The sequence below is a fragment of the Scyliorhinus canicula genome, chromosome 15 (assembly GCF_902713615.1).
Source record: "Scyliorhinus canicula chromosome 15, sScyCan1.1, whole genome shotgun sequence".
NCBI lineage: Eukaryota > Metazoa > Chordata > Chondrichthyes > Carcharhiniformes > Scyliorhinidae > Scyliorhinus > Scyliorhinus canicula.
Genome location: NC_052160.1, coordinates 53,392,193 through 53,536,371, shown reverse-complemented (window position 1 = coordinate 53,536,371; position 144,179 = coordinate 53,392,193).

The following is a 144,179-nucleotide window of genomic DNA, read 5'->3' as shown; positions in this document are numbered from 1 at the left end:
TCACAGCTCCAGGGTCCCAGGTTCGATTCCCGGCTGGGTCACTGTCTGTGTGGAGTCTGCACGTCCTCCCCGTGTGTGCGTGGGTTTCCTCCGGGTGCTCCGGTTTCCTCCCACAGTCCAAAGATGTGCGGGTTAGGTGGATTGGCCATGCTAAATTGCCCGTAGTGTAAGGTTAATGGGGGGATTGTTGGGTTATGGGTATACGGGTTACGTGGGTTTAAGTGGGGTGATCATTGTTCGGCACAACATCGAGGGCCGAAGGGCCTGTTCTGTGCTGTACTGTTCTATGTTCTATGTTCTATGACAGTATCAGTAGGAGTGACAACTGCACAGTCCTGGTGCAGACAAAGTCCCATCTTCAAATTGAGGATACCCTCCATTGTGTTGTGCGGCACTCCCATTGTGCTAAATAGGATAAACTTCAAACAGGTCTAGAAACTCAAAAGTGGGCAACCCTCAGCAACAGAATTGTACTCAATCGCCATGTGTAGCCTCATGGCCTGCTATATCCCCCCTCTCTGCCATTATTACCAAGCCAGAGGATCAACTCTGGTTCAATGAAGCATGCAGAAGGATATGTCAGGAGCAACACCAGGCATACCTAAAAATGAGGTGTTAACCTGGTGAAGCTACAACACGGGACTACCTGTGTGCCAAACAGCATAAGCAGTAAGTAATAGACAGAGCTAAGCCATTCCACAACCAATGAATCATGTCTAAGCTATTCAGTCAGCCACATCCAGCCGGGAATGGGGGTGGGCAACTCACTAGAGGAGGAGACTCGACAAATGTCCCCATCCTCAATAATGAGCGGCACAGTGGTTAGCACTACTGCTTCACAGTGCCAGAATCTGCACGTTCTCCCCGTGTCTGCGCGGGTTTCCTCTGGGTGCTCCAGTTTCCTCCCTCAAGTCCCGAAAGATGTGTTTGTTAGGTGAATTGGACATTCTGAATTCTCCCTTAGTGTACCCAAACAGGCACCGGAATGTGGCAATTGGGGGCTTTTCACAGCAACTTCATTGCAGTGTTAATGTAAGCCTACTTGTGACAGTAATAAAGATTATTATTAATGGAGGAGCCCAGTATTACAACCCCCTCAGAGGCCAAGCACTGTTTTGTATCCGATTCCCCTCCTACACCATGGAATATGAACTCCCCTGGTAATTGAACTGGCGGAGCCCTTGGTAATTGAACGGATGGAGCCCCCGCCCCCAGCTGACTCACGGTATATAAAGCCCGGCCTGGGTGCAGTTTGGGGAGGGTGACCCTTCAGGGTGAGGAGTTGTAGTACTTGTGGTTATTGTGTATACTGCAAATAAACCTTGTTCTTATCCAACCTACCGAGCATTTCGTGAAGTCTCTTCCTTCGGCCACTACACCCAGAACATCTGTGCAAAAGGCAAGGCTGAAACATTAACAATGATCTTCAGCCAGAAGAGCCGAGTTGATGATACATCTCAGCCTCCTCCAGAGATCCACAGCCTAACAGATGTCAGTCTTCCGCCAATTCAATTCACTCCACGTGATATCAAGAAAAGGCTGAAGGCACTGATACAGCAAAGGCTATCAGCCTCGACAACATACCAGCAATAATGCTGAAGATTTATGCTCCAGAACTTTCTGTGTCAAGCTATTTCAGTAGAGCTACAACACCAGGATATATCCGGTAATGTGAAAAATTGCCCAGGTATGTTTTGTACAAACAAAGCAGGACAAATCCTAAGACACCAATTACTGTCTCTACCCAATCATCAGTTGTGGAGGAAGGCTCATCAACAATGCTATCAAGTAGCATTTGCACAGCAACAACCTGCTGACTGATGCTCAGCTTGGTTTCCACCATGGTCACTTAGCTCCTGACTTCATTACAGTCTTGGTTAATGAACTAAAGAGCTAAACCCCAGATATGTGGTGATGGTAACTGCCCTTAACATCAGGGCAGCATTTGACTGAGTGCGGCATTAAGGAGACCTTGCAAGACTGCACAATGTTCAGCACCATTCGCAACTCCTCAGATACTGAAGCAGTCCATGCAGCAAGATCTTGACAATACCCAGACTTGGGCTCACATGTGGCAAGCAACATTCATGCCACACAAGTGCCAGGCAATGACCATCACCAACAAGAAATAATCTAACCATCACCCCTTGACATTCAATGGCATTACCATCACTGAAACCCCAACTGTCAACATCCTTGAGATTACCATCAACCAGAAACTGAACTGGACTAGTCACATAAGTACTGTGGCTGCTGGCTACAAGAGATGATCAAAGATTAGGAATCCTGCAGGAAGTGACTCCTGACTCCCCATAGCATGTCCCCATCTATAAGGCACCAGTCAGGAGTCTAATGGAATTCTCTCCACTTGCCTGGATGAGTGCAGCTCCAACAACACTCAAGAAGCTCAACACCATCCAGAACAAAGTAACCTGCTTGGCAATCCTTTAACAAACATTCGATCCCTCCACCACCAACACATAGCGCCAACAGTTTGTACCATCAACAAAATGCACTGCAGGAACTTACCAAACCCCCTTAGACAACACCATCCAAACCCAGGACCCCGACCATCCAGAAGGGCAAGGGCAGTAGGTACATGGGAACACCACCACCTGGAAGTTTCTTTCCAAGCCACACACCATCCTGACCTGGAAATATATCTTTGTTCCCTCACTGTTGCTGGGTCAAAACCCTGAAACACCCTATTTAACAGCATTGTCGGCATACCTACACCTCAGGGACTGCTGCAGTTCAATAAGGCAGCTCACCACCACCTTCCCAAGGGCAATTAGGGATGGGCAATAAATGATGGCTTGGATGGCGACGTCTTCATCTCAAGAATAATCATGAAATTCAATGTTAATGCTCCATAGGCGCATCTGCCCAACCTACGCAATCTTACTCCATCTGCATATATATCTATTCCTTTCTTTCTCGTGTACCCAGCTAGCTGCTCCTTAAAGGTAGCTGTGCTATTTTCCTTAACCATATCATGTGGTAGCTAGTTCCACAGAAATTTCACCTGAATTCACAATTGTATTTATGAGTGCCTACCCCATATAGATGGCCTTTTAGTTTTAAACTCTGTCAAAGGAAAACCATTTTCTCTCCATCTGTACTATCAAACCCCTTCCTAATTTTAACAATCAATGTTAGGTCAGCCCTTAGCCGCCCCTGTACTGGTGAACAAAAACCTCGGCCTGTCAGTCTTTCCTGATAGCCAACAGGTTAATTCTGGTTGTGTGCTGACTGTACAATGGCAAATGTGAGAATATGGGGCCAATGGGTGCCGCTTGTCCCCATCTGTTGTATCAGGCGTTGAGCAGCCGAACCGAAGGTTCCTTTAAAAGAAACACCGGAGGTCACCCAAAAAAACTCAGCAAATTCTCAGACTTTTATATCTGTGAGCCAATGAGTAGCAGGACAGAATCCTCCTGAACTGATTGGAAATCTCTGGCCTACAGCCAGTGCCTACAACTCCCTTGTGGGAGTTTTGTGCTCCGCCATCAACAGATATGGCCTGAAACCCCCTCGGCGTAGAAGCCGGCCCATTTGTCACCCTCCCTGGGTTCACTGGCCTGCAGTTTGTCATAACATTTTAATAAGCCCCAAAGTCAAATGGCTCTGCTGTCAGGTTGGGCACTCAACACCAACCCAGTAGCTATTTGGGCACAAGTCGAATTTCTAATCAAATATTTGTCCATTGTCAATATTTAAAATAAATATTGGTTAGGTTTGGAGTGGTAATGCAAATCTATATGAGACCATGAAGGATGCCATTAAGTCCAGATGCTGCCATATTACACGCAGTCAGTTGTTTTGTACTATCAATTCCTCTCTTATCCCTTCAACATGGTTTTCCTCGATTTTAGACTCTCATACCAACTTGTCCTTTTTAGCGGTTTGGCCACGATGGGTCAGCAATGGCCCAGTTTGAAGCACTCTCATCTCTGAGTCAGAAGATTGTGGCATTGAGTACTGTTCTGGAGACCATTTCAAAGGCTAGTTAACAAAATAGCGGACCATAGATTAGTGGGGGTCGGTGTTGGTGCGGACTAAAGATTGGTCTAAGAACAGAAAACAGTGTTGTGGTAAATGATTGTTTTTCAGATGAGAGGTCTACTGTGTTTTTGATATACATATATATATATTTTTTAAACTTGGAGATTGGAATAGAGAGTAAAATTTCAAAATTTGCAGACGATACCAAATTGAAGGTGTTGCAGACAGTGGAGAAGAGATCAATCGGTTGCAACAAGACTTAGATAGGCTAGTAGAGTAGGCAGACAAGTAGGCAGATGGGATTAAATACAGACCAGTGAAAAATGATGCATTTTGGCAACGAGAAGCAAGATACACTTAATGCCATAATTGTAAGGAGTATACAGGAAGAGTGGGGCCTGGCAGGGTTCATGTGCATAGAGGGCAGCACGGTAGCATTGTGGATAGCACAATCGCTTCACAGCTCCAGGGTCCCAGGTTCGATTCTGGCTTGGGTCACTGTTTGTGCGGAGTCTGCACATCCTCCCCGTGTGTGCGTGGGTTTCCTCCGGGTGCTCCGGTTTCCTCCCACAGTCACAAAGATGTGCAGGTTAGGTGGTTGGCCATGTTAAATTGCCCTTAGTGTCCAAAATTGCACTTAGTGTTGGATGGGGTTACTGGGTTATGGGGATAGGGTGGAGGTGTTGACCTTGGGTAGGGTGCTCTTTACAAGAGTCGGTGCAGACTCGATGGGCCAAATGGCCTCCTTCTGCACTGTAAATTCTATGATCTATGATCTGTACAGGTGACAGGTCAAATGGAAAGAATAGTTAGGAAAGCATATGGGATCTTGGGCTCCATAAATAGAAGTATTGAGTAGAAAAGCAGGGAGGTTATACTCTAGCCAGGCCACAATTTCCCCACTCAGCAGATCAATCCACATGGAAACGACCCTTGCACACACAATTTTCACTTGGGAAAGAGGTGGGTTGGCTTGGGGAAAGGGCAGAGACATGGTGAGTTGGGCCTGCTGATTTCAAGAGAAATTCAAAGGCAGACGAGTGCCAAGGCAGGCTGATTACAGGTTCTTAGGCCCTTTAGCCCTAACTCACCCATCCAATACCCACACCCCTTCTTGCCTCTTGTACACACAAAGCCACTTCCGTAGCCAATAACCCAGTATCCACAAGGGGCAATCCTAAGGAACCGTGTGGTGATGAAAAAAATAAGGTTCTAACAATCTAAGAGAGTGCTCATTTATACAACTTGATACAGTAAACCTCATCCCATTTAAATGTTTTAATTGCCTTCAAGTGGTAAATTTGTTGTAAAAACAAACCAACTTATATTCCATAACCACACAAAGAGAGATAATCCTTTAATATCCTCTTAAAAAACGGTCAATCAAAATGTGAACTCAGTCACCCTGCTCAGAAAAGTTATTTTAGAGCCTTTAAAATGGAGCTAAGTATTCACAATGGGCCTACAGCCTTTGGGAAATGTCAAAAAATGAAGTATATTGAAACTGCAGAAATGGCACCTTTTTTTCTGAGGTACTTCAGATGGCCTGCCAATCAATTTCACTCCCAGAGAATGTGTTTGTTTTTTCATTCAACTGACAGCTGTATTTTGTTTCTTGCCATGTTTAAAGGACTGGGGATTTAAAGAAATTCAGATAATGACGCATAACAGACCTTCTCTGCCCTTTAGCAGTGTTTATGCCTCCTCCATAAATTTGTAACTCCCACACTTCAGTTTGTTTAGGGCACTAAACCCCAATCAATGTTAGGAAACCGAACAAGATCCCAACAATCTTTCAATCTGTAAAACTGCGAAGAAAGGATACTTTGCCTCAGGAGTGATTCCACTGACGAATAAGGATCTTTTCTATTAAAACAAACTTTATTATTAACACAGCATTAACCACGTTAATACTGTGTTAATCACAGAAATATAGCTCTACAATTGACAATTAAACAGTTTGAAAGAAAAAAAACAGGGAAACACTTTAACTCCAACTTAAAGTTTCTCTATTTCCAATCAAGGAAAGCCCATTACAGATTAAAAGCCACTTATAAATAAAATTAACGACACAGGGTTACTTGCTGTACTCTTGTGTGGAGATTTCTTGGAAAGACTGCTTGGAGAGGGAGAGAGAGAGAGACCTTTTCAGGGCCTGAAAATTCTTCTGTCTTTGTCAGACTAAAACAATCGTACAGCCAAAGCCGTTTGCTACAGTCCTGGCTCCTCTCCCATTAATTGCATCGTCTCTATCCCACTCAGATTTCCCATGACCTGCTGACCTAAACCTAAACACGATGGCCAGAATTCTCCTGGTTGTTACAATTTGCTTTTCCTACCAGCAGCATACCCACACGTACGGGGTTCCCAGCGGCATCAGATGCTCACAATGGAAAATTCCTTTGACAAGTAGCGGGAAGATAGAATCCTACCAGCAGTGAATGGTGCATTGCTGAAAAACATGAGGCTGGAGAACTGGAAAATCCAACCCCTTGTTTCAAATGATCTACTCTCCAGGGATTCTCCAGAAATCATATCAAAGTTCCATTAGGCACCTCTTTAGGACATTTGATTGGTTAAAATTTATAATAACCTCATCTTTTATGGCCTCTTAATTGCAGCTTTAACAGGCACACAATCTGGATATTAACTTAGGTTCTTTAATAATATTACTACAACAAATATATACCTGAACTCAAGATTTTAAAATATTACTGCAACAGATATAAAATACAATATATATACCAATTTTGTACATGCATCACAAGGTTAAGAATCTCGGAACAGCATTCAGTTCAAGTGGCTCTGCTGAATTTGGGTTTCCGACTTGTGTCATTCACACACCAGCCTCTTCCCCCTGACAAAAATAGGAAACAGGACATCGGCATGTAGAATGCACCTGGCATATTTGAAAGACTCCGGATCTGGGCACAACAACATAAAAATTCAGCCCGATGACTTGAATTCATGCTGATGCTTCAGTGTAGAGCTGGGGGGAATACTGTTAAAGGTGCAATCTTTCAGTCAAACCTTTTTGTCCTACTTAGGTAAAAGATCGCATGGTCCTTTTTGAATAAGAGCAGGAACCCCCCCCCCCCCCCCGCCACTGATGTTCTGGCCAACATTTACCCCTCAACTATTATCATTAAACAAATTATCTGGCCAATATCTCATTGCCACTTGAGGGACCTTATGTGAAACTTGGCTGTTGTATTTTATACATTATGACACTTCAAAGGTACATCAACAGCTGTAAAGTGATTTGGGGTGTCCTGAGATTGTGAATGTGGCAATATAAAGCTGAGTCATTCCTTATTCTAGATAATGCATCCTGTTCAGTGTTAGAGAGTGCCAGAGCTTGAACCCAGACTGTTAGATGTATGAAACAAATGAAGATGGTGCTGATCCTTCAACGAAGGTTTAGGGAAATTACTGGTCTGGCTCACGTTTCCAATGCTACATGTTTGGAAAAGAAAAGCTGATGATGAAGAACCTCTTGGGTGACCTCATCATAATTAGATCTGACTGGCAAATCCAAGGCACAGATCAAATGGATGGCACGGAACCTGCATCTTCAGTGCCTCATCCAACTCTGGAATTAAGGCCTCTCGCCTCCTTCTTTTTAGGCCCTGTCATTTTGAGTCAGTCATTAGCGACGTCAGTAAGAGAGGATTTGATTTCAAACAAAAGGGCGATGATTGCACTGTTTACCTCAATCAGTCCGATTTAGCAGAACAATCACTTATAGACGAAAGAGGTGGAATGGAAGATGTGAACTTTGCCCCTGAAATTGGTCATCGGGATAAAAATAACGGCTTCATGCTCACTTCCCCCATTTTCAAACCAAATGGATTTCAGTTTATCAGTCCTAACAGATAGAACATTTCACTCTCTGTCGAGTATTTATGATTAAGGGATAATTATATGCTGCTCATTAGCATTGCAAAATTCTAACACTGCTGTCATGATCACATTCATTTTCAGCCAAATTCTCCGAGAGCTATGACATTAACAAGCAGTTCTGCAAAATTGCAAATGACTTGAAGGGATCTTAATTTAACCCAGAGAATGGTTAGAGAATATGGAGCTCGCTACCTGATGCTCTGGGCCCAGAGAGGTTTGTGGATAACGGGGTCGCACTCTTGCTTCTGAGGCTTTAAGATTGTGCGTTCAAATCCCCTCACTCCACAAATTTACTCTCAAAAGAAAAGCTGACACTCCAGTGCAGCATTGAAAGAGTGCCGCACTGTCAGAGGTGCTGCCTTTTTAATGAGACATTAAATTGAAACCCTGTCTGTCATAGGATCATAGAACAGAATCATAGAATTCCTACAGTGCAGAAGGAGGCCATTTGGGCCCATCTAGTCTGCACCCACCCCCTGAAAGTGCATCCAAACTAGGCCAAATCTACTGCCCTATTCCTGTAACCCAACCCACGGGCAATTTAGCATGACCAATCCATCTAACCTGCACATATTTGGACTGTGGGAGAAAGATGGAGAACCCGGAGGAAACCCACGCAGACGCTGGAAGAGCGCGCAAACTCCACACAGACAGTCACCTGAAGTCGGAATCGAACCCGGGTCCCCGGCGTTGAGATGCAGCAGTGCTAACCACTGTGCTAAATAAATCTGTTCCCTCAGATATATGTATAAGATCAGATGACACTGTTTTGATGGAGAGCAGGGTGCCTTGGCTTACACTTAATCCTCAAACAGCATCACAAATATAGACTACCTGGTCATTATCACATTATGGTTTATGGGACATTGTTCTGCGCAAGCTGGCTGCCATGTATCCTACATTACAACAGTGATGACTACACTTCAAATGTACCTGATTGGCTGTGAAGCACTTTGTGAATGTCCTGTGGTTTTGTGAAAGGCACTATGTAGTTGCAATTCTTTCTTTCTGTTCATCCTGAAACAGCCATACTCATAGAATCAGAGCTTCAAGTCAACATCTTAGTCTTCTCCATCACATTCCCTGGGTATGTCCTTCCCCACCAGCAGGACACACCCACCAGAGGGGCCTGGCACAGTGGCATACAATTGTGCGGGGGTGACCCTAGCATTGACTCTGAACCCCATCAAGTCTCATGGTATCAAGCCAAATATGGGCAAGAAAACCTCTCGCTGATCAGCACCTAACACTCTCCCACAGCTGATGAATCAGTACTCCTCCCCGTTAAACACCACTTGGAAGAAGCACTGAAGGTACAAGGGCACAAAATGTATTCTGGGTCGGGATGGCTTCAATTCCTTCACCAGGAGTGGCTCAGTAGCACCACTCCTGAGCGAGTTTGCCAAGTCTTATAGGATATCGCTGTTAGATTGGGCCTGTGGCAGCTGGAGAGATGATTTGACATAAGGAAAAATCTATTTGAATCCATCCTCACCAATCTACCTGTCCATACAGTTATGACAGATACCCATGTACCTGTGCACAATACCTGCGGAGACAAAAATTCTATCTTTTCATGTCTTCATGTTGAGTGGCCCTACGCCATACTTAATAGGATAGATTCAGAATAGGTATGACCGCTCAAGATTGGCCACTGTGGGCCGCCAGCAGCAGAACTGTGTTCCACCACAATTTATGGCCTCATGGCCTAGCATATCCCTCACTCCACTAATACCATTCAGTCAACGGATCAACACTGGTTCAATGAGTAGTGCAGGAGAGCATGCCTGGAATAGCACGAGGCATACCAAACATGAGTTGGCACCCTGGTGACGGTACAATGTAGAAAGGCATGCACGCTAAACAGTGGAAAAAGCAGTCTGACAACAAATAAATCAGTCAAAACTTTGCAGTCTTACCATATCCAATCATGTTGAATGGTGGATAATTACATAAGTAACAAGAGGAGGAGGCTCCATAAACATTTTGATCCTCAATGATAGGACAGCCCAGCACATCAGTGCAAAATACAAGGCCGAAGCACTCACAACCAACTTCACCCAGAAGGTGCTGAGCCGATGATCTTCTCCAGAGGTCCCCACCATTAAAGAACTCAGTCTTCAGCCAATTTGATTCATTCCATGTGATAACAAGAAACAATTGACGACACTGGATACAGCAAAGGTCAGCAACCACAACAACATCCTATCTGTGGTACTGAAGAATTGCACTCTAGAATTAGCTGTGCCAAATTGTTCCAGTACAGCTACTATACTGGCATCTACCTGATAAGTCAGAAAATTGCCCAAGCATGCCCTGCCCACATAAATCAGGATAAATCTAATCCAGCCTCACCAGTCCATTTTCAATCATCAACCAAATGATGAAAGGTGTAATTGACAGTGCTGTCAAGTGACATTTACACAGCGATAACCTGCTCAATGATCTTCAGTTTGAGATCACTCTGCTCCCGATCTCATTACAGTCTTCATCCAAAAATAGAATACCTAGAGTGCAGAAGGAGGCCATTCAGTCCATCGAGTCAGCACCGACCCGCTGAAAGAGCCTCTATGCCCCCACCCAATCCCCATACCCAATAACCTCACCTAACCTTTTGGACACCAGGAATAATTTAGCATGGCCAATCCACCTAACCTAATTTACATAGAATTTACAGTGCAGAAGGAGGCCATTCGGCCCATCGAGTCTGCACCGGCTCTTGGAAAGAGCGTCCTACCGAAGGTCGACACCACCACCCTATCCCCATAACCCAGTAACCCCACCCAACACTAAGGGCAATTTTGGACACTAAGGGCAATTTAGCATGGCCAATCCACCTAACCTGCACATCTTTGGACTGTGGGAGGAAACCGGAGTACCCGGAGGAAACCCACGCACACACGGGGAGGATGTGCAGATTCCACACAGACAGTGACCCAAGCCGGAATCGAACCTGGGACCCTGGAGCTGTGAAGCGATTGTGCTATCCACAATGCTACCGTGCTGCCCTAACCTGCACATTTTTGGACTGCAGGAGCAAATCGAAGCACTCAAAGGAAACCCACACAGCAACAGGGAGAATGTGCATACTCCACACAGTCACCCAAGATCGGAACTGAACCCGGGTCCCTGGCGCTCTGAGGCAGCAGTGATAACCACTGTGCCACTGTGCTGCCCTCATGTGGATAGCTAGGCTGAATTCTATTGATGATGTGGGAGTGACTGCTCTGGGCACCAAGGCAGTATTTGATCAACTATGGTGCTTAGTAACCATGGTAAAATTAAAGTAAACGAGAATCAGGGGGGAAACTCTCCGCTGGTTGGAGCCATACATAGCGTAAAGGAAGATGGTTGCGGTTGTTGGAGGCCAATCAGCTCAGTCCCAGGACATCACTGCACACGTTCCTCAGGATAGTGTTGTCAGTCCAACCATCTTCAGCTGCTTCATCAATGATCTTCCTTTCATTATATTGTCAGAAGTGAGATATAAAAACATAATTACACTGTGCTCAGTTCCATAAGGAATTTAATAACAAAGAACAAAGAATCTTCTGATACTGAAGCTTTCCCTGCCCACGTGCAGCATGATACATATGACATTTGGGCTTGGTTGATAAGTGGCAAATAACATTTGCACCACACGAGTGCGAACAAGATAGAATCTAACTGTCTCCATGTGGAATTCAATTGTCATTGGATCTGCCAATTTTAATACCCTGGGGACTACCATTGACCAGAAGTATAGCTGAGCTAGTCACAAATATTATGGTTTAAGAGCAAGTCAGAGGCTGGGAATTTCGTGGGAAGAAACTTAGGTGGGATTTTCCAAACCCCGCCGGACCTGGAATCGCTGGGGGGGGGGGGGGGGGGGGCGGCGTGAATCCCACCCTGCCGCCCCGACGGCGGTATTTCGTTGGGTGTGGGAATCGCGTTGCACGGTCAGGGGCCGTGGGTAGCGCCCCCCCCCCCGGGCAATTCTCCGCCCCTCGATGGGCCGAGCGGACAGTACTGCCGGCGTAAATTACACGAGGTCCGTACCGGCGGGACATGGCTCTGCAGGTAGCCTGCGGAGTCCTCAGGGGGTGCGGGGGAATCTGGCCCGGGGGGGGGGGGGGGGGGGGGGGGGGAGGCAAGGTTGCCTGGCCCGCTATCGGGGCCCACCAATCCGCAGGTGAGCTTGTACCGTGGGGGCACTCTTTCACTCCGTGCTGGCCGGTGTAATGGTCCACCATGGCCGGTGCGGAGCAGAACCCCCCCTTGCGCATGCGCTGGGATGACGCCAGCACACGCTGGAGCTCCGGCGCATGCGCCAACTCACGCTGGCCGGCGGAGGCCCTTCGGCGCTGGTTGGCGTGGCGCCAAGCCCTTCAGCGCCGGCTGGCACGGCATGGCACCAACCCCTCCGCTGCTGGCATAGCCCCTGAAGATGCGGAGGATTCCTTCGGGTTCACGCCACTCCTCGGCGCTGGTACGGCCCACCCCGTCGGTTAGGGGAGAACCGCGCCCCTTAACTCCTGACCCCCAAAGCCTGTCCAACATTTACAAGGAACAGGTCAGGAGTGTGATGGAATACTCCCCATTCACCTGGATGAGTGGAGCTCCAACAATACTGAGGAAACTTGACAACATCCAGAAAAAGCACCCCATCCGCCACCTTAAACATTCACTTCCTCCACCACTGACGCACGGTGGCTGCAGTATGCACCAGCTGGAAGATGCACTGCAGCAACTCACTAAAGTTTCCTCAAAAGCACTTTGCAAACCCACCACCTCTGAAAAAGGGCAGCAGGCTCATGGGAATTGGCATCTCTTCAAAGCTCATCTCCAAATCACATACCATCCTGACTTGGAAACATATGAATGTACCTTCATCCTTGCTGGGTCTAAATTCTGGAATTCCCTCTCAAACTGCTCTACAGTGTATAGGCACCACATGGACTGCAGAGGTTCAAGAAGATCATAGATCATAGAATTTACAGTGCAGAAGGAGGCCATTCGGCCCATCGAGTCTGCACCGGCCCCTGGAAAGAGCACCCCACCTGAGGTCAACACCTCCACCCTATCCCCATAACCCAGCAACCCCACCCAACATTAAGGGCAATTTTGGACACAAAGGGCAATTTATCATGTCCAATCCACCTAACCCGCACATCTTTTGACTGTGGGAGGAAACCGGAGCACCCGGAGGAAACCCACGCACACACGGGGAGGATGCGCAGACTTCGCACAGACAGTGACCCAAGCCGGAATCGAACCTGGGACCCTGGAGCTGTGAAGCGATTGTTCTATCCACAATGCTACCGTGCTGCCCCAATGGATCACCATTACTTTCTCAAGGGCTATTCGGAATAGGAACATGAGAAATAGGGTCAGGAGTGGACCATTCGACCCCTCAAGCCTGTTACATTATTCGATATAATCATGGATGATCTCCACTCCACTCCCCTGCCCACTCCCCGAGTGGCTAAAAATATGTCTATCTCAGTCTTAATGTATTCAATGATGGAACATCCACAACCATCTGGGGGTAGTGAATTGCAGAGATTAACAGCCATTTAAGTGAAGAAATGTATCTGCATCTCAATCTGCAATCATTGTCCCCTTACCGCGAGGCTATGCCCCCTTGTCCTAGATTCCCCAGCCAGAGGAGTCAATCTCTCAGCATCTACCCTGACAAGCCGCTTCTGACTCATAGAGTCACCATAGGATACCTACAGTGCAGAAGGAGGCCATTTGGCCCATTGAGTCTGTACTGACTCTCCAAAAGAGCACTCTGCCTTTGCCCACTTCAAAACCCAATGCCCATAGCCCTATAACCAAACCTACAGATCCCGGGACACTAAGGGGCAATTTAGCATGGCCAATCCACCTAACCTGCACATCTTTTGACAGTGGGAGGAAACCGGAGCATCCGGAGGAAACCCACACAGATGCAGGGAGAACGTGCAAACTCCACGCAGTCAGCCAGCGTCGGCATCGAATCCGGGTCCCTGGTGCCGTGAGGCAGCAGTGCTAACCAGAATCCTGAGATCACCTTTCATTCACATCCCATGAAGAAATAATTAAAAACAAAAGGTAAACGCAAATTGGTGATGCACTAAAAGGTAAATTAGACATACCAACAAGGAAAAAAGGGACTGAAGGATGTGCTGATAGAGTGAGTTGAAATGGGAAGAAGCTTGTACTTGCGTGAACACCAGCATGGACCTGCTGGGCCGAATGGTCTCCTTCTGTGCTGCACATGCTATTCTTTGAATAATTACATAAGACTCTGCCCTGTGAGTTAAACGCTCCATGTGGGCAAGAGTTCCAGTTTGAATTGATGCTTTGCACTGAATTAGCTAATCTCAGAAGCACCAGCGATGGGGGAAATAGCTCAGCTCAGTTGACGTGAACAGAAATGGAAAATCAAGAGAACGTAACATGAGCTGCCGATTTATTATCACCTATTTTACATCAGTGAACACAGTCAAAATCTACCCTCCTGTGCTTAACTGGAAAGCACGTTGGGATAAGCTGCATAGCAGTCTGGCATTTAGCCAGAGGGTTGTAAGTAATTATGAGGCTTACTGCTTAAGAAACAACTAATTAACCGTGACTGATTATCCTGATTTTATTCATGAGATATTGCAAAGTAGCTAATGGTGAGAGAACACAAAAAGAAAAATACTGCAGGTGCTGGAAGTCTGAAATAAAACCAGAAAATGCTGGGAGTACTCAGCAGGTCCAGCAGCATTTGTTGAGAGAGGAATAGTTAACGCCTCAGGCCTGTGACCTTTTGTGGCATCCGGGATTTCCGGGCGCATTGAGGAGGATGGTATGTTCCTAATTTACGCCCCTTTTGAACTCCCAGCTCATCCTTACCCCTCTATCTGGTATGAAAGATAAGATTCAGATTATGTGACTGTTATAACCCCCATTGTCCGGCCCGATTGACCTCCCCGCGAGACTGGTAGAGGACGAGCTTCCCCGCTGAAGGGTGGCCAACTGGAAATGGAGCTGCTCACAGGGGGTCGCAGTCTCAATGATGGGACAACAGACGTTCAAAAAGATCAGGAGGGAAATCTAGCATTTGAACTTAAGGGGCATTGAGGCGAGGTTGCCAACATACCCGGGGGAACCACTAGCCATCGCGGGTACAACAATTACCCCAGTTGCCCACGGTCAGCAGTCCGTCAGGTTGCCCTTGATAATAGTACGGGGCCCCAGCCGATTCTGCTGGGCTGTGATTGGCTGCAGAGGCTCCATTTGGACTAGAAGCAGGTTTTCAGGATGGGCACTTGGGGGGTATAGAAAGTCTTGGCAAAGTACCCTGAGGTTTTTAAGGAGGGCGTAGGTAAGATCAAGGGTGCCATGGCCAAGATTCACGTGGAAACTGAGGCCCAACTAAAGTACTTCAAGGCCCACCCAGTTCCGTACGGAAAGCTAGAGGATGAACTCAACCACTTGGAAATCTAGGAATCATCCCGCCGGTACAATTTGAAGATTGGGCAGCGTCTATATTCTCGGTACTGAAACCAGATAAAGCCTGTGCTGGGATTACAAGACAACAGTGAACCATCCCTCTCGTTTGCATAGATACCCAATGCTAGGAATAGAGGACCTCCACGCAAAGCTGGCTGGAGGACACTCTTTTTCTAAAGTCGAGAGGAGGCATGCATTGCTCCAATTGGAATTGACGCAGTTTTGTGATCATTTGTGATCATTAATACCCACAAAGACCTCTCTGAATATTGCCATTTGGAGTATAATAGACTTGCGCTATTTTCCAGAGAGGCATGAAGAACATCCTCCGATGACTATCACGAGCAGCGGTCTACTTGGATAATGTCCTGGTCACCGGTGCCAACGAAAAAGAGCACCTGAACAAATTGGAGGAAGTCCTCCGCTGGATTTAATAATATTAATCTTTATTTCATGGCGCCGAGGTCCCAGGTTTGATCCCGCCTCTGGGTGAGAATATCCAATTCACCTAACAACCCATCTTTCGGAACTTGTGGGAGGAAACTGGAGCACACGGAGGAAACCCACGCAGACACGGGGAGAACGTGCAGACTCCGCATAGACAGTGTCCCAAGCCTCGTATGGAACCCGGGACCTTGGAGCTGTGAAGCAACTGTGCTCCCGTGCTGCCCAATTCTGAGATAGGTGGCCACTTTAAGAGAGGAAAATGCATCTCCTAGGCCAAAGAGGTCACGTGCCTCGGGTATTATGTTGACCGAGACACCTGAACCCATAGGGAAGTGTTGCGAGCAATCAAACAAGCTCCCATGCCAGAGTACACAAACAAATTGCAGTCCTTCGTTGGACTCCTGAATTATTACGGATAATTTATCCCTCACCTTGCGACCACCTCGCTTCAGTGCATGCTCTCCTGAAGAAACATCAGGAATGGGCGTGGAGGGCACCTCAAGAAGCCTTCGTCAGTGTGAAGTGGCAGCTGTTGTCATCAGGGTTGTTGACCCCTCAGAGCCCCTTTTGGTCATTTGTGATGTCTCGCCATACGGAATTGGGGTGGTGTTATCCCACTGCATGGATGACTGACAGGAGAGACCGATAGCCTGTACATCACGGTGTTTGACTGCTGCAGAGCGCAACTATGCCCAGATTGAGAAAGAAGGGCTAGTCGTTGTCTTTGCGGTGAAGAAATTTCATCAGGATGTATATGGGTGTCGGTTGACCATCAGAATCGATTACAAGCCACTGCTCGGATTGTTTCAAGAGGACAAGGTGAGTCCGGCAATAGCATCTGCCCGGATATTACGATGGGCCCTATTGTTAGCGGCACACGAGTAGGTATTTCTGCATCGCTAGGGCACGCAGATCACGAATGCAGACACTCTGAGCCAGCTCCTGTTGCTGACATGCCCCCATTTCCACCAAGGACTGATGACGTCACATCAATCTTAAATTTTTGGCTACCCTGCCATTTACCACCGCACAAATACGTGACTGAACACGAAAGGACAAGTATAGGCAAAATCACGCACTTCTTTACACGGGGGCCAGCAGGGAAAACTGCCTAAGGAGCTGTGGGCTTTTGAGACTGAGCTGCAAGAGCTCAGCATGGAGGACTGTATTCTCCTGTGTGGAACTCGCATTGTGATTCCAAACCAGAGCAGGCAGGTCATACTCGAAGATCTACACAATGGACACCCGGGGATGTTAAACATAAAAATGCTAGCCAGGAGCTACGTATGGTGGTCAGGTCTGGATGGCAAGATCTGGCGACTGGCCCACCCATGACCATATACCAGAAGCAGCATGCTGGCACAGTAGCTAGCACTGCTGCCTCATAGTGTCAGGGACCCGGGCTCAATTCCGGCTTTCGGTCACTGTCTGTGTGGAGTTTGCATATTCTCTGGTTTTCTCTCACAGTTGAAAGACGTGTGGATTAGGTGGATTGGCCATGATAAATTGCCTCTTAGAGTCCAGGGATGTGCACATTAGGTTATGGGGTTACGGGGATGGGGCAGGATGAGTGGACATGGGACACAGTGCTGTTTTGAAGGGTCGGTACAAACTCGACAGGCTGAAACTTCTGCACTGTAGGGATTCTATGATTCTAGGAGCATCAGAAGCTCCCGGGGCCATACAGCTCCACCCATGGGAATGGCCTGGCTGACCTTGAGTGCAACTACATGCAGATTTTGCCAGACCATTTCAAGGCTGATAGTGAACGGCCACTCCAGATGGCTAGATGTCCTTCGAATGCTGTCCACCGCTTCAACGGCCACTGTCGAGAAACTACGACTCTCCTTTAGTACCATCCCAGAGGTGTTAGTTACAGACAACGGTACCCTGTTCACCAGCGAGTAGTTTGCATGCTTCATGAGGACAAACAGGGTGAAGCACATCAGGACGGTCCCAAACCACCCTTCCTCAAATGGCCTGGTTGAACGAGCAGTGCAGACTTTCAAGGAGGCTCTGAGAAAACAGGCCATGGGATCCGTGGAGATGAGGCTGGGGTGCTTTTTATTCAGCTTCTGGACCATGCCACATGGTCAGACCGGAGTGGCGCCGGCTGAACTGTTGATGGGCCAGAGGCTCAGAAGCTGCCTTAACCTAACGTGCAGCATGGCAGCACAAGTGGCTAGCACTGTGGCTTCACAGCGCCAGGGTCCCAGGTTCGATTCCTCGCTGGGACACTGTCTGTGCGGAGTCTGCACGTTCTCCCAGTGTCTGCGTTGGTTTCCTCCGGGTGCTCCGGTTTCCTCCCAGTCCAAAAAACATACAGGCTAGGTGGATTGGCCATGCTAAAATTTCCCTGAGTGTCCAAAAAGGTTATGAGGGGTTATTGGGCTACGGGGATAGGGAGTAGGGAGGAAGTGGGTCGGTGTAGACTCTATGGGCCGAATGGCCTCCTTCCTCATGATATGTTCCATATTCTATGTTCCCCATTATTAGCAGGAGAGTAGAACGGAGAGAAGACCTTCAGGGGCTGTACCGAAGCAGACGGACGCAGGACAGAGGTTTCGGACCAGGGAACACAGTATACGTCTGAAACTTCAGAGATGGTGCCCGTGGATTCCAGGGACCATGGTGAAACAGACTGGACTGGTATCCTATATGATAAAAACGCAGAGCAGGTGGTCAGGATCTGAACAAACCTCACTGGAGGAACTGTCTTCAGCACAAGGGGGCCTGGGAACATCAGCCCCTGGAGACCCTGACAATGGCCTCACCAGGGAACTGTCACCAATGGTGCCCCCCCCTAGATGATTGACGCAAGAAACAACATTCCCTGATACGGTACACATCCCCCGAGCCAGCCCCATAACAGCCGGAGGCACAGCTGCGGGCAAAGCGGAGAAGACGCCCTCCCCCACTCCCTAGAACAGAGGGATTTTAGCACTTTGGGGGGGAGGGATTTTATAACCCCCACGGGGTCTACAAGGACAGCCCAATTGACCTCCCCGAAGGGCTCATGGAGTACGAGCCCCCTGACGAGGGACAGAGGCCCAACAGCAGGCTTGTTAATACCCAGAGATAAAAGCCAGCCCAGAAAGGAGCCGACATCTCAGGATGGCCCCGGCTGGGACTTGGAGGGTTACTTGGTGTCTGTATTTTCTAACTGTGAGTCGGAAATAAACTATTTTTGACTCTCTTTTTCAGGACTCCTTATTTACTACAATAGTGACCGAGGACCTCTTGCTTGCCACGCCATACCATTTTCCCTCACACTAACCTTCCCCTTCTGATTTCCTGCATTCAGCCAGTCAAGAACTGCAACCTGTCCAATCACGATACCAACAGGAAGAGGAGGGAGAACATATCACAGCACCGTGAAGAGGCCTTATCATGTGATCTGTCTGACACTTGCAGCCATCAACTCTGGCAGCGCACATTGGCTCCCTCAGTACCTTCGAAGCTGGTACAGAGTTGGAAGCAGCACTGGCACAAGTGAGCTGCAGCCCATGTCGGGGGGAGTACAGTTCACGTGCCAGGTACCCAGGCGTGCTCCACCACAGGCGAATCAGACGAGAACCTTGATGGCACAGCGTAGCGAAGAACACTGATGAAGATGCACACTGAGAGGTTTGTTGTATGAGCTGGCTGGCTAGGTAACCTCCTAGCATTGTCAAGGAACATGGAAGAGTCTAGTTCCAACTTGGCCAAGGGATTAATGCAGAGCTTGACCGTGCTGCAGCACCAATATTAGCTGCAATCTTTGGATGGGCAGGTCACCAGATCCTCAGACCTCACTGTGAGAATAGTCATAGGGCAGGATTTTCCTGTGCAACCCACTGCGTGTTTCGTGGTGGTGGATACAGCCTGCAGTTGGCTGGCAGCGGGATTTGCTGGTCTCGTTAATGTCAACGGGGTTTCCCGTTGAGTACACCCCTGGAAGACCCCGCTGGTGTGAACCGACGGAAATTATGGCCATAGCATCTATCTATTCCAGTCCCATTTTCCAGCACTTGGTCTGTCGTCTTGTCTGCGATGGTGTTTAAAGTGCTCATTTAAATGCCTTTTAAATGTTGTGAAGTTTCTCACCTCAACTAGCCAATGAGTTCCAGATTCCCACAACCTTCTGGGTGAAAAGATTTTTCCTCAAATTCCCTCTGAATCTCATGCCTCTTACCTTAAATCTGTGTCCCCTGGCTATTGACCCCTCTACTAAGGGGAAAGGTTTCTTCTAATCCACCCGATCTATCTTAAGACCCTATCTTAAATTTGGAAACCTCAATCAGGCCGCCCACCAGCCTTCTTTGCTCCAAGGAAAACGACCCCAGCTCCAAACCAGCTTCTCTTTGTGGCTGAAATGCTCCAGCCCAGGCAGAATCTGGTGCAACTCCCCTGCATCCTCTCTAGTGCAATCATATCCTTCCTACAGTGTGGATACCAGAAAATAGTGTTGGGTTTTGACACCAATCAATGGTCCCCATCACTGGTTGACTTTTCTATTCTGAATTTTTATTAGTTGAATTCAAATTCCACTTGCTGCCCTGGTAAGATTTGAATCCATGTCCCCAATGCATTAGCTTGGGCCTCTGAATTACTAGGCCAGTGATATTACCATCACAATACCAGCTCCTCCTCACTGTCAGCAGCACTCACTCCTGTCAAATCCAGGAACTCACTGCAACATCTCCAAAAATATAATAAAAATATAATTTGAAGTTCATAAATAGAGCACCCAGGGGGAGATAGTGACATAGTGGTAATGGAACCACTGGACCAGTAATTCAGAAACCCAGGCTAATGCTCTGAGGACATGGGTTCAAATCCCACCAGACAGCTGATAGAACTTAAATGTTAGGTAATTTGGACATTCTGAATTCTCTCTCAGTGTACCCGAACAGGCGCCAGAATGTGGCGACTAGGGGCTTTTCACAGTAACTTCATTGCAGTGTTAATGTAAGCCTACTTGTGACAATAATAAAGATTATTATTATTATTAAATTCATTTAATAACATTAGGAATTGAAACTAAACCTCAGTATTGGTGACGATGAAAAATCATTGATTGTGGCAAAAACCCATCTGGTTTGCTAACTGTGGTGAATGTAATATATGAATGTATATATACTAATTCACACTGTTATTGTAAACGCTGTAGCGCCATCCGACCACTAGGGGGAGTAGCGCTGGGAGCACTTAGGAACTTGTACTGGCCTCCGCTCTTGGTTCCGCCCGCGACTCCTCACCCTAGTACAGCTGTATAAGTATCCGTGTCCAGAGCGAGCCTGGGTCACTTCGAGTTCATCAACAGGTAGCAGGCTGGCTCTGAAGTAAGTCGATTAAAGCCTAGATTCACATCGGAAACACGTGTCTGGTGAATTGATGGTCCCATCACTAACGTCCTTCAGAGAAGGGACTCTGCTGTCCTTACCTGGTCTGACTTACATGAAACTCTAGGCCCACAGAAATGTGGTTGGCTCTTAACTGCCCTCTGAAGAAAGCCAGTCAGTTCAAGGGCAATTAGGGACAGGCAACAAATGGTGACGTTACCAGCGATGCTCAGATCCCATGAAAAGTTTTTTAATCAGTCAGGACAGCTGTTTGATGCCACGATGATAGCAGTGGTTTTGGTGTACGTTACCAGTGAGACATTAAACGTTGTAGAGTGTACAGCACAGAAACAGTGTTTGTGAGTGATCATGAAAGAAAAGTTAGTTGCAAGGTTTGGATTGCGCTGTGTTACAAATAAATTTGTAGGATTGCTAAGTGTTGGATTTTCTGTTTAACTTAGAGTAACATGGATGAATGAAGGGGAGTCATGTGACCTGTTCTGAACTCTGCCCGACAACAAGCTTGGGTGGGTTGGTTGTTAAAGGGCGGGGGCGGGGGGGGGGGGGGGGGGGGGGGGGGTGTCCAGGATGTTTTACTGAGGAAAAGGTGCAAGATGTTCACACCTGTAAAAAATAATCTGGATAGCTGTGCTGACAGTGAATGGACTCAGTCTTCAAATCCCGGGAAGGTGTTAGGAATGTCAGGTTGTTTAAACATTTATACTTTAAACTGTTTAATTACAAGATATCTTGGAATTGGGAATCTGAGGATAGCTAATTGCTACCTGGTTACAATGCCAATGCCATTCATGCTGCCATGGAAATGGACTTTGAGAAGGGAAGGTTTCATAGCAAGCCATTGTCGGATCTAGTTGCGAATTTTCCTAAAATATCACTGGAATTCATAGACAGAGTCAACCTATGAGAATGTGAGAGATAGAGGAAGAACATGAATGCTACTCAAGCTAGCAGAATGCAGGTGGGGGTTTATGCCCAAATTAAAGAAATCACGTTCTTGAAGATTTAAGCAAGATTGGAAGATTTAACTAGCTTGGCTAGGTTAATCCAATTCATCCCTTACCATGTAAGTCACCTTTGGGATTAGGAGTATCCTATTTGGGAAAAGAAAAGAAAGGAAGCAATCCTCCATGAACTAAGAACTACTTTACACTGGATCATGGAGAATTAAATGTCCACTTAAGGAACAGAGTGAAGTACGACCATGGAGGGGGATTTTCTCTCATTCTTGATGGGAACCTTTTCTGTGGCTTTCAATGTAAGTTTTTGATTGAAATAATGTGTAGTCAAGGTGTTTTTAGTTTGCTTGTTGTAGTAAAAGTCCCAAAGTTTAAAATCGTGTGTGATTCTTCAAGTCAATTATTGGGAGTTTATATTTCTATTTTTATGTTATTAGTCTCTACATGGATGGGGGCAGTGGGAGGCATTCAAAGCGGATGTTCAAGGAGGTAAGAGTAAACATTTGCCCACAAAGAAAAAAAGGGGGGGGAGAGGATTTCCACAACCTCTGGCTGGTCGCCTTCCTCCTTAAGAATGTCCTGAAGCCACTTTGTGATATCCTTCACTCTGGCACCATGGAGGCAATAGAGTGTTGGTGAGGCCTCACCTGGAATACTGCATACAGTTTGATCCCCTTAACTAAAAAAGGATATGGTAACATTGGACACAGTCCAATGGAGATTCACCAGGCTAATTCCCAGGATGAGAGGGTTGTCCCATCAAGAGAGACTAAAGAGTCTGGGGCTGTGTCTCTTGGCATTTAGAAGAGTGAGGGGTAACCTTATTCAAACATATATGATCCTGAGGAGGTAGATGGTGGGATGTTTTATTAGTAGGAAAGTCTTGAGGAAGGGGACACAGCTACAAGATAAAGGGCCAGTCATTTAAAACTGAGGCGCGTAGAAATTTCCTCTCGCAGAAGGTGGTGGATGTCTGGAATTCTCTGCCCCGGAATGTGGGGGAGGTTGGATCATTAGAAGTATTTAAAGTGGAGGTGGATAAATATTTGATAGATCGGAATAGAGGTCTATGGGGAAATGGCACAGAAAAGGAGTTGATGCCAGCATAGATCAGTCATGATCATATTGAACGGCGGGGCCGATTCCTGCTTCTAATTCTTGTGCATCATCCTGGAGTCATGCCTCCAGCGCAGAAATGCCGGCCTGTTCCCCTAACCTTTGTATCCCTGCCAATATCCCTCTTCCACTCTTCTTCATTCCTGCCTGTGCATCTGAGCCACTCATGGTGCCCTGAACTTTCATCTTGCTGCGCTCCCGAGGAAGAATTGGTCTGGTGTCCAAAATGGTAAAATAGTTCATGAGCCAGATACTCTAACCTTCCTCGCCCTCCTAGACTTTCTCTGCCTGCAAGCTACTAACCTACAGTGTGACCCTTTATGGGCGGAAAAGTGGAACTGGGACCAAAAGCAGATTGACCGTGATCTTATTGAATGGTGGAGGAGGCTTGAAGAGCTGATTGGCCGGTTCCTCCTTCAAGTCCGATGTTCCCTAAGCGTGCTTTCCATGTTGCCCTCAGCCTCACAAATGTGTCAAGCTGACTTGAGCCACCGCTTGCGTTCTGAAACCCAGAGGGCAGTATTCTGCAGCTGGCGACGCTTCCTGCAGATCTTTTCGTCTAAGTCACAGGACGTTTCCACGATTTCCCACATACCAACGGAGGCACATTCCAATTAGTCAAGCTGCCCTGCCATACCTTAACCTTACGTTTAAACTAGTTGCTGATAGAATGTAGAGTTACAGACCCTCCCTCACATGTGATCTTCTCCTGCGCTCTTCTGTAAGTATTTACACTTTTTTATTGTGGAGCTGTATACTCACAGTACCCTACAGCCGATCATCGTGCATGCATGTGCAATGCTGCCAAATTTTTTTCTTTAACAGATTCCCGGCCGCTTGTAAAAAGCTGGCTGCTGCGCGGGGATTTGCGCGATCGGGAGCGCTGCGGACAACTGCTCCGCGACCCTCCCGACACCCGCCCGCGACCGACCCGCGCGTCGCGCCCCCGACTTTGAAGAACACTGCCCTACAGTAAATACTCACTGACCAATCAGCTGACAAGTTGAGTTGAACTCTCCTAGCTTAGAAATAAAGGAAGAAAACTTACCAACGGCTAGGGGCTGAACAAAGTCCAAAAAGAAAAGGGCACCTTCTTCCTTTCTTCACCGAACTCCCTCAGTCACCAAACTCCCAACTTCACACTCTGTGTCCAAGCCGCAATGCTTCAGCGGAGAACGAGTTGCGGAACTGTGAAGAACAAATGTTTCTCGACTTTATTTCTCGTCAATATGCAGGAACATGCACCCTACATCTTGATGAGCCTGTATCCTATGTCCCATTTCACCAGAAATTCTCAAAATCACAGCTGGAGGTCATCATGGGATCTGAACTTGCGTTATTTTTCTCAGTAGCGAATTGTTTCTGGAGCACCCAGACATTGGGCACAATTCCTTCAGTATGATCAATTTACTTTGGATAGTTTCCCATTGTTTCCTGGTTTGCTCTGCAAACACTCAATCTTGTTTTTGCTGTTAAATATTTAATCTGGTTCAAACTGTCTAAGTGCTTTCATACACAAAAGAGGTTAATGGTGGGGATGGAAATGCTGACTTTCAGCGTCCTTTGTTCCAATGCATTTCTGTCTGTAGTGCAAACTATGGTGTAGAACTGTGGAGGAACACAGCACTATGGATGTACTCTCACCGTATGGACAGAATGAGTGGGGGGGGGGGGGGGGGCATGGTAGCACGGTGGTTAGCACAGTTGCTTCACAGCTCCAGGGTCCCAGGTCCGATTCCTGGCTTGGGTCACTGCCTGTGCGAAGTTTGAGTTTGCACTTTCTCCCCGTATCTGCGTGGGTTTTTTCTGGGTGCTCCGGTTTTCTCCCACAGTCCAAAGATGTGCAGGTTAGGTGGATTGGCCATGCTAAATTGCCCGTAGTGTCCAAAAAGATTGGGTGGGGTTACGGGGATAGGGTGGGGGTGTGGGCTTGGGTAGGGTGCTCTTTCCAAAGGCCGGTGCTGACTCGATGAATCAAATGGGCAGCACAGTAGCATTGTGGATAGCACAAATGCTTCACAGCGCCAGGGTCCCAGGTTCGATTCCCCGCTGGGTCACTGTCTGCGTGGAGTCTGCACATCCTCCCCGTGTGTGCGTGGGTTTCCTCCAGGTGCTCCGGTTTCCTCCCACAGTCCAAAGATGTGCAGGTTAGATGGGTTGGCCATGATAAATTGCCCTCAGGGTCCAAATTGCCCCTTAGTGTTAGGTGGGGTTTCTGGGTTATGGGGATAGGGTGGAGGTATGGGCTTGGGTAGGGAGCTCTTTCCAAGAGCCAGTACAGACTCGATGGGCCAAATGGTCTCCTTCTGCACTATAAATTCTATGAAATTCTATGAAATGGCCTCCTTCTGCACTATAAATTCTATGATTCGAAGAAGGCAGCTCACCTGCACTTACCCAAAGGCAATGATGGATGAGTAGTAAAGGCTGGATGTTATGAACTGCCTGAATCCTATTGGTTGGTGATTATTGGTTATCCCTTGACACTTGGGGAGCATGAGCTAGCCCAATGAGGGGGATCTGGGAAATCATGAGCAATTGCACCTGTACAAATAGAACTGGCCAGTGTGGTTGTGGTAGTCACCACTGTTGTATTATATTGTATATATTGATATTACGGTAAGGCTCCTGTAACAATAGGTACGGGGGTAGATCCCTGCCTGCTGGCTCCGCCCAGTAGGCGGAGTATAAACGTGTGTGCTGTCTGAACAGCAGCCATTTCGCCAGCTGCTGCAGGAGGCCACACATCTCTGAGTAATAAAGCCTCGATTACATTCTACTCTCGTATCGTCGTAATTGCTAGTGCATCAATTTATTACACTGAGATTTTTCAGAGATGGACCTACGCATCAAGCCGGATCGCCTGCAGTTGCATCCTCAAGCAGACAACACCAAAAAAGATTTTGAACATTGGCTAGCCTGCTTTGAAGCAGATATCGCGTCTGCACCAGACCCAATCCCAGAAGCACAGAAGCTCCAGATTCTGTACACGCGGCTGAACTCCAACTTCTTACCCTTGTCCAGGACGTGCCGACCTACGCAGAGGCCATGGCGCTACTGAAGGAGAATTACGCTCAGTGGACCAACAAGATCTACGCCAGGCACCTCCTGTCCATGCGGCACCAACTTCCCGGTGAGTCTGTGGAAGATTTCTTGGCGTGCCCTGCTCGCCCTGGTGAGAGATTGTGACTGCCAGGCCATTTCGGCCACGGAACATTCGAACCTGCTAATGAGAGACACGTTCGTTACAGGCACAGGGTCTGACTACATCCGCCAGCGCCTCTTAGAAGGGGCCACACTTGACCTCACGGCAACCAAGATACTAGCGTTCTCGCTCACCGTCGCCTCACGCTACGTACAGGCTTATGCCCCCGACCGCAAGGCCCACCCCCCCCTGTGCATCGTGGTCCCCGCCGGCAGCCACCCCATCGTGGATCCCATCAGCGGCCGCCCCCAGCGAACTCCACGCCTGCACCGCGCGGCAGCCAACCAACCCTGGGGGACCCAAGTGCTACTTCTGCGGACAGACAAAATTCCCGCGGCAGCGCTGCCTGGCGTGGAGCGCGCTCTGCAAGGCCTGTGGCAAGAAGGGCCATTTCACTGCAGTGTGCCAGGCTCGCTCAATCGCCGCTATTGTCCCTGCAACCCCCACGTGCGGTCAGTGGGCGCCGCCATCTTTCTCTCCTCAGACCACGTGCAGCCCGTGGGCGCCGCCATCTTGCCTGCCCCAGGACACATGCGGCCCGAGGGCGCCACCATCTTCTCTGCCCCAGGACACGTGCAGCCCATGGGCGCCGCCATGTTACCTGCCTCAGGTACCCGTCAGCCCGTCGGGCACCTCATCAGGCCGCTCATCGCCTGCAACCGTCCACGACCAGCCGAGTCTCGCCTCGGTTACGATCGACCGCCAGGTATACTAATATACCTGTATACAGGTACAGGGGTAGATCCCTGCCTGCTGGTTCCACCCAGTAGGTGGAATATAAATGTGTGTGTTCTCCGAACAGCAGCCATTTTGCCAGCTGCTGTCGGAAGCCACACATCACTGTGTAATAAAGCCCCGATTACATTCTACTCTCATCTCATCGTAATTGATAGTGCATCAGTGGTATCGGCTAAAGTCGGAAGCAGTGGATCACTGCTGCTATGTATTTATTATTGTCAATAAAGTTACTTTCAGTTTGAAACTACAAACGTATGCTGGATTCTTCGTGGCCCTCACAAAACTGGCCTTACTGGGAATGTTTATATGCAAAGAACACATTTTTAAAAATGTTGTCCGTTCGATTGAATTATATTTTAATAACTGGGTGACAGGCTAACTTGAACCATCCATAGTGAATAATTGAAGTCATGTGTAACTTATACCACATGCTGAATCCCTCCGGTATGTCGTATAGCTTGGCATCACTCTGTTGGTTTTAAATAGCTCGCTGGGCTAAATCGCTGGCTTTGAAAGCAGACCAAATCAGGCCATCAGCACGGTTCAATTCCCGTACCAGCCTCCCCGAACAGGCGCCGGAATGTGGTGACTAGGGGCTTTTCGCAGTAACTTCATTTGAAGTCTACTTGTGACAATAAGCGATTTTCATTTCATTTCATTTTTCAAATACGCTGCCATTTCATTTTTCAAAGCTGGTTGCTTGCTGGCAAAGTCCCTGGATTGTCTCAAACCACCAACTCTACAATGAAAACCTCCATGTGCTGATTCCAGGGTCTTTTTTTCTGCCACTTTCAATAAGCTACTCCGATGAGAATCGCTGCCCCCAGTGAATGGCGATAACCGGCGTAACTCCTGGTCAGTGACGTTGTTCACACCGAGGGAATAAAAAATTAATAAGTGACTCCAAGGTGAGTAGATGGAACCAAGGCGCATGGATGGAGCTAAGCGGATCAACCATGATCGCATTGCAATGTGGAACAGGTTTGAAGGACTGAGTGACCTATTCCTGTCCCCTCTTCCTTCATTACTGGAACAGAACACAGGGCCACCTCCATCTCGAACAAACCAAGCTTCATGTGCACCACAATGAAACTGCACCAGGTCTAATAATTCCTCAGCAAATCAATGGATGGCCTGCTACATTTGACACACCTGTTGCATCTTTCTAGACCTGAAAGCACACCCGGTATTTCACCCCAAGCATGTTTTGTTTATTTCCTTTAAAGTATAGCAAGTAGCTGACAGTATAACTCAGATCTTCCTACCTAATGGGTGGCTGCAGCATCAGGGAGCTTCCTGGATAAGCACACCATTTTATTTTCTTATTTTTCAATGCATTTTCATGATTAAATAAATGGCAAATCAAAAAAATGTTTTCAAAATGATTCAAGCATTTGTTGATAGAAATGTTTTAATGTCTCTATTGCTGCAATTAAATCTTCTTCATATTCTGAACTGCAATTATTGCTAATACGTTTGATCCAGTGCAGGATATGACCATTTTATATTTGAGGCCTAGCCAGAGATTAAACCTAGCTTCTGTGCCAACTTTTCGAGCTTCAAATATCACCTTTAATATCCTGAGCAGTTTACAATGATTCCCTGCACATCCGAGAGTTCTGGTAATGTTGTAGTGATTTACACAGACAGCTGTGTTATTACAAATAGCGAGTTTCCGCTTGCTTTTGAATTTAGATTTCTTATCTCATAAACAGAATATAGAAATTATCGATCTCAGTGTCACCAAAAAGAAAAGTGGTAGCACTTCTGTAGCTAGTTCTGACATATGTACAGACAGAAACAAAGACTGGGATTTTAAACACCCTGCCCCTGGGGCAGGATGGCAGACATGGGTTGTGGGGTGGGATGGAGGTGTGTCCATTTTCTTTCCCCCTCTGATTATGTTTAAAAAATAGCAGGGGAAGTGATGTACCGTCCAACCAAATGAAGCCCTTCTGAGGCAAATTAATTTATCCCAGTTCTCAGAGACATTTTGTCACATGGAGAGGTTGCCTAGTAACGGTTGTTGGGTTCTCTAGACTGTCCAGGAAGGGGAGGGAGGGGGAGTGGGTGGCTGCAGGGGTCCCTCCAGACTGTGGATTACAAAGGCCATCAATCCCCCCCCCCCATCCCCATTGACACCCTTGCGCACTTGAGCGATCACACCATTTGCCCTCTACCTGGGCCTACCTGATCGGTCACAATGCTACCCAACCCCACTTAGCTGCTCTCCAGGCTCGTTGAAGGGTTATGGTGAATTATACTGCATTGTAATTCACACTGTATTGCATTACATTGTATTATGTCCTTGTGGGCTCTGTCTGTGAGCCGTTGCGCGGCTCTGCCCATAGGGGGAGATGAGGAGCTTGTACAGGGCTCCACCCTTGGCTCCGCCCATGGCTCTGCCCATGGCCCCTCTCACTACCGGAAGTATAAAGTGCTGCAGCCGTAAGCCTACTCTCAGTTCCTCTGGTCGCAGGCTGGCTCAGTTGTCAGACTATTAAAACCATAGTTTACTTCCAATCGTGTCTCTAGTGAATTGATGGTCACATCAATGTAATAGTCTTACTCTGTAGTTTACTTTAAAAAAGCATAAATGCTTTTGCTTCTTCAGTGATGGGCTGTTATTACAGTTGGATACTTTTAAAATGCTTTGTTCTGACACTGGTCTTTTCCTGTGTGCTGAGCCAACCTCTTGAGATTCAGTGGGCAAAGAATCCCTAAGGTATGTCTCATAGCTTGGCGTCAGTTTGCTGGTTTTAAATGCGTTGCCGTTTTAATTTTCAAAGCTGGCTGCTTGATGGCAAAAGGCCCCTGGGTTGGCTCGAACCACCAACTCCACAATGATCATCTGCAGGTGCTGATTCCAGAGTGTGGTTATTCTGCCACTTTCAATTCGCTGCTCTGATGAGAGTCGCTGCCCCAAGTGAATGGTGATAACCGGTGTGCCTACAGGTCAGTGACGTTTCTCACACCGAGGGAATGAATAGTTAATAAGTGAATCCAAGGCGAGGAGATTGAACAAAGGCAAATGGATGTAGCTAAGGCCCAGATCAACCATTGTCTAATTAAATGGTGGAACAGGTTCGAAGGACTGAGTGACCTATTCCTGTTCCCACTTCTTTCCTTTGATTACTGGAAAAACAACATGGGACCTCCTCAGTCTCGCACATTCCGAACTTCACAGGCACCACAATAAAACTGCACAGGTCTAACAATTCCTAAGCAAATTCCTAATGCAGTCCCAGCAGTGGTCACCGCTCCCGGCAGCACTGCTGGGATTAAAGAGCCGCCTGTCTTCCGATTGTGCAGCAGCACCTGGAGGTGGCACATCCTGCCCCAGTAGCCACAATCTCAGGCAACTAAATGCCTGAGCCATATAAAACAGAGTCGTAATTTCCAGGGGCTTGTCATGATATGCAAACATGCAGCTGATGAACACATAGAATAGGACACGACCAATGAGCAGTCAGGATACTCAGGGGTGGTATCTCACTATAAAAGGGATGAGGCACTCACACCCCGTCTCTTTCCACAGACCAACATCTACAGAGTGAGACAGGGTGTATCCTCAGCATCACACCCCAGCTCGTGGCGTAGAGCAAGGCAGGTTCAGTTAGACTGAGTTACTACATTTAGATTAGCAGAGAGTTCAACTCATTGGGAACTGTGCTAATAGTTCAAGAAAACACATTGAACTCACTTCAAAGTCTGGAGCATCTTTTACTCAAAACTGCATCAAGTGGCAGCTTGTGTTATTCCAAATTACACAACCCAACATGATACCAGGAATCTGTTCAATCTAGTTAGTGATTTGTTATCTGAGTTGGTCTAACATCGACTGCAACTGGATGCAGTGAGACTCGAATCAGGCTTCCGACACAGGAGATGGTCCAACACTGTTTTTTTGAACTTGCTTGTTGCTGTACATAATCTGCCGTGGGTTGACACTCTATTAATCTAAACTGATAACCTCAGACTGGCCTGACCAGATTAGCTCTCTGTCACATGGAGAAGGTGCTCATGGCCTTGTGCACTTTAACTATCTCTGTAGCTGTATCCAGTGAGAAGAGACAGAGTCTTAATGCCTCGTGTGTTTTATAGTGGTAGTGTCCTGTCTGGTGATTGGTTGTTCTGTGTCGTGTGTGTCCATTGGTTATCCTGTGTGTCAATCACTGCCTGTCTGCATCTCATTATATCCATGAGTGGATATTATGACAGTTCGTTCAACTCAGCAAGATCCGTGACGACCAGCGAATGTATACCGGCACAATAGAAAAGATTCCGGCTCCTCACCGGCTCAGGACCTCCGGCAATCTCTGTGCCAATTGACGGACATTCAAGCAGGAATTTCAGCTTTACATCGAAGCATCAGACCTTAATGGTGCGTCTGATGTTCAGAAGATAGCTCTTTTCCTCACCACAGCAGGTGATCACGCCTTGGAAATATTCAACTCCTTTCACTTCGCCGAAGACCAGCACAAGACAAAGTTCAGACCATCCTGGACAAGTTTGACAGCCACTGTGAGGTGGACACCAACAAAATCTTCGAGTGCTACATATTCCAGCAACAATTGCAAGGTAAAGACAAATCCGTCAACTCATATTTAACTAACCTTAGGCTGCTAGCGCAATCCTGCAACTTCGGTGATATCACTGACTCCATGATCAGAGACCAAATCGTTTTTGGAGCTCACTCTGAACCTCTGAGAGAGCAGTTACTGAAGATCAAGCATATGACCCTGCCAGTCACGATTGAAACATGCACAGTACATGAGCACACTGAAATCGTTATTCCCAGTACAAAACAGCAGAAAATGCTAAACTAGCCTCCCATGAGGCAGAGAGTGTGCAGGCCATATCCCGGATGCAGCGCCTCAACATTGACGAAAGCAGCCGTTTAGCGCACTCTGCCCGTGGCCCGACACATGTGCGATGCAAATGGGATAACGAAGTGACCGAAACTCACACTGCACAGGTGCAGACGTCTGAGAACCCCACTGCACATGTGTAACAACGCACGGAGCATCAGGACACCGACGTCATGACGTGCTCGAACTGTGGCACCGCCCATTGAAAAAAACACTGCCCTGCAAGAGGCAGATGCTGTTTAAATTGCAGAAAGCCAGGCCACTATGCAGCCCTGTGCAGACCTGCACCACCAGTCAGGAGCCAGCACTCCCAATTCCAACAACGGCACATCTGGAGTGTGTAAAACGGCTACAGGATTCTGATCCCGGCAGTGCAACGGATCCAGATGATGAACGCCTGGACAACGCCTACCATGTGGGCATTATTACAATGTGTGAATATACCTCACCAGACACATCGCACGTTCAGTCAATCCTAGCTGTGATTCCGAGGATGAATGGCGAGCAGTGATGAAGGTCAACCACTGCCCCACCCAGTTCAAGCCGGACACAGGTGTCTCTGCCAACCTCCTCTCATAGGCAGACTTCAGACACATTAAGAAGCTCCCCACGGTCCTTCCAACTGCAAGCTCCTGGATTACAACGGGAATGCCATCACGACACTGGGATCCTGCCATCTGCACGTATCCAACCGACACACACAAGCACGGTTACGCTTTGAAATTGTTAAGCCGGACAGGGTGCGCACGCCTGCAAGCTACTAGGTGCGCACGCCTGCAAGCAGCTGTACCTCATTCAAAGGGTTTACACCACAACATCCTCCCATGTAGATCTTCAGGCCGGCATCGACGACATCCTCACCCAGTATCCAGATGTGTTCAACGGGATGGGCATGCTGCCGCATCGATACAAGATTCTGCTACGACCTGATGCCAAGCCAGTGGTCCACGCTCCACAATGTGTTCCTGCTCCACTGAGAGAGCGCCTGAAGGCACAGCTCAAGGATCTTCAGCAAAAAGGCATCATTTCCAAGGTCACCGAACCGACTGACTGGATCAACTCGATGGTATGCGGAAAGAAGTCTTCGGGGAATTGCGCATCTGCCTTGATCCTAAGGATCTCAGTAAGAATTTCATGCGGGAACACTACCCCATCCCGAAGCGGGAGGAACTCACGAGCAAGATGGCACACGCGCGCTTCTTCACAAAATTGGATGGATCACAGGGATTTTGGCAAATCCAGCTGGAAGAGTCCAGCAGAAGGCTCTGCACCTTCAGCACGCCTTTTGGCAGATACTGCTACAATCGCATGCCATTTGGCATCATCTCGGCATCGGAGATATTCCATCGCATCATGGAGCAGATGATGGAAGACATTGAAGGGTTTCATGTGTACGTGTACGACATCATCATATGGTCCACGACCTCTGAAGAATGTGTATCCCGTCTTTAGAAGGTATTCCGCCGTGTACATGCAAACAGCCTAATGTTAAACAGGTTCATATGTTGTTTTGGCACATCAACGCTCAAGTTCCTAGGTGACCAGATCTCACAGCATGGTGAGCGCCCGGACACAGACAAAATCAAGGCCATCGAGGCGATGATGGTCCCTGAGGACAAAAAGGTGGTGCTGTGATTCTTGGGTATGATCAATTTTCTAAGCCAGTTCATCCCAAACATGGCCACACACACCACAGCCCTACGCAACCTGGTGAAAAAGCCAACTGCCTTTGGGGAAGGTGGCACACCAGACAGAGTGGCTGGAGCTGAAAGCCAAGCTCACCACTGCGCCAGTCCTGGCATTCTTCGACCCGGACCGGGAGATGTGAGTCAGGATGGCATCGGTGCGGTGTTGCTTCAACGAGATGACACATCATCCTGGGCACCAGTAGCCTACACATCAAGGGTGATGACCTACACTGAAACAGATATGCTCAGATTGAGAAGGAGTGCTTGGATCTTCTCACCTGCATCCTCAAATTTCACGATTATGTCTACGGCCTGCCGACATTCACTGTCGTCGAGATGGATCATAGGCATCTGGTCCACATCATCCAAAAGGACCTGAACGACATGACGCCTCGGTTGCATAGAATCCTGCTTAAACTTAGGAGGTATGAATTCAACTTGGTGTACACGCCTGGCAAGGACCTCATAATTGCTGATGCATTGTCCTGCTCCGGCACCTCACCCAGTGAGCCACTGGAGATCATCCAGCACATCGAATCGCAGGTGCAGCTGTGTGCTAGCACTCGCCTGGCGACAGATGAGAAGGTAGTTCTCATCCGTGATGAGACAGCCAAAGACCCCCTCTTGCAGCGCGTCATCCACAACCTCATCAATGGCTAGCAGAAAGGGCAGTGCCCACAATTTTACATTGTGAAGGATGACCTGATGGTGATTAATGGTATCCTCCTCAAGCTGGACAGGATTGTCATTCCGGTAAGTCTCCAGAGCTTGGTGCGACACCAGATTCATGAGGGACACCTGGACATTGAGAAGTGCAGATGCAGAGCCCGGCAAGCTGTCTACTGGCCCGGCATCAGCCAGAACATCACGGACATGGTCCTGAACTGTGCTACCTGTCAGCGGTTCCAGCCAACGCAGAGCAAGGAGACGCTCCAACAGCATGACATAGTGACCTCTCCGTGGTCCAAGGTAGGCATCGACCTATTTCACGCGAATGGTCACGACTACGTATTGATCATCAACTATTTCTCGAATTACTCTGAGGTGTTGATGTTCCCGGACCTCACCTCTCGGACCGTCATCAAATCCTGTAAGGAGATGTTCTCAAGGCATGGCATCCCAATCACTGTCATGAGCGACAATGGCCCGCGCTTCACTAGTCGAGAATGGTACACGTTTGCCAGGTCATACAATTTCCAGCATGTCACCTCCAGTCCGCACTATCCGCAGTCTAATGGAAAAGTCGAGAAAGGGGTGCACAGTGTGAAACAGCTCATCTGCAAGGCCGCGGACTCTGCTTCCGACATACACCTTGCACTGCTCATGTACATTGCAACTCCATTGTCCACTGGCATGTCGCCGACTCAACTCCTGATGAACAGGGACCTGCGGACGATGCTTCCAACCATACACCTGCCCAGCCTGGATCACCTCCCGGTGCCGCAGAAGATGCAGCAACTCAGAGACCGTCAAAAGCAGGGCCACGATGCCCATGCCACCGATCTGGCCATGATATCCCCCGCAGACACTATCAGGATCAAGATACCGGATGGTGGGTGGTCTGCCCTGGCTGTCGTTGTTCGACAGGCCGTGCCCTGCTCTTTTGTTGTACATATGGCTGATGGCTCCATCGTGCAAAGGAATTGATGGGCACTGCACAAAGTTGCCTGCCCGCAACCTTCTCCTCCATTTCCACCTGTTGAATTGCCACCTCCTGATACCTCGCACCATGAGGCCACCAGTCAGGCTTCCATCCTGCCTATCAAGGCGCCGTCGTCCCCTCCACCACCTCTCCGGCAGTCAACCAGGATCAGACGCAAGCCTCTGAGACTGGACTTGTGAATGTTTGTTTTGTTTGCTCTGTTCCGTTGTCCTCCATCAGTTCCGTTAGACAGACTCATTCACATGTAAATACATTCACATACGTCAACAAAACAAAAAAAAGGGGAAATGTCATGAGATGCAAACATGCAGCTAATGAACACATAGAATAGGACACGACCAATGAGCAGTCAGGACACTCAGGGGTGGTATCTCACTATCAAAGGGATGAGGCACTCACACCCCGCCTCTTTCCACAGACCAACATCTACAGAGTGAGACAGGGTATATCCTCAGCATCATACCCCAGCACGTGGCTTAGAGCAAGGCTGGTTCAGTTAGACTGAGTTACTACATTTAGATTAGCAGAGAGAGACGAACTCTTTGAGAACTGTGCTAATACAGTAGTCCCCCGTTATAACGTGGGTGTTCGGGTCATAACCGTTGACTGAGCCGTGGATATCCAAGATGGCGGATATCCAAATGAATGAACGGGAGGAAACATCGCTGACTATGCTGAACATCGCTGAATGGAAGGGCGTTTTAAATAAGAAACAGCAAAGTTCGTTCAAGTCTTAAATCAAGTTTTAAATGTATTAAAATATATACAATAATATACAGTATACATACAATAATATACTTAAAATTGTACTTACACGCATATTTTTAAAATCATTTAAAAAAGTCTGTGAGTTTCCTCTGGCACATCCCCTTCCTCATCTTGACTTGTGCTTGTCTCTGGAGGTTCTTCAGGTGCAGGATGTATATCGGGTCGAAGTCTTGCTGCTCTGTGTATGCTATGAGCCACTTCAGGTGCGTGATGGCATCCGAGTGGCTCTTTGCCACTGTGGGCTGGGGTTCTTCTTCTTCTTCTGCCTCCTCTTGGGTGACCTGGTCGATGATCTCCTCCTCTGTGAATGTTTCTGCGGGTGCCATGTCATCCTCTGCTGCTGCCCACCTGTCCACCCAATCCTGGAGTGTTAGGTTCTCATCCAGTTGGTCCTCTAGCCTCTCCTCAGCTGCCCTGATCTCTGCTTCAGCAAAGCCTACAAAATCCTCTTCATCCGGGTAATGTTGGGGTCGTGGGAGTGCTGCTCCTAGGGCCTTGTTCCAGCAGTTGGCGATGGTCTTCTCTGTCACAGCTCCCCAGGCCTTCCCTGCCAGATAACAGGCATCCTTGATGGTGATGGCTTTCAGGTAATCTGGGACAGTGAGAGGAGAGTCTATCATTTCCAGGATCAGTTCCTTTTTGTACACAGACTTGAAGGTCTGAATGATGCCAGCATCACATGGCTGGATCTTGCTGGTGGTGTTCTTTGGGAGATAGAGCACTTGGATCTGCCCATCCCTGGTCTTGAGAACATCTCCCTGAGGGTGGGCTGAGCAGTTGTCCAGTAGGAGTGTGGCCTTCTGCGGTAAGTTGCGGGCTCTAAGGTGGTCCCTGACACTGGGTACGAAGAACTTGAAGAACCACTCCTCAAATAAGGAAGCTGTCATCCAGGCTTTGCCAGAGTTCCGGTAGGTAATGGGTAGGTTCTCCATGTTGATGTGGTGAAAGCATCTAGGAGACTTGAATTTGCCCACAATCAATGGCTTCAGCTTGTGTGTTCCCGTGGCATTGCTGGCAAACAGGATGGTGAGCCTGTTCTTGGCTTGCTTGTACCCCAGAGTCTTGTGGGCATCATCCTTGACAGCTAGGGTCTTGTCAGGCAGCATCTTCCAGTAAAGCCCTGACTCATCTGCATTGTAGAGTTGCTCTGGGGTCAGCTCCTCTTGCACCATGTAGTTCTTGAGGATGTCGGGAAAGGCTGCTGCGGCTCCTGAGTCGGCGGATCTCTGTTCACCACTGATGGTAACTGCACCTATCCCATGTCTTTTCTGGAACCGATGGAGCCAACCCTTGCTGGCTACGAAATTGCTGTCCTCTGGGTGGAGCTGGTGATGGAACTTCTCAGCCTGAGTCCTGATGATAGGTCCAGATAGGGGGGTGCCACCAGACTGTTCCTGGACAAACCAGGTGAACACAGCCTTCTCTAAGTTACTGTCACTAGCGTTCCTTGCCTTTTTCCTGCTAAGCCCTTCACTCTGAGAAACTGTCCCAACATATGCTCTTAAATTGGGCTCATCTTTCACCCACCCACGGAGGGTTGACTCTGGTACACCAGTCTCTCTGGATAATTTTGCCTTCGTTTCCCCGTTTCGAAGCCGGTCTATCAAATGTATCTTTTGACTCACTGAGTAAGACTTGCGCTTAAACATTTTGAACGACAGCAACTGAACTCGAACTCGAAGATACCTGCACTGGAAAAGGTATCCCTTTTATGGCTGTGTAACTGGGCTAATCGGTCGCGGCTACTCATCGCGGCTAATCGTTCTACAGTACAAGACAGTGATCATCGCTGCTAATCGGTCTAATCATCGCGGGTAATAATCGCTGCTAATCGGTCTAATCATCGCGGGTAATAATCGCTGCTAATCGGTCTAATCATCGCGGGTAATCATCGCTGCTAATCGGTCTAATCATCGCGGCTCAAAAAGGTGCTGTTTCAAAAAGAGTTTAAAATGAGTCAAGTAAGTTGGGGTCCATAAACCCCCCCGCCGTATATCGCGAACCGCGGTATTGCGGGGCGCGTTATAACGGGGGACTACTGTAGTTCAATAAAACACATTGAACTCACTTCAAAGTCTGGAGCACCTTTTACTCAAAACTGCATCAAGTGGCAGCTTATGTTACTCCAAATTACATATCATAACTGGGCTGGCAGAGACAAGCTCGCTCCTGGCCTACCGGCAGCAGGTAGGGCATCCGTCTCCATGGCAAATCCCAGACAAATTGCAACAAGCTGGTTTCAATCCAGAATTAACTATGCAGCCACTTTGATGTCCCTTTGTGTGAAACAACTTAAAATGGCTCTTCCCTTTCTTCATAGTAAATAGAGCATCACACAAAATCTCACGGCATCTCATCACCACTTCGCAAGTCAGAAAAAATGGCATGAGAAAAGAATCAGAAAGCCTGGACCAGTCCATGTTAATAACATTGATTCAAGTGGAAAAGCAGTTTAATAGAAGTCAAATGTTAATCATTAATAAAGCGTTTTGCAGGTGTGATTCTACCAATTCATGTTCACTGCATCACAATAGTGACTGCACTCCATTGCGAGAAGAAAGAACTGCATTTATATCGCACCTTTCATAACATCTCAAAGCCTTTCACAGCCAATGAAGTAATTTTTGAAGTATAGTCGCTGTTGTTACGTAGAAAACGCAGCTGCCAATTTGTGCACAGCAAGATCCGACAAAAAGCAATGTGAAAATGAGCAGACAGACTGCTTTTGAGGGATGAATATTCATCAAAACACTGGGGATAACCCCCGGTCCTTCCTCAAAACAGTCCAAGACCATGGGTGGAATTCTCCGACCCCCGCAGGGTCGGGGAATTGCCCGAGGCCTTCGTAAATCCCTCCCCCACCGTGGCCGGAATTCTCGTTATTCATTATGCATTTTTGAGAATTGGATTACATCGAGCATTGGGGGGTGAGGAGTTGGGAGGGTTGAGGGGAGGGGGATGGACTGTGTGTGAAAATGGTGACTATGGGTGATTCCTGATTCCTTTTTGTTATTTGTTTATGTTAACATGCGGGCTGCTGTTTTGGGGGTTTGGTGGGAGGATAGGATTGCTGTTGTTGATACGGGGATTGACACTTCATTCGTTACTGATTATTGTTTATTCTTGCTGGGTATAAATTTGGGAGAAAATGTGAAAAAGGAGAAGAATAAAAATATTTTTAAAAAACAAATAATCTGGTGATTATCGCACTGCTGGTTGTGGGAGTTTACGGTGTGCAAATTGGCTTCTTTGTTCAATTGATTTTCTTTCTCGGTGCCATGTTATTGGTCATATTACTATTGAGTGATAACCTTCAATACCTTTTACCCCTTGGCGGGGTGGGGATGGAGGGTGGGGGGGAGGGGGAGTGCATCAAGTAGATCAACAAATAAATGGTTCATTCAGGTAACTATTTACCGAGAGTGAGGTAAAGGTTGCTGTCGTCCATGACTCCAGACACCGGACTGGCAAAGAAAGTACATGCACAGACCCAGGATCCGCGTACTCTGCCCCGCTTGACTGAATGTGCCACATTACCCTCCGAGAACTCACCCCTTAAAGGGCATGCTATCATATCCCTCCCCCATTAAGTTCCTGATTAACATAGTTCAATGTTAATGAAACAATTTTCAATATTAAACAACAAATGGATCTCATCACAGTCCCTTATAAGGTAAGCCAGTACGGGGACTTCCTAGTACTTTGGGAGCATTGCAATTCACGATTGGGTGCTCCAGCAGTAGAGGTAACTTCAGTTTGAACCTCAATGGGGTGACTCTTGACTTGCGAAGGTGTGCCCGTGCAGAAATCTTCTCCAGTGCCCCTTGGAATATACTTGGTTATTCCTCGGCATACCTTGCTGCAGAATTACTTTCATCCATAGAATATCACTGACAGGCATACTAGGGGTGCGCTGTTCCACTGGATTTTGCAATTTTTGCCGAATTTAACATTGCTCGCATCGTTTGACCAGATTTGCTATTCATCCTGGGCCACCATACTCTGGGCGAGCATTTTCATCTTTGTTGTTCCAGGGTGGGCACAGTGTAACTCTTCTAATAATAGCTTTCTGGCAGGAATGCGAATGACCACCCTTGCTCCCCATAACAATACGCTGTCTTCACAACTGATCTCATCTTTCCTTATCTGAAAGGGCCTTAATTGCTCGCACCTGTTATTATAATACCAGACGCGGAGGACTGTATGTTGAACTCTCGATAATACCGTGTCCTTCTGGGGCAAAACTTGATATGTCATGCTGACATGGGAAACGGACTGAGGAAGTTTGGAACAAGAACAATTTCCTGTGGTACTGGTGGAGGCAGTGTACTTTCCGATAAGGGGAGGAATCCAAGTTTGATATGTGTGTGCCCAACCTATGCTGAAATGCATACTCGTAGGCTGCTAATAATAGAGTTTAGTGTTGGACCATAGCTGAAGCTATAGAGGAATGACCTTACCTCCCTAAATAAGCCTAACAGGGGTTTGTGATCAGAATCTACGATGAAATGCCATCCATAAACGTATTACATAGAACATAGAACAGTACAGCACAGAACAGGCCCTTCGGCCCTCAATGTTGTGCCGAGCCATGATCACCCTACTCAAACCCACGTATCCACCCTATACCCATAACCCAACAACCCCCCCCCCTTAACCTTACTTTTTTATTAGCACATTACGAGCAATTTAGCATGGCCAATCCACCTAACCCGCACATCTTTGGACTGTGGGAGGAAACCGGAGCACCCGGAGGAAACCCACGCACACAGGGGGAGGATGTGCAGACTCCACACAGACAGTGACCCAGCCGGGAATCGAACCTGGGACCCTGGAGCTGTGAAGCATTTATGCTAACCACCATGCTACCCTGCTGCCGGAAATGTTTCACTCCAAAGATTACGGCTCGTTTCTCTTTTATGTTTGAGAATAAATTTTTCAGCATCGGTCAAAGTACCCGAAGCAGAGGTGATAGAACTTTCTATGCCATCTTCTATTTTATGTAATAAAACTGCTCTGATCCCGTGAGGAGATGCATCACAGGTAAGAATTATTTTTTTTGCTGGTTCAAAATGAACCAAGAGACTGGATGACTGCAAAACTAGTTTGACCTGTTCAAGGACTTCTTTCTGATAATCGCTCCAATGCCACCTCTGGTGCTTCTTGAGCAGTGTGTGTAGGGGTACCAATATTGTAGAAAGATTAGGAATAAACCTTCAATAACAATTCACCGTTCCTAAAGTGGATTTGAACTCTGACACATTTTTTGGGGGGGGCGATAGTTCCTTCATTGCCTTGATATTCTCCTCCATGGGGTGCAGTCCTTGGGCATCTAGTCTAAACCCTTCCTGACCCTAGTACGTACACTTTTCCCTTTTCAGCCTTGCGCCTTCTTAAATCTTTAAAAAACTTCTTTGAGATTTGCCAGGTGTTCCTCTTTGAAAGCTCCTGTATTCATTACATCATCTAGAAAGTCAACCACCTTAGTGGGGAGTCCTGTAGTAAGCTTTCCATCATCCACTGGAAAATTGAACACGCTGGTGAGACTCCAAAAGGTAGCCAGGTATACTGGTACAAGCCTCTGTTGATAGATATAGTAACAAATTCTCTAGATGGCTTATCTATTTAAATTAATGGCTCAGATCAAGTTTAGTGTAAGTTAAACATTCTGCTAACTTTTTAAAAATAAATTTAGAATACCCAATTCATTTTTTCCAATTAAGGGGCAATTTAGCATGGCCAATCCACCTACCCCGCACATCCTTTGGCTTGTGGGGGGCGAAATCCATGCAAACATGGGGAGAATACGCTAACTCCACACGGACAGTGACCCAGGGCCGGGATCGAACCTGGGACCTCAGCGCCGTGAGGTAGCAATGCTAATCACTGCACCACCGTGCAGCCCCGACATCCTGCTAATTTAACGTATGAATGTTCAATTCTTGGTAGTGGGCATCAGTCTTATTTTGCTGCCATCATGAAAGATGTCATGAAAATCTGTTTCATTCATTTTTAAGATCTCTAGCCAATTTAATCAAATTTGGCAAAGCCAATCTCGGCCTATCAAACTTGATCTTGGCCCCCACTACTTTAAGAAGCATGTGAGTTGCCTGGTGCCGTGCCTTATGGGCGTTGCTGTTGTTCCTGGGATCCTGAAAACCTCCCAGTGTTGGTGGCTAACCTGGCTGCCGTGTTCGTAATTTCAGGGGCTGGACTCCCTCCTTGCAAATAGCAACATGCTAGTTCCCCGATAACTGTAGTGGAGGCACCCATGTCCGCCTCCACTCTGAGTGACTGACCATTTCCATCAACACAATCGTGATTGGGACCATCTTGCCCATCTTAATGTTGGTTCACCTGTATACTTAAGATCTGTTATTCTCAATACTATGTACTGGAGTTCTGATTTTTATTTTTCTTGGCCCCCGGTAGGCTCTACTTAGTCTTGCACTTTCTCCCAATGGTCCCCCTCCTATTGCAGGCAAACATACAGATTCTCTGAATTCATATCTCTCCGGAGGGTGATCTCCCCACACTGGTAGCATTCTTCGTTGCTCCTGGTCTGTGGAGCAAAGTTCCTACGCTTCTGCACTCTCTTTTTCCCTGAGCCTCTTTGCTCATTACTTTATGCGCCCTCCCCTCACCTTCGGCACTTTTCATGGCCTGGGTGACCTCTCATGTCTTCCTTAAGTTAATCTCTGCCTCTGCCATTAATTTATTTTGTATGGCTGTTTTGTTCGCTTCACAGACTAGCCTGTCTCTTAGCATGTCATTGAGTGCAGCCCTGGACTCGCACTGTTTAGCCATTTGTCTTAGGCACATCATGAACACCACTACCGTCCCCACCCTGGGGCTCTTATCATTGAAATAAATTTGTATAATTGAGGGCCTCAGATGATAATTTCCTTTGACTAATTCCACAAGCTCCTCAAATGTTTTGGAGTCAGGGGACATCTGGAGAATTAAGACCCCTGATCAGGTTATAGGTCAGAGCTGTTAACAGGATTACCCACTGCTTCTCTTCCCCCCCCCCCCAATTTAATTGGCCTTAAAGAAATACCGCAGGAGTTTGACATATAGCATCCACAACTCCACGATATGGTCATATGGCTCAAGTTTCCCTAAAAGCTGCATTTTGACACTCACAGATTGCTGAATGAGTTTTCTTCAAAAAAAGGCTTCCATATGAGGTCTGCGGTCTCGATTTCTGTAGCAGTAGGAAGGGTTTTCGATTGATCCTCATCATCAAAGGTAGTATCCTTGAAGACTGGCATTTACCAAGTAGATCAACAAATAAACAGTTTATTTAGGTAAGTACCTATTTACAGGCAGTGAGATATAGGCTCAGGAAATCGACGGTCAGTCCCAGGATTCACACGCTCCTGCCAGACTGGCCAAACAAATCCTATGATTCGCCAAGCACTCACCCCTTAAAGGGGCTTGCCTTTGCTCCGCATTCCTTGATACGCTGACTGAATGAAAATCAATTGATCTCAGTTTGAAATCTCCAGGTGTCGAGGTGACCACAGCATTTTGGGAAAGAGAATTCCAGATTTCTACAACCTTTTGTTTGAAAGTGATTGGCCAAGAGAAAGGGTAAGCATTGGGGTGGAGAGAAACAAAGGGGAGGAAGCCAACTGTTGTAACTTTGGAAACCAAAGCAGCCAAAATGCATACAGCAAGCTCCCTTGAAGAGCGATGTGATGAATGTCCTGATCATCTATTTCGTTTTAGCGCTTCCGATTAGAATACCAGGTAGAACACACCTTTTGCCTTCAAAATAATGCCTTCCAACCTTTTACATGGACCTGGAGAAAGAACTGGGGTCTTGGTTTCAGAAAAGAGCATCTCCAACAATACAGCACTCCCTCAATATTGCACTGGGAGTGTCCCAACCAGAGTTTGCATTTAAGTCCCTGGAGTGGGAATTAAACCCATGACCGCCTGACTTCGACCACGAGAGTGCTACCCACAAAGCCAAGTCCTTTATCTGACAAGTGTACCATCTTTAACAAGGTATTCAAAAGTGAAGCATTAACAATTCCTGAATTGTGGAATGAAAATTCATCATCCGAGGCAAGGTTGACTTCGAGGTGAGTCGTTGGAAAATGTGAAATGAGCCCTGAACAATTAGAAGCCAGTAATTATTACTGTAAGTGCTTTGAAACAAATCGACACTGAGGCGACCTGCTGCAAACTGCTGAAATGATTGCCCAGATGGAAGGAGTAAAATGGCAATCTGGCCTCACTGATCAATCCTCCAGACAGACATTGTTAGCTCACTGCAGAAGAGAGGTAGCTGGAGATGACAACTTTACACTCAAAGCTTGAACCAGCCTTGACTTTGCGAGACTAATGGAACTAAAGATCAGAGAAATACTTCAAGATTAGCAAGTCATTAACAGTGCCAAGTTATGCGAAAATCACAGGAAGCAATTTGTTTTCAGTGGCAGATTTATAAATGTGAAGGAAGTCAAATCAGTGTACAGTCATCCATCTTGTATATTATTTCATTAATACTTAATTTTGGTTCAGCTTCCATGGGGCTTTGACATATCTTTAATAGTGATTGACATTTCTTCCTTCAAGTCGGAACATCAACAACATACAGAAGTCATATATAAGTAAATAACATTTCTAGTATCATTTTGTTTTGATAAATGACCCCTGCTTTATTAAGTGCTCCTGTTATTAACTATCGATTTCTACTGGGCAATTGTCACCAGGGCATTGCATTCTTTCATATCTGCCTTTCTCTCATTGGTCAATGAGATGTGAAATGGACTAATTTTGGTTTTGCTCTTTTTTAATCTTGCTAACAGAAAACAGCAGACTTTCCAGTGAACTGCTCAGATAATAGCATGTTGTTACAGTAAACAGGTTTTTCATTAATGCTTCAGCAACTTTCAATAAAAGACAAACAGCAAAATATTATCTCGCACTGGCAGCCCGCTGACCTTTCTCACATTGCAATGTTGCTGAAATTTCTCTTTGCTGATTGGTTCCAAATCATTTATTCCATTCCTGCCAAGTGGCAATTGTGAGACTTTCTTGTGGTTTCCTCTGAAAAGATCCGGGGTGTGCGAATAATACCTCAGTGGATGGACTGGAGATCTAATTTGTTCATTCCTCCCCCTGCAGAGTAGATATCCGTCCATTCTCCTCTTATCTCAGACAGCTTTCACAATTCTTGCCATCTGCATGCTGAATCCAATTGACTTGGAGGGGAAGTTGTATGCGGTGGTGATCCAACGTGGCTGCTACCCTTGTTCTTCCAGCTGGTAAAGGGCACAGGTTTGGAAGGCACTGTCAAAGGAGCCTTGGTGAGTTGCTGCTGTGCATTTTGTAGATGGTACACACAGTTGCCACTGTGCATCGGTGGTGGAGGGAGGGAATACTTAAGGTGGTGGATGGGCTGATCAAGCGGATTGCTTTGTCTTGGGTGGTGTCAAGTTTTTTGAGCATTTTTGGAGCTGCACTCTTCCAAGAAAGTGGAGAGTGTTCTATCACACTCCTGACTCGTGCCACGTGGACAGGTCTTGGGAAGTCACGAGGTGAGTTACTAACCACAGAATTCATAGTTTCTCACTTGATTATGTAACCACAGCATCTATATGATTGACCCATGGTCAATAACTCCCAGGGTGTTGATGGTGAGGAATTCAGCTTTTGTAATGCTATTGAATATCATCTGAGGTGGTTAGATTCTCTCTTGTCAGAGATGGTCATTGCCTGGTGTGGTGAAACCACTGTGTTGTATTGTGCTGCCACAGTATTACGTGTTTTACAGTATTGCCACAATATTACATGTTGTACGGTTTCGGCTCTGCTTGTGACTCCTCCCCCTAGGGCCTGGGTATATAAGCTGCGACCTCTCACACTGCCTCATTCTGGGGCACGCTGTCGGCTCTGTTGTAAGTCAATTAAAGCCATAGTCAATTCACTCTGCATTCTCCGTTTTAATTGATGGCATATCAATTTAATTGACTTACATTAAATTAAAGAGCTGTTTAACATGGATCCGGGCCTCAAACCGGACCTCCTGCAGATAGACCCCAAATCAGCCGACGCCAATGTCATCTTTGCACACTGGCTACGCTGTCTAGACTCTTTCATCAAGTCTGCCGCCGTCGCCGTCACCGAGGAGCACAAGCTGCGAGTCCACATCTCCCGGTGTGAGCCCGCAAATTTTTCTCATCTTCCGGGACGCGGCCCCGTTTGATGAAGCTATTAATCTCTTGAAAGGACGGTATGTGAAACAGGTTAACGGACTGTTCGCCAGGAACCTTCTTGCCACGCGGTGTCAGCGCCCTGGAGAGTTGCTGGCAGAATTTCTGCGCGTTTTGCGGGTGCTCGGCAGGTCCTGCAACTGCAAGGCGGTATCGGCTACTAAGAACACCGAACGTCTGATCCGGGACACCTATGTTGCCGGCATTGACTCACACTGCGTTCATCAGCACCTGTGAGAGAGGGAGACACTCGACTTCCCCTCCGGGAAACGGTGCAGCTTGCTGAATCGCTGGAGGTGGTCTTCCGTAACATGGGTGCCTATGCCTCTTACCATGCGGCACCCTCGTGGACGTCATCTTTGACGCCAATTTTGAAGTCCACCGCCGCATCTCCAACGCCATTTTTGAAGTCCACCGCCGCATCTCCAACGCCATTTTTGAAGTCCACCGCCGCATCTCCAACGCCATTTTCAAAGTCCACCGCCACCTCCCGGAACACCGTCAGCTGGCCTCTGCTACTCTCAACCAGCCCGCCCGCTGTCCGAAGCCAGCCCGCCGTCCCATGGCCGCCTCCATCACCCAAGACCAGTCTCGGCCTCATCACCTCGCAAAATCTATGATGGTGGTCCGGGTCAACGGCCACGAGACGGCCTGCCTTTTTGACTCGGGGAGCACAGACAGCTTCATACACCCGGACACGGTATGGCGCTACTCCCTTCCCGTTTTACCCGCAGTCCAGAGAATCTGCCTGGCCTCTGGGTCGCATACCATGCAAATCCGTGGGTACTGTGTCGTGACTCTCACGGTTTCAAAAATGTTAGGCTCTATGTCTTCCCACACCTCTGCGCGGACGTTCTTCTGGGTCTCGACTTCCAGTGCAACCTCCAGAGTATCACCCTGAAGTTCGATGGACCCCTGCCCCCACTCACCGTCTGTAGCCTCAGTAGCCTTTCAACCCTTGAGGTCGCCCCTCCCTCGCTCTTCGCCAACCTCACCCCAGACTGTAAGCCCATCGCCACTAAGAGCAGACGATACAGTGCTCGGGACATGACCTTCATCAGGTCGGAAGTTCAGCGTCTCCTGCGGGAAGGGATCATAGAGGCCAATAACAGCCCCTGGAGAGCTCAAGTGGTGGTCATCAAGACTGGAGAGAAGCATCGGATGGTGATCGACTACAGTCAGACCATCAACCGGTACACGTAGCTTGATGTATATCCCCTCCCACGCATATCTGATATGGTCAATCAGATTGCGCAGTACCGGGCCTTCTCCACTGTGGACCTGAAGATCGCGTACCACCAGCTCCCTATCCGCCCGGAGGACCGCCAGTACACTGCGTTCGAGGCAGCTGGCCGCCTCTACCACTTTCTCCGGGTTCCCTTCGGCGTCACCAATGGGGTCTCGGTCTTCCGGCGAGTGATGGACAGAATGGTTGACCAGTACGGGCTGCGGGCCATGGTCCCGTATCTAGATAATGTCACCATCTGCAGGACCACGACGCTAACCTCAATAAATTCCTCCACGCTGCCCAGCTCCTGACATATAAGGAGAAATGGATTTTCCGCACAACCCGACTAGCCATCCTTGGCTACGTCGTAGAAAACTGAGTCCTAGGGCCTGACCCCGACCTCATGCGCCCCCTCCTGCAACTCCCCACCCCCACTGCCCCAAGGCCCTGAAGAGATGCCTGGGGTTCGATTCGTACTATGTCCAGTGGGTCCCCAATTATGCGGACAAGGTCTGCCCACTCATCAAATCCACCGTTTTTCCCCTGATGGCTGAGGCTCACCTGGCCTACGACCGCATCAAGATGGATATTGCCAAGGCCACGATGCACGCTGTGGATGAATCCATCCTGTTCCAGGTAGAGTGCGATGCCTCTGACTTTGCCCTGGCTGCAACCCTCAACCAGGCAGGAAGGCCCGTGGCTTTCTTCTCCCGTACCCTCCAGGCTTCCGAGATTCGGCACTCCTGCATCGAAAAGGAAGCCCAAGCCATTGTGAAATCTGTGCAATATTGGATGCATTACCTGGCCAGCAGGCGATTCACTCTCCTCACTGACCAACGGTCGATTGCCTTCATGTTCAGTGACACACAGCGGGGCAAGATCAAGAACGATAAGATATTGAGGTGGAGGATCAAACTCTCCACCTACAACTATGATATCCAGTATCGTCCTGGGAAGCTTAATGAGCCCCCAGATGCCCTTTCCCACGGTACTTGTGCCAGCGCACAAGTAGACCGACTGCGGGCCCTCCACAATGACCTGTCACCCGGGGTCACCCGGCTTTTCCATTATATCAAGGCCCGCAACCTGCCTTTCTGCATCGAGGAGGTCAGGACCATGACCAGGGACTGCCAGGTCTGCGCCGAGTGCAAACCACACTTCTATCGGCCAGACAGAGCACGCCTTGTAAAGGCCTCACGCCACTTTGAATGCCTCAGCATTGATTTCAAAGGGCCCCTCCCCTCCACTGACCAAATATGTGTACTTCCTCAACATCCTTGACGAGTACTCACGTTTCCCTTTCCCCATCCCATGCCCAGACATGACTTCTGCCACAGTCATCAAGGCCCTGAGCAGTGTCTTCACCTTGTTCGGTTTCCCCACTTACATCCAGAGTGATCTTGGTTCCTCCTTCATGAGTGATGAGCTGCTTAGTTCCTGCTTAGCAAGGGCATTGCCTCAAGCATGACTACCAGCTACAATCCCCGGGGGAATGGGCAGGTGGAGAGGGAGAACACGACGGTCTGGAAGGCCGTCCTTCTTGCCCTATGGTCTAGAGGTCTCCCAGTCTCCCGCTGGCAGGAGGTCCTTCCCAATGTGCTCCACTCCATCCGGTCGCTTCTCTGCACCGCTACTAATGTGACCCCCCACGAAAGGATGTTTGCCTTCCCCAGATGGTCCACCTCAGGGGTCTCGCTCCCGACCTGGCTGACGGTTCCAGGGCCCGTCCTCCTCCGACGACATGTGATGACTCATAAGTTGGATCCTCTGGTAGAGAGGGTTCTTCTCATCCATGCGAATCCCCAGTACGCCTATGTGGCTCACCATGACGGGCGGGAGGACACAGTCTCCCTTCGGGATTTGCACCCGCAGGTTCCCCAGCAACTGGCACTGTCGCTCCCGACTCTATTCCTCTCCACTCCACTACTACACGACCCAATCCTATACTCCCTTCCCCCGTTGCTGCCCACCCGCCTGAGAACACAGAAGCTGTCTGGCTCCTGGACACGCAGGCCTCAATGCTTCAGCCAACTACGATACCCACACCACAGCTGGAACTGAGGCAGTCATGGTGGACTATCAAAGCCCCCGTCAGACTTAATCTCTGAAGCAACTTGTTCACTTCAATCCCGCCGGATTTTTTTTTTAAACAGGGGGTGAATGTGGTGAAACCACTGTGTTGTATTGTGCTGCCACCGTATTATGTGTTGTACAGTATTGCCACTATATTACATGTTGTTCGGTTTTGGCTCTGCCCGTGGCTCCTCCCCCAAGGGCCTGGGTATATAAGCTGCGACCTCTCACACTGCCTCATTCTGGGGCACGCTGCTGGCTCTGTTGTAAGTCAATTAAAGCCATAGTTAATTCACTCTGCGTTCTCCGTCTTAATTGATGGCATATCACCTGGCACTTGTGTGATGTGATCCTAAATATTGTCCAGGTCTTGCTGCATGTGGGCATGGACTGCTTCAGTATCCGTGGCGTCTGGAATGGGACTGAACACGGTACAGACATCAGCGAACATCCTTACTTCTGTCCTTAAAATGGAGGCAAGATGAAGATTGGTGGGCCTGGGACACTGCACTGAGGAACTCATGTAGTGATGTCCTGGAGCTCAGGTTTTAGGAATTCAGGAGGTGAGTTACTGGCCTCCAACAACCACTGCCATCTTCCTTTGTGGTAGGTTTGAGTCCAAGCTTTGGGGAGTTTTCCCTATGATTCCCATTCACTTGTATTTTGCTCGGGCTCCAAGATAGTACACTGGATCAAATTCTGCCTTGATATCAAGGGCAGTCACTCTCTCACCTTACCTTTGGATTTCAGTGCTTTTTTAAGCAAGACTCAACTCGTCTGTCCTAATATCTCCCAATCAGACTTTGTGTCAAGCTTTTATTAATATTTGCTGCTGTGAAGTGTCTCGGTCAGGTTAGTCCAACCTTTTCATGCAAGGGGCCACATTTCAAATGATTTCTCATTCAGGGGATGGATGAACACATTTTGGAAAGACAAGGCTTGGCAGAACATTAAACATTAATTTCAAAAAGATGTTGAGGAAAAGAAGCAGCTTACTGAGCAAAACTAAATCAATGCTGAAGCAATACATTGATAATTTTTAAATATGATTAATTATAAAGATAACCATTTGAGTGTGAAAGGGTCAAATTGTATTTGTCTGGTTCACTCCTGGTCTCAGGGTGTTTACTCGCTCACCCACAGCCACTGTGTGAGTTGGTGCAAGTGTGTTGGGGTGTGGTCAGGGTGAGTGCAAACTGTGAAACAGGGAGTGAGCCAGGTACACACTCACTCTCACATATACACACAGGGCGAAATTCTCCCCCCCCCACGACGGGTGGGAGAATAGCGGGAGGGCCTTCCCGACTTTTTTGACGCCCTCCCGCTATTCTCCCCCCACCCCGCCGAAATCCCGACAAGAATCGCTGCCGCCGTTTTTTTACGGCCGGCAGCGATTCTCAGCTGTTAGAAGGGCCGAAGTCCCAGCCCTTTACGACCTTTTTATGAACGGCAAACACACCTGGTCCTGCCGTTCGTAAAAACGTCGTGACAAACTCGCAAAAAATAACCATGGCACCGATTGGCACGGCAGTACCACGGCCGTGCCAAGGGTGCCATGGGCCCGCGATCGGTGGGCACCGATCGCGGGCAGCGGGCCCGATGCCCGCGCACTATTTGTCCTTCCGCCGCCCCGCAGTATCAATACGCGGGGCGGCTGAGGGGCAACCCGGCCCGCGCATGCGCGGGTTTCGCGCAAAAAACGCGATGTCACCCGCGCATGCGCGGGTGGAGTCTTCCCACCTGCGCATGCGCGGCTGACGTCATATGATGCGTCAGCCGGCGCTAACTCCGGCAAGCGGGCTTAACGATTTTCGTTAAGCCCGACTTGTCGGAGCCTCCGACGTCGGGCTGCTAGCCCCGACGGGGGACCAGAATCGGTCCCCCGTCGAGAAGGGGCGCGCTGCCGTAAAACCCGCCCGAGTTTTACGGCAGTTTTACGATTTCTCCCGTTTTGGGAGAATTTCGCCCACAGTCTCTAACACACACACACACTCTCACACCTACACACACTCTCTCACACACCCATACACACTCACTCTCACACACACACACACACTCTCTCTCACACACACACACACTTTCTCACACACTCACTCTCACACACTGTCTCACACGTACAGACACACTCTCTCACACACACTCACTCTCACACATACACACAAACTCTCTCACACACACTCTCTCACACACTCTCTCACATACACATTCTCTCTTACACACACTCATTCTCACACATACACACACCTCTCTCGCTCTCACACATACACACAACTCTCTCCCACACACACAACTCTCTTCCACACACACTCACTCACACATAAATACACTGTCTCACACACACTCACTCTCACACATACACACACTCTCTCACACATACTCAATCTCACACATACACACATCTCTCTCACACATACACATTCCTCTCTCCCACACACACTCACTCACACATACACACACTTTCTCAGACACACTCACTCTCACATACATACACGCTCTCACACTCACTCACACATACACACACTTTCTCAGACACACTCACTCTCACACATACATACACACTCTCACACACACTCACACATACACATATCTCTCACACACATTCACTCTTACATATACACGCATACTCTCTCACACACACACTCTCTCACACACACTCACTTACTCTCACACACTCACTCTCACACACACTCGCTCATACACATACACACACACCTCTCTCTCACACACACCCAGTCACTCTCACATGCATTAACATTCTCTCTCACACACGCACTCACTCACTCCCTCACACACACACACAGCTCTCACACACTCTCTCACACTCACTTACTCACTCTCACACACACATACTCACTCACTTTCTCTCACACACACTCACTCTCACACTCAATCACTCGCTCTTTGACACACCCACTCACTCACTCTCTCTCACACACACACTCTTTTACACACACACCTTTCTCTCAAATACACACTCACTCCCTTTTTTACACACACTCACTCTCTGACATATTCACCTCTCACACATATTTCACTCACTCCCTCACGCACACCTCTTACACACTCTCTTGCACACTCACTTGCTCTGTCTCACACACACACTCACTCACACACACACGCCTCTCTCACTCTCCCACACATTCTCACACACTAACACCTCTCTGACACTATCTCACACACACACTCACTCACTTCCTCTCTGACACACATTCACATCTTTCAAACACACACACTCACTCACACACACACGCCTCTCTCACTCTCCCACACTCATTCTCACACACTAACACCTCTCTGACACTATCTCACACACACACTCACTCACTTCCTCTCTGACACACATTCACATCTTTCAAACACACACACTCACTCTTTCACACCCATATTCTCACTCCACTCTCTCTCACACATGTACACTCACTCGCTTTCTCTCACACACACACTCACTCACTCTCACTCATGTAACCATTCTTTCTCACACAGTCCTCTTGCACATACACTCACTCATTCACTCTGTCTCACACACAGACACTCACTCTTTCTCACGCATTCACTTCTCTCAAACATATGCATTCACTCACTCCCTCACACACTCACACCTCTCACACTCTCTAACATGCACACTCACTCACTCTCACAAACACATACCTTTCTTACTCACTCTCTCACACATGCACATCCTCTCACACATTCTGTCACACACACACTCAATCACTCACTTCCTCTCTCATACACATTCACCTCTTTGAAACACACACACTCACTCACTCTTTCACACATGCACACTTACTCTCTCATGCACACACACTCACTCACTCACACACACAACTCTCTCATACACATATGTTCCCTCAGTCACGTGAACTCTCACTCACATGAACTCAGCCACTTTCCCTGCAGATCACTAACAGTCCCTTTCTCATCCTGCTCGATAGTCACTCTCCACCCCCACCCACCCGCCACTCAGCAGTCGTTCTCACCGTCTTCTTGGTAGTCATTGAGGAGGTGATGCTGTAGTGCCATTGCCATTGGACTAATAACACAGAGACTCAAGGTAATGCCCTGGGGCACTGGGGTTCGAAACCCACCATGACAGACGATGAAATGTGACCTCCAGAATAATCAGGATTTGAAAAAAACCTCTAATAATGACAGCCATGAAACTATTATTGACTGTCATTTAAAAAAAAATCTTGTTCTCTCCTGCCTTTTAGGGAAGAAAATCTGCTGTCCTTACCTGGTTTGACCTACTTGTGAATCCCGATACACAGCACTGTGGTCGACTCCTAACGGCATTCAGTTCCAGGGCAATTAGGGATTGGCAATAAAGGCTGGTCCAACCACATCCCATGAATGATTTTTTAAAAATTTGCTCTTTCTCCACGTTCGGTAGTCGCTCTTTCTCCTCACTCACTAGTCACTCACCCCTGGCTCAGTAGTCACTCTCTCACCCCGCTCCCTGAAAATCTCTCTTCCAACAGGAACCACTGGGGTCTTGCCGTTTTTCCCAAGCCTCAGACTGAAGGAAGCTGATCCTTCAATCAGAGACTGGCCCTCGCTCAACTTTGCTGCTGATAGGCTCACTAGCTAGCCTATCAACAGCAAACGTGGCAGACAAATGGCCTGTGATTGGAGGAGCAAAAACTTGCAAAATCTTCAAATTTCCTTATCTGCATTTTAAAAATGGAGTCCGCGGGCCAGATAGAAAGGCCTGATAGGTTGTACAAGCCTGCTGTAAACATTTTCTCTTACATTAAAAAAGCACTTTATAAATGCATTTATTGTTGCTGATTTTTGTGTGCTAAGGAACAGGGCCCAGAGTTATATTCATGCCAACCAGTTAGCAGCATGAGAAGGCTGTGATGCTGCCAGCAGAGTGTGCCAAACAAGGGAAATTATAATACAACATTCTTCTAGAGGTTTCTTTTGGTGCATTTGAACTGATGGTGAGATTAGAACAAATTTACTTCAACTTCTCATAATCTGGGATGGATTTTCCCTGACATCTGGACCAAATGGGGGTCCCAAGCCCACATTTGCCAAAAGTGAGATTGGCTCTCAAAGATGTGGATCTAAAGCCAAAGGTCTAAGGGAGTGAAGCCATTAATCCCCTGTTCAGTGAAGCATTTCTGTGGCGTACTGCTGGGCCTTTCCTGCCCATAGGCCTGTCAGTGGTGTGTCATAATATCCACTCATGTACATAATGAGATGCAGACAGGCAGTGATTGACACATAGGATGACCAATGAACACACAACACAGAACAACCAATCACCAGACAAGACACCACCACCACTATAAAGCCCACAGGGCATTAAGACTCCCGCTCTTTTTCGGGACCCAGACACTGAGACAGTCAGAGTGCACAAGTCAGTGGACATTATTGCCATGTGGTAGCTAGTAGGTCTGGTTGAGCCAGTAAGAGGTCGTCAGTAGGATTAGTAGAGTGTCAACCCACAGCTGAACATGTACAGCAGTTCATAGTTAAATAAAACAGTGTTGGATCATCTCTGGTGTTAGACGTTTGTTTCTTTAACGTTAAGGATGAGTTAAGGGTCATTGAGGGAATCCTTCTTAAACTGGACAGGATCATCATTCCCCAAAGCATGCGAGCTATGGTGCTCGGGCAGATGCATGAGGGTCACCTTGGGGTTGGAAAATGTCGACGCAGAGCTTGGGAGGTGGTTTATTGGCCGGGTATCAAACACAACATTGCTGACATGGTCCTCAACTACCCAACCTGCCAGAAGTTTCAACCGGCTCAGCCCAAAGAAACACTGCAACAGCACAAGATTGTGACCTCTCCGTGGTCCAAAGTGGGGGTAGATCTCTTTCACGCCAATGGGCGTGATTACGTGCTCTTGGTTATCTACTTCTCCAGCTACCCGGAAGTGGTGAAATTGTCGGACCTCACATCTAGGTCCGTCATCAAAGCCTGCAAAGAGACGTTCGCCAGGCACGGAATACCACTCACAGTAATGAGTGACAATGGTCCGTGTTTTTACAGCCAGGAGTGGTCCAACTTTGCACGATCTTACAACTTCAGACACATCACTTCCAGTCCCCATTACCCGCAATCAAACGGGAAGGCCGAGAAAGGGGTCCATATCGCCAAGCAGTTGTTGTGCAAGGCTGCAGACTCAGCATCCGATTTCAACTTGGTGCTGCTGGCCTACACGGCAGCCCCTCTGTCGACTGGTTTGTCTCCGGTGCAGATGCTCATGAACCGCAACCTGAGGACGACTATTCCAGCCATTCATATTCCAGACCATGACAACCTCACGGTGCTGCAGAAAGTGCATCGGTCCAGGGACCAGCAGAAGATCGCGTATGGCGCTCATACCACGGATCTGCCTGCGCTGGCTCCCGAAGGTGTTGTCCGCGTCTAGTTGCCGGAGGGAGGTTGGTCAGCCCCAGCTGTTGTTATCAGGAAGGCCGCCCCAAGGTCTTTCATTGTCCAAATGGCTGACGGCTCCATTCTCTGGCGCAACAGGAGGGCGCTGCGGAGAATTCCCCGCCCACAGCCTAACCGCATTGCTCCGCCGGCTATCATGCCTCCTCCGGACGTTTCCTGCCATGAGGGCACCGCTCTACCAGCGATCCCACCTGTCCATGAAACCGCCGCAATGCCAGCAATCCTGTCTGTCCAAGTGCCGGCGTCTCCTGCTCCACCTCTGCGGCGATCGACCAGAATTTGTCGCCCGCGTCAAAGACTGAATCTATAGACTTTACTTTTGTAAATTTTGTTCAGTTTGCTCTGTATCTGCAAGATAGACACCTTCCAATGTACATATGTTCATTAACTCACCACTTGTACATAGTCAGGCACGTATATACCTTCACGTTCCATAACTTATTTTAAAAAAAGGGGAGATGTCATAATATCCACTCATGTATATAATGAGATGCAGACAGGCAGTGATTGACACATAGGATGACCAATGAACACACAACACAGACCAATCACCAGACAAGACACCACCACCACTATAAAGCTCACAGGGCATTAAGACTCCCGCTCTTTTTCGGGACCCAGACACTGAGACAGTCAGAGTGCACAAGTCATTGGACATTATTGCCATGTGGTAGCTAGTAGGTCTGGTTGAGCCAGTAAGAGGTCGTCAGTAGGATTAGTAGAGTATCAACCCACAGCTGAACATGTACAGCAGTTCATAGTTAAATAAAACAGTGTTGGATCATCTCCGGTGCTAGACGTTTGTTTCTAGCTTCCCTGCATCGAGTTGCAGTCAACGTTGAGCCAACCTGCCTTACACATCATGGTGCACAAAGCTTCCAATGGCCCCCTTGTTGGCTGCAGGGAACCATGTCCATTGAGCTGACAGCCTCCACACAAGATGTGGGTGACAAACTTGCAGCGGGCTTCTGAGTAATTCTAATTGGGGCCTTAAAGATCTTAATTGGCAGCCCACCTCTGAAGACTACAGTTCTCTTCTTTTTCTCACCCACACTGCGACCACAAGGCTGTGAAAATTTATCCCGATATTGTTCAACAGCTCAATAGCAACCACAGTACCTGACAATGCTAACAGAGATCAATTGACCCCTACAGACAGCTCTTTGAAAGAGCTGCTTAATTCGGCTCACTTCCCACCAGTCTTTTCCTCGATGGGCCACAAATGTTCTCCCTTCAAACGTTCACCCGATTCCCTTTTCAAAGTTGTTATTGAATCTCCTGCCATCTCCCTTCCAGACAGAAAGTTCCGAGCTACAGCAGCTTGCTGCATAAAATAAATTCTCCTCACCTTCAATCTGTGTTACCGACCCCTCCTGCCAACCAAAATGGTTTCTTCCTATCTGCTGTATCAAAACCTTTCATGATTTTGAACGTCTCTGTTGAATCTCCATTTAATCCTCTCTGTTCCAAGAAGAAATCCACTGCTTCACGTGCATTGATAAATATCACTCACAGATCCTCAGGAACATTCAAGTGACACGTCACCCGATGTGTGATTTGGCACGGTACAGGAATTGAGTGGCAAATCTTGTCTCAGACCTGGAAATTAGCAGTGCTGTGGCATATAGGTGGGGATGGGAGCAAAACTGGAAGTGCCTGTGCAAAGCTTTTCCCCACACCATAGCCCACAAGAAGTGCTGTGCAAGCATTTACCTTCACTCAGATTATGTCCTCATCTCAACTCAGCAACGGGCTCTTTGAAGACTGGGAAACCTGGCAGCTCACAATTAAACCTGCCAAACATCTTCAGCCTGAGTCTGTCAACCTCATTAAGATATTTAAAATGCCAATCTTGCTCCTGGGAGCTCCTTGACCCACCTCTGTTAAATCAGGAAGTTGCTAGGTGTTTGCTGATTTATATTATTTTAATATCTGACTGAGCCTTCAACCCAACTATTTTTGGGTGCTAAAGTTCACCTCCTCGATTCATAAGTACACCATGGCCGGCACAGTGGCACAGTGGTTAGCACTGCTGCCCTCAAGGCACCAGGGACCCAGGTTCAATCCTGACCTCGGGTGACTGTGTGGAGTTTGCACGTTCCCTGTGTCTGTGTTGGTTTGCTCCGGGTGCTCCTGTTCCCTCCCACAGTACAAAGATGTGCCAGTTAGGTGAATTGGCCGTGCTAAATGTCCAGGGGTGTGAAGGTTAGGTGCATTGGCCATGTTAAATTGCACCTTAGTGTCCAAGGATGTGCAGGTTAAGTGGTTTGGCTATGCTAAATTATCCCTTATTGTCAAGGTTTAGATGGTGATACGGGGCTCGGATGTGGGCCTTGGCCCAGTTCGGGTGCTCTTTCAGAGGGTCACTGCAGACTCGATGGGCCAAAATGGTCTCCTTCTGCACTGCAAGGATTCTATGATGACCATTGCCACATATACCATTTTCAGTAAGGAATTCAGCTTTGGGTTGCCCTTCACGTGATAAAGGTACGGGGGCACTCTCCAAGAAGGCGATGCGGATGTGTCCGTAAATCTTTCAGTCCCACGGGAATCACCATATCCGGGACGGACCATTTGATGGTTCATGGACCACGGGCAGGAATTCCCAATCTCGGGGTGGGCGGGACTGGAAAATCCAAATTAAACCATTTACTTATTTTGAAACACGTCAGCAACACCACGTTCCAATTAATTGCACCCTATAGTTAATTACATTCACAAGTAAATGACAGCTCACTATAACTGGGAGGCGGATCTTGACTGGTATCAGCCTTTTTTCGATGACCAAAAGTTGTTGAATAATGAAAAACCGCCACGGGTGGTTCCTCATTCATCCTGCGCCGCTTATAAAATGTTCAGCTGGTTTGCTTCTCTCTGGGGACGTGCACTTTACTTCGTAGCAAATTATAGCCAGGGATCCTAATGTTGCTGAGGATTTGAGCTTGCGCCTCTACAAGTCAAGGAGGGAAAAAAAATAACAAGAATAATTGCTGGAGAAGGCATTGAATTTATCACTTCTCTGCAGCTGGTTTTTAAGTAGACAAGTCAGCATGGAAACTGCTTTGTGTCGAAGCTGATATAATTACTGATCTCTCCAGCTACGTCACTGGTGATTTACAGCCATGCTAAATTTGTGTTTCTGAGACTTCCAAGGGGATTCATTGCTTCAAAAGAGATTTAAAAAATGCTTTATTGTCCTGAAGCAATTAGGAATCCTAATGCACTTATACTTTTATCAGCGTTCCTTACATACCTCTCTTACCCTTGTTTTTAGGACAGGTGCTGAAAAATAGCCTGGATTCCCTGGAAGCAAGACATAAGCAGAATGTAAATCTTCCTGTCACATCAAAAGAAGGGTAATCTCTACATAGGATCAATAGGCGCCTTCACGATGTCACAGGAGGGGACGTCTCACACAACAGTCTGGGTTTTCACGGTCCTGTGAGACAGGTTTAGAGGCTGGGCTGGGAAGAAATTGAAAGAATCTTACTTTGGGGAGGTGCCCGGGGGCGATCCCACCTCAGTGCGGTTCTTGCTGGAGGCAGAGTTTGATTGGCACCAGCTACACCCTCGGCAATGACAGGGTAACTAATTATGATCAGTTCAGTCCCCGCATGGGGTCGAATTGGTGATGCCGCCAGGATTTTCCTGATGGTGTACTGTCTGCCTGGATTATGGTTTCAGGTTCGCAGAACTTCAAAACAATCATACTTTTTGACTCAAAATTGATCTTCATAAATGTATATCCTGTACCTCTCCATTTGGCTAGTAGATAAACACATTGCATGTAACCACAGAATCATGGAATTTACATTACAGTAGGAGGCCATTCGGCCCTTCGAGTCTACACTGACCCTTGAAAGAGAAGCCTACTTAAGACCACACCTCCATCCAATCCCCATAACCCAGTAACCCCACCTGACATTTGGACAGGAAGGGGAAATTTAGCATGGCCAATCCACTTTACCTGCATATCTTTGGACTATGGGAGGAAGCCGGAACACCCAGGGAAAACCCATGCAGACACGGGGAGGAAGTGCAAACTCCACACAGTCACCGTAGGCCAGAATTGAACCCAGGTTCCTGGAGCTGTGAGGCAGCAGTGCTAACCACTGTGCCACCATGTCGCTCCTGGATATAATGTGGCACCCTGGGTATTGTTGACCAGGATCCTGACTCCAGTCGATTGGTAGACACAACACTTTTAACTTTGAATCAAATCACTACATTATTGAACACAATATAAGATCCTAATGCTTATTACTACTACAAGAGAGGTTGTATCATACGACTGCATCGAAAACACATAATGATTCTACCTTTCTTTGCTTCCACTACAAGTTCACAAGCATAGGTTAAACTGTTAATACATATCTAACTTCTATTAGTGGGCTTGTGGAGTGCGTCACTACCCAATCACACTGGCCAGTCATAAACGGGGATCAGACTGCTTCTTCAAGCTGGAGGCTTGAGGCTTCTTCCTTCTGTAATGTTGTTCCTCGAGGTTCGCTGATGAAATATCTTTGTCTCTCCTTAATATGAAGATCTCGCTGGCACTGATCCCATGCTTCCAGTCACGTGCTCACAAGACAGCATTAATCAATCAATATCTTTTCTGGCCATGTATGTTCAAAGAATCATGACTCACTCAGGGGCCATATTTCTTCTCTGGAGAAGACACACACAAGGGTTTATGTTTAATCACAGTCTGTCCAAGGCAATGCGACAGCCATGTCCAATCAGCTCCTGTGCTCACTGCCTGACTGCACAGCCCATTCTTCGCTGCAGACCCCCACTGTTTACATTGTTTATGCTGATGCAGAGATAGCCTTTTTAACCATAAGGCTTTGCTGGTGTAATCACTTTGCTGGTTGTGACATTATCATAATTGTAAGAGCGGCAAGGGTTAATGTAATGTCTAAATCAACCACTAGAGGGAGCTAGATGTACACGTATATAAGACATTGATGCTAAGCCTTGTGTGTGAGAGGTTGAGGAGAAAGCTAGAGAACAGACTAAAGGAAAGTAAGAGCAGATCATAGTTAATGTAATAGTGTAGAGATTAGTAGTAGATGAGTGTAGATTATATGTTTATTATCAACTGTGAATTACATAGGAGAAAGTGTTGAATCTATATACGTAGGGCGGCCCGGCGTGCCGGGAATGACGCAGCCGGCGTGCCTAATGACATCAGCCGCGCATGCGCAGGTTGGCCGGCTCCAACCGCGCATACGTGGCTGACGTCACGGCGGATGACGGCGCAAACCCACACATGCGCGGTTGCCATCTTCCCCTCCACTGCCCTGCAAGACATGGCGGCTTGATCTTGCGGGGCGGCGGAGGGGAAAGAGTGCGTCCCTTTGAGACGCCGGCCCAACGATCGGTGGGCACCAATCGCGGGCCAATCCCCTCCTGAGCACGGTCGTGGTGCTCATTCCCCTCTCCGCCTGCCACAACCCACAAAACAGCTGTTGGCGCCATGTTCACGCCAGCAGCGACCAGGTGTGGTTGCCGCCGGCATGAATCGGTCGTGAACGGCAGGCCGCTCGGCCCATCCGGGTCGGAGAATCGCGGGCCGCCGTGAAAAATGGCCCGCGATTCTCCGAGCGGCGTGTCGCAAAACGCGACACACCATTTGGGGGGGGTGGGGGGGGGGGGGTGCGGTGGGAGAATTGTGGGGGGTGCCAGAGCGGCCCTCCCACGATTCTCCCACCCAGAGTGGGAGCGAAGAATCGCGCCCGTAGTGTCAATAAATTTATAGCTTTGTTCAATTTAAAGCTATTTGTGGTCTTTGTGAGCACTACGCCAAACATCCTAAAATTAACAACACAAAGAACACCACACTGGTGCCTTTATGAATACCCATCATGCTATATATCTCATATGACTTGACCATGGGCGGGATTCTTCGACCCTGCTGGGTCGGAGAATCGGCGGGGGGGCGGCAGCGTGAATCCCGCCCCGCCGCTCCGGCGCCGGCTACCGTATTCTCTGGCGCCGGTTTTCTGCGCGGGCAGGGATCACGTCGCGCCAGTCGGGGGCCGTTGGCAGTGGCTCCCAGCAATTCTCCGGGCTCCGATGGGCCAAGCGACCGCCCGTTTTTGGCCAGTCCTGCCGGCGTGAAATAAACAAGGTCCATACAGGCAGGACCTGGCTCTGAGGCCGATTCCTGGGGGGGGGGATCTGGCCCCGAGGGGGTGCCCCATGGTGGCCTGGCCCGTGATCGGGACCCACCGATCTGCGGGCACGACTGTGCTGTGGGGGCACTCTTTCTCTTTGCGCCAGTCTCTGCAAAGCTCCGCCATGGCCGGCGCGGAGAAGATACCCCCTGCACATACGCAGGGATCATGCCAGCGGTTCTGCGCATACGCCAGAACATGCTGCGCTCCTACGCATGCGCCAACTCACTCGGGCTGTTGGAGGCCCTTCGCTGCCGGTTAGCGCGGCGCCAACCACTCCAGCGCCGGCCTAGCCCCCGGAAATGCGGAGCATTTTGCAATTTCTGGGTGGCACGACGCCGGAGTGGTTCATGCCACTCTTTGGCGCCGGTAAGGCCCGCCCGTCGGTTGGGGGAGAATCCCAGCCCATATTTAAGACAGAGATGAAGAGGAATTACTCTTCTCAGAGGGTAGTGAATCTACGCAATTCTTTACTGCAGAGAACTGTAGAGGTTGGGTCGGTAAGTATTTGGAAGGCTGAGATAGACAGTTATTTAATCAGCAAGGAAATCAAGGGTTATGGGGGTAAGGCAGAAAATGGAGTTGAGGATTATCACATCAGATCAGTCATGATCTCCTTGAATGGCATAGCAGGCTTGATGGGCTGAATAGCCTACTTCTGCCCCTATGTCTTATGGTCTTATAAAATCCTGCTTTCTTTAAAATGTATAATGCCTCTATATCAATATAACTGTTCCAATCATTAACTTTTTTCTGAACTATGAACGATTGCCAATGGACCTTTATCATGAAACCGAACACTTCAAGAGACTATTATAGTTTATTTTTAGTTTTTCTCCCCCCTCAAAAACATCATTCATAATATTAATTCATAGAATCATAGAATTTACAGTGCAGAAGGAGGGCATTCGACCCATCAGATCTGTACCGGCCCTTGGAAAGAGCACCCTACTTAAGCCTAGGTGGTTGGTTATCGCTCCTCCATCTTGTAGATTTGGCACTCATTGCTCTCAGTGATGAGTTGGCACGCTGCACAGGCAATGCTTTGTAGGTTGCTCCTGCTGTTGGAGGAGCTGTGCTTGATGTTGCAAATGTTGTATTGTCGATATTGTGCCACTTGTTGCAGGTGCTGTTGATGTTGCCTCACTGGCTCGTGATGTCACCGGTTGACCATCTTTTCTTCTTTTACAGCTCCGGTGTGGGTCAGGTATAGAACTTGTTCCTTCTCAGTTGCTTACATCCGATCTATCTCAATGACCTGTCACCTTGGAGTCTCAGTTTCACCAACAACCTTTGCCGGGTTCCGAGATTGGGTCATGTACATGTATGCAGCTTGTCCTTTCAGCAACTCAGGCAGGGATTTGGCGCAAAAACAGAAAATACTGGATAATCCCAGTGGGTCTGACAGCATCTGTGGAGAGAGAAGGGAGTGAACGTTTTGAGTCTGGATGACTCTTTGTCAAAGTTTTGCCAAAGATTTGGCATCGTTGTTGAAATGTTGACCGCCTTCTATTTGTGCATCAGTGAGTTGTTGTCTTACTTACCAAAGGAGGTGGTGGTGTAGTAGCATTGCCTAGAGAACCAGGGCAATGCACTGTGGTGTAATTTGAATTCAATAAAAACAAAATCCTGAAATTAAAAAGTCTAATGATGATCATGAAACCAATGTCGATTGTCGTAAACACTCATCAAGTTCATTAATGTTCTTTCGGGAAGGAAATCTACCATCCTTACCTGACCAGGCCTACACGTGACTCCTTTCCCACAATTGCCTGTGAAATGGCCTACCAAGCTATTCAGTTCAAGGACAGTTTGGGTATGGGCAATAAATGCTGGTCCAGTCAGCTACGCTGACATCCCATGAATGAATTTTTTTAAAACTTGGACGGAATATCTTGCTTGGCAGAGTTGTCTTATATTTTCTTCCATTCAGTAGCTCTGCAGGCGATAAAGCAAGGTTTAGGTCCTCTGTTGTGTCATAATATACATCTCTGTATATAATGGAGTGCAGACAGGCAGTGATTGGCACACAGTATGACCAGTAAGCGCACAGAACAGAGCAGCCAATCACCAGACAGGACACTACCACTATAAAGCCAGAGGGCACTAGGTTTTCCGCTCTCTCTGGACCCAGCCACTGAGACAGTCAGAGTTCATGAGCTTGCCAGTGCAAACACCCTGCGGTAGCTAGTAACCCTGCTCAGGCTAGTACCATGTCTCAAGTCAAGTCAGTATAGTGTCAACCCACAGTTGAACATGTACGTTAGTTATGACATTAAATAAAATCGTGTTGCATCTTATCCAGTGTTAGAGGTCTGTCTCTCGCTACTCTGCATCAAGTGCAGTCCACGTCGACCCAGCCTGCCTAACACATCACGTTGTATCTCAACATTTTGTGAGGGTTCTCTTCACTGTCTGAATGGGCCTTTCTATAAATGCATATCCACTTGGCTAATGTGGTAACAAGGTGATGATGTTAACACCATTCTACTCTCTGAGTTCCTTAATTCCCTGGCAGTTTTAAGTCGCCTAGATTTTATGTATGCTTCCTTTTTCATCTTAGCTAGTCTCACAATTCCACCCGTCATCCATGGTTCCCTAATCTTGCCATTTCTATCCCTCATTTTCACAGGGACATGTCTGTCCTGCACTTTAAACAACCTTTCCTTAAAAGACTCCCACATTTCAAATGTGGATTTACCCTTAAACAGCTGCTCCCAATCCGCATTCCCTAGCTCCTGCCAAATTTTGTTATACTTGACCTTTCCCCAATTTAGCACTCTTCCTTTAGGACCACTCTCGTCTTTGTCCATGAGTATTCTAAAACTTACGGAATTGTGATCGCTATTCCCAAAGTAATCACCGACTGAAACTTCAGCCACCTGGCCGGGATCATTCCCCGACACCAAGTCCAGTATGGCCCCTTCCCGAGTTGGACTATTTACATACTGCTCTAAAAAAACTCTCCTGGATGCTCCTTACAAATTCTGCTCCATCTACGCCTCGAACACTACATGAGTCCCATTCAATGTTGGGGAAGTTAAAATCTCCCATCACGACCACCCTATTGCTCCTACATTTTTCTATAATCTGTCTGCATATTTGTACCTCTACTTCACACTCACTTTTGGGAGGCCTGTAGTAAAGTCCCAACAATGTTACTGCACCCTTCCTATTTCTTAGCTCTACCCATATTGCCTCAGTGCTCAAATCCTCCATAGTGCCCTCCTTAATCACAGCTGTGATATCATCTCTGACCAGTAATGCAACTCCTCCACCCCTTTTACCTCCCTCTCTATCCTTCCTGAAGCATCTATATTTATTTGCCAATCTTGCCCTTCTCTCAACCAAGTCTCAGTAATACCAATAACATCATATTCCCAGGTATTAATCCAAGCTCTAAATTCATCTACTTTACCTGCTACACTTCTCGCATTAAAACAAATGCACCTCAGACCACCTGTCCCTTTGCGTTCATCATCTCTTCCCTGTCTACTCTTCCCCTTAGTCACAATGCGTTTGTTATCTAGTACCTTAGTGGCTTTAGTTGCTGCCTCTTTACTGACCTCTAACTTCTTAATCTGGTTCCCTTCCCCCTGCCACATTAGTTTAAAATCTCCCCAATAGTTTGGTTTCACTCTAAAAATGACTCTTGGTGTATACTTATGCCTTGTCTTAAATTGGTCCAGCCATCCGTTGCTGCAGGTGAACTCCACGTGGCCCAGCATCTTTGTCAGGGTGACTCCACTTTCCTTCCGGATTGGGCTCTCTGTTTGGGCTGCCTTGAACCACATCGGCAGAGTTTCTCCAACATGGGGATTGGCAGCCTTTCTCATCCTCTTCCCTGCCGGAGAGAATACCTGCCTGTTGGACTGTTTCAGGATGTTCACCTAATTTTTCATAACTGATGGTGGAACCTCTCACTCCTTTGTGATAACTGCTTTCTGCTTCTTTCGTTCCACTTGCTGGATCAACGTAACCTTCTCTCGGTTTCCTCCCACAGTCCAGGTTAGATGGATTGGCCATGCTAAGTTGCCCTTAATGCACAAAAAGGTTAGGTGGGGTTACTGAGTTATGGGGATAGGGTGGAGGTGTGGCCTTAGGTTGATCTTTGGAAGGGCCTATGCAGACTCAATGGGCCGAATGGCCTCCTTCTGCACTATAAATCCTATGATTCTACGATTGACAACACTTTAACTTTTTCTGAAGTCTAGCCACACTCTCAGGCTTTTCAGGTTCCTTCATAGGGAGAGCTCGCTATCAAATGATGGCTTGCCCGGTGCTTCCTGATTTGGCGCTTTTGTGTGGCCTGACTCAGATCTGATTGGCAATCTGGTCACATGGCAAGCTTAGTAAGTTTGGCTAATTGGGGTTTACCAATGCAGAATTTTGGTTTATCGTGGGTATCGTTCTATGGGACATGCTATTCTGCAGGTGGGAAAGTTGGCAACGTCGACGTGACCGGAATATCGCGGAATCTGAGTTTGACCTGTTGCGATTTCACTGTACTTAGTCACTTGGCAGGTGACTGCAGTGCAACAGTGAAGATGGCGCCTTGAATATACATTCGTATGACAATTAGTTTTTAATTCTTTTCAAATAAGCTATCAATAGAAAGCACATTGGCTGAGGTTGTAGCCCGGCTGATGCCTGGGGATGACCTCACAGCAGTAGTTTGAAGGGGAACCACTGACACCTCCATTAATTCACCCCAACCCAGAGCTGTATGGGAGCCAGAAGGTCCCAGCTGTGGCCACAGGCTATCCTGCCAAGCAATTCTTCTCTTCATTGATGGCAGCTGTGACCATGGTTATTTTTTTCCCCCCCATTTAGAATTCTCCAGAGGGCACCTTGAATACGCCTACCTACATCGGTAATTCCCACCTGTCCTGGTTGTGCTGACAGCAAGGCATTGTTGCAGGCCTTTCTTAAACAGGGGCTGTTTAGCACGCTGGGCTAAATCGCTGACTTTGAAAGCAGACCAAGCAGGCCAGCAGCACGGTTCGATTCCCGTAACAGCCTCCCCGAACAGGCGCCGGAATGTGGCGGCTAGGGGCTTTTCACAGTAATTTCATTGAAGTCTACTCGTGACAATAAGCGATTTTCATTTTCATTTCATTTCATTTTGGGCCTCCCTCTTTCCTGGTTCGCTCACCAGCTTAAATTGGATGCAATTGCTGGAGGTAGATTCTTACATGGCTGCCTCCAGTTAGATCACAACTGATGTCCGACTATGGCCACTTCTGAGTTCCTGACTCAGAATGATGACAATCGTGACAAAATCCAACCTAAAATATCTGCTTTTGATCCGGAGTTTGAAACTATAATTTGGAGCTGACGAGGCAAGAATATAAGTGTACAGAAATAATGAGATAATTAAATAGAACTTAAATTTGTGGGTAATGCATTTTCCTTTTGGTTGTATTTGTTAATAGGCTTTCATTATAGTTTTCACGCCTCAGAGGTTGGTAATTAAGGTTAAGCTTTATATTTCGATGGTTTGTATTATGCACAGCTTCCTAATTTTACAAAGAATGAAACTTAATAACCTGTATGTATACACACTCATTGCCCCATGAACTTCTTCAATTTACTTCAGTGCAGGCGCATGGAATAATGAACTAATAGTTTTCTAAATAAAAATAAATGCTGTTACAAGGGGTTTTGTTCCTATTGCTCGAAAATATAATCAATGCATAACGCACATGGTGGACTCTAATTGATCAATTCGTGAACATTTTCCCAGAGTATCCTCTGGAATTTTTCTATCTCAATGCTGAAAGCAAAATTAAATATAGCGAGGAAAAAACAAAAGTCATCCCACTTGATAATGGTTTCAATCAAATGGTAAACCTCCCACCCCGCTTACAGATGCACTCAGTTGATACCTCAATCAATATTTCTTAGTCGATAATCCTCTCACCTCTCAGCTGGAAGGTCAAGGACTCAAGGCTTCCTTCAGCGCTTGAGCGCACAGCCTAGGTTAACATTTCCGGATTCTGTTCGGCCAGTGCTGTGGGTGCTGCCTTTTGGGAGAGGATGTTAAGCCAAAGCCTTACCTGCCTGCACAGGTGCGGCCATAGAACAGCCTGAACCCCAAGCAGAAATGTCTTCCAGTGTCCTGCCCATCTACCCGAGCCCTCCCCCAATGCGCCCCGTCAAAAGGTAACCACATGATAAGGTAATGCGATGGATATGAAAGCAGAAAATGCTTGAAACACTCAGCAGGTTATGGCAGCATAAGCGGAGGGAGAAATGTTTCAGGTCTGAAGTTGTTCATCCTAGAAGAACATGCTGATAGGGCCAGATGAAGTAGGGCCACATGAAGCATACACACTTGCATTTAGACCAGATGGCCCATTTCAGTGCTGTATATTCGATCAAGTCTACACATTTTCCAATGTTTGCATGGTCAGCTGTTCCTGTCTCCTGTCATTGCTCGCCGGGATAAATGTTTGGCTGGCCAAGGAGCCGAGTGCTAAACAGAGCTCCTTTGTTGTTGAGCTCAGTGTGATATACAGCTAATGACGTACGTTGGCTATGGTCTTGCACAAAACAGATACCAGTATCAGGCTGCAATCAGGAGCACAACAACCGCCTTGAGCGCTTTAATAATCAATACACAAACAGTTCCACATCTGGTGAGCCAAGAAATAATCTCTTATCTCAGTTGGAAACTTCCAACTCAATAACCTGACAATAGTAGATGAGAAAGTATCTAATAAAATGTTTGTTAACTTTATTCCTTAAAAATAATATTGGGAGATACTAACCAGGCCAGTTTCATTAAAAAAAGCATCTGATAAGATCCTGTAATGAGTATTGGAATTAATTGCCAATACTTAGGATTTGGACTTGCTTTCTTTCCAGGGTCTAGTGCAGCCTTCAGTATGCCTTTAATGGGACTCAACCCTTATAGCTCTGTTGCTCGTTTGGGTAGATATGCAGGAGGTGGTTTTTGAAATTATAAACAATTTGGAGGCAGTAGTGTTCGTCATCATTTCCTCACGCTTAGCCCGGGGAACAAAAAAAAATACTTATTTTGTTTGTTCATAGCATCTTGGCTTTGCTGGCAAGGCCAACATTTGTTACCAATCCCTCAATGCCTTTCAGAAGGTGGTGGTGAGTCAGCTTCTTGAACCGCTGTAGTCTGTGTAATGAAGGTACATTTACAGTGCTGTTAGGGAGAGAATTCCAGAATTTTGACCCAGTGACAGTGAAGGAACGGTGGTAGAGTTCCAAGTCAGGTTGATGTGTGACTTGGAGGGGAACTTAATAATAATAATAATAATAATAATAATAACCTTTTATTGTCACAAGTATGAAGTTACTGTGAAAAGCCCCTAGTCGCCACATTCCGGCACCCCTTCGGGTAAGCTGGTATGGGAATTGAACCCACGCTGCTGGCCTTATTCTGCATCACAAACCAACTGTCTAGCCCACTGAGCGAAACCAGCCCTATACTTGCAGGTGCTGGTGTTCCAATGCATGTGCTGCCCTTGTCCATCTAGCTGGCAGAGGTTATGGAGTTTGAAAGGGCTGTCAACGAGGTCTTGGTGAATTGCTGAAATGCATCTTTTATTTGGCCCACACATGGTGCACCAGTGGTGAGGGAGTGAATGTGTGAGGTGGTGGATTGGGTGCTAGTCATGCAGGCTGCTATGTCTTGGAATTTCTTGGACTTCCACAGCAATTTTCATGACATCAGGATATGCCAAAGCGCTTTACATGCAATGGAGTCCTTTTGAAGCATAGTCACTGATGTAATACAGGAACTGATACAGCCAATTTGCACTCAGCAAGGTGCCTCAAGAGGCAATATGATAATGATCAGATCTGTTTTAACTGTATTGTGTTATGGGCCAGGACTTAGAAACTCCAAAGTTTATTATAAAGTTCACCTGACCTATAACCTTTATGTGAATTTGGCTAGGATGAGCACAAAAGCCTTCGCTTCAGGTGTGATTCATCAGACTTCCTAGGTTCTTTAATCAAAACAATGTTTATTCTAAGAATGTAGTTAATATATATATAAACACGGCAAGAATTTTTATAAATTACAAACATAAAGACAGAACAACAGCTACAGTAATCTATGTATATAACACTTAATGAATTTCCCTTAGCTGTTCCAGTTCAATAACAAAACCCTATAAACCAAAACCCCTTTCAAGGGTGTGGCACAGCAGGACTAGCCCTCTCCCTGAGATTCTGATCCAGTTTCAACCAGCAGTTCCATCTCCTTCCGGAAAGCAACTCTATCTTTAAAGTTACCAAGGCAGTTTGCCACACCGAATTTGCTTTTCACTGGAACAGCTTTTAAAAATAAAAACAGAAAAAAATAGGGAAAACATTTCTTCCTTCTGCAGTCAAAAGCAACCAAAGGAAACTGAAACCTAAAAAAGCCCTCTCACCTGACAGCCACAGCCCAGCTCCACCCACAGAATTACATCACTGAAGCAGTGCTGCAAGTCATATGATAAGAGATCAAACCTTTCTTAAAGGGACAATCAGATGACACCTCCCCCCAAGGAAAAATAATAAAGCATCAAATTCAAATATGTTTTCATTTTTCACCTTTTCACATGCCCATTCCTCACACTTGACTATAAACATACATTAATATTAAAACATCAGAACAGGCAAACATTTACAATAATGTAGTCCATTTTAGTTCTTTGTTTTCCACCATCAAACCTGCTTCTCTTCATCACATTAGTGACAAAGCATCGGATATCATGTTTTCACGTCCTGCCACATATATAATTTTAAAATTAAATGGCTGCAATAATTGAAACCATTGAACCATTGAAACAATTGAAACAGTCTGGCATTTTTATTCTTGAATTTCTCCAAAAACGTCAATGGATTATGATCAGTGTATATAATTGTTTCAGAAGAATTGCTGGGAACATAAATGTTAAAATGTTGCAAAGCCAGCACCAAACTCAAAGTCTCCTTTTCAATTGTTGAATACTCCCTCTGATGATCATTTAATTTTTTGGAAAAATATTCAATAGGCTGCTCTATTCCTTTGTCGTCTTCTTGCAAAAGCATGGCGCCTACATCCACACCACTCGCATCGATAGCCACCTTGAATAGTTTTGAGTAATATGCAGTGGTCAACACAGGAGCGGTGGTTAACATAGCCTTCAGGCCGTCAAATGCCTGTTGACACTCTACTGTCTACTGAAATTTGCTGCGCTTCTTCAGCAAGTCTATCAATGGAGCAACCACACTGCTAAAATTTGGCACATATTTATGGTAAAAGCCACTCATGCCAATAAATCTCATTATTTCTCTTCATGTCGAGGGTACCGCCAACTCCCCAGTGTAAACTGCTGGGATACAATACCTGAAAAGCAAACACAAAGATGCTCACCCCTCACTGTCAATTAGTTCACTAAGCCAACCCAATCGCGAAAGATAGACTTTTATCCCGGACGAGCCCCCAATTTGTAAAGGGCCAGGGCTTAGAAACTCCAAAGTTTATTATGAATGTGTGATTCATCAGACTTCCTAAGCGCTTTAATCAAAACAATGTTTATTCTAAGAATGTAGTTAAAATATATATATATATATATATATAAACACAGCTAGAATGTTTATCAATTACAAACATAAAGACAACACAACAGCTACTGAAATCTATGTATATAACACTTAATGAATTTCCCCTTCGCTGTTCCAATTCAATAACAAAATCCAATAAACCAAAACCCTTTTCAAGGGCCTGGCCCAGCAGGCTGCATTCTCACTTGACTGGGACTGGTCCTTTCCCTGAGGTTCTGATCCAGTTTCAACCAGCAGTTCAAACTCCAGAAATAAATTCTATCTTTAAAGTTACCAAGGCAGTTTGCCACACCCAATGTGCTTTTCATTGGAACAGCTCATAAAAATGAAAACAGAGGAAAACAGGGAAAACACTTTTACTTCCTTCTGATTCAAAAGCAACCAAATGAAAACTAAAACCAAAAGTAAAACACCCACAAAATGACACAAAATGAAGCCGTGCTACAAGTCACATGATAAGAGACCATACCTTTCTTAAAGGGACACTCACATGACAATCGGTTGAGGAATAAATATTGTCCAGGACCCGTGGAGGAACCCCCTCCCTCCTGCTCATCTTCAAATTTGTCCCAGTGGGTCTTTTACATCCATCTAAGAGATAAAAACATCTTGGGCGGGATTCTCCGGTCGCGCTGCAGTGAATGGGAGAATTGACAGAGCGCCAAATTCTCCGTCCTCGCTAGAAGCGGTAGCGGGGTGGACTCGCAATGCAGCACCCCACACTTGATTTTTTTTAATTTTTAGAGTACCCAATTATTTTTTTCCAATTAAGGGTCAATTTAGCGTGGCCAATCCACCTACCCTGCACATCTTTGGGTTGTGGGGGTGAAACCCACGCAGACACAGGGAGAATGTGCAAACTCCATATGGACAGTGATCCAGGGTTGGGATTTGAACCCGGGTCCTCAGTGCCGTCGACAGCAATGCTAACCACTGTGCCACCGTGCTGCCCCGCCCGGCATTTGATTTAACATCATGTTCAGAAGGCAGTACCTTTGATTATGTAGCATCCCTTCAGTGCTGCACTGGAATGCCAATCCAAACTTTAAGCTAAAGCATGTGGAATGGGACATGCTTTCTCAACCTTCTGGTTCAGAGGGGAGAATGCCAACTGCTAAGCCATGGCTGACATTCAAGGTAGTTTATAAAATTTAACAAACCTTGCTGTTGGCATTAGCTGTTGAACATTAAAGAGGAATGATTAAATAAATACCAAAATCCTCACTTTTTGAAACATTTCCAATCTTACAGAAAGTTAATCAGCTTTTAAACACAGGATCAACGTTTGTATCAATAAAATACTTGGAATGTTTAAACAGACAATTCTTGGCCACATGGAGTGGTTTGGATTGAGACCGTTGCACTTTTAAGGGAAGATTGAGTCAATGTGCGATACAGAGGAATCGCAGGGCTGCAGGGAGAGAACAGCGGGAGATTAGTTCAGACAAAAAACAAAGACGTGATGGGCTAAATGGCCTCTATCCAAAAATAGTTTACATGACACCTGTTCTGTCATCAGGACATCCCATTTTCTCTGCATCAATGAATTAGTTATAAAGAGTAGTATTATGGGCCAGGGTTTAGAAAACTCCAAAGTATATTATGGAGTTCACCTGACCCACAACTTTTAATAGAGTTTGGTTATGGGGAGCACAAGGGTTCATTCTCTAGGTGTTATGCAACAAAGACCTGCAGTATTTTTAAAACAACACAATGTTTATTCTATGAATCCAGTTAACATTTTATAAACACATAGTAAACATATTTTAAACTACCAACACACGTAACCCCACAGATGCAATACACTACAGGTAACACTTAATACCTTTCCTCACAACATCCATAAGTTAAACCCGTCTTTAACAAAGAAAGCAGGTTTAAATTTGCTACAAAAACCGATATTACTTTGAAATCATCAAGTGAGCTGAAGACATTCTTTAGCTTGTAGAGAGAGATCATTACACATCTGCTTGCTTTGAATACAGCTCTCCAACTCTTGAAAATGAAACCAAAAACAACGCCACAAAGTAACTTTTTCAGCTCCAAACAAAAGTAAAAGACAGACATACAGTCCAGCTCCACTCACACTCTGACACCACTGCAGCTATTTGATAAACACCCTTTCTTAAAGGTACATCCACCTGACAGTAGTCACTCTTGCTTTGTATGCAAACGTGCCAGATAATCATTCCATTGGCCAGATAATCTGTCAGTGGAGTTGATTGAGGGGTAAATTCTGGCCTGAACAACTCCCCTAACTTTCTTCAAAGAGATCTTTGAGACCCACCAGGGCCGAGGTTTTATTTTATATATCACAACCATAACAAAGATGCACAACCTTAAATTGGTGCTGGACCAAGCAGGAAGCAATTCATCACAACAAGTTATCAGGTATGACCGCATGGTGGTGCCGCACTACTTACAGTGGCGAAGATGACCGAGGTGATGGCGGTTGAGCTAGAAAAGCAGTTTGCGAGGCACATGGAGGCTTTGATGAAGGAGACGGCGGCCACACTGAAGTCATTGGTGGAAGAAGCAATCGCTTCAGTGAGAGCAGCTGTGGCAAAGACATCGACCGAGGTGAGAGAGCAGGGCAAGAAGATGAAGGAAGCGGAGGAGGCCATGTCGCAGCACAACGACCAGCTCACCTCGATGGGGGACGAACTGCGAAGGGTGGTGGAGGTCAACAGAGGGCTCCGAGCAAAGCTTGAGGACTTGGAGAACCGCTCGAGGCGACACAATCTAAGAATTGTGGGCTTGCCTGAAGGGATAGAGGGTCCAAGGCCAACCGAGTACTTCGCTGAGAAGTTGGCGGAGCTGATGGGGGAGGGTGAGAACCCCTCTAAGTACGAACTGGACCGAGCTCATCGGTCGTTAAGGCCGAAGCCCAAAGTGAATGAGCTGCCAAGAGCAGTAATCACCTGTTTCCATAAGTACTGCATGAAGGAGAAAGTGTTAAGCTGGGCGAAGCAGAAGCGCGAGGTGCAGTGGGATGGTGCCGGAGTTCTGATCTACCAGGACTTGACCAGGACTCTACCAGTGAAGGCGGCACTGTACAAGAAGGGGGTGCGATTTGGTATGGCATACCTGGCGAAGCTGAGGGTGACGTATGGTGCCAAAGACTTTTATTGCGAGACAGCGGAGGCGGCTGAGGCGTTCGTGAGGGCAGAAGGTTTCGGACAGACGTGAGGAGTGGAACTGGAAGAGAGACTGTGGACTGTGATTGGGGAGCTGGAAAATGTATAAATGTCATAACTTTCTTTCTACTGACGTGTATTGTAATTTACTTCTCTTCACATTGTTACAGAGTTTAAGTTGTTAGTTGGGTTGATTGACATTCTGTGTTGCGATAGTTGTATCTTAGTTTAGTGAATTGTATGGGTTAGATTGTTATTTTTTCTTTCTCTGGGACTGGGTGGGAGGGGACGATATAGCGAGGCGGGGGGATCCACCCGCGCTAGCTAACTAAAGTCGGCTAGTGAACCAAGGTGAGGTGAGAGGAGGGCTGCGGACAGAGCCTGGTTTGCAGGTTTCGATGGGCCTACAAGGTGAGCAAGGCGGGGGAAGGGGGGGGGGGGGGGGGGATTGATGCTGGGAGATATTTTTTCGAGAGGAAATGTAGGGGTGGATTTTGGGAGAGGGGGAAGGGGTTCGATGTTAATAATGGATAGGGGCGGGTCAGACTTATGGGGCAGGGCCCGGTGGTATGATGATAGTGGATAAGAAGAGTGGGGGGGGGGAGGGGGGGTGAGATACCCCAGTTAGAATAGTCATGTGGAACGCGAGCGGGTTAGGAGGTCCGGTCAAGAGGTCAATGGTGCTTGCGCATCTTAAAAGTTTGAAAGCAGATGTGGCAATGCTGCAAGAGACTCACTTGAGGGTGAAGGACCAGGTGATACTGAAAAAGGTTATTCAGGTGTTTCATTCTGGATTTGACAGAAGGGCTCGAGGGGTAGCAGTGCTGGGCAGCAAAAGGGTACGCTTCCAGATGGAGAAGGTGATGGCAGATCAGGGGGGTAGATATGTGATTGTGGCAGGGGCACTGGAGGGGAGGCTGGTGGTGCTGTTACGTGTATAAGATCCCAATTGGGACGATGTGGGATTCGCAAAGAAGGTGTTTGGGGCCATCCCCGACTTGGACACACACAAACTGATTGTGGGGGGGACTGGAACTTGATGCAGGAGCCAAGGCTGGACAGGTCACGGCCGCGCTCACTGGTCCCATCGGGGGGGGGGGGGGGGGGGGGGGGGGGGGGGGCGTAGCTGGACTAATAGTGGAAATGGGTAGGTGGACCCTTGGAGGTTTCTGTACCCGAGGGAGCGGGAGTACTCGTTTTTCTCAGCAGTCCATAAGGTATATTCGTGGATCGGCTTTTTCGTGGTGTAGAAGGCTTGGTTGGCTGGGGTTAAGGGGTCGGAATACTCGGCAATTGCAGTGTCAGATCATGCTCCGCATTGGGTGGATCTGGTGCTGGAGAAGGGAGTAGCGCAGAGGCCGGGGTGGATGTGGGACTTTTGGGGGACCAAGTATTCTGTGACAAAATTGAAAAGGTAATTAAGGCATATGTAGGTTTCCACTGTACGGGTGAGGTGTCGAAGGCAGCCGTCTGGGAGGCTCTAAAGGAGGTGGCGAGGGGTGAGGTGATCTTGTTTAAGGCCAGGGTGGACAAAGAGGAGAGGTTGGAGCGGCAGAGGGTAATAGATGAGATGTTGGAGGTCGATAGGAGTTATGCAGAGGATGGGGACCCAGCAAAGTTGGAAAAGAGGAAGGAACTACAGGCGAGTATCTACCAGGAAGGCGGTGCGCCAACTGAGACTAGCAAGGGGTGCAGTTTATGAACATGGAGATAAGGCATGTTAGCAGGTCAGCTCTGGAGGGAAGCAGCGGCAAGGGAAATTGTGCAGGTGAGGGATAGGGCAGGGAAGTTGGATCGGATTAACAAGGTTTTTGAGGAATTTTATGAGAGGTTGTACAGGTCAGAGCTACCCAGGGGGAGATCGTGAGATGCAGGAATTTCTGGATGGGTTGGAGTACCTGAGGTTAGAGGAGGGGGACAGGGCTACATTAGAAGGAGTGATAGTGGAGCAGGAGATAAAGGATACGATTGGGAGGATGCAGTCGGGGAAGGTGGCAGGGCCAGATGGGTTTCTGGTGGAATATTATAAAAAATTCAAGGATAAGCTGGCACCCCTGATGGTGGGGATGTTTGAAGAGGTGATAGGGAAAGGGGTGTTGCCACAAACCTTGGGGCAGGCATCAATTTCCTTGTTGCTAAAAAAAGATAAGGATCCGACGGAGTGTGGGTCGTATCGGCCCATATCACTTCTGAATGTGGACGCAAAAGTATTGGCAAAGGTACTGGCGGGTAGGCTGGAGGAGTGCCTCCCGAAGGTGATAGGTGAAGATCAGACGGGGTTTGTGAAAGGGAGGCAGCTCTTTTCAAAGATTAGAAGGGTATTGAACGTCGTTATGGCACCGGCAGAGGGGAAGGAAACCGAGGTGGTTGTGGCATTGGACGCTGAGAAGGCGTTTGACCGGGTTGAATGGGAGTACTTGATGGCAGTGCTGGAGCGGTTTGGGATTGGACCAAGATTTGTGAACTGGGTAAAGCTACTAAAAAACGAGCCGAGGGCGAGTGTCCACACAAACAACATCAGCTCGAGATACTTTTCTCTCCACCGTGGGTCTAGGCAGGGATGTCCTATGTCCCCCCTGCTGTTTGCACTCGCAATTGAGCCGTTGGCCATCGCATTAAGAAGTTCGGGGGTATGGGAAGGAATAGTGCGGGGGTGGGGGATAGAACATAGGGTGTCTTTATATGCCCATGACTTGCTGTTGTACGTGTTGGAACCGAGTGTGTCGATAGGAGGAATACTGGAGCTGCTTCGAGTGTTTGGGTCTTTCTTGGGGTACAAGCTGAATCTAGACAAGAGTGAGTATTTTGTGGTATCTCTGCCGGGTGTGGGGCAGGGGTGGGGGGGGGCTGCCATTCCGTAGGGCAGGGACTCACTTTAGATACCTGGGGGTGCAGGTTGCCCAGGAGTGGGGGGGGAGGGGAGGCTTTGCAGGTACAACATTTCTAGTTTGGTGGGACGAGTGAAAGCCGACCTGGTGAGGTGGGATGGTCTCCCTCTGTCACTGGCAGGCCGGGCAAGTCGATTAAAATGAACGTGTTGCCACAATTTCTGTTTATTTTTCAATGCCTACCGATTTTCCTGCCAAAGGCTTTTTTCAGAGAGATTGAGGGAAGGATTACGTTGTTCATATGGGGAGGGAAAGTGGCCAGAGTTAGAAAGGTGCTACTGCAGAGGGGAAGACAGGCAAGGAGTTTGGGTCTTCCGATCCTGATGTACTACTACTGGGCAGCGAATATGGAGAAGGTGCGGAGCTGGGTCAGAGGGATTGATTCCCAGTGGATCAGAATGGAGGAGAGTTTGTGCAGGGGGTCGGGGCTGAAAGCACTAGCAACAGCGCCGCTCCCGATAGCCCCGGGGAAATACCCAGGGAGTCCGGTAATAATAGCTTCATTGAGAATTTGGAGGCAGTTTCGCCAACACTTCGGGTTGGGGGCAGGGTCAAGGGAAATGCCGATTTGGGGAACCACAGATTTGAGCCGGGGAGGTGGGATGGAAATTTGCGGAAATGGGAAGAGAAGGGGATTAAGACGCTGAAGGATTTGTTTCTTCGTGGTCGGTTTGCAGGATTGAAGGAGCTGGGAGCAAAGTATGGGCTGGAGTAGGGAGAAATGTTTAGATCCATGCAGTTCGAGAATAAAACAAGGGATCAGGTATCTGAAACTCTTTCACCGTCCACACACACCCTTACCCCCACAAAGGAGTGGATGCTTGGTCAATTGAACATTTTGATTGAGAGCACTATGTTGTTGGTAAGTAAGGTTATCTAACATATGGAGCACAGGTGGTTAAATGGAGTCAAGGTACAGATCAGTCACAATCTAACTGGTGGAACAGATCTTAAATTCTTCCATGGGATGTGGGTGTCGCTGGCTGGGCTCATCCCTAATTGCCCTTCAGCTGAGTGTCTTGCTAGGCTATTTCAGAGGGCATGAAAGAGTCAAACACATTGTTGTGGATCTGGAGTCACATGTAGGTCAGACCAGGTACGGACGGTATATTTATTTCCCTAAAGGACATTAGTGAACCAGATGGGATTTGACGACAATTGACAATGGTTTCATGGTCATCATTAGACTTTTAATTCCAGGTTTTCACTGAATTCAAATTTCACCATCTGCCAGGTTGGGATTTGAAGTTGGGAGCCCAGGGCATTACCCTGGTTAATCCAGCGACAATATCACTGCGCCAACACCTCCCCATTTAAGGAATGGCCTCCTCCTTTATTCATGTAAAAGACCTGGAGGGAAGCACCCCTTTGCAAGTGTGCTGAAATCCCAGCCATGATTACTTGCTGAGTCCTGCAATGGGCCTTCAACTTACGGCCTTCCAACGTGAATATAAGGGTGATAAACAGCTGACACCGGGCTATAAGCTCTTATGGCACCGGATTTGGGGCCAAACAAAAATAGAGTTGACTTACTTGGTCATTTTCATCAAGGATAAATGCAACATTCGATATACAAAACACAGTCTTTTCATTCTGGCTCTTTTTTAAAAAATGGCTTGAGGATGATGCAGAGTAATTCAAATCTATTAAGTTATGGAAATCAAGGGAGTGTGCAGGGTGGAAGATGATTATACTGCATAAATTGAAGAGTACTGCAGAAGTTTTCTTTCCCAATGAAGTGGCAATTTAGCGTGGCCAATTCACCTACCCTGCACATCTTTGGGCTGTGGGGGTGAGACCCATGCACACAAGGGTAGAATGTGCAAACTCCCCATGGACAGTGAGCCAGGGCCTGGATCGAACCCAGGTCCTCGGCGCTGTGATGCAGTGCTAGCCACTGCGCCACGTTAAGTCGATCTGTGCCAAAGTTCCAAACAAATAACTGCTGGAAAAATAAATGTCAGTTCCTGCCATCAAGTGTCACTTGTAATAAATTTGAAGCAGATCCCACTGTGGAGGGCAAGATAATTATTGCCACATATTAAGGAATTGCTTGATGAATGTGCAGTATAAACTAACCACATCTGATTGAGACTAAAATTTAAGCTTCCAGAGACAGAAAAAAATGGAGATTAGAACCTTCCATTGGGCCCAATAGTGGTGTTGCCTGAGGAGGACAACAGGCCAAGGTTAAGTAATAAGGATAAGTAAATCTTCAACCATTTGGCTTGATTATCTTTGAAGATCTCGCAATATTTACCTCAGGGGGTTCATTCTTAGTCATAGAATGATCATTTCTTGCTGTGGCTTTGAGAGAGTAATCCAATTTGCCCCACTCCTCTACTCTTTTTTTATTCAAAGCCCCTTTGAAATTTAGCATTGAATCAACTTCTACTACCTTTCCAGATCTTAGCAACTCACTGCTGGCTTATTTCTCTGTTGGGTCTTTTATCAATGACTCTCAAACTGGAAATTCTTCTTCCATATTCTGTCAAAACTGCTCATGATTTTGATGATGATATGATGTATGGCAGGTTCTTCACAGGTGGGGGTCATAGAAAGACTTGTCAGCTTGGTAGTTGGCAGGATATGTGGTGACTAAATGAGCCAAATCTTGCTCTTCAGATCGTGAGAACTTAGGGCATTGATTTAGAAGGCATTTGGCATAAGCTGCCTGCTTCTGTTCCCTGTGCCTTTCCTCAGTAGCCTCACGCCTGTTTGTTTCAAACTTGTAGGTTACTTTCCCAGTTGTTGTGTGCCAGCTGTCTCTGAGACCTGCCACCTGCTCCATCTTCTTAGTGGGCCAAGGTCAGCCAGACAGAGCTGTCTCTTTAGCTGGTCTTTGAAGCAGTGTCCCTAGATTTCACTTACTGGAGCATAAAGTGTTTATTTGGATATTCTGCAATCCCCATGCATGATGCATGTCCTGCCCAGCGCAATTGAAAGAGAATGCATTCAGTACTAAGTTGAGGACATCATTGTTTATGATGTAATCCTGCCATCTGATGTTCAAGATGCTTTGAAAACAGTGATGATGGAAGCAGTCCAGTAGTCACATTTGTTTTCTGTTCAGAACTCAGGGCCTGAACTGTGTGCATGTTTTGTGCGCTCAATCAGTGGGCCCAGAATTGGCCGCGATTTATGCTTCGATCATGACTTCATGCTGGCTGGCCAATAATGGGGTGTCCAGCATGAAATGCGACCGGGAAGGGCGGGAGCGTGGTGGGCCCCGGATGCAATGCGGACATGGCGGGGGGGGGGGGATGAATTCAACAGAGGCAGCTCCCTGAAAGCTGCCTGGAGTTGGTGAGGAGCCTCAGGGTGCTGTCTAGGAGGGACAAGAAAAATTGGCATCGGTCATGGCCTCAGCACTCGCTGGGCATGCCAGACGGGAGGGTAGTGCTGGTAGGCACTCTGTCACCTGCTTTTTGCCTACGCACTGGAGTGTTGGAAGTGAGTGTCAAGTGGGACATTGTCATGTCATGGCATGGTAAAAGGAGGCCACCACACCATACAAAGAAGGCCTGGTCAGAGGTGGCAGCTCAGGTCAGCAGGCACAACGTTGTGCATCGCACCTGGATCCACGGCCACAAAGGGTTTAATGATCTTTTGTGCTCGGCAAGGGTGAATGCCAAGTTGGCATGGTGCTGTGTGGAGATGTATTGAAAGGTGGCTGCCCTTCTTGGTGCTCAAGGATGTAAGAATCAAAGCTACAAAAGGCACGTACATATACCTGTGCTGGTCAAAGCTGAGAGATCTGCCTGCTACCCATGGGCACACAAAAGGGCAAGGTGTTCAAATCTGATGGGCAACTCATCCTGGTTCTCCAGGATGAGAATGTGGTGTGTCGTGGAGGAGGGCAGGGTAAAGCCGACATGGTGTTGCAGCTAGCGGGTGGAATAATGAATGCACTATTGTCTGTACAGAGGATGAGCAGCCGTAATGCTGAAGTGTGCACACAAACAGGTGGCGGAGTGGCCAACCTGTTCATACTGATCTAATTTGAGATGCACGCCCTCAAGTTAGAGTGTGAGCATGGTACTGCTGCAGACCCTAGGCTTCCTCTGCCTCTGGTCATCTCTTCCTCCCCAGCGGAGTACACAATCCACATCTGCTGACATGCAGATGGCAGTGTCAGGCGCATTGAAGGTCGAAGAGAGCTGACAAACCAAAAGAGTCCTCAAAATAAAGCTAACAAAGCAAATAATTCAGAAGAAATAACAGGAAAAGGTACGGAATCTCAGCAATAAAGCAGCAGCAAATTCTCACCTGAACTCCGAACAACTTGCACAGCCCACCATGCTCCTGTCCCCTTTTATCCCGCCCTTGGATGAGAAATGTGAAAAAAGAAGATTGGCCGCCAGCCATCTTGCCCATGCAATGAACGTTAAATCACACAGGCAATGTAAAATTTGATTCAATTAGGTTGTTAATGGGCTTAATCACCTATTTAATTGCTGGAGGGTTCAATTCCCGCTCCCGCGTACAGCCGCCAACTATAACATTGCGTATGTGTCAGTCGTCGTCACTGATTGAAGAGGTTGCTCTCTGTTGGTAACCCAATGTAAATGTCCTCTGTCAAACCGCTTGAAGCATCATACTGAAGAAAATTGTGAGTAAGAAGATGGTGCCAGGATATACACTTGCTTAATGTCATTGCAGCTCTTTCAAATCTCCTCTTAACCTTTCCTACTCGGAGGAGAACAATTTCACTGACTATAGTCTCTTCCTGTCTGACCCTGAACCAGACAGTTATTTGCAAGCTCATGCTTGCATTTTACCCTATTTTCACCTCAGTAACACCACCTGCCCTTCTCCCTGATCCAGTTCATCCACTGCTTGCCCATACCTTTGTTACCTCCAGCATCAACAGTTCCAATCCTGGTCCATTCTACCAATCATAAACTTAAGGCCATCCGAAATTCTGCTGCCTGTGTCCTTACTTGTGTTGAGTCCCAATCACCCACTCGCTGACCTACACATCTCTGGGACAAGCAGTGTCTGAACTTTAAAATTCTCATCCTTGTTTTGAAATCCCTCCATGGTCTCACCCTGCCCTACCCCCATAATCTTCTCGAGCCCATGATCCTCCAAGATATCTGCGTTCATCTAATTCCAATCTCTTAAGCATTCCGGCTTTGATTTCTTTACCTTCAGCTGGTGGCCATACCTTCAGTTTTATCATTAAATATTACTCGGGTCCAAACGATTTACTCTCGAGTCCTTGGGAAAAGACAGCTGTGAGGTAAATCTGACCGTCTATTATCACTAATCAATTTAACTTACCATGAATGTTTCATCATTTCCAACATCATTTCCACTGTCAGGCATAGGAAATACAGATTTATCCCAGTTAAATTAACTGCACTTCAGACTTTATAGGAATCATATGCTCGTTTACTTAACGAGACTGTTGCTCGGTTACAGTAAATATGGTGCACAGCACACTGCAAAAGATGGCTCCTGTGGATGGATGAGAAGTAATTGTCCTTGCTTTATTATTCTTTCTTGTTTCCTCACTGCCTCCTGATCGTATCTATCTATCCACCATCTGACCAAACATGGGGGGAAGACTAGTTTGAATCTAATCCACCTGAAAGGAAGTTATCAGCATCCATTTTCAGCACACAAGATTTTACTCTCCATTAGAAGTCAATGAACAATTACTGCCCCCCCCCCCCCCCCCCCCCCCCCCAGCACCAGGTACACAGAGGGAGAATTCAGAATATTCAATTAATCTAACAAGCACGTGTTTTGGGACTTGTGGGAGGAAACCGGAGCACCCGGAGGAAACCCACTCAGACAGGGGGAGAACATCCACACTCCACACAGACAGTGACTCAAGCCGGGAATCGAACCTGGAACCCTTTAAGACAAACAGAATGTTTCATCTAAACCATGAAACCAGGGAACAAGGTTCACTGATCAAATATCTTAACAAGTTCCTACTGGTGTATAAGAATACCACATAGTCCATGACCAAAGCCTCTCCTGCATTACTATTGATGAAAAGACAACTATGTTCCGTGTTCAATCTGTTGAAACCTCTGCTACAACACCCTGGGTTAGTGGGCAATCAACTCCAGCCCCACTTGATCCAGAGTCACAACAAAATTGAATTAACCAATAATTCTTCAAAAAATACACAAAGTCGTTGGTCCTTGGTGGCCAATAATTACAGTCACCAAATTTGTAAATGTAAACACAACTACTTTTTATTTATAACAAGAACTATAATAAAATGTGAAGCAAATATGACTGGTTAACTATCAACCAGTTCCTAACCCCTGCTTTAACTTGGTCCCACCCTCTATGCACATACACAAGACAGACAAACATAAAGAGGAGGGAGAAGAGGGGTGAAAATCATCAGCAAAAGGAGAAAGAGTCTTTGTTTCAGTTGGTTGTCTTTAGCAGACCTTCCTTCAAAGGAAGCTTTCAGATCCAGGTCTCTGTTTGCAGCCTGTAATGGTTTCACTGCAGATTCATTCAGGTCCCTACAGTTTCAGAAGTACAGCAACTCAAAGCCTTTCTGAAGTCAGAGAGATGGAGAAAAAGAGCAGGTCCTTCCCCTGGGTGTCCAAGATTCAAACCGAGCTTCTTGTGTCTCTGAACATCATTCCACTCGAGTAGAACCCAATCACCACCTGTAACTGGGAAGAATATGGCTTTTTAGCCAATTCATTGGCCACCAGCCAACCAATTGAACCAACTCCCCCCCCCCCCCCCCCCCCCATCTCTCGGGTGCTGTAAAGTCTGAGTTCTCATGTTCGAAAACAAGCATCATAGATCATGTTGCACCTTTTTGAATTCGTCCTTCTCTCTGCTGCTTGACTTAAAGACACATGTTCATTAAACATCCATGGATCAAAATGATAACAGCAAAAATAAAGGGGATAAAGGAATCAACAGGAAAGACCCTTAAACCTCTGAAAATTAAAAACAATTGTACAACAGCAGCAGCAAGTACAAATGAAATAGTGGGAATAGATGGCAAAGCAAAGTTTCCCACTATGGACAAAGGGGTTTTGGCTAGGAATTACTCCACAGTGGATAAATGGATTTCTGCCACAATCCTTGCACAGAGTGAACCTGTCTCTTATACTGCCCAGACCAGAGATTACATTATTTTAAGGAAATTGTCATGTTCTGTAGACTGGCTGAAGTGAATGATGAACTACAGAACATGTGGTTAAAAATCATTTATTATAGAACAAACTGCATGGTAAGATAACTAGGATAAATAAACTAACAAACAACTAACATTAAACAACTCTTGTGGAACTTCTGAAAATACATCTATCTCCCAGCATGACGAACTCTCAATTAACAGATCACATGGTGATGTGATGGATTTACAATGCCACCTAGTGGTCGGAGGTCATGTATAACATTATGTACAAACTTACATTGTGCATATCATCACAGAAACATGCAGACCAGTTGCTGGCTGGAGGACCGGAATTGGTGCCTGCAGAAAATCTAAGTTTAACCCTACAAAGTCATGATTTGACCCTCCCTTCAACCCCGACACTAACAGACACTGTTGAGGAAAACAACATCATACCTTCTTCTCAAAGGGACAACTTCTGGTTCCTATGTCAACGCCGGTTAAACAAAATACCGATGACGTTAGTGCAAATACAAAAACGCCAGAGGTTACCACCAGTGAAGAAGGTGCCAGAGTTTGCCATCAACTTTTCCAAGAGCGACAACCTCCTGACCGTCCGACTTATTAACCGTTCATGTTGAACTTTTTTTGAACTTGTTGAAGACATTCATTTTAAGGGGGGTGGAAATGTTATGTATTTGCATGAATTCTTATGAGCTCCAGCGATGGTGTGTTGTATTAATGTATTCACCTGAAGTGGTGTCATGAAATGAAGATGAAAATCATAAGTTAAAGCGACTACACTTAAAAAGCATAAGTCCCAGTGCGGGAAACAAGGGAAAAAGAACGGCCATGTAAGAGATAACATGCTGTAAATAAAGCGCCGTTGTTTTAAACCTCCGTGCTCCTCTGTAGCATGCCTCCAAAACACAACAAGTAAGTTTTAAGATGGGTCTGAAAGGGGAACAGAGAGAGAGAGAGGCAGAGAGGGAGAGACAGAGGCAGAGTGTTTACGGAAGAAAGCCAAAGCTTAGGTGAAGGAAAGGCACTGCCTCCGTTGGAGGGGGAAAAGGAAACCAGGGCTGCAATTTATTACGTTCCTGAAAAGGTTAAAGAGACTACACTTAAAAACAAATTCGTATCAAGAACATTCTGGAATCATCAGCTCTATATTGTTTTTGTTTGACGGGAACAAGTAAACTGGATCAGCTTTACTTGACTGTTATCAGCTCCCTTATTGTAACTGATAAAGGACCAAACCACTCTTGCATTTTACAGACAATAAAATGCATTACCATTCACTAATTGATAGATGCAGAGTAAGTATTTTCATGGAAGCATCACTGTGGTGAGTAAAACAAAACTTTATTTAGTTATCATTAAATAAGCAACATTACAAATACTTGCACTAACATTGATTGGAAACTTAAATTGTTAAAATAATCTCCAACAGCAGGCTTAAGTCAAGTGATAGATTGAGTCAAGTGATAGAGTTGAGTGTGAGGTTGGCCCAGTGAGCTCCTTAGAACTGACTGCCCTTCAGTAACAATGTAAGTTTGTGCAGAATCCAATGGAGCAACCACTGGACAGGGAGCTTTTTTTTTCAATTGCCCTCTGTGCAATGATAATAGTCCTCAGTAAAATGTACAAGAGAATGGGCAAACCATAATTTGCAAAAGAACCAACTCAGCGAGACAGTTTCGCCGACAGCAGTTAATGATCTGGAATATACTGCCTGAAAAGGTGGTGGAAGCAGATTCAACAATGCCTTTCAAAAGGGAATTGGATAAATATATCTTGGAAAATATTTACAGGGCAACGGGGAAAATGAAGGTTATGAGACTAGTTGGAGAACTCTTTCAAAGAGCCAGCTCAGGCATGGAAGACTGAATGACGTCCTCCTGGGCCATATCATTCTATACTTCTATCAACCTCAGATTTATTCCAAAAACGTTTTGCTTCTTACTGGAGTCTAGGTGAAGAGAAAAGGTCCAGAAGTTGTTGGCCAGTTTGGGGTTTTGGAAATGTGTAGATTATAGAAAGAAGGCAAGCCTAGAGAGAAATAGGTAACTGTCTGAAACTGAACCAGACTATTCCCAACCCGGATGTTATTTTTGGTCCCAAGATGAATTTCCTACCATTTATCAGCGCCGTCATTAAGAACAATTCCCTCCTCCGTAACATCGATAACTGCAACCTTTAACGGAATAAAATGTCCCAAGGCTGTTCACAGAAGCTTTCTAAAACAGAATTAGACAAAGTCAATATAAGAGCATACGACCAAAGTTCAGTCAAAGAAGTAGATTTTAATGAGCCTCTTGAAGGAAAAAATTGAGAGGTTCAAGGAGGGAATTCCAGAACTTAGGGCAGCGCAGTAGCACAAGTGGATAACACTATGGCTTCACAGTGCCAGGGTCCCAGGTTTGATTCCCCGCTGGGTCATTGTGCGGAGTCTGCACGTTCTCTCCGGGTATGCGTGGGTTTCCTCCGGGTGCTCCGGTTTCCTCCCACAGTCCAAAGGCGTGCAGGTTAGGTGGATTGGCCATGATAAAATCCTTGTGTGAGTGAGGCAGTCAGAGTTGGCTATGGTGGGGCCCAGCTTGCAGTGTGGGTGTTGCTGATGAGCGGGCCTGAACCTCGGTGGTGTAGTTGGCGTTGGGTTGATGACCGCCTCTAAGAGTGCTGTTCTGGATGATGATCTCAGCTCCATGTTGCACGTCTTTGATTCTCACCTTGAGGGACCACAACGTATCCTTGTGAGAATGGTGGAGGCGCAGGAGAGAATCCATGCATGTGATAGAACACTTTCCCTGTTAAAGGCCAGCTTTCAGTTCATTGAGATCCTGCTGCATGGCATGTTGCAAATCCTGACGGAATCAGGAGGCAGTGGCTGGGCAAGGGGTGTCCATGTATCTAGTTTCTGGTAGGAAGTGAGAGGGGAGTTCCTCACTGAGTTTGGAGATTGGCTGCCATGCTTTAGTAATCCTGTTTTGGAAGCCGTGGGTATCGCGTTCGACAGAGCATGGCGTATTTGGTCTTAGAGACCTGTGGTCAGTTGGGCCCCCAACCGCTGGCCTTATATTATCTTGTTAAGTGAAGGTGCTACAGTCGTTGGAATCCTATTGAAATCCTGAGATATATTCAATGACCCTGTCATGGCTTTGGCCTTTTTAAGCAACATAGATGGTGATATTATGCTGTGGTTCTTCAGTAATTCTGGATGTTACTCCCTTATGATTATGCTGTTGATTATTTGTTGTCTTGTCTCCTGTAAGGGTGTGCAAGGTGTGAGCACGAAGGCGAAAGTTGCCTGTTATCTTGTTCGAGCAAAAACCATATTAAGTCGATTATGTGTAATATGGGGCGGGATTCCCCCCCCCCCACCGGATTGGAGAATCGCCGGGGGGGCGGTGTGAATCCCGCCCCCACCGGCTGCCGGGGATTTGGCGGGGGCGGGAATCGCGCTGCGCCAATCGGTGGCCGTTGGCAGCGCCCCCCCCCCGATTCTCCGGCCTGCGATGGGCCGAGTGGCCGCCCATTTTTGGCCAGTCCCGCCGGCAAAAATTAGAGTAGGTACTTACCGGCGGGACCTGGCTGCGCGGGCGGCCTCTGGGGTCCTCGGAAGGTGGGGGGGGGGGGGGGGGGGGGGGGTGCGGGGGGATTTGGCCCCGGGAGATGCCCCCACTGTGGCCTGGCCTGTGATCAGGGCCCACCGATCCGTGGGCAGGCCTGTGCCGTGGGGGCACTCTATTCTTCCGCGTCGGCCGCTGTGGTCCTCTGCCATGGTCGACGCGGAGATGAACCCCTCCTGCGCATGCGTTGAGATAACGGCAGCACCCGCTGGTGCTCCTGCGCATGCGCCAACTCGCGCCGGCCGGTGGAGGCCCTTCAGCGTCAGCTGGCGTGCCCCTTCCCCGCGGGCCGGCGCGGCACAAATCACCCTGGCGCCGGCCTAGCCCCTGAAGGTGCGGAGGATTCCGCACTTTTGGGATGGCCCGACACCGGAATGGTTCACGCCACTCCTTAGCGCCGGAGTTGCCCGTCCCGCCGATTCCCGCAGAATGCATGGCCAGTGCATTTTTTATCCTTGTGGTTAAGGGAAGGGAGTGTATCTCATTGATAGTGAAGGTGAGTGGAGTCACGATAAGGTGATGGGTGGATGGTTGGTGCAGAGTTGGGTGGTAGGGTTAGATACGTCCTCAATGAGATTGAGGATAGCCCCACCAGTTAGAGCTAACCCATCAGATTTGTGCTTAGCTTTTTGTTATTTTGAATTTAAGAATCCGTGCCTATCTCCATCGATGGCCTGGAGAGGTTATGTATCCTGGGGAGGATTGGGTTCCTTCTGACTTTTCCTTGAGGTCGGCATTTTTAGGGAATGAGTGGTGCTGCACGCGGAGATGGGCTCGGTTAAGCCCTGATCTATTTGTTGATTGTTCTGGGGCCAACTCGGGTGTTTTTTCCCTTAAGGGTATTTCTCTTCATCTGGATGAGCAATGAGCTGTTTGGTGGGGGAGGTATACTGCCCTGGGTGTGGTTCCAGAGATGCAGGACCAGGTGCGGTATAGGTTTTGGGGTGTGCTGGAGGTCCTGGGGGTGCTAAGTTATTCTTTACCACCACCACTCCCAGATCCAGGACACCCAATTATGGGTCTGCTCTTCAGTGATGGGGTCTTCCTGGTTAGGGCTAGCATAATCTTTTGTTTTGGTACCAGTAGGGGAGGTGCACATGCCTGGATGTGGTTGAGGAGGTGCAGGACTGACTGGAGTTATCAGAGACATCCTGAGAGGACTCTTGTGTACACAAGAGGCCCGGGGTTGAGCCAAGTTCTGTACTGTGGTGCATGTATTCACCATACTATAAGTTGTCTGTATGGAACTGTGGCCTATGGCCAGGGAATGGTAATATGATCTCCTTCCATGTATTGTACTGGAACTCTGGTGGGCTCCGCCCCCCCGGGGCGGTATATAGACCTGCCGCCTGTGGGCGGCGCTCATTGTTACAGCAGTCACAGGCAGGCAAGTTCTTGGATAATAAAGCCTATGTTCACTCGTTCTCATTGTCTTATAGTGAATTGATGGTACATCAATTTATTATCTAAAGACATCACGATGGAAGCCGTTCTGAAGCCTGATAAACTGGAACTCGACGCACGAGCACCAGAAGCTAAGGAAATCTTCTCCCACTGGCTCCGCTGTTTTGAGGCCTACCTCGATTCCTCTGAAACGCCTCCCTCTGATGCCCTCAAACTGCGCCTCCTCCACGCCCGGGTGAGCCACCGAATCTCGGGTATGATTGAGGACGCACGTACGAAATGGCGGTCACGATTCTAAAGAGACAGATCGTGAAGCCCGTAAATGAAGTGTTCGCGTGGCAAGTCCTCACTACCCGCCGTCAACACACCGAGGAATCGCTGGACGAGTATCTAGAGAACCTGACTCTACTCGCCCGCAACTGTAACTACAGGGATGTGAAGGCCGATGAGCACATGAAGCTGATGATCCGGGACACCTACGTGGCTGGGGTCCAGTCTAACTACATCAGGCAGCAACTGCTGGTAAACGAGGCCACTGATCTACAGGACACGGTAAAACTAGCCACCTCGTTGGAGGAGGCCTCCCAGAGCCTCAGCGCGTTCCCGGCAGACCCAGCGAACCCCTCGTGGGCACCACAGACACGACCTTCACCAGACCCGACTACGTCCCAGGCCTGTGCCGCTCGGCTGCCCGTTCAGCCCAGGGGACCGTCTTGCTACTTCTGTGGTAAGGGCCAACACCCCGGCAGCATTGCCCAGCCCGCACCGTGACATGCAGCGACTGCGGCAAAAAGGGACATTTTGCCAGAGTCTGTCTGGCCCGATCCAAAGCTCCGAAGTCAAAAGCTTACCAGGCCCGATCCACGGACTCACAGGCCCACAGACCCCACAATGTAGCTGCGTGCCTGCCGGTACCATCCCCTTCAGACGCGTCATCTGCCTCGTGCAGCTCGTGGGGGGAACCACCTTTAACTCAGCCTGACACGTGCGACCGATGGGGGCGGCCATCTTGGTCGCCATCCTCAACTCAGCCCGACACGTACGACTCGTGGAGGCCGCCATCTTGTGACCCCAATACCTCCAACCACGCAAACTACCCATAGCTCGCGCAATCACCCTCGACCAATCGCGGCCAAACATCTGAAGAATTTGATGATGGCCGTCCAGATCAATGGGCACAAGACCCCTGCCTTTTCAACTCCGGGAGCAGAGAGCTTTGTCCATCCCGACACGGTAAGGCGCTGCTCCCTCCACATCTACCCCGCGTCCCAGACAATCTCCCTTGCATCCGGATCCCATTTGGTACAGATCCGGGGGTACTGTGTCGCGAACCTCGTGATACAGGGCGCTGAGTACGCCCATTTTAAACTGTATGTCCTCCCTCACCTCTGCGCCCCCCTACTGCTTGGACTCGACTTCCAATGCAGTCATCAAAGCCTGACCCTAAAGTTTGGCGGACCCCTACCCCCTCTTACTGTATGTAGCCTCGTGACCCTAAAGGTCACCCCCCCTCCGCTCTTTGCGAACCTCACCCCCGACTGTAAGCCCGTCGCCACCAGGAGCAGGCGGTACAGTGAACAAGACATGATTTTTATCAAGTCGGAAGTCCAGCGACTCTTGAGGGAGGGAGTCATCGAGGCCAGCAACAGCCCCTGGAGAGCACAAGTGGTGGACTGGGGAAAAGAATCGGATGGTTGTGGACTACAGCCAGACCATAAACCGGTTCCCGCAACTTGATGCATACCCCCTCCCCAACATAGCGGAGATGGTCAACCAGATCGCACAATACCGGGTGTTCTCCACGGTAGATCTGAAGTCTACCTACCAGCAGCTCCCGATCCGCCCAGAAAATCGCCACTACACTGCTTTTGAAACAGCTGGCCGACTCTTCCACTTCCTCAGGGTCCCTTTCGGCGTCACTAATCGGGGTCTCGGTCTTCCAGAGAACGATGGACCAAATGGTGGACCAGTACGGGCTGCGGACTACATACCCGTACTTGCACAATGTTACCATCTGCGGCCATGATCAGCAGGACCACGACGTCAACCTACAGAGGTTCCCCTGGACCGCCCAATCTCTCAACCTCACATATAAGGAGGAGAAGTACGTTTTCCGCACAACCCAGCTAGCCATCCTCGGCAATGTCGTGTGTTGCTTGTTTTACTGGAGTGTATTAACACACCTCTGTTTAAAGGCCGTGTGCTTAACACTGCTATGGCTCTGTGTATGTAATTATGCTCAGGAGTCGCCAGGTGCCGTATTTAGACACCTCACAAGTATATCAAGGTCAGGTTCAAAGTAATAAATCTGTACACCGATTAGTAAGTCTAAACGATTGAAATTTATTATGACAAATATAATAAATACACATGCATACGCTAAAGAGACTAACTTACTTCTAATACTAAACAACTAAAATACTTATCTAGACAGGAACAGTCAAAGTCAGGGGACAAGGCCTTCGTCCCGTTCTTGGTCTGCAACTCTCAGGTACTTAAAGTTGTCAGGATCTAGCAAAGTCTGGATCACGTAGCGATTGTTGTATTGGCACTTACAGTTCGATGGCTGATGCTCAACGGCCGGTGCTGAAACTGGAGTCAGGATGCGATGTAACAAGTCTGGGCCGGAGTCTGGAAGCAACAGACCGAACCATGTGCGGGGTCTATTCTTATAGTCCCTAGAAGTCCGTGCCCCTTCAGGGCGGGTCTTTTACCTGCCATGTATCGATTGGGCATTTCCCAATTGATATCTTCCAAACCCCCCAATCTGAGGGTCGTTTCTCAATGGGTGGGCTGTCCCTATGGTTCTTTGTGTTGGATACAGTGGTGCCGTTCTGTCTGGGCGTCTACTCAAAAGTATCCATTCATACTTAAATGTTTCTATTGTGTGGGGTCTGGATCTGGATCACCTCATTACTATGTAGATCTTGTTGCCATTTACACCTTTGGCTGGGACTCTGCACTTGGCCACAAACTGGTTTCTGTACGTGCAGAATGCTAATTAGTCTTCTGCAAACTGCTTGTCCTTGCTAAGACTGGTTTTTCCCTGCAGCCTTAGCAGTTCTCCATTTTGTAGCCCAGTGTCCATCTTAGGTGGCTACACGTGGAAAATGGGGACCTAGGGCCCGACCCCGACCACATGCGCGCCCTCATGGAACTTCCCCTTTTCCACAGCCTCAAGGCCCTCAAACACCTTCAAACGCTGCCTTCGGCTATTCTCCTATTACACCCAGTGGGTCCCCAACTATGCGGACAAAGCCTGCCCACTTATCAGAGCCACGATATTCCCCCTGCCGGCTGAGGCCCGCTTTGCCTTCAGCCGCATCAAGGCCAATATCTCTAAGGCTGTGATGCACGCGGTGGATGAGTCTGTCCCCTTTCAGGACGAGTCTGTCCCCTCAACCAGGCGGGCAGGCCAGTCGCCTTCTTTCCTAGAACCCACCACGCCTTCAAGATTCGACACTCCTCTGTCGAGAAGGAAGCGCAAGCCATTGTGGAAGCTGTGCGGCATTGGAGGCACTACCTAGCCGGTAGGAGGTTCACCCTCGTCACCGACCAACGGTCAGTAGCCTTTATGTTCGACAACGCACAACAGGGCAAAATTAAAAACGACAAAATCTTGAGGTGGAGGATCAAACTCTCCACCTATACTTGTGATATCAAGTATCGTCCTGGGGAGCTCAACGAGCCCTCAGATGCCCTGTCCCGCGGCACAGGCGCCAGCGTGCAAGATGACTGACTTCGGGCTATCCACAATGACCACTGTTACCCGGGGGTCACTCGGCTTATCCACTTTATTAAGGCCTGCAATCTGCCCTACTCCACCGAGTAGGTCAGGGCCATGACTAGTGATTGCCACGTCTGTGCAGAGTGCAAACCGCACTTCTACCGGCCAGACAAGGCCCACCTGGTAAAGGCCTCCCGGCCCTTTGAGCGCCTCAGTATCGACTTCAAAGGGACCCTCCCTTCCACCAACTGCAATATATACTTCCTGACCGTCATTGACGAGTACTCCCGCTTCCCCTTTGCTATCCCATGTCCCGACATGACCTCGGCCACTGTTATAAAGGCACCGCACATCATTTTCACCCTGTTCGGTTTCCCTACATACGTCCACAGTGACCAGGGCACCTCTTTCATGAGCGATGAGCTGCGTCAGTACCTGTTCAGTAAGGGCATCGCTTCAAGCAGGACTACGAGCTACAACCGGGAAACGGGCAGGTGGAGAGGGAGAAAGCGACGGGCTGGAAGGCCGTTCTTCTTGCCCTTCGGTCTAGAAGTCTCCAGATTCCCCGCTGTCAGGAGGTCCTCCCCGACGCACTCCACTCCATTAGATCGCTCCTCTGCACAGCCACGAACGAGACCCTTCACGACCATTTGTATGTCTTCCCGAGGAAGTCCATCTCTGGGGTCTTGCTTCCATCCTGGCTGACAACTCCGGGACCTGTCCTTCTCCGAGGAGCCATAGGACTGACCCCCTGGTCGAGAGGGTCCAGCTGCTGCATGCCAACTCCCAATATGCCAACGTCGTGCACCAAGACGGACGGCAAGATGCGATCTCCCTCTGGGACCTGCCGTCCGCTGGTTCCCATGTCAACGCGCCTCCCCCTCCCTACCGTCACCCGCCAAATCCCTTTTGCCCCCATGGGGCTCCTGTACTGTCCCGCGCTTACACTGCCACCATCCACCACCCCCCTGCCTACCCCGACCCCTCAACTGTCGCCAACACGCCGGACCGAAGCTCCAGACAACACGCTCTCGGAGTCAACAACTGTAACGCCTGTACCCGCCGCACCACCAGAGCTGAGGAGGTCCAAAAGAACAATCTGGCCTCCAGACAGACTGAACATATGACGACCCCACTTCACCCCCGCTGGGGCTAGGAGTGGCGCTCCGTAACTCTCGGCCACGGGGGCGTTGCGCCAAGAATGACGCGGCCGGTGTGCCTAATGACGTCAGCCGCGCATGCGCAGGTTGGCCGGCTCCAACCCACGCATGTGCAGTGGCCGTCTTTCCCCTCAGCCGCCCTGCAAGACGTGGCGGCTTGATCTTGCGGGGCGGCGGAGGGGAAATAGTGTGTCCGGTTTGGACGCCGGCCTGACGATCGGTGGGCACCGATCGCGGGCCTGTCCCCTCCCGAGCACAGTCGTGGTGCTCTTTCCCCTGTACTCCCCCCACAAGCCCCAAACGGGCATATCTCACCCGTTTCACGACGGCAGCGACCAGGTGTGGTTGCCGCCGTCGCGAACGACTCGGCCCATCCAGATCGGACAATCGCCGTTCGCCGTGAAAAACGGGGGGGGGGGGGGGGGCGTGAAATTTGTCGGGGGACCCTTCCGCGATTCTCCCACCGGACGTGGGGAGTGGAGAATCGCGCCCCATGTACTTTGGTTGATATCCTGTTGCCCTTCCAGTGTGGTTGGGTAGCTTTTTTATTTGATTGAGCAATTTTCTTTTCTCTTTCTCATCAACGATGGTGAGCTTGAGCTGGGGGACACAGAGTAACGGTTGGGTCCTGATCCTTTGGTATCCTGTGATCCACACCTGGAAGGCATTCAACACACTGATCATAATCCGAATATACAGCTGCTGCATCTCTCTGTATAGTTGTATGGAATTATGTTTCTGCACAGGGCCTGAGACTGGGATTATGCTGCATTGTGTGGTATAAATTTAACGTCCCTTTAGAACTGGGGCTTTTGTGAATTTTCTTCGTTTTTTTTTTATATGGGTGGGGATAAAGAATCTGTGATTGGATTGTACAGGGGTACAGATGGGTCTGGTATCCAGGGGAAGGAGGTTGCATGTGTCTGTCATGTTAATCACCCTGGGGTAACACGGACTGCAACTGGATGCAGTTGTACTTGAAAGTAGACTCCAAACTTTGATGTTAGTTCAATACGCCTTATTGAACTTGTTGAGCAGTGCACACAGTTCGCTGTGGGTTGACACTCCACTAATCTAAGTGTGCTAACTATAACTAACTAGACCAGACTAGCCCTGAGCCACGTGTAGAAGGTGCTAACTGATATATGCACCCTGACTGTCACTATAATTGTCACCAGTGGACAGAGGCAGAGTGCTGATGCCTCGTGTGTTTTATAGTGGGAGACCACCCTCTCGTGTTCTGCCTGGTGATTGGTTGTGTTCTGTTCTGTGTGTTGATTGGCTGTACTGGGTGTCTGTCACTGCCTGTCTGTATCTCATTATGTGCATGAGTGCATATCATGACAGTATCAGAGGGCAGCACGGTGGCACAGTGGTTAGCATTGCTGCCTATGGCGCTGAGGACCTGGTTTCGAATCCTGGCCCTGGGTCACTGTCTGTGAGGAGTTTGCACATTCTCCCCGTGTCTGTGTGGGTTTCGCCCCCACAACCCAAAGATGTGCAGGTTAGGTGGATTGGCCACGTTAAATTGCCCCTTAATTGGAAAAAATAATTGGGTACACTAAATTTAAAAAAAAAAAAAATCATGACAGTATCATTGGTGCTGCTGGAGTTGAGATATATATTGGTGCGTGCTCAAAAATGCCATAAAAAATCTACCCTGAACTCTCCTGGTAATTGAGAGCAATCACTGCGTGGGAAAGTGTGTGCAACATTTTACCAAGTTTTTATGGCTTGATCCTGTTTCTTCCTGTTTCTCTGGTGGGGCTTTTCAAGGTATCAAATTATGTTTAATCATTGTCTCGACCCAGTCGTACTGCTGTTCTCCTCTTTCCTTCCTTATTCATTTATGTATACGTTTTCTTGCGGTGCTGGACCATTCCCGTGGTTTGGTTGCATTGTTTGTTAAAATGTAAAACCCCAATAAATATAACTTTCAAAATAAAATAAGCCCAAGGCCCTTTTAATAGGATAACCAGGGTTCTACAATGTTATTGGACCCTGATGGTCTTTTTTAATCAGAATGTGTTGTATTTCAATGGACTGCTTCGGTATCTGAAGATTTACGAATGGTGCTAACAAGTGGTAAGTAACATTCGCGCCACACAAGTGCCAGGCAATGACCACCTCCAACAAGAGAGAATTTATCCATCGCCCTTGACATTCAATGGCATTACCATCACTGAACCCCCACTATCAACATACTGGGGATTACCATTGATCAGAAACCGAACTGGACTAGCTATATAAATACTGCAGCTATCAGAGCAGGTCAAAGACTTGGAATCTTGCAGCGAGTAACTCACCTCGTGACTCCCCAAAGCCAGTCCATCATGAAAAGGTACAAGTCTGGAGTGTGATGGAATACTCTCCACTTGCCTGGATAAGTGAAGCTCCAACAACACTCAAAAAGTTCAACACCATCAGTACAAAGGAACCCGTTTGATTGGCACGTCTTCCATAAACATTCACTCCTTCTACTGATGAACAGTAGCAGCAGTGTGTACAATTTACCAAATGCACTGCAGTAACTCACTAAGGCCTGTTGGGCAGCATCTTGAAAACCCGCGATTGCTACCATCTAGAAGGACAAGGGCAGCAGACGCATGGGAACATCACCACTTGGAAGTTCCCCTCCAAGTCACTCACCATCCTGACTTGGCCAATATATTTTCGTTCCTTCACTGTCATTGGGTCAAATTCCTGGAACCCACTTCCTAACTGTGCTGTGGATGGACGTACACCACATGGACTGCAGCGGTTCAAGGAGGCAGCTCACCAGTTTCTCAAGGGTAATTAGGGATGGGCAATAAATGCTGGTCTCGCCAGTGACGCCAGTGACGCAAAAATGAATTTCCAAAAATCCAACACTCACTATTTTTAACCGAGATGCTACTCTTTTTTTTTAAATGTTTTTTTTTGTTTAGAAATTTAGAATATCCAATTCATTTTCTTTCCAATTAAGGGGAAATTTAGCGTGGCCAATCCCCCTACCCTGCACAGCTTTGGGTTGTGGGGGCAAAACCCACGCGAACACAAGGAGAATGTGCAAATTCCACAGACAGTGACCCAGAGCCAGGATCGAACCTGGGACCTCGGTGCCATGAGGCAGCAATGCTAACCGAAATGCTACTCTTAAGTGGACTAACACTTGCATTAAAGTATCAGACGCAAAGATGTCATAAAATGTGTTAAACATCCGTCCACTGAAAGGGCATCTTTTATTCTTTCATCTATTTTCTATCTAAGTTTGTATTAAGCACTCTGAATACCGCAGATCAGGTGTATGTTGACATACTAATGGAATATTGACCGAACAAAAGCATAATGTTTATTGACTGTACATCAGGGAATCTCTTATTATATTGAGTGTACTGGCAGACAGAAGGGGTTTTTTTCCAGCCCAAAGTGAATTAATTCCCAAAAGCAAAATTTATATGACAGCAACATCGATAGTTAAGGTGCCTCGGATAAAGGAAACCGAGCAATCTGTTTGTTCATTGTAATTACAGCATTTTAAGTTACTGTCATTCTCAAATATAATACGGCAAGGTAGATTGAACAGAGCACGCTGCTTCATGCAGGACATACATTTTATTTACAGTACACTTTGTTCAAATACACTTTATGCCTGCTCATTCAATGCAAGGAGATTACACACACACACACGCCAAATATAATCGCAATGGACCTTTCATCTCAGGTATGGATTATCATTTATTTGAAGTTCCTGTTGGAGCAGTGATCTGTCATCGTGTAATTTGAAGTCAAAACGCACTAAACCTTATACATGTGATATTCCAATAAGCGGATACCGCCAATTGTCTCTGCCAGAGTACAATGGTGGGCCTTGTTGTTGGCAGCATATGACAGCATCTTTCAGCCGAGGCCAGGTACACAGATTTTGAATGCTGACGCATAGGGTCGGCTCCCACTTCCAAAGAACCTAGCATCCATACTGGTACCTCGAGAAATCATCTTAGCATTGAACTTTTTGGACACCCTGACAGTCTCATCCAGCCACATAAAGAATTGGACACAACATGACCAAGTCCTGTCCAAAATGAAACCCGGTAGCATCACAATAAGTCTGACCAATTAAGACCTTACCTTACTCATAAAGCCAAACACAGTTGTGAGGATGGAGTTATACTCTTGGGATCCCGAGGGGTAGTACCACCACCAGCCTGAGAGCCGTTGTTGCAAGAACTGCATTGTGCCCATCCAGGCCAGACAAAACTGAAAATGCTTGCTCGTAGCTACATCTGGTGGCTTGGCATAGACAATAGCATTGAACACATGGTGTGCAAGTGTGGCCCTTGTAAGACACAGCAGACACTGTCCCCTACAGCAAATCCCACTCCTGGAAGTTGCCAAGGGGCCCATGTGGACTTTGCTGGTCAGTTCATGGGCAAGATGTTCTTCCTTTTGGCCCACGCCCATTCAAAGTGGTTGGAGGCTTAAGAGATAGGAAGACCACCTCAGCGGCCACTGTGGTAGGTGTTTGTTATGCATGGCCTGACTGAAATAATAATGTCTGATAATAGGACTCCTTTCATTGGTGAGGACTTTCAGCATTTTGAATAAGTAGCATTTGTCATACCAGGACAGCCCCCTATCACCCTGCCTCAAACAGGTTTGTGGAGAGTGTTATGGGCCAGGGTTTCGAGAACCCCAAAATGTATCATGGAGTTCACCTGACCTACAACTTTTAATATATTGTGGTATGGGGAGCACACGGCCCACTCTACAGGTGTGGTACAGCAAAAATGGAAAAGTATTTTTTAAAGCAAAACAATATTTATTCTATGAACTCAAGTTAACCTTTTTACAACAGACAGTGAACATCTTAGCAACCATTGATTCAAATACAACCCCCAAAGAATACAACATGAAGTAATTCTTACTTTCCTTTTAATGTCCATTAGACTTAAAAAAGCACCTTTTAACAGAAAGACATCAGGCTTAACTTCACTACTGAGAACAGTTACCACGTTGAAATCAGCAAATAGACACTCATAAGCTAGCAGAGATTTACACACATCCTGCTGTGGTTTGTCCAAAACTAAAATGAAACCAAACCCACCTTGCAGCAAAAAACCTGAAGCAAAAGTAAAAAGCTGACAGACAGCCCAGCTCCACCCACTCTCTGACATCACTGCAGTAGTAAACATCCATTTCTTAAAGGTACTCTCACATGACAAGAGAGCTGTGCCAACGTTCAAGGCAGAAATGAAAAAACAGTCCAACCGACCATTAAATCTTAGGTTGGCCAACTTTCTTCTGTCTTACTGTACAACCCCCCATGTCACTATGGTCATCATATCACAGAATTACTAATGGGCCGTATTCTGAGTACGCTGTTGGACTTGGGTGTTCCCAAATTTGACAGGGAGGTTGGATGCACAGCACACCTCCTAGAGGAAATAACACACTTCGCGAAAAGGGGACAGATCATTCCAAGTGGGTGAGCTGGACGTGGTAAGAACTTTGCCTCAGGCCCACTATGGTTACCAGGCCGAACTGTGTCCAAGCCAGGTCCAGTCTCGTACATGGTGGATTCGAACAGCAGGACAGTACGCAAACAGGTTGACTACATAAGAAGCTGGGGGACCACAACCCCAATCTCGGAACAGTTGAAGTCAGCAGGTAGCACCAGTGGCCCTGTGGTGGGACTGAAACAAAGGGGATCCAAGAGTTTTGAGGAGGCCGCATCAACGATACAGGGACAAGCTACAGCTGGGAATAACCCTGCAGAGCTGGTAGACTCTCAGGAGCATTCTGCTAAGGATGATGACATTGTTACCTCAAAGTTGGAGGAGCCAGTTGGGGAATTAAGACAGTCCACGAGACCCAACAGGTTCACACTGTGATGGACCATTTTAGATTCTTTTATCTTTTGTTTTCTCAGTCTTATATTGGGTATAGCTATTGTAGATCGCTTATTTGTACATATCTTATGAGGGACCTAAGGGAAGAGGGATGTGGTAACGTGGCCCCTTTAAGGGTCATGCCCTCACAGTCCATGTGACTGGCTCGCAGCCTATTGTGTCGGAGGGCGTGAACTCCAACCAATGAGGAAAAGACCCAGGGCCTGGGGTGCGGTGTTTTGGTCAAGGTGAACCCGGAATTCAGAGCATGACCGCCTGTATAGAAACCCTGCCTGTATATAGGTTCCTCTTGTAAGTCACCAATAAACACTTTGTTCTTCCTCACTGATGACTACCTAGTTTTGCCTCAAACCACCTAGTTATAACCCCCACCAGACCCATGGGGACAACCCGATGAATCTCCCTGTGAACCTTTTGGAGTACGAGCTCCCCCGCTGAGGGGTGGAGGCCTCTCAGCGGGAGAATTAACTCAGGACATTAAAATCTGGCCCAGGTAGGAGTCGAGCTGCAGAGTAGTCCTGACTGGAACTGGGACTATTACTTATATGTACTTTAATTTTAGTAAAAACCTTTCATTTGAGTCTCCTTTCCTAACTTTGCTGCGAATACTAAACACTACAAAATTGTACAAGCACTTTTTTGAAATTGAGAAAACAAGACTAAGACCTCGAGCATAAAGAGAAAGACACTTACATTTATGACCTTGGGATATATTAATGTGCTTTTCAGCCATTTAAGTCTTTTTTGAAGTATAGCCATTATTGTGATGTAGGAAATGCAGTAAGCTCCCACAAACAGTCATTGTACTCCTTACCTGGAGTATTGTGCACAGTTTTGGTCTCCTTACTTAAGGAAGTGTATACCATACACTTGGAAGTGTTCAATGAAGGTTCCCTGAACTGATTCCAGGAAGAAAGGGATTATTTTATGAAGAAAGGTTGATCAGGTTGGGCCGGCACTGATTGAGTTGAGAAGAAGGAGGGGTGATCTCATTGAAATATATATGATTCTGAGCGGGCTTGACGGGGTGGCTGCTGGGAAGATGTTTCCTCATGTGAGGGGAATCTACAACTAGGGGACAAAGCTTCAAAATAACTTGTCTCCTATTTAAGACAGGGATGAGGAAGAATTTCTTCTCTTTGAGGATCACTAATCTTTGGAATTCTCTTCCACAGAGAGCAGTGGATGCTCGGGTGTCATTGAATATATTCAAGGCTGAGTTGGGGCCGGTTTAGCTCAGTAGGTAGACAGCTGGATAATGATGCAGAACAAGGCCAATTCCCATACCGGCTGAGGTTATTCATGAAGGCCTGGTCTTCTCAACCTTGCCCCTCCGCTGAGGTGTGGTGTCCCTCGGGTTAAATCACCACCAGTCAGCTCTCCCCCTGAAAGGAGAGGGGCAGATGATAGGTCCCAGCCTATCATCATCTGGGACTATGGCAATTTTACCTGACCCACCTCAAGACTGAGTTTGACTAACTTTAAATTGACAAGGGAGTCAAACGTTATGGAAGCCAGGCAGAAAAGTGGAGGTGAGGCTACAATCAGCCATGTTCCTGTTAAATTAGAACAGACGCAAAGCAGCTGAATGACCGACTCTTGCTCCTATTAATTACAATATTATGTAATTAATAAGCTTTATCCATCGACAAAAACATACATTCAATTTGGTTCAGAGTGAATGCTCAAGTGAAAACTTCTCAAAATGAAGAACTGTCAAGACATTCATTCAAAAGATATTTAATTATTCTGGACCTGAGAAAGTTTTAAATGAGTGCATCCAATTATCCTGCTTGAGAGACCATGCAGTGTTTTCACATAATAATAATCTTTATTGGTGTCACAGGTAGGCTAACATGAACACTGCAATGAAGTTACTGTGAAAATCCCCTAGTTGACTCTGGCGCCTGTTCGGGTACACTGAGGGGGAATTCAGAATGTCCAATTCACCCAACAGCATGTCTTTTGGGACTTGTGGGAGGAAACCAGAACGCCGGAGGAAACCCACCTTGACACGGGGTGAATGTGCAGACTGCGCGCAGACATAACTTCCACATATTCGGAAGAATTGGCCCCAAACTCTGTAATTAGCCTCGCTAAACCGCTCTGCCTTTCTCCTCTTTCTCTTGTCCATTGAGATGCTGCTTAAAGCCTACTTTATGACCAGGCTATTGGTCACCTATCCCGATGGAATGGATTCATCCATCCTTGGCCTACCGCGATGCTACAGTGAAGCGCGGCGCAGGCTGGAAGACCAGCATCTCATCTTCCAGTTTGGCTGGTTGCAGTCCTCGAGACACAACATTGATTCGTCAACTTTAGATTTTGACCTTTCCCTTCTATCGTATACCGTAACATCCCCTCCCTGTTACTTTTTAAAATGCCATACACATATTGACTCAATGCAAACCCCTCCACCACCCCCACGCCCCACACCCTCACACCAGGCCATTAGTCTTTTGTTCCAGTTTCTACAGTTCTAACACATTCTCCCTCCTTTCAGTTCTGAAGAACAGTCAAAGGACTTGAAACGTGAACTCTGTTTCTCCCCTGAGAGATGCTGGCAGATTTGTTGAGTTTTTCCGGTGTCCACTGTTCTTGTGTGGGCTGGATTTGTTGGTCATTAACGAAGCAGCAATGCTCGCTGCTGACCTCGAAGAAATCTGCCCGGAATGATCTAGCCATCTCCAAGGTGCAGATTTCCTATTTTTATCAATGGCACCCAAAGCAAGGAGATCTGCAGGCATGCAGCAGCAGTGCTGTCAGCAAACAGAGGAAGAAGCCAATCGCATTTAAGTATTTCACAAACCGCAAACCAGGAAGTTAGAAGCATGAATTGCCCTTCAACGTTTATTGGCGTGTTCTGATAGCGAATCAAATGCTGATGATTGGTTTTAAATAAAGCTAAAATGACACTGAAAATAAATTCTATAAATTAAAGTTTCTTATAATTTAGCGGAACTTTTCTTCATCATCGTGCAGATATTCCACGAATATGAAATTAGCTTTTCACGGTCAGTGAAAGTGCGTCTGAAATTTGAACGCCCTTAAACACCCAGTTATGCATCAATCAACAAAGGGTAATCTTTTCAAGAGTTCCTACAGTGAGACGAGCGGTGTAGAAATGGAAGTCTTCATCACTTCACCGATTGCTTCAGGAATTGGAGGCTGGAGACTCGATAAACTGTGCACCCTGCGTGGAGGAGTGTGGAATGACTAACAGCAGCCTCTGCATTTCCGCATTGTTCTGCTCATGTGCAGAGTCTACAGTTACTGGCAGTTTCAGTGGGTAATGACGGCGAACAATGACAATTTCACCACCATTATCACTGTAACGTTTGGGTGAATATCTCATTATGAGGCTCACTGCCAACATACATTTTAATACGGTGCCCATTCAGTTTTGGCACCACCCAAAAAACAATGTGATTCACCCTGGACTGAGAGCGCGTTCAACTTTAATTCTTCATACAAATTAAGTGGTTGTTGTCTTTTTCTTCCATATTGTGAATTTTCTTAGTTGAATTTATTTTGTTCCTTCTTTTAAATGAGTTCTGTGTCTTTGTTCGACTGTTCTTCCCTGGAGAAGTTATTTTATTCCAGCAACCTCCTGCTGTGTGGCCAATTCTGCCACAATTTTTACACTGATTGTCCTTGCTCTAGCAATCAGCCTTAAAAAGTCCTGTTTTTGTGCAGCGATGACTCGCCTGTTGCTGTATAGACATTTTTTGGGCAGCAGCCAGTTTATGGATCCTCGTGCTCACTACAAGTTGAGAAGGCTCCTTAACTGTGAGCTCCATTGAAACATCAATATCTAATGCAGTCTTCAGACTTAGATTACATTCCATTAGCAATCTTCTCTGAATGGCTTCATTTTCAAACCACACACTAAACAAAATCTAACAAGTCACCAAATTCACAAAACTCTGCAAATCGCTTAAGTGTTCCAATGAACTGTGCAATATTTTCCCCTTCTAATTGATTCCTTCGATGAAATCAAAACCTTTACACAATAATTAATGGCTTTGGTGCAAAATGGGCCTCTAATATTTTAACCAATTCTTGGTACATCTTATTCCCAGATTTCCCGGACTGAACTAAACTTCGTAGCAAATTGTAAGTTTTGCTTCCAATTAAGCATGCAGGGTCCTTAATATCTCCCGAAATCTTACTGGCTTGAATATAATAATGGAAACTCTCTGAATATGATTTCCAGTTCTCTGAGTCTTCATCAAATGAACCCATCACGACAAAAGTTTCCATCATTTTTCACAGTATCGGAATGCTCTCCCACTTCAGTGGTCCAGTTCATTAAAGATGGCTACCCATAGAACATAGAACAGTACAGCACAGAACAGGCCCTTCGGCCCTCAATGTTGTGCCGAGCCATGATCACCCTACTCAAACCCACATATCCACCCTATACCCGTAACCCAACAACCCCCCCCCCCCTTAACCAGGACACTACGGGCAATTTAGCATGGCCAATCCACCTAACCCGCACATCTTTGGACTGTGGGAGGAAACCGGAGCACCCAGAGGAAACCCACGCACACAGGGGGAGGACGTGCAGACTCCACACAGACAGTGACCCAGCCGGGAATCGAACCTGGGACCCTGGAGCTGTGAAGTATTGATGTTAACCACCATGCTACCCTGCTGCCCAATTTGTAACAGCTTTAACTCACAGTGCAAGCTGTGGGAGTCTTTGGTTCTCTGACCGGCTCTACCTCTGTGTCTTACTGTACTGCACGTAGAGAGCTCTGCAGTCTGAACTCCTCGGAGCGCCAGTTTAATACCTTCCTGTGAATTTTTGTCCCAAAACCTTACCGGTTCTGATGTCAGATGCGATTCCTTACCTTCTGTTAATCTGCTGATCAATTGATCTGTTGAAGCTGTCCAACTCCAACAGTTTAAAAATATTATCTTTTCTTCTGATCTGTTTCTCACCACCAGCTTTCTTTTCATAAACTGTTGTATCTTTAGACAAACAGTACAAAAGAAATAGATTGCCATAGCTCATGGGTTTAATGCAAGATACACAGAGGTTCATTGACTACAAAAGTTGGTCCTTTTGTAAAAGCAAAAGCCTGCGAATTGGCCGGTGATGTCATGCATGTCACATGACTCCATTCTTAAATAGACTTTGCGCACAACTACAATAACCCAAATATATAACATTTGGGACCAGGATCCTCTGGGTGCATCCACCCAGCAACAGTAAATTCCCGCCCGAGGTCAATGGACCTTTATGTGGTCTGCGTACTGCCCGTGGCGATTTTGTGGCACATGGGGCAGAAGAACAAAGCCCTTGGGTTTTGGAAGTGAAATGCTGTACTCACTGGCTTGCCATAGTCACATGACTCTGCCAGCAGGACTCTGCTCTTGTGGCACACAATGGTTAGCACTGTTGCTTCAGAGTGGCAGGGTCCCAAGCTTGATTCCGGGCTTGGGTCACTGTCTATGCAGAGACTGCATGTTCTCCCTGTGTCTGCGTGGGTTTCCTCCGGGTGCTCCTGGTTCCTCCCACAAGTCCCGAAAGACGTGCTGTTAGGTGATTTGGACATTCTGAATTCTTCCTCAGTGTACCCGAACAGGCGCCGAAGTGTGGTGACGAGGGGATTTTCACAGCAATCCCATTGCAATGTTTGTGTAAGTCTACCTGTGACAATAATGAAGATTATTATTATTATCTTAAGATCAGTTCAATAAAAGACTCTCACAGAAACACGCTGAAATACAGCTGTTCTTATAAATGCGATAAATGGTTCAATTTAAATATAAGGGGCTTGGCACGGGGGCGGAGAATCAACTTTCGTGCTGAAATCGGGTCTGGCGCCGCTCCAGCCATTCTCCGGGACCCGAGAATCAACAGTTTTGTGAATTACTCTACGTGGCTGGGAGACCATTGCTAGAGGCCCGCCCAGCGATCCTCTGCTCCCAGCTGGCCGAGTTGCCGACAGCGTGGTTCTAATCACCTACTGCCATTTGGGAATCCCGTGTGACGCTTGCAAACTCAGTCCGCGGCTACCCTGATGGGGGTGATAGAGCACCGGGGGGGGGGGGGGAGGGGGGGGGGGTGTGTGCCTTATGGGCGGCCGGGGGACATATCAGGCCGTTCCGATGCAAGGCTGCAGGGCCAATCAGAGGGGCCTACATTTCAGAGCTGCCTCCGCTGTCCGAGTCCACCATGGCGCTTGGCGTGACCGCTGAAGGCCGCCACCGTGCGTATACGCGGACTCGAAACTGTAAGTGCGGGGGCCCATATCCGCAGCTAAAGCTGCATGAATTACTCCGGGTCCCTGTTAGCCCCCTGAAGGTAAGTGAATTGGTTTATCTTTTTTTTTGAGGAAGCTCCGGAGTCTGATGTCAGTATTTTTATGCCGGTGTGGGGACATGGCCCCATTTTTGGGAGAATCCAGCCCAAGTTGTGGTTCCAAATTGCCTATTATATCGTCCGACTTGTGGATAGATACATTGAACTAGTTCCGCGGCATCAGATTAACAATACAAGCTTATTTGGGCAGCACAGTAGTGCAGTGGTTAGCACTGTTGCTTCACAGCGCCAGGGTCCCAGGTTTGATTCCCGGCTTGGGTCACTGTCTGTGCGGAGTCCGCACGCTCTCCCCTTGTCTGAGTGGGTTTGCTCCAGGTGCTCCGGTTTCCTCCCACAAGTCCTGAACGATGTGCTATATGGTGAATTGGACATTCTGAATTCTCCCTCTGTGTACCCAAACAGGCGCCGGAATGTGGCGACTAGGGTTTTTACAGTATCTTCGTTGCAGTGTTGATGTAAGCCGACTTGTGACAATAATAAAGATTATTATTATTAATGTCATTATTTTGAATTCCCTTTGGGCCTGTTCTCTATGGATTGGTGTTCAGAGCACTGTTACATACAAACAGACCGATTGGGAGCAGAAGATGGCCACTCGGCCCCTCGAGGCTGCTCCGCCATTCAATTAAATTGTGGCCGATCTCCTTGCTCCATATCAATGATTTGGACCTGGACCATTTCTAAATTTGCAGATGACACAAAATTCAGGAATGTAGTGAGCAATGAGAAGGATAGTGTTCAGGGGAACATAGACTGCTGAAATGGGTGGACCTGGGTCCGATAAAATCTAACGCAGAGAGGTGTGCTGGAGCAGACTCACAAGAGGACACAAATTAATATGGGGAAAAAGCAGGGGAGCGGGAAATTGAATATCTCCTCAGAGGCCATGCAGGCGCGATGGGCTGAATGGCCTGTTTCCTTACTGTATCATTCTGCGATGATGAAAGGTAAGAGGCAATTTGATTTTTGATTTACCTGACTCCGACAATATTATTTATGAGCACTGAGAGCTGAGCAATAAAAGAGGAATGAATAAGTGTGTTGTGACTGATGATCTTGTTTGCGAGGGGCAGGAATCTACTTATTAATTACATCTTTTTAAACATAAGGCCAAACCCTCATGAGTTAAATGAATAATAACACAGCATCAATCTCAACTGTAAATAGGTTGCAAATTACTCTATGTAAACCAGGCAGGCATGTAGTAAACAAAACCGTTAAATACTGCCAATTAAGTAACATATTGAGCAAGGTTACATCCCAGCAGTATCCATGCGAGATCTATGTCTGCATATGGACAATCCAAAAGCACGGAAGCTCTTGGCTCAGCATTAGGCCTGAGCATTATGACCATATGGTCATACTCCGTTGCACAAATTCAATTGTTCACCCCAACTATTATAAGGTAGAAGTTATGGGGTCAGTGCAGTTTCAACCATTGCTGAGATTAGTTGATTAAATGGAAGTTTCATTGCTGTTTACTGTGAGCACAGTGAGATGTGACAAAAGAGGTCAAACAATTTTACACATGGCAATGGAAGTTTAAATGTGAATTGTGTCATTGCCACCATATGGTCAAAAAACTAAACAAAAAGTTCTGTCAATGATACTAGGAGCCCTGAGGAGTAATAAAAAGAAACACCAATCTGTTATCTTGGCTCAGTGCCTCTGAATCAAAAGGGTGTAGATTCAAGCCCAACCCTTGAAATTGCAGGAGAAATCCTGCTGACAGTTCAGTTTAATGATTCATCCAAGAGACAATGGGCTGTGTTCACCATTTTTGAACCTACGTACGGAGGATCTGTGGAGTTTTGCATCAAAAAAATCGGCACCAACCGTTCACCAATCCTGTGAGTGGTGAGAGGCGAGTAAAACACCCGACTCCCATGATAAAAGCAGCTGGGAAATGGTCAGGTCCGTGGCTGCGCATGAACACGGCAATGACCTGCAGCGGTCGCGCGTAAAATATGGCGCTGGCCGTACGTGGATCCGACCTGCAAGATAGTGTCTCCCTGGCCACCCCCCACCAGTGCCCCCAGCCCTCGCGGAAGCCCCCCCCCCCCCCCCCCCCCCCCCCCCCCGGCCAACAGCACGGCTCCCACTCGGCTGTGGCGGCGCTGGACACAGTCCACAGCCACCACACCGGGTTCCCGACAGCTGAGATCACACGTCCACTGCGCAGTCGGAAACGTGGCCTATTGGAGGCAGGACATCGGGGGAGGACCTTCAGGTGTTGCGCAAACGCCGTCTAAATTGCGCATTCCGTGCAACGTGGTGATGCCATTTCGGAGGGCGTGGAGGATACAAAACAGGCATCAAACAGGCACCGCCCCCGATTTCACCGTCAGAAGGGCTTCTCCGTCCGATCGCCAATTACGAAATCGCCGTCGGGGAATGGTGAATCCTGCCCAACACATTTAGAAGTGCAGCAATCCCCCAGTGCTGATCCTTCAACAGTGCAACTCTCTCCTAGTGCTGATCCTCCAACAGTGCAGCTCTCGCCCTGTGCTGATCCTCCAACAGTGCAGCTCTCCCTCAGTACTGATCCCCCAACAGTTCAGTACTCCCCTAATGCTGACCTTGTACAATGCAACTAACCTCCAAGTGCTGATCCTCTAACTGTGCAGCACTCCCCCAAGTGTTGACCGTCTAACTGTACAACTCTTCCTCCCAATGCTGATCTGCCAAAAGTGCAACACTTCCTCAGTGTTGACCCTCGAACTGTGCTGCACTCCTCCCAGGGCTGACCATCCAAAATGCAGCACTCTCCTAATGCTGACTTTCTAACAGTGTAACTCACCCTCAAGTTCGGATCTAACAATGCAGCACAACCCAAGTGTTGACACTCTGACAGTGCAATTCTCCCCAAGTGCTGAAAGTTAGACATTGCAGCACCCCCCCAGTGCTGATCTTTTGGACACTGCAGAACTCCTCCAGTGCCAATCCTCAGATACCGCAGCACTCCCCCAGTGCCGACCCTCAGATACTGCAGCATTCCCCCAGTGCTGTCCCTCGGACCGAGCAGCACTCCCGCAGTGCTGAAAGTCGAATATTGCAGCTCTCTCCCAGTGTTGATCCATCGGACACTGCAACACTCCCCCAGTGCTGACCTTTGAACAGTGAAGAACATTCCCAGCGTTGAAACTCGAGCAGTGCAGTACTCCCCAAGTGCGAACTCACTAACAGTGCAGAGCTCCCCCAGCCCTAACCCTCTCACACTGCAGCACTCCCCCATTGCTGACCCTCTAACAATGCAGCACACTCACAGTTCTGGCCATCTCACAGTGCCGCAGTCCCCCAGAGCTGACCCTCTAACAGTGCGCCACTCTGTAGGGATATAATGGTTGTGTTGTAATTCACCGACTGACCAGGAGCCTCATTAGTATATTAGTGAATGTCAGGTGACCCCTCATACTGACTAGGGAACTGGACGAGGAAGGTTGCTTCTGCTTGTTAATACTGTTATTTTGTATATAGTTGACCCACAGTTAACGTTAATAAATCATTAATAACATTAGCTACAAGTGTTCTTGTAATATAAATCAGGCAATCCAACAAGAACATTACATGGTACCAGGGCTAGATGGTATTAAGCACTGACAAAAAATATAAGCTTGCCACGAGGTCCACAGAGGTTTGAAGATTTTGCAGACTGCCAGAATTAACAACATGGAGTCGTTGAAGTGACCAATGAGTCTCAGATTTCATGGTAATGTAGACAGCAACTGGCGTGTGTTTAAATAACAATTTAATCTGATTTTTAGGAGATCAATCAGATTTGCGTAAAGTAGTGATACCCCTAACGGCGGCACGGCCCGAAGCAATTGCTGTGTTTAATACGTTTAAATCTGCAAACGATGATGATAGTAAAAATAGTAGTTTGACGATTTGATGAACATTGCATGCCCAGAAAGAATGAAATTTATGAGCGCTATGTGTTTAGATCACGTTTACAGATGAAAGAAGAATCCATAGAACATTTCATCGCTGATTTAAAGTTAAAAGCTAAAACTTGTAATTTTTCCGTGGTGGAATCTTCCATGATTCAGGACCAGATTGTGTTTGATGTGAAGGAAAATGAGGTGAGGGAACGGTTGCTGAGGGAATCGGATCTGTCCTTGGAACAAACAGTTAATATTTGTCAGGCGCACGAGCTAGCTGCACAACATTCTGAAATGTTTCTCAGCAATGGCACCATCTTCTTGGGGGTTGCCGCCCTTTTTCCAAAAAGGCGGGAAAATTCCAAAAAATGGCAGGAAAGTTCCTGCAGCTCCTCGCACACCAACAAACAGGTTAAAGATCAGGACAAAGTATTTCTGTGTAAAAGATGTGGTCAAAGGCACAAATTAAGGCAGTGTCCAGGGTTTGGCAAGTTTTGTTCCAGATGCAAAGGAAAAAAATCACTTTGCTCAGAATTGTCAATCCCAGACAGTTAGTACAGTGGACGACACATCTCCAGCGATGAAACATCATTGTTTGTTGGAGTAATAACAATAACTTCATTGCAGCCTACTTGTGACAATAAGCAATTATTATTATTATTAATAATAACAGAGAAGAATAATTTTTGGAGACATCAAAAAATTCTCCAGCATTTCAAAAAATGCAAACTGATTTAAAATAAATGCAGTTGATGAGGACAAATGGCTGCTCCCACTTGAAGTGAACGGTACAGTGGTCCAATTTAAGTTAGACACTGGTGCCAAAGCCAACTTAATCAGCATGACTGATTTGAAAAATCTAAAAATTCAGCCGATTAGAAGAAATCACAAAACATCTCTGAGAGATTATAATGATTCAGAGATTAAATGTTATAGTGCTTGTGACCTGAGTGTGGTGGTAAAGAACACAGTTTATGCCATCCTATTCTGTTTTATATCCGAGGTCTTGGATTCATTATTAGGTGATCAGCCATGTGAAGAACTTGGTCTACTGCAGTTGGTATACAGCATCCACAAAGGACTGGATCAACACTCTGACGATTCTGAGAACATTATCAGCAAATTCAGTGATGTGTTCACTGATTTTAGTGCACTACCATTTGCCAACAAGGTACAATTTAAAGAAGATGCATTATCTAAAGCACCGATACAAGCTATTAGTCGCGAAATTACTGAAGATGTAGATCTGCATGCCCATCTAATTTCTACCCTACCACCCATATTAGATACAAACCACAAGTTATCAAGAAGATAGAAGAACCTACCAATGGGATAAATTAATGGTATGTGTGAAACAAAAAAATGGTGATGCTCATATCGGTATGGATCCCAAAGATCTTAACAAAAAAAACGTATATATTGTAAAACAATCATTACAGAAAGCAATGGACAGCCAATCTGATCTATATCTTGCAAAATCATGTCATAAAATGTTACCATTGTCACATGGTAGATAATCTACAGAGTTACTCATGAATAGAAGGTCGCATGCCACAATTTCATATTTGGAAAAGAAGGAAGAGAATGCAGTGATACTGCAGGAACTGCAAAACATTAAAGCAGAGCAAAAACAGTTCTATGATAGAGTGTCTAGAACTTTACCACCTCTGAGTAGTGGTGACATTGTGACAATAGAAGATTCAGACAATTGGTTGAGGAAAGTCATTGTACTTGAAGAAGTAGCACCTCGTTCCTACAATGTACAAACAGAGGATGGGCTTGTTTTAAGAAGAAATTGTTGTATGCTCTTGAAAACCAGAGAAGACTTTCACAACAACGTGATGGATGACGAATCTACGTCAGAATCACCGTTATCTGCAGTGTCAGATAGTTCAGCAGTGCCTGAGCATGGGAATGTCATGGAAAACATTGAATCTACAAGTTCTGGGCAGAAAGGTCAAACTATGAGAAGATCAACCAGAGTCAGAAGAAAACCAGATCGACTCAATTTGTAGATTTGGACTATTTGTAAATACTATGCTTGCTGTTCTTGCACATATATAGATTTGTTAAGCCAGTGTTAAAAAAAATGTATTTAATACTGTTAGATTCATAGGCTAATGGTATCACATGTAAATATACTAATGATAATGTATTCATTTATTCCTTAAAAGGAAAGGGGATGTAGTGATATTAAGGTTGTGTTGTAATTCACCGAGTGACCATGAGGAGGCTCATTAGTATACAAGTGAATGATCGAGTCAGGTGACCCCCTCGGGCTGACGAGGGAGCTTGAAGACAAAAGTTGCTTGTGCATGTTAATACTGTTATTTATCTGTTATTTTGTATAAAGTTGACCCACAGTTAATATTACTAAATCGTTTATAGCTTTAGCTACAAGTGTTCTTGTAATATCAATCAGGCCATCCGACCAGAACATTACACACTTCTACAGTGCTGACCCTCTGACAGTGCAGCACACCCTTGGTGCTGACCCTCTGACAGTGCAGCACACCCTTGGTGGTGACCCACTAACAGTGCAGCACTTCTCCAGTGCTGACCTTCTAACAGTGCAGAACTCCCTCACATCTGACCGTCTAACAGTGCAGCATACGTCCAGTGCTGATCCTCTTAACAATGCACGCTCTCCCAAGTCTGATCCTCTATTAGTGCAGCAGTCCCCCAAGTGTAGACCTTCTAACAGTACAACTTTTCCCCCCAGTGCTGATCCATCATCAGACCAGCACACTCCCAGTGTGGACTCTCGAACTATGCTACACTCCTCCCAGTGCTGATTCTCCAGAAATGCAGCACTCACCTAATGCTGACCCTCTAACTGTACAACTCACCCTCAGGTACTGAACTTCTAACAATGCAGCCTTCCACCAGTATTGTCCCTCAGATATTGCAGCACTCCCCGAGTGCTGTCCCTCGGACAAAGCTGCACTCCCCCAGTGCTGACCATCAAAGTTGGCAGTATACCCCAAGTGCTGACGCTCTATGGTACAGCAATCCCCCAGTGCTGACCCGCAACAGTGTTGAACTCCCCAGGGCTGACCCACTACAGAGCAACAACCCCCCCCCCGCCCCCCCCCCCCCCCCCCCCACTCCCACAGTGTTGATTCTTTAACTGTGCAGCACTTTCCAGACCTGACCCTGTAACAGTGCAGCTTTCCTCGGTGCTGACCCTGTAACCATGTCGCAATCTCCCAGTGCTGACCCTGTATTGGTGCAGCTCCCACCCAGTGTTGACCCTCTAACTGTTCAGCTCTTCCCCAGTGCTGGCTCCATAACAGTGCAGCTCTCCCCCAAAGCTGCTCCTCTAACAGTGCAGAACTCCCCCAGTGCTGACCTTGTAACAGTACAGTGCTCCCCTAGTGCTGATCCTGTAACAGTGCAGCACTCCCGCATTGCTGACCCTGTAATAGTGCAGCACTCCCCGATTGCTGACCCTGTAACAGTGCAGTACTCCTCCATTGCTGACCCTGTAACAGTAATGCACACCCCATTGCTGACCCTGTAACAGTGCAACATTCCCCCAGTGCTGACCCTGTAGCAGTGCAGCACCCCCCCCAGTGCTGACCCTGTAACAATGCAGCGCTCCCCCAGCGCTAACCCTGTAACAGTGCAGCGCTCCCCCAGTGCTGACCCTGTAACAGAGCAGCCCCCCCCCCCCCCCCCCAGTGCTGACCCTGTAACAGAGCAGCACTCTCCTGATGCTGACCCTGTACCATGCAACATTCCCCTAGTGCTGACCCTGTAACAGTGCACCACTCCCCCGGTGCTCACCCTCTAACAGAGCAGCTCTCTGCAGTCTTGACCCTTGCGGTAGTCGTCACTGTTGTATACATATCGCATATGAGGTGTATTATGGTAGGGCTCCTGTACTACAGGTACAGAGGTAGATCCCTGCCTGCTGGCTCCACCCAGTAGGCGGAGTATAAATGTGTGGGCTCTCTGAGCTGCAGCCATTCCGGCAGCAGCTGCGGGAGGATACACATCTCTGTGTAATAAAGCCTCGATTACACTTTACTCTCGTCTCGTCGTAATTGATAGTGCATCAATTTATTAAGCAGAGATTTTACAACGATGGATCTCCGCATCAAGCCTGATCGCCTGCAGCTGCACCCTCAAGCAGACAACTCCAACTTGCCTACGCACATTGGCTAGCTTGCTTTGAAGCATACATCGGATCTGCGACAGAACCACCCTCAGAGTCACAGAAGCTCCAGATCCTGTATACGTGGCTGAGCTCCGATATCTTTCCCCTCATCCGGGACGCGCCTACCTACGCTGAGGCCATGACGCTACTGAAGGAGAACTACACTCAGCAGGCCAACAAAATCTACACTAGGCACACCCTGTCCACGTGGCATCAACTCCCCGGTGAGTCTGTGGAAGATTTCTGGCGTGCCCTGGCGAGGGACTGCGATTGCCAGGCCGTTTCGGCCGCTGAACATTCTGAACTCCTAATCAGGGACGCTTTCGTTACGGGCATAGGGTCGGCGTACATCCGCCAGCGCCTCTTAGAAGGGGCTACCCTTGACCTAGCGGCGACCAAGAAACTCGCGATCTCACTCACAGTCGCCTCCCGCAATGTACAGGCATACGCCCCCGACCGCACGGCGCCCCCTCCTGGACATCGTGGACCCCGCCAGCGAACGCCCCATCATGGACCCCACCAGCGACCGCCCCCAGCCAACCGCAACCCTGCGCTGCGCGGCAACCAGCCAACCCCGGGGGACCCAAGTGCTACTTCTGCGGACAGACAGAGCACCCCAGGCAGCGCTGCCCAGCGCAGAGCGCGCTCTGCAAGGCCTGCGGGAACATAGAACATAGAACAGTACAGCACAGAACAGGCCCTTCGGCCCTCGATGTTGTGCCGAGCAATGATCACCCTACTCAAACCCACGTATCCACCCTATACCCGTAACCCAACAACCCCCCCCCCCCTTAACCTTACTTTTTAGGACACTACGGGCAATTTAGCATGGCCAATCCACCTAACCCGCACATCTTTGGACTGTGGGAGGAAACCGGAGCACCCGGAGGAAACCCACGCACACACGGGGAGGACGTGCAGACTCCGCACAGACAGTAACCCAGCCGGGAATCGAACCTGGGACCCTGGAGCTGTGAAGCATTTATGCTAACAACCATGCTACCGTGCTGCCCCTTTAGGGAAGAAAGGTCATTTCTTCCCTCAGGGAAGAAAGGTAATTTCGCTGCTGTGTGCCAGGCCTGCTCGATCGCCGCTGTAACCAGACCCATTGTCCCTGCACCACCCACGTGCGACCCGTAGGCGCCGCCATCTTCCTCACCTCCGACCACGTGTGGCCCGTGGGCGCCGCCATCTTGTCACCTCAGAACACGTGGGTACCGCCATCTTGCTTGCCTCAAGACACGTGCGGCTCGTGGGCGCCGCCATCTTTAACGCTGCCCACCACGTGCACTTCGTGGGTGCCGCCATCTTCCCCACCTCAGGACCCCTGCTCGTCGGGCACCTCATCCGGCCGCTCATCGCCTGCAACCGCCGCCGACCAGCCAGGGGCCTTCCAACACCAGCCGCTTCTCACCTCCATCACGATCGACCAGTCCCGACCGCACAACCTCGCGACCGCGTCGACGACAGTGAAGGTCGATGGGTCAAGACTCCGGGAGCACTGAGAGCTTCATCCAACCCGATACAGTAAGGCGCTGATCCCTCCCGGTACACCCCATTAACCAGAAAATCTCCCTGGCCTCCGGATCCCACTCCGTGGCGATCCGGGGGTACTGCATCGCCACCCTCACCATCCAAGGTCCAGAGTTCAGCGGCTTCCGGCTCTACGTCCTCCCCAACCTCTGCGCTGCCTTGCTACTCAGCCTGGACTTCCAGTGCAACCTCCAGAGTCTAACCCTGAAATTTGGCGGGCCCCGACCACCCCTTACTGTCTGCGATCTCACGACCCTCAAGGTTAACCCGCCTTCTCTGTTATTGCGAACCTCACCCCGCATTGCAAACCCGTCGCCACCAGGAGCAGACGGTACAGGGCCCAGGACAGGACCTTCATCAGATCTGAGGCCCAGCGGCTGCTGCAGGAAGGGATCATCGAGGCCAGCAGCACCCCTGGAGACCCCAAGTAGTAGTTGTGGAAACTGGGGAGAAAAACAGGATGGTCGTTGACTACAGTCAGACCATCAATCGGTACACGCAGCTCGACGCCTACCCCCTCCCATGCATATCTTATATGGTCAAACAGATTGCACAGTACCGGGTCTTCTTGACAGTGGACCTGAAATCTGCCTACCACCAGCTCCCCATCCACAAGTCGGACCGCCCGTACATTGCGTTTGCAGCAGACAGCCGCCTTTACCACTCCCTTACGGTACCCTTTGGCGTCACTAACAGGGTCTCGGTCTTCAAACAGGAGATGGACCAAATGGTTGACCGGTACGGACTGCGGGCCACCTTCCCATACCTGGATAACGTCACCATCTGTGGCCACAACCAGCAGGACCACGACGCTAACCTTTCCAAATTCCTCCACACCGTCACACTCCTCAACCTAACATACAAGGAGAAGTGCGTGTTCAGCACAAACCGATTAGCCACCCTCGGCTATGTGGTTCAAAATGGAGTTCTAGGGCCCGACCCCGATCGCATGCGCCCCCTCATGGAGCTCCCCCATCCCCACTGCCCCAAGGCCATCAAACGATGCCTGGGGTTCTTCTCATACTACGCCTACTGGGTCCCTAACTATGCCGACAAGGCCCGCCCACTTATTCACCCCTCCCTTTTCCCACAGACGGCCGAGGCTCACCAGGCCTTCAACCGTATCAAGGCCGACATGACCAAGGCGTGATGCACACGGTCGACGAGAAGTTCCCCTTCCGAGTTGAGAGCGATGCATCAGACGTCGCTCTGGCCGCCACCCTCAACCAGGCAGGCAGGCCTGTGGCATTCTTTTCACGCACCCTGCATGCCTCTGAAATTCGGCACTCCTCCGTCGAGAAGGAGGCCCAAGCCATCGTAGAAGATGTGCGACATTAGAGGCATTACCTGGCCGGCAGGAGACTCACTCTCCTCACTGACCAACGGCCGGTTGCCTTCATGTTTAACACACAGTGGGGTAGATCAATAATGATAAGATTTTGAGGTGGAGGATCGAGCTCTCCACATACAATTACGTGATTTTGTATCACCTCAGTAAGCTCAACGAGCCCCCCGATGGCCTATCCCGAGATACATGTGACAGTGCACAAGTGGACCGACTCCGGACTCTGCATGGCGATCTCTGTCACCCAGGGGTCACCTGGTTTTTTCACTTCATAAAGGCCCGCAATCTACCCTACCCCATTGAGGAGGTCAGGGCTATCACTGGAGACTGCCAGGTCTGCACGAAGTGTAAACCCCACTTCTACCAGCCAGACCGAGCACCCCTTTGAACGCCTCAACGTGGATTTCAAAGGGCCCCTCACCTCCACCGACTGAAACACGTACTTTCTTAACGTGGTCGACGAATATTCCAGATTCCCCTTCGCCGTCCCATGCCCGATATGACGTCTGCCACCGTCCTCAAAGCCGTCAACACCATCTTCGCTCTGTTCGGTTTCCCCGCCTACGTCCACAGCGGCCGGGATCTTCATTTATGAGCGATGAGCTGCGCCAGTACCTGCTCAGCAGGGGCATCGCCTCGAGCAGGACGACCAGTTACAACCCCCGGGGAAATGGGCAGATGGAGAGGGAGAATGGGACGGTCTGGAAGGCCGTTCAGCTGGCCCTACGGTCCAGAAATCTCCCGGCCTCCCACTGCCAAGAGTTCCTCCCCAACGCCCTTCACTCCATTCGGTTGCTCCTTTGCACGACGACTAATGAAACCCCCCATGAACGTCTCTTTGCCTTCCCCAGGAATTCCACTTCCGGCGTTTCGCTCCCAATGTGGCTGGCAGCTTCAGGACCCGTTGTCCTCCGCAAGCACATGCGGCTCCACAAGGCGGACCCGTTGGTTGAGAGGGTACAGCTACTCCATGCGAACCTGCAGTACGCCTCTGTGGCGTACCCCAATGGCCACCAAGACACAGACTCCCTCAGGGACCTGGTGCCAGCTGGGTCCCTACACCCCCCTCTGCCCCAGCGCCACCCTCCCTACCACCAGCACACCTCACCACAGCCCCCACTCCAGGACGGTCCGTCCTCTCCTTGGTCCCATCTGGGGCTGAAGATGAGGTCGACACGCTCCCGGAGTGACCAGCGACCGAACCAACGCCTGCATCGCCACTGGGACTGCGGCACTCACAACGGAGGATCAAGGTGCCCGATTGTCTGAATTTGTAAACTTTTCCTAAATGTTAACCTATGCCTGTAACTAGTCTTCCACCACCCCCGCTGGACTCTTTTTTTAACAGGGGTGAATGTGGTAGTCACCACTGTTGTATATATGTCGCATATGAAGTGTACTACGGTAAGGTATGGGGGTAGATCCCTGCCTGCTTGCTCTGCCCAGTAGGCGGAGTATAAATGTGTGGGCTCTCCGAGCTGCAGCCATTTTGGCAGCAGCTGCGGGAGGCTACACATCTCTGCGTAATAAAGCCTCGATTACTCTCTATTCTCGTCTCGTCGAAATTGATAGTGCATCAACCCTCTAACCCTGAGAGCTGGAAAGAAGTAGGGGTGATAGTGATTAGAATTCCAGCATGCGACCTGCACAGGTCAAACCAGTTGGCCTTTATCACGGTTCGTGTTTCTATGTGTCCCAACCAATATCGAACCCTCAATCAACACCACAAAAACAAAATCTGATCATGAACACATTGCTGCTTGTGGGAGCTTGCTGTGCAAAGATTGAAGGTAACATTCCTTACAGTAAAACCGTGACTGCACATCAAAAGTACCTCACTGGCTGTAAACTACTTTGGCAGATTCTGTGATTATGTAAATGCTTTCCTCCGCGAACAAATTCTCTTCCTCCCTTTGCTTCACCTCATCCGAGGGTGTCGAATGTCAACAGCACTTACACTTTAACCTCAATCTTTCTGCCTCCTTCTCGCTTCCTCCTTGGTTTCCTCTGCAGTGGGAGACACCCTGTGGTGTCAAAGCTCAGGAGCCGTCTGTTGTGGCTACAATTGACTCACGAAACCTTTCCACACGTCACAGAAGGTGGCCATTCAGGCTTGAAAGAGCTGCTAGTCCACTGATCTACATCCCCTCTTCAAACCCCCCCCCCCCCCCACTTCACCCAACTGCATCATGAAAGTTACCACCTGGCCCACTCCTGCACGTTCAGACAATGCATTCCAGACCCGAATGACTGATAATGCAAAACAGAAGATTTCTCCTGATCTTCCTGCTATCTCTTTGACAATATTTTCAGCCAGTGTCTGCTGGTCACTGAGCACAGTTTCTCCTTATTCGGTTAATCAAACCCCTCATGAGTTTGATCATCGCTATAAATTCTCCCTTTCACCTCCTTCTGCACAGGAGGGATTCTATGGATTCAAAGGGAGAAGCCTCAGCTTCTCTAGTCTCTCCGCATAACCAAAGTTCTTCCACCCAGGTACCGTTCCAGTAAATAATCTCTGTACCCTCTCCAAGGCCATGATGGTTCCGAGATTTGGTAGCTATCTGCTGCTACCATTTCCAGCCATTTCAGGCTGTTTAAACGTTGCACCAATACCTTCCAACCCAGGCACTTTTTCCCGAGTTACTTTGTTTCCCATGAAAATGAATTGAAATGAAAATCGCTTATTGTCACAAGCAGGCTTCAATTAAGTTATTGTGAAAAGCCCCTAGTCGCCACATTCCGGCGCCTGTCCGGGGAGACTGGTACGGAAATTGAACCGTGCTGCTGGCCTGCCCATAGAAACGACAGTGGGTACTCAGGTTAGCCAAGCCCGCATAGTATGCGAGGATCAGAGCTGTTGGATCTCAGCTCCCAGAAATTTACCCTCGCTCCAGGTCACAGCTCTTTATGTGAATGGTTTGTGTATCTGGGAGGACGTTGACAATCAAGGGGACCAATGCTAAAGTTTTTTGCACTGTGTATGGCAGATTCATTTGAATGTGCGATACATTTAATTATTTTTGCACAGCCTGGTATCTGAAGGGGGTACAGCTAGTGAGAACAGTACCTTCCAGGCTATTGCATGGCTGTAGGCAAGAGCACCTTACTAGGTCCATTGGATGGGAACCTCTGTTATCTACCACTTTCCCTGAATTGCTGAGTGATCCACCGATTTGGGTTGAGATTCGAGCCCCATCTGCTTGCCGAGGTCGGTGCCTCTGACAATCCCTGAAAGCTCTCATCATCCGTGTGAAGCTGCTTGCCATGGCGTTTACTGAAGGAGTTTACAGTGCTCCCGAAAGGTCAGATTCTTCAAAGACAGGACTGAAACTGACAGGAATGTAATTGAAGCACTCTTTGACCCCCCAAAGGCGTTACAGATGAACAATTTAATCCATTCACTGAGTGTGATGACTGGGCATGCCGTCGAGGTACTGGATGCTAAGATGACAGGTGACTTGGAGGAGAACCAGGCTGAAGTGGGAATGATGAGAGCTCCATTCCTCAGATGACAGCTACATACATGAGACGGGAAACTATTCGGCAAGGTCTGAAGGACACAGATTTTCAGGAAATCGTATAAAGTGGAGGTTCGAGTGTGCAGCCTGGGAACGGTGTCAGGAATTTAAATAATAAATGGAATAGATCAGCTCAAAGTGACGAGCTGTTTGGAACTAAGATGTTAAAGTCACATGGCTCAAACATGTGCAAAACACTCCCAGACAAAAGATGTTGATTCAGGATCAATTGATGCCTTTGAAGCGAGTGAGGTGTTTGTTGTTGAGATGGAGAATGGAAGGTTCGAGAGATACTGGGGATCAAACTCAGCTTCGGTGTTAGGGCGAGGGGCAGTAAACAGATCAGCCACCTGTTCTATATCCTGCTCGGAAATTGGGCAGCTGCTCTGCTTTCAGCATTCCACCGAAGTTGAATTGTCCAGTCGTTAGCCTCCTCGGGATGACCCATTGGTGTCCTCCATTTGCTGACTCTGAGTAGACTGGATAATGTTCCAGGAGATCCGAGAAGGAAAATTCCCTTAAGTTTATTATAAATTTATTGGTTAAGGCTTCTACGGTGGCCTACAACAATGGGAACACAGTCGGGGACTAGTCAGAGTCCCAGTTCCAGTTTGGGCCGGTATTTAAAGGGCTGAGTAACGAGACCCCGGATGGGCAGACCTCTGACCTCTGTTCACTGGCGGGAAAACTCGTATTCTCTGAATCCCATGTGGAGATCTATTAGTGCATCCCTGTGTCTTCATGAGGGTTATCGCTTCCACCCATCCCCACCTCTGCCACCGGCGGAGATGGGTCGGGGAGCTATAGTGAGTCGAGAATCATCTCTTCTGTGCAGAATGTTGCAGGGTCACTGCTGGAGGGTCATCTTTGACCGCAAAGTCCCCTGAGAGATCTGTCGTCTCCACGTCCATATCGGAGGCTGAGTCTTCGTTGTCCTGTTGGCTCGGACGCTGGTCCCTGGCAGGCTGTGCCTCTGGGCTCTAGGACAGCAGGAAGGATGGTGAACGTACCAATTCGGCTGGCGTGGTTTTCTCTAAGGCGGGTTTTCTGTGCCTGAGGTGGTCTATGTGTTTCTATACATTTTGTTTACCTGGTCTTGACCTTGTACGAGACTGGCCCCATTTTCTCCACCATGACCCCTCGGACCCATTGACAGCAGCCTCCAAAATTGCCGACATGTACGTCATTTCCGGTCGGTCATGCGTCCAATGGTGGAGATTTTTTTTTGTATGTCTTCTTTTGCCCCCAGTTTCCCGTTGAGATTCAGGAACATTAATCTCAGGCGGGTGCTGAGGTGTCCGCCCATGAATAGTTCCACCGGAGCCATCCTAGTTGTCACATAGAACTGTACAGCACAGTACAGGCCCTTCAGCCCACGATGTTGTGCCGACCATTTATCCTAATCTACGATCAACCTAACCTACACCCCTTCAATTTACTTCTGTCCATGTGCCTGTCTACGAGTCGCTTAAATGTCCCTAATGACTCTGACTCCACCACCTCTGCTGGCAGTGTATTCCATACACCCACCACTCTCTGTGTAAAGAACCTACCTCTGACATCTCCCCTATACCGTCCTCCAACATGCGGTATAGTCCTGTGGTTAAATACAAATGGTGACAGCTTTGTATCGAGACAGCCTGTGTTCTGCTTCCTCGTGCCACATTTGAATATCTGGGCCACCTGCCAGGCTAAACCATTCGAGGACAGGTGGTATGGGGCTAGGCCTATGTGTTTTACTGGAACTTCACACCGGTGAATGGGGTCCCATTATCCATGATCAGCACCTCTGGTATTCCATGGGTATTGAACAACTGGTACAGTTTTTCTACAGTTGCTCTAGAGGCAATCTGGCGCATGCCGAGCACTGTTTCACCACAGCCACGACACATAGTACCCAACGTTGGACCCAGGCCGAGGTTATCAGGGGAACTGCCTTCTCCTCTTTAAAGAGCCCCACGAGGAGTTTGTTGTCCGTGATAATGGTGAAATGGCATCCTTTGATTGAATTTCTTCATTGCATATATCATGGACAATCCCTCTTTCTCGATCTGGGCTTCTAGTCTCTCCACGTCAGCCAGGATCCTGGATCCATATGTTATCGTTCATTCAGTGCTATGGTCCCACCAGTGGGGTAATACTGCTACAATTCCATAAAGTGAGACATCGCAGGTAAGAATGAGCAGTTTTGAGGGTGTGTAGTGTGGCAGTATTTTGACTACAGCACTAGCCTTTTTGCCCTGGCGAATACTTCCTCCTGTGGTTGCCAAGACCACTTTTGGTCTTTCTTTAGTAATGTGTGTAAGAGCACTCGCAGTGTGGCTAGATTTGGTATGAATTTCCTGTAGTAATCTACAAGTCCCAGGAATAACTTTAGTTTTGTTATGTTTTCCGGTGTCAGGGTTCCTTTTATGGCCTGTACTTTTTCTTCCACCGGGTGCAGGCTATTCCTATCAATGCGGCATCCGAGGTATGTGACTTCCTTTTCCTGGAACACACACTTGCCTTTCTTAAGGCGGATTCCTGTGCTGGAGAATCGCTGGAGGACTTCTTCCAGGATGTCCAGGTGCTCCTTCTCGGTGGTTCCTGAGATCAGTACATTGTCCAGGTACACCCGCTACTCTGGGAAGTCCTTGGAGGATGTTCTCGAAGGTGGCACATGCTGATGAGACACCAAGGAGCGCCGAATGTATTCATGTAAACCCATGTGGACATTGATAGTGACGTATTTCCACAATGCTGGATCCATGAAGGTGTGCATGGTTCATGTCGAGTTTTGAGAATGTGGTATCCCACCAGTTTTGCACACAATTCGTCAATGAGGTATCGGTCCAAGTGAGAGGTTCTGTTCATTGTAATCTTGTAGTCGCTGCAAAGATAGACTGACTTGTCCGGCTTCAACACTAGTGCTGCCCATTCCATGAATTAGACCAGGTGTATGATGCCTAGGTTCTCCAGCCACTGCAATTCAGTTTCCACCTTATAGAATTATAGAATCATAAAATTTACAGAACAGAAGGAGGCCATTCGGCCCATTGAGTCTGCACCGGCCCTTGGAAAGAGCACTTCCCCAAGAACACACCTCCACCCTTTCCCCATAACTCAGTAACCCCACCCTTTTGGACACAAAAGGGCAATTTAGCATGACCAATCCACCTAACCTGCACATCTTTGGACCTTCGTGAGTCGGGTATACGTGACTGGTCATGCCCTGTAGCACTTGGGCTGGGCCTCCTTGTCGACATAAACTTTCACCCTGATCCCTTTCATTTTCCTAAGGCCTTCCTGGAAAGCCTCTGGATATTTTCCAAGGACCTCATATATATTGCCAGCACACATGTTGAAGATCCACTGCCAGTCTAGGCAAAGTTTCTGCACCATTGGTGGCCTAAAAAGCTGAGTCTGGGTCTTTGTACCACAATCAATGGAGGTTGGACTGTCTATGTCCATGGGGGACCTAAGCCATGATGATTCCTACAGTTCACCTGTACAAGGTGCCAATCTGGCCCCGGTACTGTGTAAGCTTAGGAGCAGGGTGCTCATTCGGAGTCGATGAAAGGTCTGCTGTCCAAAGTTGGAGACCTGGAGCTTCATCCGGATTGGGACCACTTGGGGCGGTGATGCAGTTCAGTTGTACCATCTCTTCCCCCTTAGGCTGGTCAACATGTGAGGCCCTGGCCTGAGGTGACTTCACCTTCTGGCTGGGTCGGTACTTGCTCTGCCAATTCTGGCGGCCTTGGCTTTGGCGTGTCCTATGGCCCCATGTGCAGCAATGCTCTGTGTGCTCCCCATAGTCCTCTAGTCTGCCTGTGGTGGTCTGTGGCTGTTGAACCTTTTGTTGGTACTATATCATAGAATCATAGAATTTACAGTACCGAAGGAGGCCATTCGGCCCATCGACCCTGCACCGGACCTTGGAAAGAGCACCCCACCCAAGCCCACGCCTGCCCCTTATCCCCGTAAACCCACCCCACCTTTCTTTGGACACTAGGGGCAATTTAGCATGGCCAATCCACCTAACCTGCATATCTTTGGACTATGGGAAGAAACTGGAGCACCCGGAGGAAACCCACGCACACACGGGGAGAACGTACAAACTCCACACAGACAGTGATCCAAGCCGGGAATTGAACCTGGGACCCTGGAACTGTGAAGCAACTGTGCTAACCACTGTACTACCATGCCTCCCCCTGGTTGTTGGCTTAGAAGTTGTTGGCTTAGAAGCGGGTGGGTCACATGAGTACCATCCCTAAGAGGCGTAGTTCTCTTGTATGGGGATCGTCTGCCACTTTGGCAGATCAATGGTTAATCAATGGAATCCTGGGGTTCCTGGGTCCCTTTTTTGGTGTTTCACGAAATGAAGTCAGTTCTATTGCTCTTTTTATGTCCAGGGTTGGCTTTGCCAATAGTTTCCTCTGGGTAGCTACGTTCTTTATTCCGCATACTAATAAGTCTCTAAATATTACTGGGAGGAACAGTCTATACACAAAATGTTCCGCTCATTTCCAGAGATGTGTTAGGAACTCTGTTACCGATTCTTCGGGGATTCTTCCGCCCGTTCCGAATCCATGGGCGGGATTCTCCAACCGCATCCGCCTAGTGAACAGAGAATCGCGCCCGAGGTCAATGGACTTCTCTATTGTCCGTGTCTCGCCTGTGGTGTTCTTCCAGTGGGTGGGGGCGGAAGAATCCAGCCCTATATCTTTGTATCTTTGTTGTATTACAGACGGCTTCGGGTCAGAGTGGTTCACCACTGGTTCGATGAGCTCGTCGAAGGGCTTTGAGTCTGGGGGCTGCCGGGTAGATGGGGCTTTTGACGATGCCAAACATTGGGACCCCGCAACCGGTCAGGAGAATCACCTTTTGTCAGTCTTCAGCATCTATGCTGTTTGCCTGAAAGAAGTATCGTATTCTTTCAGCATACTGACCCCAATCTTCTACCTCTGCATCGTATGATTCCAACTTTCTGAGCAGCGACTTCTTCGAATCTCCTTTGGTTTTCTTTTCTTACCGGACTACTCACTTTCGGCAAAGTTGTCCGAAATCACTTTTCTTCCCCTTTTTCCTCATCGCCAGTATAATGATCCAAGAGACCCGCGAAGAAAGGTTCACTTAAGTTTATTAGAAACTTAAAGGTTAAGGCTGCTACCGCGGCATACAATAATAATCGAGAACTAATGAGAGTGCACGTCCCAGTTCGGGCCGGTATTTAAAGGGATAAGTAACAAGCCCAAGCAGGGTGGACCTGCATGGGGAAGCATGTACTCTATGGGTGCCATGAGGAGATCTATCAGTGTATCTCCATGGGCCCCGTGAGGTTTGGCACAAGACAAGAGACAGCAGGCGAATCTCAGAGATACCGGCCTGCCCATGCATCTGAAATCACCATCGCCTTCCTGCAGGAGGGCAAATTATTTCCCAGACGCAATGACAGCAGACTGCTCACACCCCCTCCCCCACTCCCTGCATGGTGTGGAATACGAGGAAATCCTGCTATCGGGCCACCAGCTTGAGCGGGTGGCCTGATAGTGATGCCGCAGCCGACCAACCCCCCAGATCGCAAATCATCTCGAACCAACCCACCATCCCCAGGAACCCCTGTAATTGGAAACACCCCACAGGGACCTCTGTAATAGTGGGACACCCCACAGTGATCCATGTGATAGGGGGACCTCCCACAGGGACCCCTGTGATAGGGAGACCGCTCACAGGGATCCTGTGACTAAGGGGACACCCCCAGGAATCCCCTGATTAAACAAACTCAGCCCAACAAGCACCACCTAACTAAGGGAACACCGCTTCCCCCAGAAAAGAGATCCCTGTCTGGAAGCTAGAGAGCAGTCCAAACAGGGGCAAGGGATGTATTATAGCTGTAATACATACCTTGTGACTCCACCTGTCCATTCCTCAAAAAGAGCAGCTGTGTCTGTTTCCCACAGATGCACCATCAGCAAGCCATTCATAGCTTTCCAGTAGTAGTCTGTGTTTGACAGCTCGTAAAAACCATCTGCGGCTTTGGATTCATATCCTTTCACACTTCAGTGGCCTAAGTGGTGAAACCCCAAAGTTTGTGAATATTGACCACATCAAAGAAAGGTAAGTGCATTCCCAGCACTAAGTGCATTCCAATCACTCAAGCATGTGTTGTCACCATGAGGTTCACCAGGTCAAAGCCACAATTGTAGAGACCACAAGTGAACCATGTCCAAGCGATTCCCGGCCGCAGAGACCGGAGAATCACGGGAGGGCAGAGCATAGGGCGCAGGGCCCGCTAAATAGAGACAAACGGGTCATTACGACTCATTTGCATTTATAAACATGTTCCCACTGGCGTGCGGTGTGGAGTTCGTTGACGATGACAGCAGGGGGTTGGAGCATGGCATTCAGGTCGACGCCCGGAACCAATCCTGATTTTGACCTGGTACCCAATTCTCTGTCCCATTGGCAAACGCATTCCGGGTGTCCCGGGGATGGAGAATGTTGCTCGTTCTGGGTGAGTGTGCTTTACACTCAATTTGGCTCTGTTTCGTTCCTTAGCTTTGGAGTCGCCAGGTATCGTTAAGATACCTGTTAACAGTTCTCAATGTAGTGCGTTACATCGTCTCTTAAATTGGGCCACCAACAGAGCTGCCTAAGGTGGGCTGTGGTCGGGTCGATCCCTTGGTGTCCATGATCATCATGGAATAAGGCAATCATTTGATTCCTGTCCTTCTCAGGAACCACATACAACTTGTCTTTGATAATCACACCCTCATGTGTGGTCAAAGCGTGTTTGAATTTGTTGTACTGGGCCACAAAGTTTCCTTTTAAATCTCCCGGAGATTTGCATCCTGCCTCCGTGCCTGTACTAAATCCTCTATGTCTGTCTGTGAGACCTGAACTGAACTCACAGGGGCGCTAGCTGGTGCGCTAGCTGGGGGTGTCCAAAAATGACCTCGCCTGGAACCTGCTTTAGCCAGTGCGTCGGCTTTCACATTTCCAGGGGGGGATGATCGATGGTGGCTTCTAACTTTAATAATGCCATACGTCCTATCCTTTGCCTTCTCTAGGATATGGCGGAGTAATGGGGCTGATGGAAGGGGCTTCCCGTCCGCGGAGACAAAACCTCTTGTCCTCCACAGGGGTAGAAAATCTGTGAGGCTGTTACAGACATATAGACTGTCCGAATATATGTCTGCTGGGTTGGGGAACGAATCTGGGTGGTCCACTATGTACGCTATGGCCGCGAGCTCTGCTGCTTGCGCGCCTAAGTGAACGGATAACTTTAATGCTAACTCCTCTAGTGCACGTCCCTGCGCATCTTCCACATAAATACCGCATTCGCCATCTAAAACTGTGGATGAACCGTCCACATAGATCTTCAGGGGGCCACACGTGTCTGTGTGCTGGGGGCTCTGGCTTGAATTTCCTATCTTCCTGGGGGGCGTCTTAGCAATGAAGGGTCCTGTGTTGTGGAGGGGTGCTACTATTTCGCAATCATGGGGTTGTCCTGGGTATTGGAGGTTGTCTGCTAAAAATGTATGTGTCCTGGTCCGTTTAACTGTTATGTCCCATCCCTGTAACAGAAGTGTCCATCTAGCTGCTCTTATCTGGCTCACTGAACTGTCCTTCAGTCGTCCGTCTAAAAGTAACTGTGTGGGGGTGTGTTCGGTCAAAATGGTGATGGGGTTGAGTCCGGTAATGTAAGAAAAGTATTGTACTGCCCAGAATACCGCGAGCAGGTGCCTTTCGCAGGCTGAAAATCCTTGCGCTACTGGGTCTAACAGTCGTGAGGCATAAGCCACTGGTCGTAGCTGCTCGTGCCATTCCTGAATGAGCACGGCCGAGAGGGTCAGATCTGTGCTCGCTACCTCAATTGCGTAGGGGGAGAGCGGGTCTGGAACTTGTAGTGCAGGTGCTGCGCTAAGGGCTTTCTTTAACTCTTCCACAGCCTCTGTATGCTGCAGAAGCCATTGCCAAGGGGCTCCTTCCTTATGGAGGTCTGATAGTGGGGCAGCCTTGGTCGCAAAACCATCGATATGGTTCCGACAATACCCAACCAGTCCTAAAAACGACCGGAGGGCTGAAACATTTTGGGGAAGGGACAATTTGACGATCGAGTCAATTCTTTTGAACTCGATCTCGCGTTTGCCGTGTGTGATGATTGTACGCAAATACATCACTTTATTCTCCAATAGTTGGGCCTTTCTGGGGTTAACTTTACATCCGATTGAGTTCAGAAGTTCCAGGAATTCAGACAGAAGCGTGATGTGCTCTGCCTTGGTTTCTGTCTGCAGTAATAGGTCGTCCACATACTGTACCAGACATTCGGGCCGGGAAAATTTTGCTAGTCCATTCGCCAGCTGTCAGTGGAAAATGGAGGGGGAATTGTGGAATCCTTGTGGGAGTCATGTCCACGTGTACTGCTGACCTTTAAATGTGAAGGCAAATTTGTACTAGCATGCCTTTGCCAATGGGATTGACCAAAAGCCGTTGCTAATGTCCAATACCGTGAAATATTTGGAGTGGAGTCCCTGCTTGAGCATGGTCTCGGGACTTGTTGCTACCGTGGGGGCTACTGCTGGGGTAACTTTGTTGAGTTCCCGATAATCAATGGTCAGACGCCATGATCCGTTGGGCTTCCTCACAGGCCAAATAGGGGCATTATTAGTCGAGGCTACTGTCCTAAGTACACCCTGCTCTAATAAGCTGTCTATAACTTTTCCAATTTCTCCCTCTGCTTCTAGGGGAAATTTGTACTGTCTTTGTCGTCTCGGGTCAGGTCCTGTAATTTGAACTTATCCAGTCATTCTGCCGCAGTCGTGCCGGTGACTGGCAAATGCTGTCCTGTGCTTGTTCAATACCGCCCTAACCTGTTTGTCCGTGCTAAGCGTGGTCGGGTCAAAACAATAGTCGCCTACTGCGCTAATCCTGTTTGCGTACTCACCTACTGTGAGTGTTGTGGGTGCTCTGTCTGATTTCGCCATTCGCCAGACACACTGATTGAGTGGGTCGAACGACAGGCTGTGAGCATTCATAAAATCAATACCCAGTATGTGTTCTGCTGTGCGGGGCAGATTAACTAAAACAATGGGGTGTGTGGTGGAGATATTCCCTAGTTGGATGGGTACAGGGGCTGTAATGTGTCCCTGCTGTGAGTGACCTGTAAAGCCGCTGAGTGTTATTGTGGCTGTAGTGGGCCACGTGTCTGCCTGTGGTATACTGGAGGAATTAATGGTCGTGCGGGACCCTCCTGTGTCCCAGAGTAATTCTATGGGCTTTCCCGAATTTTCGCCGTGACTTCCGGTCGTCCGGATCGGTCCCAGAGGGTGTCACAGACCCACGTGGGGGAGCCCGAACACCGTCAGTCCATTCCGTCCACATTGGTCTGTCTTGACTGCGTCCCTATAATGTGGATAGGCTTCACTTTGTTCCTGTTCAGAGTACCTGTCCGCTGGCCTCTCTGAGATTTCTGCGGGGCATTGCATTCCCTAGCAAAATGCCCTAACTGTCCGCAGTTAAAACATTCCTGTGACTTCTGTGGGGGGCTGTTCTTTCCCTCATTTAGCCATGCGGGGTTTTGGTGCGCTCTCACTGCCTGAATATCTGCTGCAGCCTGAGCTTCTTCGTGGTTCTTTAAAGTTACTTTGCCGTGGACAGACTGCTCCCAAGCGCGGGACAATCTTTTCAATACCCATTTTTCATTATGGGCCTCTTCTGAGGGGTCATAATTGGAGCAGACATTCTGTCCTGCATCTGTGGCGTGGTAGATGATAGTGCGGGTCCATTTAACCATGTTATCTCGGGTCAAATGTGCGCGGTCTAAATCACCGAAAACTGCAGTGAAGTGAATCCACAGCCTTCCTGCGAACGCTGTGGGGTTCTCGGTCCTTTTCTGCCTACACTTATTTAGGCCTTCGACTGGGTCCCCTCTGTTGTACCCTATCGCGTCTAAAATGGCTGTATGCATCTCTTTGAGGGTGCCTCCTCCAACGTTCTGTGGGTCGGGGAGGGCTGCTACTACCGATGAGTCTAAACTCAAAACTGTAAGCTTAACCTGCTCTCGCTGATCCAGGCCGTACATGGTCACCTGCTGTTTCACTCGTGCGAAGAATTGGTGAGGATCTGAAGTGGGGAGGAACGGGGTGATTTTCTCACACACGTCCCTTAGTTGTGTCACGGTTAAGGGGGTGGTGTACGTGATCTCGGGTGCGCCTTCTGCGGTTGCTTTTCTTTGGGTGGTGACTGGGTTCATAGATGCGGGTGCTATCTGATCTGTGGGGGGTTGGGGCGCTTTCCTTTTCTGTTGCGCTGCTGGCGCACATGTTCCCTGAACATAACGCTGCGCTGTCTCACTCAACTCCTGCCAATCTGGGGCATTCTCTTCTTCTAATTGTGTTCCAAAGGTCTCTTGGAAGCCATTCTGCACAGAAAGCAGAGATTGCAGCTCCGCAATCTGCTTCCTACATTTAGTGTGGTCCACTGTGCTTTGCCTTTGCTCAGTGGTGGCAGCATGGAGTGCCCTGAAAACTGCTTTTAGGTCGCTACACTGCTTTTTCAGTGTCTCTACCTGCTTTTCTGACTCTTCTCTTATCAAGACTGCACGTTGCACATCTTGATAGGCATTTTCGTACTGAACTTGAGAGCTGCTCAGATGGGCTAGACAAGACTGATGTGCCCTCTTGGCATCATCCGCCTCTCTATCCTTATCTGCCAGTCATTGCCTTAATCCTAAATTCTCCTTTTCGATGTCCCTGACATCCACTTTGCTCATTCTGTTTTTCTCCTCTAACTCTGCTCGGAGCATCCTGACGACCTCCTCTGTGCCTCGCAATTGTGCCAAGCAGGACACAATTGCCATCGGCTTACGTGCTTTACCTAAACTCTTCTTGTGAATTTCAGATAGGTTCTCCCACCAAGTATGTCCTATACTCCCGGGACCTGTCTCCTCATTCAAACAAAACTCACTCCAAAGGGGCCATCCTTTCCCTTTGAGGTACTTCCTGAGTTCCAGATCCCAGACGGGACGCTGAACTACTCTGCTGCTGTTGGTTGCTGCGACCATGAACTGCTGTGGGTTCATGAGGCGTTCCATTGCCTGCATGGCCATTTCTTTTTCTCCTATGCGCTCTTAAATTTGGAACGAGGGATAATAATGGCTGTTTCATTCCTTAGCTTTGGAGTCGCCAGGTATCGTTAAGATACCGCCACAAATTTCAAGTTCAAGTTCAAAGCAATAAATCCATACACCAGTTAGTAAGTTCAAACAAGACACGTTTATTATATTACAGTAATCTACTAATTATGCATATAAAACTATAAGACTAGGCTAATCCTACCACTAATAGGCCAAATACTTATCTGGATAAGGGGACTGCCGGATCAGGGAACAACAGCCTCTAGCTTTGTCCTGGGTCCGCAGGCTTCCAGTAGTTATGGACTAAAGGGGGTCAGGAGTGTTTACTCTCGTAGCGTGCGTTGTATGACACTTACTTGGTGGCAGCTGCTGTCCAGACCTCTCCTCCTCAAGGTTCGTCTGCTGCAACGGTGTTCTGCTGGGAGGGCTGGCTGGTCAAGGAGAGGCTGGCAGGGAGAAAGAGCTGGGGTCGCGGTCTCTGTCTTATACCTCTCTCAAGGTCTCGCGCCCAATCGATTGATTTGAATTCCCCAATAACAGGGCAATTCCTTGATCACTGGGCGGTTCTTGGGACTTATTGTTTTGGACTTCTTTTGGCGCCGAGAAGTCTGGCCTTCTATTAAATGTATTGATTAGTGTTAACTTATTTCCATTGTATTTGGGAATCGCCCGGTATCGCCTCATTAGTATGCTAACTTGTTTTCTTTCACAGTGCTGTCTGGTTTCTGCAGCATTCAGAACTGGTTTCTGCAGTAGTCAGAATACACAAGCGCTTTGCAAGTGCACATTGTCCATTTTCCCTGCATTCCTTGCAATCTTCCATTTGGTGTTGCGCAGTGGTCGCCCCTGGTGGCTACAAGAATCTCACCCCTTATATACACTGGCACCTTCTATGTAAACACAACATTTATCCATGGATGGAACTGCATCTTTTTGTATTAGTTTAGTGAACAGTGTATACAGCATTTCCATTTTTGTTTCGAAAATCATTTTGCTATAGAATGTTCTGGAAGAAAAATAAAGCAGGGACAAACTGTTCAACAGCATATCCCTCAAGTAAGAAATGTGTGCGTTGGTATGCTCAACAGGTGGGAAGCTTTCTGAAGGCTGAATTGATAAGTGCAATCATTTCTCACAGTGATGTGACTGTGGCTGTCAGAAATTAGTTCCAAGTGGTAATACTTTTCATAATAGGCCTCTCAATAGAACAGTGTTGTTTCCTTTAGCTCAGTGAAGAGCAACCTAGGCTAGTGAGTAAGCGCATGAGTGTCTCTCCTTCATCTCAGAAGATTGAAATTGAATTGTTCAGTAAACATGACCCCATGAATAAGATTAAGTACATTTAACACACCCCTAATATTTCATAATGAGTTATAAAAAATGCTTTATCATTTATATATTCATAGAACTATCATCAGATTCAAATAGTAAAAACAAAATAAATGTTTACACTTTGGACACAGAGGGAGCGCACGGCTCTCACAATCAATGTTGTGGGCAGTCAGCTTGTACCTCACGTGCCCTCGCTTTATGTGCGATCACTTCAGCTATACTGGTAGGTAAAAACTAGGTGAACAGGAATCAGCGGAATGCGACAACTCCGCGCGTGGGCTACACTCAAACCCAGATGGGCCGCAGGTTGCCCACCGCTGGTCTAGTCAATTCCAAAATCTTGTCAAACAGTAGATACAAAAATACTTAAACCGCGCCCCTCATTGCTCCCAAAAATGGCAGTAAGACATTTTAATTTGGGGTATATTGATTTTTCTGAATGAACCAACCAACTGCAGCGCAATGCAGATTGACGTACACGTATTTAACCCTTTGACCTTCCGTAATGTAATTTCACTTTCTCCAATTAACCATGTCCACTTCAGTCTTTTGTCTCAAGGGCTGATCAGGTGAAAATTCTTTGCAACAATCTGCCTTCCTTTATCGAATTTCCTGCTCAATCTGAGGTTGGTAAACCTAATCCCATTTAAAATAAGGGGATGAACTTTCCGGTCCCGCCCGCCATGGGAATCGTCGCAGGTGGGATGGAAGACTTGATGGATCGTTTGAAAGGTTCGTTGACTTCGGGCGTAAACTTCCGATCCCGGGGCGGGAGGAAACAGGAAATCCTGACCACGGCTCTGGGATTTTGTCGGGTCTGCCAACAGGATGAAAAGATGGGTCAACGCAATATAAAGAGCCGGAGCCCAAACACATCTCCTAGTTCCGCATCCCCGATAAGATTGTGAAGGCATTGGAGAGGGTGCAGAAAGGATTCACAAGAATGGTTCCTACGATGAAAAACCTCAGTTGTGTGGTTAGGGTGGAGAATGGGACTGTTTCCCTTGGAGAAGAGAAAGCTGAGAGGCGATTTGACAGATGAATTCAAAATCATGAGGGATCTGGACGGAGTAGATAGAGAGAAACTGTTCCCATTGGTTGAAGGAATGAAAACCATAGGACACATATTTAAGGGCATTGGCAAAAGATGGAAAGGAAACATGAGGGAAAATGTTTTTACGCAGCGAGTGGTTAGGATCTAGAATGCACTGCCTGAAATTGTGGTGGAGAGTCAGTCATGGCTTTCAGAAGACGGGGAATTAAATTCCGTCTTTTACAATTACTGTTTTTATCTTCACCTGTAACTAGTCTTGTGTGGGTGCGAGAGTGCAAGCGAAATGTCATTATTAATCACTAGGGCAAAGGGTGTGGCAAAATAAACAAACCTTTCTCCTTTTAAATACAAAGTGCTTGCTTGCTGCTGGGTTGTTTAAAATTGACTCAATTACTCTGAAGTAAGGAATACACACACTGCCACATGCAAATGTAAATGATCATGGGCAATAAAGAGTAAAACTTCAAAACTGTCCGTGATAACTTCCATCTCCAAACCCAAACCCATTGTCATCACTCGCCATCCTGACCCACCACCAGTCTGACGCAATGAGAATTGCTGTACCGTAATTTAGCTGATATCGATTCTGTTGTGAGAGTAAAGTCAGCAATTTCTTGACGGAAGTGCAGAGGAGTCCCACAATGTCGTGGTAACGCATTCATTATTCAGTTTGAGCATAGTGGTCATCTGATGAATGTATTATAAAACGATAACTTAGAATCATAGAACATTTGCAGCACAGAAAGAGGCCACTTGGCCCATCATGTGGGCGCACAGTGGTTAGCACTGTTGCTTCACAGCGCCAGGGTCCCAGGTTCGATTCCCGGCTTGGGTCACAGTCTGTGCGGAGTCTGCATGGAGATTTCCTCTGAGTGCTCCAGTTTTCTCTCACAAGTCCCGAAAGACACGCTGTTAGGTGATTCGGAAGTTCTGAATTCTCCCTCCGTGTTCCTGAACAGGCGCCGGAATGTGGCGACTCAGGGCTTTTCACAGTAACTTCATTGCAGTGTTCATATAAGCCTACTTGTGACAATGAAGATTATTATTATTATGTTGGTGCCAACCAAAAAACTCAAAAACATGGAAAGGAGAGAAAAAAAATCACATATCAGCAACGTAAGGGAAATAAATTTATTTTTATCCCTCAGAGATTTGACTATATACATACATGACAAAGACATTGCTGCTAGCCATTCACATAAAGCATTGTTATATAATAACTGATAGAGATAGAGCTGAGTACAGGATGAAGCACACTGCTAGATTTTATTTATTCTAATACCTTCAATCTTGAAATAACCTTTATATTTTTCTGCCTCCCAGTAAACATATCATCTGAAAAATAGCATGTTAATGAAAGCAGTTTGATTGGTCAATTTTCTAACAACATTTAAAAACTTCATACATTTGTTAATGAGCATTCCATGATAACAACAATTTAAATGAAGTGAGAAACCTGAACTATTTTAAACACCATGTACATTTTTTCAAAACTCATCCTTAGACCACTTCACCCAGGCAAATATAGATTTTTCACAGGTTTAAATTATAATCTCATATTTGTAATAAAGTATATTTTGACGCAGTTTTTCTTTTCTGACGTCAAACTCCTCTTAATTTTTATTTATCTCGGTCATGCCATAGTCAACAAAAATACAGCAATCTGAATTTAGGATTTGAAAAAAATAATCATTTCTTAGTGAAAATATTCACTTGATATTAAAGTGCCGCATGTGTGTGTGTGTGTATATGTGTGAGAGAGAGAGAGATGTTCAGATCTGTACTGCGTTGCCTTAGCAGTGTCAAAATTCCTCATTGCAGGAGACAGCCATTAAAGCAAGTGTTGGCTGTCACTGCAGGGGGGTGGTTTGAGGGTTCTAATGGGGTATTAACAGAAGTTTAGGTGTCAGAGCAAGAGAACCATCTATCACTCAGAGGAAATTCACCCTTTAAACTCTCACGTTCCACTCTTCAAAAAATATCTTTTGTTTACTTTGTACACAGGTAACTGATGTTGCAATTCAGATTGCAGATTTGATAGATATATATATATATATATTAGGCAAAAAATAATCAGTTATTTTTATACATTTTCATAACTACAAGGTCTGTTCGGTGTCTACCTCAATATCTTTGGACTTAAAAGTGCAAAGTTTGGATCAGAATGAATGTCCCAAAATGGGTAAATTAGATTCAGGCCTCCATTTTCTAGTGATTGGTTGCATAGACCTCTGTAGGCCTGGATCTGGGAACTGAATTAGGTCTCCTATTGCTCTTTTCTGGAGAGGAGGGAGTAAAAGGAGAAAGTGGTAGAGTCTCGTGGTATTTGTCAAAAATCCCACTTTACTAGACTGTAAGGGGGAGGGTGGAGAATTTTCTATATGCTGCATGGGGTGTGGTATAGCTGGCATTGTGTGTCACGATGGAAATTGCCCAATTTTTCATTCCCATTGAATCCAATGGGATCAAAAATTGGGCAGGTTCTAAAACTGGAGGTTATAGCAATTGTACCCTAGGGCATCAGATCTATCATCCACACTCATATCTCTGATTGCCGATCCTTATGGATACTTCAAGCTGGCAATCCCTGGCCATTTACCGTTTGTAAGGTCTCCTAGCTCTATACGTTGGGCATGTTACTTCCATTGAGTTTCCTCCCACTTCATCTGGATTAGCATTGAGCACTGATGCACAGCACCACCGAGTGGTAAGAAACATATTTGCATCAGTGAGTTCCCCACACACCCGGTTACTAATCAGAGCAGGCCCAACAATGCAGAGGCTAAATGCCTTCAAAGGAGCAAAGGAAGGGGAAAAAATTGGACAATTCTATTAGATTGCCTCCGCAGCTTTACGGGTAGATGGTTTTTAAAGTGTTAGCCATTGGGACAGGGTTACTTGCTGAAGAAGTTGTGTGTGTGTAGCTTGTGAATCTAACTGTAACAGCTTGCATTTAAATTGCACTGTCATTGTTGAAAAGGCCCTAAGATGCACTCGCGTTTATTTAGGTGAAAGCAAAATACTGCAGTTGCTGGAAATCTGAAATAAAAACATACTTCTTTTTTATTCATTTACGGAACATGGGCATTGCTGGCTAGGCCAACATTGTTGTCCATCCCTAAATTCCCTCGAGAAGGTGATGGTGAGCTGCTTTCTTGAACAACTGCAGTCTGTGCTGTTAGAGGGGAGTACTTAGCAGGCCTGGCAACACCTGTGAAGAGGGTAACATACTATTTCAGGTCTGTGAGGTGATGAAATGTCACAGGCCTGAAACGTTAACTCTGTTTCTCTCACCACCGATGCTGTCTCTCCTGCTGAGTATTTTGTATTCATTAACCTGTCTTTCTTGTCCTCAGGATGTTGCACAGAGTTCGACAGTCAGTGAATTGCTTTCAAAGTACAGTCACCATTGTCGCATAGGAAATCAGAGTTACCAATTTGTGGGCAGGAATACCCTAAATGACCAGGTAATCAGTGTTGGTTGAAGTGAAAGGTTTTGGCCAGGATGCTGGGCATAGCTTCAAAAAGGAGGGAGATAAATAGGTTGAAAGTCAAGGCCACCCATGTGGGAGTATTCTTGATTTCACAGCCAGTCTGTACCCTGTTACAGCCACTATTAAATTCCACGCCTACAAGAAATTTGTACTTTAAAGTAGTTGCCATCTTCTTCATGGGAGCAAAACGAACCAACCAAAAAAATCAAATTTTAAATAACTCAAGATAGCATTTCTTATTGAAGTTGAAATTTTCCAGGAATCATATATTCCATTCCAATTTTCATCCCATACCTAATGGGGCACTAAGACAGACTTTTGTCTGTTTCCATAGATAGTTATTTCTGGAATACGTCGCTAGCCAGAGGCTTTTTGTAGCTTGAGGGGCGCCACTCCACATCAAGCGTGGTTGACCATGCATCTCACCCACTCTTACCCCAGCCATTGGCCTGTCTGGAAGGATTTGCAGGTTGACACACACAACCTGTTTGACCGCATTATGAATGCACCTTCCTTGGCCATCAAGTCCTGGGGTGGGACTCAAACCCGGAGCTTTTGGCTCTGGGGCAGGGACGCTACGCTCAGAATGCTGAGGATTTTCCTCATGTCCTGCCAGCGCCCATTCTCCCAGACAGATCACCACCTGTGTAGAGATCCTGCTTAACTGGATAAATTCTGGTGCTTGCACTGAAAATATTGATGATGTCCCTGCCTTAGGTGTTTGGCCCGGGTCTGTTGATGGCAGTCTCGCCTAAGTCGCAAGGTTATGGCTCAACGTCCCACTCCTCAACCAACATCACTAAAACTGGTCATTGTTACTTTGCTTGTGGTTCAAGATTTAGGATCATTGGCAAATAGCAGGGACATGAGGAGAATTGGAATGTGCGGCCTGGAATTGTGGTGGAGACAGATTCAGCAGTAATTTATGAAAGAATTGGAGATTTACCCGATAAATGAAGAACCTGCACAGGTGCATGGGACTAATTGGATAGCTCTTTCTGAGAGCTGGCACAGGGATGATGGGACGAACTACATCCTTCCATACTGTTAAATTCTAGTTCAGCTGCGTGTTTAAATTCCGGAATATTCTCATTACGTATGGAAAAGCTTGTCAATCCAGTGATTCACAGTGCAAATTTAAGATGATTCCATACTATGTACACTGCTCCAGGAATCCTGCCTAACCTTTGCCCTCAGGGGACTATCTCGGCAACTTTGACTATGTTAAGAATGTCTTCTCTTTGATATCCGGGTAGCTAATGTAGTAATAATCAGCCAGGTAGGAGCATTAATGGAGATCAAAATGCAGCTGGATATTAGGCTGATGGAGACAGGGGCCCTGAGAGAGACAAATCTAATGGACTAAATGGCCTTTGAACGGCCTTTTGTTCTTCCACCTTTCCAGCCATCCCTGAGGCTTCTCTGCATATAGAATCATAGAATCATAGAATTTACAGGGCAGAAATGAACCATGAACTTCCGGTTCTCCTGCATTATAACAGTGACCTTTGTTGTCCTTTATTGAGTGCTTTGGGGCGTCCTGAAGTCAGGAAAAGTTTTCTATCAATGCAAGTCCTATCTATTTTCTTGGAAGCTGGGCAGCGAATGTAAATAGATTCCAATTTGGGATCTGTGCAGATGTTGGAAAAGACTTCAATCTTTTTTACCTAGGCCTGATTTTAACTCCAGTTCCAGAGGGGAACTGTGAGTGGCCTAACACAAAGAACCGTCCCCCACTTAATCCCTTATGTTCACACCTCCTCTAACCATCAGTGATATTGTGCCACTGATTGTATGTTTAAAATGTGATACAATGTTGACATATTTAATTGCATTGGCACAAATTTTAACACCAAACGGTAATGGAGTTTGATGAAATCCAGAATTCTGTCCCCATAATATAACTGCACTTTTACCTGTTCTTTAATAAGCACGCTTTACATACTTTAAGAGGGATCATTGTGCAGTGACCTCAAGCTCAATACCATTTAGATGTCACCCTCCTCTCCAGAAGGTATTAGCTCTTGCTGAAAGGCAGTGTCAGGATGTTAGGTGCCTCTACAGTATTTTAGCCAAGTGGTGAGGCTAAACAGAAGGGGAACTATTTTTCACAGGGATCCCTTCTCTCATCCACCGTAACTTACAGTCAAAGTACTGGGAAATTCTTAAGGAAATGGAGTCAAAGTGCAGTGATGCCATTTTTCTCAGGGTTTCTGTCATGTGAACACCTGGGGAATTCAATCACTCCGCCCCCGCCCCCCCCCCCAGGCCAAAGTAGTCTTCCAAGTGTCACTCTGCTGAGATCAGGTGTTACTTGAACGAGGGATAGATTGCCAACACTATAGGATGTTTTGTGAGCCTCCAGATTAACCGCCAGAGCACTGCTGCGAGCATCCCGGAGAGAAAGCCTGGCGGGGAATTCGATAGAGAATAAAGGCTACTTGACTGACAGTCAAGGACTATACGATTGGGTAATGAGGTGTCCATTCTCCTTCCAGTTGGCGAGAATTTGCATGGTGGGTGTGTGGGCCATAGCGAGGCGGCGGCACATCGAACCAGTGTTGGTAACATAAACCAAGGGGCACCATTAAACTCTGTGCTACAATCTCACTCCAAGTAGTGCATTTACCCATAAGGCCATGGGGTGGGGGGGGGGGGGGGGGCACTTAACCAGATGCACAAATTCTTAATGGTTCCTTTACATCAAAACTAAGAGCATAACAAAACGATGCACCTCAAAAGTGATTGTCCCTTGATGCGAACCTGAAAACAGGAAAAATCTTACACTAGTAAACACAAAAGTGACCATTTTACAGACATTTCCATCATTCACGATTGCCACAAATGATTACAAAAAAAACCCGATACATTCAATACAATATTGGCCCACGATGATAAGGTGCCGATACATTTCACACCGCATTTCTTTCTGGTAAGTGAAGTAAAAAGCAATAGTTACAGTTTTAGCATATTTCACAGTGCGATGTTCATGCTAAATAAGGACGTTCAGTTTCAGGTTTAGTTTTTAAACTGCTGCGGAGCAATGTTGATAGATTTTGCATTTTCTCTTCTGCAAACACATTAGTATTTGGCTGCCATGCACAGATAATGAACCTGAAGACATGAACATAGACCATAACATATTGCACGACGTGCTCATGCTTGGTAATTTGCAGTATTTATATTCTGTTACTGCTATTCATCAGTGCTCAGTGTGTGTCAGCCCTCCTATCTCCCACTGCCCAGCTGGGTAACAAGTCATTTACAATCGTGTCACAAACCTCCCTTCAGTCTGTATCAAGTCTTTTCCTCTTAGAACATAGAACAGTACAGCACAGAACAGGCCCTTCGGCCCTCAATGTTGTGCCGAGCCATGATCACCCCTCTCAAACCCACGTATCCACCCTATACCCGTAACCCAACAACCCCCCCCTTAACCTTACTTTTATTAGGACACTACGGGCAATTTAGCATGGCCAATCCACCTAACCCGCACATCTTTGGACTGTGGGAGGAAACCGGAGCACCCGGAGGAAACCCACGCACGCAGGGGGAGGACGTGCAGACTCCACACAGACAGTGACCCAGCCGGGAATCGAACCTGGGACCCTGGAGCTGTGAAGCATTTATGCTAACCACCATGCTACCCTGCTGCCCCTTATTTCCTTATGGCTTATTTTTCAGTCCCTTTTATTTGTAATCCCTGGTCCATCTTCCTAAGGCTTTTCCCCTTATTTGCCTGTGCTCGTTTCTGACATCATTTCATGAAGCTTCCAGCGATGAAAGATTTAATTTGGTGGGCTTACATTGGAACCACCAGCCCGTCTAAACCCCAGAGGAGATGCAGTCATAACATTGACACCTCTGTCCCTTCCACCTCCCACATTTCACCTCCACAATATTACAGGAAATCTTACAAAATATATTCCAGTCAAAAAATGTCAATCCAAGGACATGGCACCTAGCCTTAAATAAGGGGCTCCAAAGGTTGACGGAATGTTTGTTAGACTTTTGCCCTTCGTTTCAAAACGTTTTTGCCCTGCAGGTTTCTCGAACAGCAAGCTGATAACAGGGCCTCTGTGTCCTTGGTGAATTATGGGACGGACAGTCTATCTCCTTAACCAAAGGGATTTAAGGATAAAGAAAGAAACTGAGGAATGACAGAGAAGGAAATGGGGTTAATTAGATTCTAATTAGGTCCAGAAATTAAATAAGGAGAGAAAATTTAAGGTTGGATTGAGAGAGAGGGAGAGAAAATGAGACGGGGGGGGGGGGGGGGGGGGGGGGGAGAGATTATTTTTTAAGTTTTATTTTCAAAATGGCTCAAATCTCTAACAACAATTACTTCCTGAAGGTTTGAGACCCAACAATTTAAATTTCTTCCTTTCTGGGCCAACAGTTGAGTGGAATTGCAGGAACATAAATTTCCTCATTAAAATAATCCTTAGGGATGGCATGTGGCGCAGTGGTTAGCACTGGGAATACAGCGCTGAGGACCCCGGCCCTGGGTCACTGCCCGCGTGGAGTTTGCACATTCTCCTCATAGCTGCATGGGTTTCACCCCCACATTAGGTGAATTGGCCATGCTAAATTGCCACTTAATTGGAAAAGAAAATAATTGGGCCCTCTAAATTTATAAAAAGAAATAATCCTTAATTACCAGCCCTGACTTTCTGTGGCAAATTTAATACGCAAATGCACCCAATTCATGAAACTCATGACGACTTTAAGGAAGAGCTGCCATTACTGTGAGCCCAATAGCGGAGTGGTGCAAATGTTGGTAGAGGTTGTGTCCTCTTGTCCTAGAAAATAATCAAAATAGTGTGTTCCTTTTCTGGAGGAATATATGTTAGGATCATACCAAGAGGTTAATATTCTTGCTTTTGGATTGTATACCAAAATTGTCCTGTTTTCCCTTTATTCACATTCACATTGTTCCGGCCTTTGTGAAGCAAATATGATAATGAACACACAGATCGGATTCTTTGTGACTGTAGTTACCATTTGTAACATTTTGCACACTCTGGTTGTTCTTTTACTGTTTGTCAAATACTAGGGTGATTTTCCATTTCAGAAAGTTGATGTCAGTGGGTGGAATCTTGTGCCCTCCCCTTGGCAAATTTGATGGGAGATTTAATCGGGTTGGGAGGGCGAGGGGGAATGGTGTGGGGTTGGGGGGGGGGGGGGCAGGTACGATCCCATCTATACCCCTTTTACAGCCAGAGCTTGAAGGCTTGTGGATGGTCTTCCTGGCCCATCGGCAACCGATTCCCCCAAGTGGGCAATTAATACCCACTTCAGGGGCTTTTTCCTGTCGCTTCTGCTATTAATCCAGTGGTGGGGTGAGGGACTTGACATGCAAGGAGCCCGATAAGCAAACCTTATTGTGTCTGCCTATGGTCGCCAGGTTGGGTGAGGGTGGGGCCTTCATTCAAATACACTCAGTGCCTGATTGAGGGATCTAGTATAAGTAAAGAAGGAAACCACTGCTCGTCACTTCTGTACACTTGCTACAGACCCCCTTCCCATACCCTGCAACTTCCTTCCCATCATCACTCATCTGTGCCTGTGTCCCTCCTCGATCTGAGG